Source organism: Palaemon carinicauda, chromosome 34 (assembly GCF_036898095.1).
Source record: "Palaemon carinicauda isolate YSFRI2023 chromosome 34, ASM3689809v2, whole genome shotgun sequence".
Lineage (NCBI taxonomy): Eukaryota > Metazoa > Arthropoda > Malacostraca > Decapoda > Palaemonidae > Palaemon > Palaemon carinicauda.
This window is the reverse complement of record NC_090758.1, coordinates 14,137,670-14,281,848: the sequence shown is the minus strand read 5'-3', so window position 1 is coordinate 14,281,848 and position 144,179 is coordinate 14,137,670. Positions and strand designations below refer to the sequence as shown.

Sequence of the window (144,179 nt, the reverse complement as noted above, 5' to 3'; positions counted from 1 at the left end):
TCATCAAGCTGAAGGCAGCCATTAAAGCAAATAACCATCGAAGGGGATCACCATTATTACAAGACATCTTAGCAATACCCTGGAAGAGATAGAACGCCTTTTGTTGATAGGGATAAAGGACAAAGAGATTGTTGGCAACGATCATTTGTGAGAAGGGCCAGCGTGATGAACAGAAAGAAAGAAAAAAGTGAAGCAAAGAAAACCATGATAGCATTAACAAGCTCTTTTAAATAAGACTTCTCTCTTTTTCTGTTTCTCTCTAAACATAGCATTAACATGTTCTTTAAATAAAATCTCTCTCTCTCTCTCTCTCTCTCTCTCTCTCTCTCTCTCTCTCTCTCTCTCTCTCTCTCTCTCTCTCTCTCTCTCTCTCTTCTTCGCTGTTATAGTGTTAGATACGTCTATTATTTTTTTCCGAGAGAGAGAGAGAGAGAGAGAGAGAGAGATTAAACAAAAATGTGTTTAGAGTACATATGATTTTTAACAGCGTCAACGAGTTGAAAAACAATTAAATGTAACTAAGAAAGTAATAACAGCTAATCTGAATTCCTTTATTAACTAAAACAGGAATTGCTACGCAGTAAGAGAGACGGTCGGGGAGGAGGTAAAGATGGTGACTGCGATAACACACCGTAACTCGTCACTGAAAGTGATGAAAATAAAAAATCAAAAGAAAAAAAATGTAAAAAATATGAAATATAAAAATAAAATCAAAATAAATAAGCTAAGTTAGATTAAAATTTCCGTAGTGTAAGTTACGGTATGTTATCGGTCACCATCTCTACCTCCTCGCCGATCGTGTCTCCTCGTGCGTGTGTGTGTTTGCGCATACGCACACGAGTGTGTTTGTATCAATATTTGTTTTAGTTAATAAAGGAATTCAGATTCGCTGATATTGTTTTTTTAGTTACATCTAACTGTCTTTCAACTCGTTAACGCTGTTAAAAATCATATGTACACAACATATTTTTGTTTAATCTCTCATTTTTGTTTAATCTCTCTCTCTCTCTCTCTCTCTCTCTCTCTCTCTCTCTCTCAGAAAAAATTAATAGACGTCTCTAACACTAACAGTGAAGAAGAACAAGAGAGAGAGAGAGAGAGAGAGAGAGAGTATTTATTTAAAGAACATGTTAACACCATGTCTACCTTCTCGCCGATCGTCCGTCTCCGGCGTAGCAAATCCTACACCTGCGTTGGTCTGTCTCTAAGGTAAAGTGGCAATAAAACACATTTTTTATTTATTTCTTTATAATTATCTTTTTTACATGCTTCTTACATATTATGCAGTAATGTTATTGTTATGTGTAATTATGTGTAGCCATTTATTAAGGATTTATTATGGGTTTTTAGGCTGAGGAACGAATTAAATGAATTACCATGTATTCTTATGGGAAAATTCGTTTCTACATCCGAACATTTTCTACATCCGAAGTTGGTTCTGGAACGGATTAAATTCGTATGTAGAGGTACCACTGTATTATTAATTTGTTCCTATTTAGAATAAACCTGAGTAATTTATAAGTGGTTAATGTGAGCCAGAGATGGCCGATGAAAAATTATTATTATTATTGTTACTTGGTGAGCTACAACCCTAGCTGGAAAAGCACAATACTATAAGCCCAAGGGCTCCAACAGGGAAAATAGTCCAATGAGGAAAGGAAATAAGGAAATAAACTACAAGAGAAGTTTAAATACAATAGTAACATTGAAATAAATCTTTCATATATAAACTCTGTCATAGCAAGCAAAGTGTACCAGTTCAAACGTCATTGCATTGTGCTCTAAACAGCTCTGCAATTATCGAGGATCTGGCAACCTATATGGTAGCTACTCTCCGGCAGAGCATTGGCCACACCATTGTAACTCGTTCCGCTCTGCTGTTCAAACGTGTGTTGCCCGTTGAAGTTTTCTTTCCTTGTGTTATCTGGTTTTTCTATCATTCTGTTATGAGTGCTAAGCAAGTTTGTGTGATGAAGACTTGTCTTGGTGTGGATGGTCATCATTGTGGAACGTACATTGCCGTTTAGACTTCAATCCTCGTTCTTTGTGTCCGATGTGTAAGAAACATCGCCACACATTTGATTCTCCTTGTGTGTCTTGGGAGTGGTTGCCCTTCTGAATGAAGAATTTCCAGGTAGAAAGAAAGTGAAATCTAGATGGGATTGTTTTCCTTCGACGGCTTCCTCTTTGAAGGGGAGTGAAGCGTCTAAATCTCATTTGTTCCGTAACTGGAATACAAACCACGCTATTTATTGGGTATTACTTTCGGCGTAGCTGAAATGACGAGCGATTAAAGTTTAGCGAGGGTTAACTACCCACACCGCTAGTTAGCGGGGGTTAGGGGAGGGTATTAACCTACCGCTCCCACTCACACACCTGTGATTTAGCTCACTTTGCTTTTGGCTCGGATGGTGAACGAACGTTGTCGCTCTTCATCCCTCGCCTTTATTTGGACTGCCATTAATCTGTTTTTGCTTTTTCTTTTGCGTGTGTGTGTTTGTGAGTTGACTTCTGCAACCATGCGCACCTGCCCTGGACTCACCGGCCGGCCCTGTGGAACATTTATGTTGGCATTGGAGACAGATCCCCACACCTTTCATCCCACCTGCAGAGGTCAACGGTGTGATAGTGATAATAAGTGTAATGATTGTAGGGAGTGGTCTTACTCTGAGTGGGAGAGTTTTGGGTGACGGCGGAAGAAGAAGTCTAAGCGGGATATTTCTCCTTCGAAGGGAGGAAACCCCTAGGCCTCTTCTTCCGTCACCCGACCCTCCTCTGAAGCACCTACTTTTTCAGACCGTCGAGTAGTGGTGTAGACCAATTTAATGTCGGCCAACCACGGCCCTCGAGAGATGGTGTTGCTTCCCCTAGTGAAGTGGCCCCACCTCTCCCTCCAGGTGAGGCGTTGTCACTAACTCCTTTGTTGCAGGTTTGGTCGTCCTGGGGGCTCTCGGGTCCGCCCTCCAAGGACGCATTGGTGCAGATAATCCGCAAGGGTGCTATTGTGCAGCAGTTATCGTTGCCGTCAGAGTTAGATCCTATGGCCCTTGTCTACATTGTGGTGTCAGAGGTGTCACCTATGATCTCATCCGACTCCTCTGCCCCTCCAGACTCTCCATAGGTTGCTGCCGACGTAGTTTCCCCCATTCCTGAACATCCTTTGAAGGGGAAACTAAGTTCGTCTGTCTCTCCTGCGAGTGTTTCTTCCCCTCGGGGGAGTTCACTCAGAGAGACTCCTCTTTGGAGGAATGCTGCGGTGTACGGTCAGCTTGCTGATCCAACGGCCCCTAGAGGACGTCTTCGTCGGAAAGCTCGCCCTCCACTTCGCCTTAGAGGCCTCCCTTCACCATCGGTGAAAAGGCGCCTCTTCGGCTCTTCTGCTTTGTTGTTGCAACCTTCCCCTGCAGAGGAGCCTCCGATGCAGTTATCTTCTGGACCTCGACCATCACTGGACCTGCTACTAGTCTTCCGACTTTGGTCCTGGACCTCTCTGCAGATCGTTTGCGATCTCCATCGGTGGATGCTCGCCCTTCCAAAGGGCATATCCCAGTCCCTGTCCTGCCATCCATCAGATCTTCCGACCTTCCATCTCCGTTCCTGTTCCCGGAAAAGCCGCTTGAGGCCCTACCGAAGTGCTCAGCTGCATACCATCGCCCCGCAGCTCGCCAACCTCCTACAGGACATCAGTGCTCACCAGCAGCTAGTCAACACCAGCCTGCTCGCCCTCATAGTCGGCAGCTGCAACATGCGCTCTTCTGCGCGGCCTGCGCCCAAGGTCTCCTACGCGCCACCGATCTTCTACTCGTCAGCGCTCACATACGCGCCAACGGTCTCCTGTGCGCCAGCACTCACCTGCGCCAATGCGCCCTCGATCTCCTACGCGCGAGTGCTCTCCTGCGCCAGCGCTCTCCAGTTTGCCAGCACTCGCCTGCACACCAAGGTTCTCCTACGCGCCATCACTCCTGCACGCATGCGCCAGCGCTCACCTGCGTGCCAGGTCTCTCCTGCGGGCACGCACCATTATGCGAGTGCCAACACGTGTCTGCATGTGTGCGCCAACACTCGCGCGTGCAAACCAACTCACGCCCATGTGCCAGATCTCACCTGTGCGCCAGCTATAACCTGCGCGCTCTCCCACTCGCCCGCACGCACCAACAGGCATGCACAGGAACCACGCGCGGGGATGTCATCTTCGCCTCGCTCCCCTCCCCACAAGCGCATTTCAGCGCGCCCATCGGGGAAAGGGGTACAGGCTTCAGCAGAGGGGTACAGGATCCCGAAATTGCCTTCTTCTAAGGCGGACCCACCTATCATGATAACTCCTCGTAGGGAACCTTTGGTCCCTTTCCCTTCAAGGGATCTGTCTGACAGTGCTTCGGTCAGTCAGCAGCCATGGTTCAGTGCCCTAGTCAGTGCTGTGGCACAGGCATTTAATCCTGCCTTGTCTGGCCGCTCGTCAGAGCAGCCTATACAGTAGCTCCAGACTCCCGACACAGAACCATGGCTTCCTCCATCCCACTGAAGAGGAAAAGAGGAGTTTCCGACGCGGTCACTTCCTCGAGGATGAAACTGACTCCACTCAGACCATCAAGGCCAGTCCTTCCAGTATCTCCCCAGGGATACTCTCCCATCTCATCTTTGCCAAGGGAGTCACGTGAGGAAAGGCCTTCCTCCATTCCACCGTCGGAGGAAACCTCCCTTCACGCTGAGAGTTCCCCCCCATCAGAGATCAGAAAGGACGCAACACCTAGGCTTTCGATGTTGGAGTCTTACCTCTTTCCTCGGGAGAAGTCCAAAGACTCCAAGACCCTGCCAAAGTCCTCATCCAGGACTACAAAGACGGAGACAACCAGCCACTCGGGGGATGTCCGCGATCCACCCAGGGAAGAGCTCTCAGCGATGGAAGATGGAGACTTCGCTGCAAGTCCGATGTCAGAGGGGGAGCAGAAAGAGTCAGAACATGCATTCTGGCAGGTTTTGACATTATTAGGGTTCTCAACAGGTTTTCCGACCCAGAGATACCCCCTCGGGAGGCCAAGGACACAGTCTTAGACCGTGCCTTCGGCACCCAGAAACCCTCAAAGACCAGTGCAACCCTGCCCTGGTCTCAAGGGTTGAAGGGTGCCAGGGCTAAGATCACCCAACAGCTCTCCGAGTTTGCCTCCTCCAACCGTTCTGGCTCTACCAACAAGCTCCTCCCACCTCCTCGTGTACAACAGAGGAGGTACTTTGAGATCTTGGAGGAGCCCAGTCCAGCTCTTCCTCTTCACCACTCTCTGGAAGATTTAACTAAGGGGGTCTCTCTAGAGAGACTCTCCAGCCGGCAGGTCTCTTTCTCAGCGGCCGAAATCCTTAATCAGGAAAAGGTCACAAAGTATGCTATGCAGGGTACTTCGTGGCTGGATATCTGGTTAGGGACCTTGGGAATCCTGATTCGAACCAAGGATTTCTCTAAGGAGCGTACCAGGAAGGCAATGGAGACTTTCCTTCTCTCAGGCACTCGCACAATCGAGTTTCTTGCCCACCAAGTTTCGAACTTGTGGGAAAACACCATCTTGAAAAGTCGAGATGCGGTGTATGAGAGATTCCACCATCAGGTCCCCAACGTCGAGATAAATAGGCTCAGACATTCCTCTCTATAGGGAGTCCACCTGTTTGAGCCTAAGGAAGTGGAACATGCTGCTGAGAGGTGGAGGAAGTCTCATCAGGGCTTTGACATCCAATCCCTATAAACCTCCAGCACCTCAGCAGTCCCGTCCAACCAAGACCACAACGACGAAAACAGCAGCGAAGACAGTGGTGTCTAACAAGCCCTTTCCTGTCAAGGACAGGAAAGGCAAGAAGTCCTCCAGGGGAGGGAAAAATCCTAGAAGGAGCAGCCGAGGCCGCAAATGCTATGATAGGCACTCCCCCTGCTTCCCACCAGTGGGGGGATGCCTACAAAGTTGCTCATACAGGTGGAAGCAACTCGGGGCCAATCTCTGGACAATCTCTGTGATTCATCTAGGATATTGCGTCCCGTTCATAACATCAATCCCTCCCGTGACCAGGAATCCAATGTTAATAGACTCCTTTGCCATGGGATCGGCAAAGGGGCAGGCCCTTCTGCCAGAAGTCCAGACCCTGTTGAAGAAGGGCACTCTCCAAGAGGCCCTTGACGGGTCCCCAGGCTTCTTCAGTCGACTCTTTCTTGTAAGTAATGCGTCTGGAGGCTGGAGACCAGTCGTCGACCTCTCAGCTCTGAGTAAGTTTTTTAAACAAACTCCGTTCAGCATGGAGACGCAGACACAGTCAGACTAGTGGTAAGACCTCAGAACTTCATGTGTACACTGGACGTAAGGGACTTGTAGTTCCAGATCCTAGTCCATCCGTCTTCAAGGAAGTACTTAAGATTCAGCCTAGACAACAGGAAGTACCAGTTCAAGGTGCAGTGCTTCAGTCTTTCCACAGCACCCCAAGTTTTCACCAGAGTGTTTGCCCTAGTGTCATCTTGGGCACATAGGATTGGCATCCGTCTCCTCCGCTATCTGGACGACTGGCTAATCCTAGCAGACTCGGTGTCAACCCTTCTTCAACACCGAGACAAACTTCTGAGACTTTGCCAAGATCTGGGGATCATGGTAAATCCCAAGAAGTCCTCCCTGCTTTCTATACAAAGATTGGTATACCTAGGCATGATTATAGACACCAATCTCCACAAAGCCTTCCCATCAGACGACAGGATAACAAGTCTGAGAAAGGTCGCAAGACCTTTTCTCAGACGAGAACTTCCAGCCCAAACGTGGTTACGCCTCCTTGGTCACCTTTCATCACTGGCCCGTCTAGTTCTCAATGGTCGCCTCAGGATGAGATCCCTCCAGTGGCGACTCAAGTCCCGGTGGAATCAGACTCGCAATTCCCCGGACATCCGGATCCCCATGGGATCAGCGGAACTGACAAACCTCGAGTTGTGGGTGGCAGACGAGAATCTATGAAAGAGAGTGGATCTTCTCGTCCCCCCCTCCCCGGATTTGATGCTGTTCTCAGACGCTTCAAAAAAAAGGGTGGGGGGGGGGGCCCATGTGCTGCACCCCACGACCTCAGACCCCTGGTCAGAGTCAGAAGAGTACCTCCACATAAATTTCCTAGAGGTGAAGGCCATCTTTCTGGCCCTTCAACAGTTCCAACAATTCTTGGCGGGCCACTCAGTGGTGGTGATGAGCGACAACACCACAGTAGTGGCTTACATCAACAAGCAAGGAGGTACTTTTTCGCAGCAACTATCCCGTCTAGCAGTAGAGATACTGGGATGGACCGAAATCCACTTGATACCACTATTGGCACGCTTCATTCCGGGCAAAAGGAATGTGCTCGCCGACAATCTGAGCAGAGGATCTCAGATAGTGAGTACCGAGTGGTCTTTGGATCATCTAGTAGCCAACAAAGTCTTGACTTTGTGGGGTTCTCTGACAGTGGACCTCTTTGCAACGCCCCTGAACTTCAGGCTTCCGTTGTATTGTTCCCCAGTCTCAGACCCCAAGGCTCTCTGGCAAGATGCATTCCAACAACGGTGGGACAACATCGACGTTTACGCCCTTCCCCCGTTCTGTCTGATGAGGAGAGTACTCAACAAGGCCAGAACATCGGTCAATCTTTCAATGACCCTCATAGCTCCGCTATGGCATCACGTAGAATAGTTTCCGGACCTTCTGCAGCTCCTAACGGAGCTCCCAAGAGAACTTCCTCCGTGACACAATTTACTCAAACAACCACATGCCAACATATTCCACAAAGCCGTAGCTTCGCTACGACTTCACGCCTGGAGACTATCCAGCATCTCTTCTCTGATAGAGGATTTTTGCAATAAGTTGTGATTAGGATGTCTGGACACCTGTGAAAGTCATCAGCAGCAGTCTACCAGGGAAAGTGGAAAGTCTTCTGTGGTTGGTGTCGTGGAAGGGATATCTTTCCTCTCGATGCCACTATTCCAGCAAAAGCAGAGTTCCTTGTGTATTTGTGTGAAGAAATGTGCCTGTCAGTCTCGGCAGTAAAAGGCTATCGCTCAGCCTCAAGCCTCGCCTTTAGACTGAAAGGAATGGACATTTCTTTATCGCTAGAATTTTCCTTACTCATACGGAGTTATGAGCTTACCTGCCCTCAGTCTTGAGTGAGACCTCCCCCATGGAATGTGGTTCGAGTTCTTAGGTCTCTTAAGAGACCCCTCTATGAATCATTACGCCAGGCAACATATCGCCACTTGACTTGGAAGACGGTGTTCTTGCTAGCTTTGGCTTTGGCCAAATGAGTCTGTGAACTTCATGGTCTCTCACACGACGTCGCCCATTCAAGGGAATGGGGAGAGGTAACGTTCAGCTTCGTCCATGAGTTTTTTGCTAAGACTTAGAACCCGGGAGTAGCGGATCCACGATTCGACTCTCTCCGGATCTCGAGTCTTCGTTCTGTAACAGACGACCCAGACCATCTCTTAATCTGCCCTGTGAGGAGTTTGAGGCTGTATCTTAATATAATAGCCGCAGCCCGTCCTCGTGTGCCTGCACTATTCGTCAGCACAGGAAGGACTAAGAGGAGGGTCACCAAGAACACCATCTCAGCATGGATTTGCAAGTGTCATAGACCATGCATTGAATTCAGACCCTCCTTCTTCACGTCGCCCCAGAGCTCATGACGTCAGGGGCCTAGCTATGTCCCTGGCGTTCAAGAGAAACTTCTCAGTGACGTAGGTTCTTCAAGCTGGGGTGTGGGATCGTCAGACCACATTCACATCCCACTACCTGCAAGACATGACCCACAGGAGACTCGAAACGTTTTCTATCAGTCCTGTGGTGGCTGCACAACAGCTAGTGTAAAACCTCAAGCTCCTTATTGGACAAATAGCAGAAGGTTGAGGGCATTGTTACCCAGTTTCAATCTGCATGAATGAAAAGGTTTGACTGGCCCTTATTCTTTTCTTCATCCTCTTCTCTCTTAGTGAAAGCAGCATCCTGGGGTCTCTGCACAGCTGACCTCAAACCACTGCAGGTAAACCCCGCTCCCTTGTGTACCTAGTGTTCGCCTTGCGCCCTATGGTCCTTTGATTCTTTACATGAGTGACCGACCTAATACTACAAAGGCTAAGGGTAGAGATAACTGCAATTGACGAGGTCAGCATCGTCATAGGCCTACCAAAAGTATCCGACAGCGGCATGAGGGTGCAAGATGGGTGGCTTGTCTGCCATCCCACAAGGCAGTGATTTGCATGCTGGTAAAACGCTGCGTGTCGCCTAGACATGCTTCACCTCGGCACAGTGCTACTGTATCGAATATAAAGACGAACCTAGTAGCACCAGACCTGCTGAGGCTCCTCGTCGAGGTACTGGAAGAACTATCCCCATGGCTTAACCTTTAGTGTCAGCCCCATCTGCAAAGGTAATTCAGCTCAATGCCATCCCTTGCACTTTACGGGTGGTGACTATCCAGCATCACCTCTGAGATAAGGGCTTTTTGTGAGGTACTGCTCAGATGTCTGGTTATTTGCGAAGATCCTCTGCAGCTTTCTACCTGGATAAGTAGGCCATCTTCTGCGATTGGTATTGTAAACAGAATACTTCTTTAGTCAGAGCCTCTATGTAATTGATTGCTGATTACCGTGTCTACCTTCGTTTGGTCTTGAGACTGAAGGCCTTAGACCTACCTTTCATTGTGAGAATTGTTTATGGTCATGAGGGGCTCCAGCAGCCTTGTCCTCTCAGATTGCTCATACCCCAAGAATGCGACATCACAGGAGATCGAAGTTATCATGAGCAGTCTCGTACTCACACTCAAAAGTGTGTTAAATAAGGATTTGGCCCTCAAGACTGATTTCCGGTTAGTAGTGACCTCAGCGAAGAGAACATGCGAGCTCCACGGTATCTCGTGTCGCTAGTCATTTGGAGCGGCGGAAGAATGTCTCTTATACTTTTATCTCGGTGTTTGTGGCCAAGACAAGTAACCAAGCCTGTCACGACTCCAGATTCAAGTCCTTCGTGTCATCAAAAGGCGACTAGCAATCGGGATGTCGTGCTTCTTTGCCCTCTGGGAAAGCTATGGCATTACCTAAAAAGAATACAACACTGCAGTCCAGAGGCTGCAGATTCTTTTCCTGAGCGCTAGTGTAGAGAAGAACGAATTATCTAGGAACACGATTTCTGTCTGGCTTCATGAGACTATCAGAACCGCCTCTCCTACGTCCAGTGAGTCTCCCAGGGTGCAAACTCACAAAGTCAGGGCTATCAATTCTAGCCTAGCCTTCAGGAAGAACCTGTCCAAAGTGCAAGTCTTGAAGGCATTATACCCACAATTCCTTGGACCTGTGGTAGCGATTCAACAGGTTATGAAGCACTTGTCTTAGATGGTGATCACAGTGTAGGTCAGGAATGAAAGGTAAGAATGTTTGGCCATTTTTCTTTTCTTTCTTTACAGCTAAGATCATCATCATCATCTCTTCCAATGCCTATTGACGCAAAGGGCCTCGGTTAGATTTCGCCAGTCGTCTCTATCTTGAGCTTTTAGTTCAATACTTCTCCATGCATCATCTCCTACTTCACCCCTCAAAGTCCTCAGCCATGTAGGCTTGGGTCTTCCAACTCTTCTTGTGCCTTGTGGAACACAGCTAAACATTTGGTGAACCAATCTCTGTTGGGGAGTGCAAAGAGCATACCTAAACCATCTCCATCTACCCCTCACCATGATCTCATCCACATATGGCACTTGAGTAATCTCTCTTAATAGTTTCATTTCTAATCCTGTCCTGCCATTTAACTCCCAATATCCTTCCGAGGGCTTTGTTCTCAAATCTACCGAATCTATTGGAGATTGTTTCATTGTCATACCATGACCCATGTTCATATAGTAACACTGATTTCACTAAGCTGATATATAATCTGATAGTGTTGAAAAATTGCCCCCACCCATGGAAGGGGGAGGACAGAAAAAATGTATGAAACCTATTTCTCATAAATGACCATGATACATTTTGGACAACATATCCTTAGGGGTATATTGTAAGTGCTTCCACGTCTGGATATCAATCTCCTGATAGGGACCTATCATCTTGGACATCTTCATGCTCAGTTTATGAGGAGATTGACAGGAGACATCACTTTTACGCTCCTTCAAGTTTTATTTGTTCTAATTATACAAACGAGACCTTTACGTTTCCCTGCTAATATCAACCACTCCTGAGACCTTTACGTTTCGTTGCCCGTCTCAACCACTCCTGAGACCTTGACGTTTCACTGCCCGTCTCAACCACTCCTGTGCCCGTCTCAACCACTCCTGAGACCTTTAAGTTTCGTTGCCCGTCTCAACCACTCCTGAGACCTTGACGTTTCGTTGCCCGTCTCAACCACTCCTGAGACCTTGACGTTTCGTTGCCCGTCTCAACCACTCCTGAGACCTTGACGTTTCATTGCCCGTCTCAACCACTCCTGAGACCTTTACGTTTCACTGCCAATCTCAACCACTCTGCAAGTCCTTGGGTGAAGTCAAACTCCTCTTAATGGACAATGGTTTGTATAGTTTGAAAATATGAAAATTACTTTCAAAATTTGTGATACTTTTACCTTACAGTTCTTCTCCATACAAATACTTACTTTTGCATCTGTAAAGCTCAACTATATCTCTCTCACTATTCAAACTACTGTTTATTTCCTGGTCAAGAAACTGATGAATTTCTTTACATTCCCTTTCAATCTCTGACTTGCATTTTTGATCAGTGTCCTTTGGTGAAGATTACAGAAAGTTCTTGCTTTTACTCGGTACGTGCCTTATGACATTGCACTCCGTGGCACTCCTCTTATTCGTTCTCTCATTCTTCTTCCTTGGCGATGCTATGGGAATCTGCCTTTTTCTTTCATTATCTGGTCCTTCAATTCCTCGCATTTTCTCCTCGGCTATTTCTAAGTTATCTTTCAGTCTTCCATCCCTTTCATTAACATCCTCAGTTCATCATTTTCAATATTAAACTTAGCCGGTGATCATATAAGCTGTCAGCTCTGCTGCCCGACAGAAAAACCTAAGGACAAAATACGCCAGCGATCGCTATACAGGTGGGGGTGTACATCAACAGCGCCATCTGTCGAGCAGGTACTCAAGTACTCCATGTAAACACAGAATCAATTTTCTCTCTGTCGTGCCACCGGCAAGACCTACTAAATACGCTGTTGCTTACTGGATTGGTTTTCACAGATTTTGGTGAAGTACACATTTCTAGTTATTAGCTTTCGCTTTGCAGAGGTTATCTTCAATACTTCCTTGCATTCTTTGATTGAATTTTGGATTATTTGTTGACGACTTGGATAGATTTTGAATTCCCCTTTGACTAATTCAAGATGGCTGACCCTTCTCAAGTCCCTAAATACAGAAAGTGTAGTGCTAGGGACTGTTCTAGGCGTCTTCCGAAGGCCTCTATCGATCCGCACACCATTTGTTCCAATTGTCGGGGTAAAACCTGTCAATTGGAAGATCGATGTGAGGAATGCGTTGGGCTTTCGGAATTCGATTTTCTCGAATTCCTGAAATATTCACGTAGGCTAGAGAGAGATAGAGTCAGGAGAAGTTCATCTCGCTCCGTTGATTTTTCCTCTCCCCATGCCCCACAACCTATTCCTTCCCCTGTAGTGGTTGCTCCTGATCCCCCTTCTAGCACTCAACAACCTTCGATGGCAGATATGATGCGTGCCATCCAGGCTCTGGGTGAGAGAGTCGAGTCATTGGCGAGTGACCGTAACCAACTCATGGCAGACGTCAAGGAGTTGAAGGGTAAGAGTGCAGTGGGTAGTGACAAAGTGAGTGGTAGTGTTGTGGAAAGTATTAGTGTTGCGCTTGAGGGTGCGTCTGTTCGTGCCTGTCGTCCTCCCAGTCCGGGACCTCTTGCAAGCTCCCAAGCCCAGGGGAGAAGCAATGTCGTACGACCAAAGGGTTCGACAGGCTTTAATCAGCGGACAGACGTTCCCTCCGTGGTTTCGGACGTATCTTGCCAAGATCGCCCCACCCACAAGAAGACGAGAGAGCCCATTTATTCCTCGTCTGCGGAAGATGTTTCTCGGAAGAAACAATGGACCAAGGTCTCACGACCTCTCAAACGCAAGGTCCCTTCCGCGCAAGTCCAACGGCCCAGTTGTAGCCACTGGGTCAGTTTGGACTCGCTGCAGTCTTCCGATGACTGCACACCTCCTAAGAGAGGCAAAGCGGTACCGCAACAGGCAGTAACACCGTCTGTTGCCGCACCTGCTACTGTAGACCCTAAGTGGGCTTTGCTGCAGACCATGCAGACACAGTTAACATCTTTAATGCAGGACTTTCGTGCGGAGAAGGTTGACACTGCACCCGTTAGCCTACAACCAACCACGGTTGTGCGTCCAGTTGACGCTGAGGCTACCTTCTCCCGCACTCCAGCTGTGAGAGTCCCGCCACCCATGCGCAGTGTACCCTGCCAGCCGCATGTTGACGTTCAGCGACGCACGGAACCCTCCGTTGACGTTCGCGAGTTACAACAACAACCTAAGTTGTTTTGTTTTGACGCGGTGCGTCAACCTCCGCAACCCAGTGTGGTTACCACTACTCGCCCACAGCAGACTAGACAGTCAGGAGTAGACGCTTTGCGCCCCCGCGCAGCTATGGTTGTTGCCAGCTCACAGACTGGCCAACAGTTCCATGACGTTGCGTCCAGTGCAGTCACGCATGCACCCGTGCTGCCGGACTCAGCTGACCAGCCAATTCCTACTCCTTTGCCGCTTCCTCCTCAGCATTCAGACGATGGACTCTCTGATGATGACGACGCTGCACACCTTGACGACCCGCACACGGACATCGACGAACCCAAGACCACGCCTCCCTCCTTGGACTTTAGGAAAGTTCTTGCACTGTTCAAGGATATGTATCCTGATCAGTTTGTTTCTGCAGCCCCACGCTCTCCTCCATCTGAGTTCGCTTTAGGCACGCAGTCATCCGCGCCTGCCTTTACGAAGCTCGTCCTCGCCCGCTCGTCCAAGAGAGCTTTAAGAGTGTTGGGAGATTGGATGCAGTCCAAAAGCACCTTGGGAAGACAGCATTCTTGTTTCCCCCTGCGAAACTCGCTTCCAGATCGAGCGTCTGGTATGCCACGGGAGAAGTTCTCGGCTTGGGAGTTCCTGCCTCTGCCCAGGGCGACTTCTCAAGTCTAGTAGACTCTCCCCGCAGGCTGGCCATGAGACGCTCCAAGATTTGTTGGACTCCTTCAGATTTAGACCATCTGATGAAAGGAGTCTTCAGAGCCTTCGAAGTGTTTAACTTTTTGGATTGGTGTTTGGGAGCGTTGAGCAGGAAGACCTCCCCTTCTGACAAGGAAACTTCCATGCTCATTATGTCCTGCATGGACAAGGCCATACGGGACGGTTCCAGTGAGCTTGCGGCTTCGTTCGTTTCCGGGGTCCTCAAGAAACGGGAAAACCTTTGCTCCTTCTTGTCAGCTGGAGTAACACAATGTTAGAAATCGGAGCTTATGTTTGCTCCTCTCTCGAAGTGCCTTTTCCCAGAGGAGTTGATCAAGGAGATTGCTGCCTCCTTGATTCAAAAAGACACGCATGACCTGGTTGCGTCATCTGCCCGCAAAGCCACCCCTTTGCCTACCGTGTCTAGACCCAGGATGGATACTCCAGCGTCAAGATTTATTCCGCCCTTTCGTGGCAGAGTCTCCAGCAGAGGAGGTACTCGTGCCGAAGGGAAACGTGGGAGTAAGAAGAAAGGTACCAAGTCCTTTAGAGGCAGAGTCTGACTGCCACCTTCTTCAGACAGCAGTGGGAGCCAGACTCAAAAACTACTGGCAGTCCTGGGAGAACAGGGGCGCAGATGCACAATCTGTGAAGTTGCTCAGAGAAGGGTACAAGATCCCATTCTTGCGCAAGCCCCCTCTAGCAACGACTCCCATCGACCTCTCTCCCAGGTACAGAGAGGAGGACAAGAGACTAGCTTTGAAGCAAGAGGTGTCTCTCTTACTAGAAAAGGGAGCGGTAGTCAAAGTCCGGGACCATCAATCCCCGGGCTTCTACAACCGTCTCTTCTTAGTGGTAAAGAAGACAGGAGGGTGGAGACCGGTGCTAGACGTCAGTGCTCTGAATGTCTTTGTCACAAAGCAGACGTTCGCCATGGAGACGACAAAGTCTGTTCTAGCAGCGGTCAGGAAGAAAGACTGGATGGTCTCTTTAGACCTCAAGGACGCTTACTTTCACGTCCCCATCCACCCAGATTCCCAACCTTTTCTAAGGTTCGTTTACGGGAAGGTTGTCTACCAATTTCAAGCCCTGTGCTTTGGCCTAAGCACGGCGCCTCTTGTCTTTACGAAACTGATGAGGAATATTGCCAAATTCCTGCATTTAGCAGACATCAGAGCCTCCCTCTATTTGGACGACTGGCTTCTAAGAGCTTCGTCCAGTCGTCGCTGTCTGGAGAATCTAAAGTGGACTCTAGATCTGACCAAGGAATTGGGTCTCCTGGTCAATATGGAAAAGTCCCAACTGGTCCCATCCCAAACTATAGTGTACCTAGGGATGGAGATTCGCAGTCAAGCTTTTCGGGCTTTTCCGTCGGCCCCCAGAATAAGTCAAGCCCAAGGATGCATCCAGAACATGCTAAAGAAAGACCGATGTTCAGTCAGACAGTGGATGAGTCTGATAGGGACGCTTTCATCACTGGACCAGTTCATTGCGTTAGGGAGACTGCACCTCCGTCCCCTTCAATTTCACCTAGCTGTTCACTGGAGAAAGGACAAGACGCTAGAAGCGGTCTCGATCCCCATTTCCGAGGAGATGAAGTCATCACTGACTTGGTGGAAGGACAACATCAACCTCAGAGAGGGTCTGCCCCTGGCTGTTCAGACCCCCAACCACGTTCTCTTCTCGGACGCATCGGACACGGGCTGGGGTGCGACATTGGACGGTCGGGAATGCTCGGGCACTTGGAACTCGGAGCAAAGAACGTTACATATCAACTGCAAGGAGCTACTGGCAGTTCAACTGGCCTTGAAAAGCTTCAAGTCCCTCCTTCTAGGCAAGGTGGTGGAGGTGAACTCCGACAACACCACGGCCTTGGCGTACATCTCCAAGCAAGGAGGGACCCATTCTATGACGTTGTACGAGATCGCAAGGGACCTCCTCACCTGGTCAAGAGATCTAAACCTGTCTCTAGTAACGAGGTTCATTCAAGGCAACATGAATGTCATGGCGGACCGCCTCAGTCGGAAGGGTCAAATCATCCCAACAGAATGGACCCTTCACAAGAATGTGTGCAAGAGACTATGGGCCACATGGGGCCAACCTACCATAGATCTCTTTGCAACCTCGATGACCAAGAGGCTCCCAAATTATTGCTCGCCAATCCCGGACCCAGCAGCAGTTCATATAGATGCTTTTCTACTGGATTGGTCCCATCTAGACCTTTATGCATTCCCCCCGTTCAAGATTGTCAACAAGGTACTGCAGAAGTTCGCCTCTCACGAAGGGACAAGGTTGACGTTGGTTGCTCCCCTCTGGCCCGCGAGAGAATGGTTCACCGAGGTACTGCAATGGCTGGTGGACGTTCCCAGAACTCTTCCTCTAAGAGTGGACCTTCTACGTCAGCCACACGTAAAGAAGGTACACCCAAGCCTCCACGCTCTTCGTCTGACTGCCTTCAGACTATCGAAAGACTCTCGAGAGCTAGAGGCTTTTCGAAGGAGGCAGCCAGGGCGATTGCTAGAGCAAGGAGGACATCCACTCTTAGAGTCTACCAGTCGAAGTGGGAAGTCTTCAGAAGCTGGTGCAAGTCGGTATCAGTATCCTCAACCAGTACCTCTGTAACTCAAATAGCTGACTTCCTTTTATACCTGAGGAAGGTAAGATCTCTTTCAGCTCCCACGATCAAGGGTTACAGAAGCATGTTGGCAGCAGTCTTCCGTCACAGAGGCTTAGATCTTTCCAACCTCAAAGATCTACAGGACCTCCTTAAGTCTTTTGAGACCTCGAAGGAGCGTCGTTTGGCCACACCTGGTTGGAATTTAGACGTGGTACTAAGATTCCTTATGTCAGAAAGGTTCGAGCCACTACAATCAGCCTCCTTTAAAGATCTCACTTTAAAGACTCTTTAACTCGTCTGCTTAGCAACAGCTAAAAGAGTCAGTGAGATACACGCCTTCAGCAGGAACATCGGATTTTCATCTGAAACGGCTACATGTTCTTTACAGCTTGGTTTTTTAGCCAAAAACGAACTACCTTCTCGTCCTTGGCCGAAATCGTTCGATATTCCAAGCCTTTCTAATTTGGTTGGAAATGAACTAGAAAGAGTCTTATGCCCTGTTAGAGCTCTTAAGTTCTATTTAAGACGAACTAAACCTTTACGAGGACAGTCAGAAGCTTTATGGTGTGCTATTAAGAAACCTTCTTTACCTATGTCAAAGAATGCAGTTTCCTATTATATCAGACTGTTGATACGAGAAGCTCATTCCCATCTGAATGAGGAAGACCATGCTTTGCTGAAGGTAAGGACTCATGAAGTTAGAGCTGTCGCAACTTCAGTGGCCTTCAAACAAAACAGATCTCTGCAGAGTATAATGGACGCAACCTATTGGAGAAGCAAGTCAGTGTTCGCGTCTTTTTATCTTAAAGATGTCCAGTCTCTTTACGAGAACTGCTACACCCTGGGACCATTCGTAGCAGCGAGTGCAGTAGTGGGTGAGGGCTCAACCACTACATTCCCCTAATTCCATAACCTTTTTTAATCTTTCTCTTGAAATGTTTTTTATTGTTGTTTTTGGGTTGTCCGGAAGGCTAAGAAGCCTTTCGCATCCTGGTTGATTTGGCGGGTGGTCAAATTCTTTTCTTGAGAAGCGCCTAGATTAGAGGTTTTGATGAGGTCCTTTAGTATGGGTTGCAACCCTTGATACTTCAGCTCCTAGGAGTCGCTCAGCATCCTATGAGGATCGCGAGGCTCAGTAAGGAAGACGTACTTAAAAAGGCAGAGTAATTGTTCAAGTCGACTTCCTTACCAGGTACTTATTTATTTTATGTTTGTTATTTTGAATAACTGCTAAAATGAAATACAAAATACTTAGCTCATAATAATGTAAACATGTAATGCTGGTCTCTACCCACCCCCCTGGGTGTGAATCAGCTTATATGATCACCGGCTAAGTTTAATATTGAAAAATGTTATTTTTATTAATAAAATAAATTTTTGAATATACTTACCCAGTGATCATATATTAAAGGACCCTCCCTTCCTCCCCAATAGAGACCCAGTGGACCGAGGAGAAAATTGGTTCTGTGTTTACATGGAGTACTTGAGTACCTGCTCGACAGATGGCGCTGTTGATGTACACCCCCACCTGTATAGCGATCGCTGGCGTATTTTGTCCTTAGGTTTTTCTGTCGGGCAGCAGAGCTGACAGCTTATATGATCACCGGGTAAGTATATTCAAAAATTTATTTTATTAATAAAAATAACATTTTTCCTTCCTCAACCTTTCATTCTCGCTTTCTTTCCGCTTCAGTTCTTCTCTCAGGGCTCGTGCACATATGTCGTAATAGCCCCATAGAAGGTTATCTTACAGGGATCCTAACTTCAAGGCTGTCCATCTTCTAGCTTTGCCATCGAGCAAGCTTCGCAGACTGTTTCCTCGGGTCGGCCACTCGAAGGCGAGGGGCTCGGTCTCGTTCGCCTTTGAGCCTGACTTCGTGGCAAAGATTCAGTACCCATTAATCTATGAACTCAGATTTGAGTCCTCTTCAATCCTTTCTTGCCTAGATCATGTTGAGAACCTTTTATATCTAATGAGGGCTCTGTGGTGTTAATATAAAAGGAAATGATTATGAAATGTAGAAGTACAGTTGATGTATACCAGAATGTATTACTGTATGTATATGATGTTCTGTAATATTGTATGTTTATAATTTTCTCCCCATTTCAGGCTGCAGCTCATTACTGCGAATGGAATCTGTGCGGAGGCGAACAGTATTGCTGCGGAGATAATCTGTGCTGTGATTATGTATATGGGTTGTGGTATTTTTGGTGAGTCCTACGTCTCTCAGATTTATTACTCTTAGATTTCCCTAACAATTTTTGAAAATGGCAATTCACTTGCGTTGTCTTTGGCCCATCACCTCCACTGTCAGGTGCTAAAGACTTGCTGAAGAGTTTTCTAAATGTTCAGTTATTATTTGGCCTGTGGTTGTAATCCTTAGGGTATTTTTCATGGTATATAGTCACAAAAAACAATATTCAGTTTCCTTTGAGTACATAGTGTCAAAGTCAGTCCATCTTTACCCTGAAAAATAGTAGCAATGGTTTTTCCAGTAATTTTCTGCACTTTAAAATCCTCTAGGTTAAATGTTATAATGTTCTATTTAATGAGTATTTATTAGAATGATTTCTTCCAACGGTAATTTTGTAAAGAATGTTATCTCCTACAGTATTTTATTGAATGACACAGCTGATTAAAAACCAAGGAGTTCTCAATTTGGAAATTAATGAAAATCATAGAGCTCTTTTTAAAATACAGTGAAGGTAGGAAGTAATTTTAATAGTGTGTATATTTACACTAACTGCTATGTTGGCAATGACTTTTCAAATTCTCTTATCTTTGGCAAGAAGAGAAAAATAAAGGGATATTTTTAAACAAATGATTTCCCACATACAGATACAAATAGCAGTCAGTGGTCACGATTTTCATACAGATGTAGCAGTTGCGAATTAGATGATGACAGATAACCGTTGTTATGCAGACGGAAAACTGGTTTAATTAATCGAGCCTCTAGTCCTGGTTGCATTGTTGAGCCAGCAACGTACATTTACTATCAACTGTGGTTTGTGAGGCACACTGTAGAAAAAAGCTCCATTGATATGTCTTTACATTTTATCTCTTCCTTTTAGTCTCTTCCCAAACAGATAACCAGCATCTATTCTTTCTTAAAACTAATTTGAAATAAGGGTAAAGTAAGCTGAACTGGAAGGAAAATGCAAAAATAGAAGACAAGATATTATGAGGATGGGATAAAAGATTGAGTGTAGTCTATCTCATTCCAAGAGGATAATGAATATAAGTTTTTATGCCAATCTCTTACCATTTAAGGTTTAAGATCTGTCTCAGAATAGGTGGAAAAGTAATGTATGTGGTCTGTAAATGTTTTTATGTTGAACAGGCATACATAAGTCCTTTTATAGTTTATATCTTTCAATGTTGTTAAAATATTTTATTTTAATTTTCATTACTCCTTATATTGTTTATTTATTTCCTTATTTTCTTTCCTCACTAGGCTATTTTTCCCTGTTGGAGCCCTTGGGCTTATAGCATCTTGCTTTTCCAACTAGGGTTGTAGCTTAGCTAGTAATAATAATAATAATAATAATTATAATAATAATTTTTCAATATTAATCTTACCCGATAATCATGTAGCTGTCAACTCTGTTGCCGACAGAAATCTACGGTCGGGATACGCCAGCGATCGCTATACAGGTGGGGGTGAACACCACAGCGCCATCTGTGGTCAGGTACTCCAGTACTTCTTGTCAACACCACCTCAATTTTTCCTCTGTCGTGCCTCCGGCTAGACCTACATGGATACGCTGTTGATTTTGGAGTTATTTCTCACGATTTGGTGATGTATTTGCTCTAGAGTTTAGCCTTCGCTATTCAGGAAGCTTTATCATTAGCTTAGCAAGTTTTTGGAATTAATTTGATTTAATTTTTGATTTAATTTTGGTGACGAAGAGAGTATGAACTCTCTTTCACTTTTAATGGCCGACCCTTCCCTTAGACGGAAGTGTTGGTGTCGAAGAGAGTATAGACTCTCTTTCTTAATTTTGCTTAACAAAAGTTATAGATTTATTTTATATCTCTCCGCCTTTTATAGGCCTCTTCGATTAACTTCCTTTTATTATAAACTTATTAAAATTAATTTTTATATTTGTTTATATTCGACCTTTCCTAATAGTAGGTGGTCTTTTCTTGGAACCGAAGTTAATTAACATTGAGCCCGTCATTTCGTTTTTACCTGTTAACATATTATGCTATTTTAAGGTTTTTGAAAGAATTTCTTTGATAGTCTCGTACTGTTTTCAAAGTTGAACTAACGTTTTGTTTTGTCTCTGCAGTTGTTGACGTTCAGAACGTTCAACTTGCGCTCTATCGTTACGATAGAGAGAGAGTATTCACGGTGTCACGTTGCAGTAAGAGTAGAACGATTCTAGCGTTTTGTTCATTCTTTCTTAGCTTAAATGGTTTTAATTCTAATAAAGGAACTTTTTATTTGGGAAATCTTTCAGTTTTTTTCCTTTAACAATAATATGTTTTAACGATATATATAATTGGGCTCATCTCTCAGGTGCTAAGTCAAGAGAGAGAGAGAGAGAGATAGAGACGGAGGGAGAGAGAGGAGGATAAACGTTTCGTTCAAGCGGGTAACGTTGTTATCGTTTTGCTCTTCTCCCTAGTCTCTTTAGGGGAAGAAGGTAAACGTTTCTAGAGTTTTATTCTTGTTCTCAGGCTTTATGCGGTGAGAGATTTTAAACGTAGTTTATTTGATCTAGTGTTTAGTCTCTTTTCCAGCCACTGAATTATTTATCTTTCATTATGTTTTTCTGTTACATTGTAATACTGTTTTCGCAATTACTAACTTTTAATGAAGGATAGAATTGCGTGTTTCAGGTACAAACCACTTAAAGTTTCGAGTTCAGTGAAATAAGTGCAAACAGAAAATCAAAAGTGATAAAGTGATAAGCGCAAAGTGTTACAGTGTTGCGTTCGAGGGTTCGTCTGTTCGTGCCAGTTGTTCGCCTAGTCTGGGACCTCTTACAAGCTCCCAAGCCCAGGGGAGAAGTAACGTCGAAGGACTTATGGGTTCATCAGGCCTTGATCGACGAACAGACGTTTCCCTCCGTGGTTTTGGGTGTTACCAACTCACGTAGCCGATGTGATCACCCCACCCACACAAAGACGAGAGAGCCCTTTTATTCCTCGTCTGCGGAAGAGGTTTCTCGCAGAAACCATGGACCAAATCTTGCAGCTTTTAAGTGCAAGTCGGTCCCTTCCGCGCAAGTCCAACTCCTAGGTGGTGCCATTAGCACTAGGTCAGTTCGGACTTGCTGCAGTACGACAACTGCACACCTCCCAGAGAGGCAAGGTGGTATCGCAACAGGCAGTAACTCCGTCTGTTGCCGCACCAGCTGTTTTAGACCCTCAGTCTCAACGGACAGTAGCTCCGTTTGTTGTTGTCTTTCTTAAACTCTAGTGGTCTATGCTGCAGACAATGCAGTCTCAGCTTGCGGTGTTGATGCAGGAGTTTCAGGCAGAGAAGGTTAGCACACCTCCTCCTGCGAGCGCTCCTCCACCTCTGCGCAGTCCACCCTGCCAGACGTATGATGTTGAGGCTCCTCCTGCCTCCATGCGTGAGCTGCCGCATTGGGAGTTGCCAGGTACCAGCGCTATGCAGCAACCTCCACTTTCCTTGAGGCAGGAGCCTCATGCTATGCGGCAACCGCCTCAACTCCTGAGGCAAGAGCCTCAACTCTTGAGGCAAGAACCTCTACTCTTGAGGCAAGAGCCTCAACTCTTGAGGCAAGAACCTCAACTCTTGAGGCAAGAGCCTCAACTCTTGAGGCAAGAACCTCAACTCTTGAGGCAAGAACCTCAACTCTTGAGGCAAGAGCCTCAACTCTTGAGGCAAGAACCTCAACTCTTGAGGCAAGAGCCTCAACTCTTGAGGCAAGAACCTCAACTCTTGAGGCAAGAGCCTCAACTCTTGAGGCAAGAACCTCAACTCTTGAGGCAAGAACCTCAACTCTTGAGGCAAGAGCCTCAACTCTTGAGGCAAAAGCCTCTCTCTGCGCAGCCACCTCCTCAACCCTTGAGGCAGACGCAACTCTTGAGGCAGTAATCTCATGCTGTGAGGCAGCCGCCACAACGCATGCAGCAACCGAATTCTTCACAGCATGAGACTCTCTCTGCGCAGCTACCTCCTCAACCCTTGAGGCAGACGCAACTCTTGAGGCAGGAACCTCACAGGAGCCTCATGCTATGCAGCATCCTCCTCAAACCATGAGGCAGGAGCCTCATGCTATGCGGCATCCTCCTCAACCCATGAGGCAGGAGCCTCATGCTATGCGACAACCTCCTCTACCCATGAGGCAGCCTCATGCTATGCGGCATCCTCCTCAACCCATGAGGCAGGAGCCTCATGCTATGCGGCATCCTCCTCAACCCATGAGGCAGGAGTCTCATGCTATGAGGAGCCTCATGCTATGCGGCATCCTCCTCAAACCATGAGGCAGGAGCCTCATGCTATGCGGCAACCGCCTCAACCCATGAGGCAGGAGCCTCATACTATGCGGCATCCTCCTCAACGCATGCGGCATGAGCCTCATCCCTTGCAGCATGAGCCTCATCCCATGCAGCATGAGCCTCATACCATGCAGCATGAGCCTCATCCCATGCAGCATGAGCCTCATCCCATGCAGCATAAGCCGCACGCCATGCAACATGCTCTGCTTACCTTACAGCATGCTCTACATACAGCATGCTCTGCATACTTTACCGCATGCTCCTCAGTCACACATCTTTGGTTGTTGCCATCTCACTAGACTGTCAAGCAGTTTCATAACGTTCCCTTCTAGTCTGCTGCTTTTGCACCAGTGAAACCCTCACTGAGAGAACTTAGCTTTTCTCGGATATGGTTCCTGTAGATGAGAAAGTGCTATTCTCCCTCCTTCTGATATTCCCTTGAGGACTCTGTCATTTGGAGAGGAGCCTTTATCTGCTTAGCCTCCTATGGACTTTTATTTAAGCATAACATGCTTCCAGGGAGGGTAATGGTTCCACTTCAGTCGCTAACCCCGTCTGTTACCACACCTGCTCCCATAGACCTTGAGCTTTGTTGCAAGACATGCAGTCCAAGCTTAGTCCTTGTTAGAGGATTTTTTGTTTACGGAGTCAGTGTGTCACTGGGAAGACGTTCAACAACCAGCAGAAGTGACTTGTTGTGACGCAGTGCGGCAACCTCAGCAACCCGATAAGGAGTTGTCTGTACGACCCAGACAGTCTAGACAGCTTCGGGTTGTCGCTGTACTTCCTCGCTTCCCCATGGTTGACAGTTCACAGACTGTGCAGCAGTACCATGATCTTGTGTCCGGCTCCGTCAGACGACTAGCTTTTAAGAGCTCCCACAAGTCGTCGCTGTCTGGAGATTCTCAGATGGATTATGGATCTGACCAAGGAACTGGGCCTCCTGGTCAATTTTGAGGAGTCCCAGCTCGTCCCATCCCAGACCATTGTCTACCTGGGTATGGATCTTCAGAGTCGAGCTTTTCGGGCTTTTCCGTCGGCCCCAAGGATCTACTAAGCCCTAGATTGCATCCAGAGCATGCTGAGAAGGAACCGATGCTCAGTCAGGTAGTGGATGAGTCTAACAGGGACACTTTCATCGCTGGCCCTGTTCATCGAGTTAGGGAGACGCCACCTCCGCCCCCTTCAGTATCATCTAGCGGCTCACTGGATAAAGGACATGACGCTAGAGACGATCTCAGTTCCTGTTTCCGAAGAGAGGAGGTCTACTCTCACGTGGTGAAAGAACAGCTTTCTTCTCAAGGAAGTCTACCTTTGGCTGTTCAGAAACCCGACCGCCGTCTCTTCTCTGACGCATCAGACACGGGCTGGGGTGCGACTTTGGACGGACAGGAATGCTCGGGAACATGGAATCAGGAGCTAAGGATACTTCACATCTATTGCAAGGAGCTGTTGGCGGTTCATCTGGCCTTGATAAACTTCAAGTCCCTCCAGCTTAACAAGGTGGTGGAGGTGGACTCTGACAACACCACAGCCTTGGCTTACATCTCCAAGCAGGAAGGGACTCATTCGTGGAAGTTGTTCTAGATCGCAAGAGACCTCCTCATCTGGTTAAAAGATCGAAAGCTCACGCTGGTAACGAGGTTCATTCAGGGCGATATGAATGTCATGGCAGATCGCCTTAGCCGGAAGGGTCAGGTCATCCCCACAGAGTGGACCCTTCACAAGAATGTTTGCAGCAGACTTTGGGCCCTTTGGGGTCAGCCAACCTTAGATCTGTTCGCTACCTCGATAACCTAGAGGCTCCCGTTGTATTGTTCTCCGATTCCAGACCCAGCAGCAGTTCACGTGGATGCTTTTCTGCTGGATTGGTCCCATCTCGACCTGTATGCATTCCCGCCGTTCAAGATTGTCAACAGGGTACTTCAGAAGTTCGCCTCTCGCAAAGGGACACGGCTGACGTTGGTTGGCTCCGCTCTGGCCCGCGAGAGAATGGTTCATAGAGGTACTGCAATGGCTGGTCGACATTCCCAGGACTCTTCCTCTAGGAGTGGACCTTCTACGTCTACCTCACGTAAAGAAGGTACATCCAAACCTCCACGCTCTTCGTCTGACTGCCTTCAGACTTTCGAAAGACTCTCAAGAGCTAGGGGCTTTTCGAAGGAAGCAGCCAGAGCGATTGCCAGAGCAAGGAGGACATCCACTCTCAGAGTCTATCAGTCTAAAGGGGAAGTCTTCCGAAGCTGGTACAAGGCTAATGCAGTTTCCTCATCCAGTACCACTGTAACCCAGATTGCTGACTTCCTGTTACATCTAAGGAACGTAAGATCCCTTTCAGCTCCTACGATTAAGGGTTACAGAAGTATGTTGGCAGCGGTTTTCCGCCACAGAGGCTTGGATCTTTCCACCAACAAAGATCTACAGGACCTCCTTAGGTCTTTTGAGACCTCAAAGGAACGTCGGTTGTCCACTCCAGGCTGGAATCTAGACGTGGTCCTAAGGTTCCTTATGTCATCAAGATTTGAACCTCTCCAATCAGCCTCTTTTAAGGACCTCACATTAAAAACTCTTTTCCTCGTGTGCTTGACAACAGCTAAAAGAGTAAGTGAGATCCACGCCTTCAGCAGGAACATAGTTTTCACATCTGAAACGGCTACATGTTCCTTGCAGCTCGGTTTTTTGCTAAAACGAGCTTCCTTCACGTCCTTGGCCTAAGTCGTTCGAGATCCCAAGCCTGTCCAACTTGGTGGGGGACGAACTGGAGAGAGTACTTTGCCCAGTTAGAGCTCTTAGGTACTATCTAAAAAGGTCATAACCTTTACGAGGACAATCAGAAGCCTTATGGTGTGCTATCAAGAAGCCTTCTCTTCCAAGGTCTAAGAACTCAGTTTCTTACCTATTCAGGCTCCTGATTAGGGAAGCACATTCTCATCTGAAGGAAGAAGACCTTGCTTTGCTGAAGGTAAGGACACATGAAGTGAGAGCTGTGGCTACTTCAGTGGCCCTCAAACAGAACCGTTCTCTGCAGAGTGTTATGGATGCAACCTATTGGAGAAGCAAGTCAGTGTTCGCATCATTCTATCTCAAAGATGTCCAGTCTCTTTACGAGAACTGCTACACCCTGGGACCATTTGTAGCAACGAATGCAGTAGTAGGCGGGGGCTCAGCCACTACATTCCCATGATCCCATAACCTTTTTAACCTTTCTCTTGAATACTTTTTATGGGTTGTACGGTCGGCTAAGAAGCCTTCCACATCCTTGTTGATTTGGCGGGTGGTCAATTCTTTCTTGAGAAGCGCCGAGGTTAAAGGTTGTGATGAGGTCCTTTAGTATGGGTTGCAGCCCTTTATACTTCAGCACCTAAGAGTCGTTCAGCATCCTAAGAGGACCGCTACGCTCAGTAAGGAAGACGTACTTAATAAAGGCAGAGTAATGGTTGAAGTCGTCTTCCTTACCAGGTACTTATTTATTTTATGTTATTTTTGAATAACTAATAAAATAAAATACGGGATACTTAGCTTCTTTGTTAACATGTATGCTGGTCTCCACCCACCACCCTGGGTGTGAATCAGCTACATGATTATCGGGTAAGATTAATATTGAAAAATGTTATTTTCATTAGTAAAATAAATTTTTGAATATACTTACCCGATAATCATGATTTAATTGACCCACCCTTCCTCCCCATAGAGAACCAGTGGACCGAGGAAAAAATTGAGGTGGTGTTGACAAGAAGTACTGGAGTACCTGACCACAGATGGCGCTGTGGTGTTCACCCCCACCTGTATAGCGATCGCTGGCGTATCCTGACCGTAGATTTCTGTCGGCAACAGAGTTGACAGCTACATGATTATCGGGTAAGTATATTCAAAAATTTATTTTACTAATGAAAATAACATAATAATAATAAATAGTGAACTAAATTTGAACGCTCAACAAATAATTAACCCTTTTACCCCCAAAGGACGTACTGGTACGTTTCACAAAACCCATCCCTTTACCCCCATGGACGTACCGGTACGTCCTTGCAAAAAAATGCTATAAAATTTTTTTTTTCATATTTTTGATAATTTTTTTGAAAAAATTCAGGCATTTTCTAAGAGAATGAGACCAACCTGACCTCTCTATGACAAAAATTAAGCCTGTTATAGCAATTTAAAAAAAATATACTGCAAAATGTGCTGGGAAAAAAATAATCCCTTGGGGGTTAACGGTTGGAAATTTCCAAAGAGCCTGGGGGTAAAAGGGTTAATCTCGCATCTTCAACTTCTTATAATCTTTTCATCAATTTCAGGGTCGGTGTACTGTTTTTAGTCCTGCTGCTCTCCGCATGCGGCGGATTGTTCCGTTACTATTACAGACGTTGGACAGCCGAAGGGGGCGGCCCCCCTTACGTACCCTTCCCGGCTTACTCCTCTCTTCCGACGCATATCTCCAGCCAGGATCCCCTTTTTCAGGTAACGGAAGAAATTAACTGACATCCATTGTTCATTTTTGCTTTTGGCAGAATTGAAGATTTTGCGAAGGGTATGTATTCATTTCTGTCTCCTCTTTTTTAGTTTATTTATCAACTTTACACAAAAACTACTGTACCGATATTGACCAAACTTGGTAGTCATGTTGAGTATAACCCAAGGATGAATGTGTAACATTTTTGATAAACTACATATAAGTACAAGTACGCAAAAGTACATAGAAAATAAAGGCAATGTTAAGTAAATGGCAAATATTTTGTTATTTTATTTTTTGTTTGTGAATAACATTACGCAAAAAACTACTGAACCAATTTCAACGAAACTTGGTGGACATGTGTTGAGTGACCCAAGGACAAAGCCATTAGATTTTGAAGTAAATACATCAAAGACTGCTTGGTGTGACGGAGGCACGCTCTCTACTCGTTGCCCCTCTTGTTTTATTCTATAACTCTGAAATTCAGGATTTTCCTCCATCTAGAAAGAGTATGAATAGGTAGAAGTGATAAATTTTAGAGAAAAGTATTCATTATTTATGAATTTTAAACTTTGTTGATATTTCCCAATATTTATTACTAGTATAAAGCTGTTCTTCATAGTTTTTTGTTTCATGTAATACTAGGCAGTTAATTCTAATAGTCAGGCCTTCTCCATCATAGGCTCAATACTACACAGTATTCTAGAAGTTTTATTCCAGCTGTGACCAAGATGTGGAATAATCTTCCTTATCGGGTAGTTGAATCGGTAGAACGTCAAAAGTTAAAACTTGTATCAAATTTGTTTATGTTGAACAGAGTGACATAAGTCTTTTTATAATTTATATATGAAATATCTGTTTTAATATTGTTAAAGTTTTTAAAATATTTTATTTTAATTGTTAATTACTTCTTATATCGTTTTTTTAAACATATAACTTAGCCGGTGAATATATAATAGCTGCAACTCTGTTGCTCGACAGACACATACATAAAAAACTCGCGAGCGATCGCTATGCAGGTTGCGGGTGTGCCCACCAGCGCCAACTGTCGGCCAGATACCACTCTCGGATGTAAACAAAACCTTCAATTTCTTCTCTGTCGACGTGTCGACAAGACGTACTTTTACTCGCTGTTGAACCTGGAGTTTTTCCCATCATATTTGGTGAAGTACTTTAATTTGGTTTGAGCTTTCGCAGTACAGTACAGGTGTTTTTCAATATTAATCTTATCCGATGATCATGTAGCTGTCAACTCCGTTGCCCGATAGAAATCTACGGTCGGGATACGCCAGTGATCGCTATACAGGAGGGGGTGTACACAACAGCGCCATCTGTGAGTAGGTACTCAAGTACTTCTTGTCAACAAGAACTCAATTTTTCCTCTGTCGTGCCACCGGCAAGACCTACTTGGATACGCTGTTGATTCTGGAGTTATTGTTCACGCTTTGGTGATGTATTTATTCTAGAATTTAGCCTTAGCTATTCAGGAAGCTTTATCATTAGCTTAGCAAGCTTTTGGAATTAATTTGGACTTATATGTTAACGAACTTTGCTAGATTTGGAATTCCCCTTTGACTACCTCTTCAATTCAAGATGTCTGACCAGTCTCAAGTCCCTAAGTACAGGCAGTGTAGCGTTAGGGCTTGTGCTAGGCGTCTTCCGAAGGCCTCTATAGATCCTCACACCGTTTGTTCCAATTGTAGGGGTAGATCCTGTCAATTGGAAGATCGATGTGGGGAATGCGCTGGGCTTTCGGAATTCGATTTTAACGAATTCCTAAAATATGCACGTAGGTTAGAGAAGGAGAGAATCAGGAGGAGTTCTTCTCGCTCTGTGGATTTTTCCTCTCCCCATGCCCCTCAACCTTTTCCTTCCCCTGTAGTGGTGACTCCCGAACCTGTTACTAGTGCTCAGCCATCCATGGCGGATATGTTGCGTGCCATTCAGGCTCTCGGTGACAAAGTGGAGTCTTTGGCTCAAGACCGCAATCAGCTTTTGGCAGATGTCAAAGAGCTGAAAGCGAAAAGTGCAGTGGGAAGTGTTATCAGTGCTAGTGATGTTAAGTGTCAGTGTCAGTGTTGCGCATGAGGGTACATCTGTGCGTGCCAGTCGTTCTCCCAGTCCGGGACCTCTTGCAAGCTCCCAAGCCCAGGGGAGAAGCAATGTCGAAGGACCAAAGGGTTCGGCAGGCCTTGATCGGCGCACTGATGTATCCTCAGTGGTTGCGGACGTATCTGTCAAAGATCGTCCCATCCACAAACAGACGAATGAGCCCTTACATTCCTCGTCTGTGGAAGAGGTTTCCAGGAGGAAACGATGGACCAAGGTCTCACGACCACTCAAACGTAAGGTCCCTTCCGAGCGAGTCCAACGGCCCAGGTGTAGCCACTGGGTCAGTTCGGACTCGCCGCAGTCTTCCGATGACTGCACACCTCCCAAGAGAGGTAGAGTGGTTCCACAACAGGCTACTGCTCCGTCTGTTGCTGTTCCAACCACGGTAGACCCTAAGTGGTCCATGCTGCAGACTATGCAGTCTCAGCTTGCTGCATTCATGCAGGAGTATCATGCTGAGAGGGTTGACTCTGAGCCTGTTAACCTACAACCCTCCGAGGTTGTGCGCTCAGCAGATACTGCGGCTGCCTGCTCCCACACTCCACCTGTGAGAGCTCCACCACCTATGCGCAGTCCACTCTGCCAGACGCATGTTCGTGCCGCATCATCCGTTGACATGCGTGAGCTACCGCATCAGCAGTGGGAAGGTGCTGTAGAGCTGCCGGGTTCTGCCTCTTTGCGGCATGCTCCGCAACCCATGCGGCATGCTCCGCAACCCATGCGGCATGCTCCGCAACCCATGCGGCATGCTCCGCAACCCATGCGGCATGCTCCGCAACCCATGCGGCATGCTCCGCAACCCATGCGGCATGCTCCGCAACCCATGCGGCATGCTCCGCAACCCATGCGGCATGCTCCGCAACCCATGCGGCATGCTCCGCAACCCATGCGGCATGCTCCGCAACCCATGCGGCATGTTCCGCATGCCATGCAGCATGCTCCGCATACCATGCAGCATGCTCCGCATACCATACAGCATGCTCCGCAACCCACCGCAACCTCTCCCACGCACCAACTCTCTGTGTTTGTTGTTGCCAGCTCGCAGACTGACCAGCAGCAGCATGATGTTGGATCCGCAGCAGTTACGCATGCACCCGTACTGCCGGATTCAGCCGTTCAGCTTTTTGCTCTGCCTTTGCCACTTCCTACTCAGCTTTCGGACGATGGAGCATCAGATGACGAAGCTGTACATTTGGATGAACCGCACTCTGACTTTGAAGGGCCCAAGTCTACGCCTCCCTCCTTAGACTTTCGTAAAGTCCTTGCCTTGTTCAGGGACTTGTATCCTGAGCAATTTGTGTCTGCAACCCCTCGCTCTCCTCCCTCCGAGTTTGCTCTGGGCATGCAGTCTGCTGCTCCTGCCTTCACCAAGCTTGTTCTCGCACGATCTTCTAAGAGAGCTTTGAGGGTTATGGGGGAGTGGTTGCATTCCAAGAAGCAACTGGGAAAGACTGCCTTCATCTTTCCGCCTTCCAAGCTTGCTTCTAAGTCGAGCGTCTGGTATGCCACGGGAGAGGAACCCGGCTTGGGAGTTCCTGCCTCTGCCCAGGGCGACTTCTCAAGTCTGGTTGACTCTCCCCGCAGGTTGGCTATGAGACGTTCGAAGATCTGCTGGTCCTTTTCCGACATGGATCATCTGTTGAAGGGAGTCTTTCGTGCCTTCGAGATCTTCAACTTCCTTGATTGGTGTTTGGGAGCCTTAAGCAGGAAGACTTCCCCTTCGGATAAGGACTCTGCCATGCTGATCATGTCCTGTATGGACAAAGCCATTCGCGATGGGTCTGGTGAACTTGCGGCTTCTTATGTTTCAGGTGTTCTTAAGAAGAGAGAACATCTTTGCTCCTTCTTATCGGCTGGTATCACTCCTTGCCAGAAGTCAGAGTTGTTGTTTGCTCCTCTCTCCAAGTTTTTGTTTCCGGAGGAGCTAGTCAAAGGGATGGCTGCCTCCCTTATCCAGAAGGATACCCATGATCTTATGGCATCCTCTGCACGTAAGGCTAAAACCTTACCTTCCGTGCCTAGACCCTTCCGCCCTGCAGCAGTAGACACACCTGCTACTAGGTTCATCCCGCCCTTTCGTGGCAGAACCTCCAGCAGAGGAGGTACTCGTGCTGACAGTCACCGTGGCAAATCCAAGAAGGGTTCCAAGTCCGCAAAAGGCAAGTTCTGACTTCCTTCCTCTCCAGACAGCTGTGGGAGCCAGGCTCAAGACCTTCTGGCAAGCTTGGGAGAGCAGAGGTGCAGACGCTCAGTCTGTGAAGTGGCTGAGGGAGGGATACAGAATTCCGTTCTGCCGCAGTCCCCCTCTTGCTACATCTCCCATCAACCTCTCTCCCAACTACAAGGAGAAGGACAAGAGGCTAGCGTTGCATCAAGAGGTGTCGCTCTTGCTACAAAAGGAAGCGGTGGTCATAGTCCGGGATCATCAATCCCCGGGCTTCTACAACCGTCTCTTCCTGGTAGCGAAGAAGACAGGAGGTTGGAGACCGGTGCTGGACGTCAGTGCGCTCAACGCTTTTGTCACCAAGCAGACGTTCACGATGGAGACGACGAAGTCGGTCCTAGCAGCGGTCAGGAAGGAGGACTGGATGGTCTTGTTAGACCTGAAAGACGCGTACTTTCACGTCCCCATCCATCCAGACTCCCAACCTTTCCTAAGATTCGTCTTTGGAAAGGTTGTGTACCAGTTCCAAGCCCTGTGCTTTGGCCTAAGCACGGCACCTCTTGTGTTTACCAGACTGATGAGGAATATTGCCAAATTCCTTCACTTGGCAGACATCAGAGCCTCCCTCTATTTAGACGACTGGCTTTTAAGGGCTCCTACAAGTCGTCGCTGTCTGGAGAATCTCAGATGGACTATGGATCTGACCAAGGAATTGGGCCTCCTGGTCAATACAGAGAAGTCCCAGCTCGTCCCATCCCAGACCATTGTCTATCTAGGTATGGAGATTCAGAGTCGAGCTTTTCGGGCTTTTCCGTCGGCCCCAAGGATCAAACAAGCCCTAGAATTCATCCAGAGCATGCTGAGAAGGAACCGATGTTCGGTCAGGCAGTGGATGAGTCTAACAGGGACATTGTCATCGCTGGCCCAGTTCATCGAGTTAGGGAGACTCCACCTCCGCCCCCTTCAGTATCATCTAGCTGCTCACTGGAGAAAGGACATGACGCTAGAGGCGGTCTCAGTGCCTGTTTCCGAAGAGATGAGGTCTATGCAAACGTGGTGGAAGAGCAACATCCTTCTCAAGGAAGGTCTGCCATTAGCTGTTCAGACCCCCGACCACCGTCTCTTCTCGGACGCATCGGACACGGGCTGGGGTGCGACACTGGACGGACAGGAATGCTCGGGCACATGGAATCAGGAGCAAAGGACACTTCACATCAATTGCAAGGAGTTGTTGGCAGTTCATCTGGCCTTGATAAACTTCAAGTCCCTCCTGCTGAACAAGGTGGTGGAGGTGAACTCCGACAACACCACAGCCTTGGCCTACATCTCCAAGCAAGGAGGGACTCATTCGAGGAAGTTGTTCGAGATCGCAAGGGACCTCCTCATTTGGTCAAAAGATCGAAGGCTCTCTCTGGTAACGAGGTTCATTCAGGGCGATATGAATGTCATGGCAGATCGCCTCAGCCGGAAGGGTCAGGTCATCCCCACAGAGTGGACCCTTCACAAGAATGTTTGCAGCAGACTATGGTCCCTGTGGGGTCAGCCCACCATAGATCTATTCGCTACATCAATGACCAAGAGGCTCCCGATGTATTGTTCTCCGATTCCAGACCCAGCAGCAGTTCACGTGGATGCCTTTCTGCTGGATTGGTCCCATCTCGACCTGTATGCGTTTCCGCCGTTCAAGATTATCAACAGGGTACTTCAGAAGTTCGTCTCGCACGAAGGGACACGGTTGACGTTGGTTGCTCCCCTCTGGCCCGCGAGAGAATGGTTCACCGAGGTACTGCAATGGCTAGTGGACGTTCCCAGGACTCTTCCTCTAAGAGTGGACCTTCTGCGTCAACCTCACGTCAAGAAGGTACATCCAAACCTCCACGCTCTTCGTCTGACTGCCTTCAGACTATCGAAAGACTCTCAAGAGCTAGAGGCTTTTCGAAGGAGGCAGCCAGAGCGATTGCCAGAGCAAGGAGGACATCCACTCTCAGAGTCTATCAGTCTAAATGGGAAGTCTTCCGAAGCTGGTGCAAGGCGAATGCAGTTTCCTCAACCAGTACCACTGTAACCCAGATTGCTGACTTCCTGTTACATCTAAGGAACGTAAGATCCCTTTCAGCTCCTACGATCAAGGGTTACAGGAGTATGTTGGCAGCGGTGTTCCGCCACAGAGGCTTGGATCTTTCCACCAACAAAGATCTACAGGACCTCCTTAGGTCTTTTGAGACCTCAAAGGAACGTCGGTTGTCCACACCAGGCTGGAACCTAGACGTGGTTTTAAGGTTCCTAATGTCATCCAGATTTGAACCGCTCCAATCAGCCTCTTTTAAGGACCTCACTTTAAAGACTCTTTTCCTCGTGTGCCTAGCAACAGCTAAAAGAGTCAGTGAGATCCACGCCTTCAGCAGGAACATAGGTTTCACATCTGAAACGGCTACATGTTCCTTACAGCTCGGTTTTTTGGCTAAAAACGAGCTTCCTTCCCGTCCTTGGCCTAAGTCGTTCGAGATCCCAAGCCTGTCCAACTTGGTGGGGAACGAACTAGAGAGAGTACTTTGTCCAGTAAGAGCCCTCAAGTACTATTTAAGACGGTCAAAGCCATTACGAGGACAGTCAGAAGCCTTGTGGTGTTCTATCAAGAAGCCTTCTCTACCGATGTCTAAGAACGCAGTTTCTTACTACATCAGGCTTCTGATTAGAGAAGCTCATTCTCATCTGAAGGAAGAAGATCTTGCTTTGCTGAAGGTAAGGACACATGAAGTCAGAGCTGTTGCTACTTCAGTGGCCTTCAAACAGAACCGTTCTCTGCAGAGTGTTATGGATGCAACCTATTGGAGAAGCAAGTCAGTGTTCGCATCATTCTATCTCAAAGATGTCCAGTCTCTTTACGAGAACTGCTACACCCTGGGACCATTCGTAGCAGCGAGTGCAGTAGTAGGGGAGGGCTCAGCCACTACTTTCCCATAATCTCATAACCTTTTTAATCTTTCTCTTGAAGACTTTTTATTGTTGTTTTATTGGGTTGTACGGAAGGCTAAGAAGCCTTCCGCATCCTGGTTGATTTGGCGGGTGGTCAAATTCTTTCTTGAGAAGCGCCTGGGTTAGAGGTTGTGATGAGGTCCTTTAGTATGGGTTGCAGCCCTTTATACTTCAGCACCTAGGAGTCGTTCAGCATCCTAAGAAGACCGCTAGGCTCAGTAAGGAAGACTACTTAAAAAAGGCAGAGTAATAATTCAAGTCGACTTCCTTACCAGGTACTTATTTATTTTATGTTTGTTATTTTGGATAACTGCTAAAATGAAATACGGGATACTTAGCTTCTTTGTTAACATGTATGCTGGTCTCCACCCACCACCCTGGGTGTGAATCAGCTACATGATCATCGGGTAAGATTAATATTGAAAAATGTTATTTTCATTAGTAAAATAAATTTTTGAATATACTTACCCGATGATCATGAATTTAAGGACCCTCCCTTCCTCCCCATAGAGAACCAGTGGACCGAGGAGAAAAATGAGTTCTTGTTGACAAGAAGTACTTGAGTACCTACTCACAGATGGCGCTGTTGTGTACACCCCCACCTGTATAGCGATCACTGGCGTATCCCGACCGTAGATTTCTGTCGGGCAACGGAGTTGACAGCTACATGATCATCGGGTAAGTATATTCAAAAATTTATTTTACTAATGAAAATAACATTTTTCTTCAAATAAATCCTTGAACTCGTTTTTGGATAGATTTAATTTTTGATGACAAAGAGAGTATGGACTTTCTTTGACTTTTAAATGGCCGACCCTTCCCTTAGACGGAAGTGTGTTTAGGCTTTTAGCAATTATCTTATCACGTTATAAATTAATTATAGATTTTCCTCTATATATTTTATATCTCACCGCCTTTATTAGGCCTCTTCGATTAACTTTCCATTTATAATAAACATAAAAATAAATTTTAATGATTTGTTTATATGCGACCTTTCCTGAGAGTAGGCGGTCCTAACTTGGGAACCGAAGTTAAACAACGTTGAGCCCTTTCAATCGTAAATAGCTTTTAAAGAGCTAATGATTTAAAACTTTTTAAATGAATATTTTTTAATAGATATTTTATGAAAGATTTTCTTTGAATAGTCTTCGTACTGTTTCAAAGATGAACTAACGTTTAGTTTATTTATGCTACGCAGTTTGCGCTCTATCGTTACGATAGAGAGAGAGAGTATCACGGTTTCACTTTGCAGAAAGAGTAAATCGATTCTGACGTTTTGTTCATTCTTCTTTCAAAGCTTAAATGTTTTAAATTCTATTTTAAAGGAACTTTTCAATTGAAAAACCTTTCAGTTTTTTCCTTTGGTCAAATAACATGTTTTTTTGACGAAACGTAAGTGGGCTCTTCTCTTAGGTGCGAAATCAAGAGAGAGAGAGAGAGAGAGAAAGATAGAGACGGAGGGAGAGAGAGGAGAGAAAACGTTCCGTTCAAGCGGGTAACGTTGTTCTCGAGTTACTCTCGTCCCTAGTCTCTGTACGGGGAGAAAGGATAAAACGTTTTTAGTTTTTTATTCTCGTCCCCAGGCAATGTACGGTGAGAGATTAAAAACGTAGTTTTGAATGAACTAGTGTTTAGTCTCTTCCCCAGCCACTGAATTTTTTATCTTAAAATATGTTTACTGTTTTTTGCTGCTATTAATGTGCTTGCATTATACGACTGATTTCGCAATTACTACCTTTTGATGAGGGTAGAATTGCGTGCTTCAGGTAGAAATCAGTAAAAGTTTCGATTTCAGTGAAATAAGTGCAAAACAGAAAATCGTAGTGATAAAGTGACTTTTCGCAAAGTGTTATCAGTGTTGCGACCGAGGGTTCGTCTGTTCGTGCCTGTCGTTCGCCTAGTCCGGGACCTCTTGCAAGCTCCCAAGCCCAGGGGAGAAGTAATGTCGTACGACTTATGGGTTCGAGAGGCCTTGATCAGCGAACAGACGTTCCCTCTATGGTATCGGGTGTATCTTACAGGAACAGACGTTCCCTCTATGGTATCGGGTGTATCTTACCAAGATCACCCCTACCATAAGGCGAGAGAGACGATTTTCTCCTCGTCATCCGAAGGCTTTTCGCATAAGAAACCTGAAACAAGGTTTCGAGGCCCTTAAGCGAAAGTCAGTCCTTTCAGGACAGGTCCAGCATCCTGGTTGTAGCCATTAGGACAGCTCTGACCCTATGCAGTCATCGGAAGACTGCTCGCTGCCTAACAAAAGCGTAACACAGACTCCGAGAGTCTTTTTGTTGGCAAGGTTTTGCGGTCACAGACGTTACCCTCGTCTCTTACCGCAACCATTTCCGTTGATCCTAAATGGGTTGTACGGCAAGACATGCAGAATAAGCTTGCCTCCCTTATGGAAGACTATTCTGCCGATAAGTCCGTTGAGCCTAGCCATTTATCTCATCGAGATCCTGGCTTTCAGCCACCCTAACGTTCCTTTGTGCGTCCTGTTGACGTTGGCGTAGCTAAGTCACGTCAGTCAGGTTGTTTAGAACCACACTCGATGCGGTCTTGTGTGGATTTTCAGCCACATTTGGACGTTAGGCCACTTGCTGATGCTCCTGTTGACGTTCGCTAACAATCGGAGTTGACTTGTTTTGACGCAGAGCGTCAACCTCCGCATTCTAGAGTTGTTTTGACTGCTCAGTCTAGGCGGTCAAAGCAGTCTCGAGTGGACGCTGTGCGTCCTCACGCACCTGTTGTTGTTGACAGTTCACAGACTGTCAAGCAGTTACATGACGTTGCGTCCTGGTCTCTCGCACCTGTTGTTGTTGACAGTTCACAGACTGTCAAGCAGTTACATGACGTTGCGTCCTGGTCCGCTACTAATGCACCAGTGCGTGTGGACTCTGCTTGTAAAGCATTGCCAACACGGTAGGTCTCTCCCTTGCTTGAGACTCAGCTATTATCGGACAAGGCTCCTTCAGATGAGGAAGTTGCTGTTCCCCCTCCTACTGATATTCCCTTGAGGACTCTGTCAGACGGAGAGGAGCCTAAAGCTGCTTAGCCCTCTATGGAGTTTAAATAAATCATGCTGATTTTTAAGGATCTTTGTCCGGATCTTTTTGTAACTGCTGCTCCTCGTTCGCCTAAACGTCAGAGCTTACACTAGGCCTAGCTACTTCGAAGCCGTTGTTTTATAAGCTAGTGCTCTCTCGCTCTCCTAGAGCTTTACGTTTGCTAGGCGACTGGTTTATCACCAGGAGGAGTTTGGGGGATACAGCCTTTGCTTTCCCTTCTTTTAAACTGGCTTATAGAGCGAGAGTCTGATATGACACGAGAGAAGTTCTCGGCTTGGGAGTTCCTGCCTCTGCCCAGATAGACTTCTCAAACCTCATAGACTCTCCCTGGCGCCTGGCCATGAGACGCTCCAAGATTTTACAGGTTAACTTCACAGCTGTTTTCGAGCCTTTGAAGTTTTGCTGTACAATTATGTCATGCATAAACAAGGCTTTCAGGGATGGCTCCAATGATCTGACAGCCACATTCTCTGCAGGAACAAGTCCCTCAGGGATGGCTCCATGATCTGGCAGCCACGTTCACTGCAGGAGTACGTAAGAGGCAAGTGCGCTCAATGTGTTCATTGTCAAGACAAACCTCACGATGAAGTCTTCCAGGCTGTCTTGACAGCATTTATGGAAGGCGACTGGATGGTCTCTCTCGACCTTCAGGAGGCATACTTCCACATTCCTATACACCCGGATTCCCAACCGTTTCTGAGGTTTGTTTACAGGAATGTGGGGTACCAGTTTCGAGCTATCGGGGATCCGAGCCTCCCTGTACTTGGACGACTGGCTTCTCAGAGCATCGTCCAGCCTTCACTGTCTGCAGGATCTACATTGGACGTTGAGTCTGGCCAGGGAGTTGGGACTTGTGGTCAACCTAAAAGTCCCAACTGATCCCATCCCAGATTATTCTATTTTTGGGGATGGAGATTCGCAGTCAAGCCCTGCTCGAAGTCCAACTAATGCTGAAAAGAAAACGTTTATTCAGTCAGGAGTTGGAACAGTCTCGTAGGGACTCTCTCATCCCTGGAGCAGTTTATCTCACTAGGGAGACTACCCCTTCTGCCTCTCCGGTTCCATCTAGCCTCTCACTGGAACTAGGACAAGACATTAGAGACGGTATCATTCCCAGTCTCCGAACCAATAAAGGCATGCCTGAAATGGTGGGACAGCAATATCAGTCTGAGAGAGGGACTATCCCTAGCAGTCAAGAACCCAAACCACGTGTTGTCCTCAGACGCGTCGGGTTTTGGTTGGGTGCGACCCTGGACGGTCGGGAATGCGCTGGTCTGTGGACCTCAAGTCAGAAGAGCATGCACATCAACGGCAAGGAGCTATTAGCAGTCCACTTGGCCTTGATGATATTAGGAAGCGTCTTCGAAACTAAGTGGTAGAGGTCAACTCAGACAACACCACAACTTTGGCGTACATCTCCAAGCAAGGAGGCACACACTCCTTCACGCTGCTCGAGATCGCAAGGGACCTTCTCTTATGGTCTAGAATTCGAGGCATCTCCCTGTTGACGAGATTCATCCAGGGGGACTTGAACGTCTTGGCAGACTGTCTCAGTCGGAGGGGTCAGGTGATACCCACGGAATGGACCCTCCACAAGGACGTGGGCAAGAGTCTTTGGGCTTCTTGGGGTCAACCAACCATAGACCTCTTTGCCTCCTCGTTGACCAAAAGGTTACCAATCTTTTGCTCTCCAGTCCTAGATACAGAAGCAATCTACATAGACGCGTTTCTACTGGATTGGTCTTTTCTGGACTTATATGCATTCCCACCATTCAAGATAGTCAACAAGGTACTGCAGAAGTTCGCCTCTCACGGAGGGACAAGGTTGACTTTGGTTGCTACCCTCTGGCCCGCGAGAGAGTGGTTCACCGAGGTACTTCAATGGCTGGTAGACTTTCCAAGAAGTCTTCCTCTAAGGGTAGATCTGTTACGTCAGCCCCACGTAAAGAATGTCCATCAAAGCCTCCCCGCTCTTCGTCTGACTTCCTTCACACTATCGAAAGACTCTCAAGAGCTAGAGGTTTTTCGAAGGAGGCAGTCAGTGCGATTGCAAGAGCTAGGAGAGCTTCTTCCATTAGAGTATACCAGTCGAAGTGGGAAGTCTTTCGAGACTGGTGCAAGTCAGCATCTGTGTCCTCGTCCAGTACCTCTGTAGCCCAAATCGCAGATTTTCTTTTACATCTGAGAAAGGTTCGCTCCCTTTCAGCTCCCACGATTAAGGGCTACAGGAGCATGTTGGCTTCGGTCTTTCGACATAGAGGCTTAGATCTTTCCAACAATAAAGATCTCCAAGATCTCCTTAAGTCTTTCGAGACCTCTAAGGAACGTCGTTTGGCAACTCCTGGATGGAACTTAGACGTGGTCCTAAGGTTCCTCATGTCAGACAGGTTTGAGCCATTACATTCAGCCTCCCTGAAGGATCTCACCCTCAAGACACTTTTCCTAGTGTGCTTGGCTTCGGCTAAAAGGGTCAGTGAACTTCATGCCTTCAGTAAGAACATCGGCTTTTCTACAGAGAAAAGCCACTTGTTCACTTCAACTTGGTTTCCTGGCCAAAAATGAACTGCCTTCTCGTCCTTGGCCTAAATCTTTTGATATTCCTTGCTTATCAGAGATCGTAGGCAACGAACTGGAAAGAGTATTATGTCCTGTTAGAGCTCTTAAGTTCGATTTAGCTCGTACTAAGTCATTATGAGGGAAATCTGAGGCATTATGGTGCTCAGTTAAGAACCTTCATTGCCTATGTCAAAGAATTCTTTGTCATATTTTATCAGATTTTTTTAATACGAGAAGCTCATTCTCACTTGAATGAGAAAGACCGATGTTTGCTTAAGGTTAAGACGCACGAAGTTAGAGATATAGCAACCTCCGTGGCCTTCAAGCAAAATAAATCTCTGCAAAGTATTATGGACGCGACTTCTTGGAGAAACAAGTCAGTGTTCGCGTCATTTTACTTAAAAAGATGTCTAGACTCTTTACGAGGACTGCTACACACAGGGTCCATTCGTTGCAGCGAGTGCAGTAGTGGGTGAGGGTTCTAACACTACACTTCCCTAATTCCAATATCCTTTTAATCTGTCTCTTGAAATGTTTTTAATATTGTTTTATGGGTTGTTCGGAAGGCTAAGAAGCCTTTCGCATCCTGATTGATTTGGCGGGTGGTCAAAGTCATTTCTTGAGAGTGCCCAGATTAGGGGTTTGATGAGGTCCTGTTGTATGGGTTGCAGCCCTTGATACTTCAGCTCCTGGGAGTCTGTCAGCATCCTAAGAGGATGGCTGGGCTCTGTGAGGAAGACAGACTTACAAGGCAGAGTAATCGTCTAAGTCAACTTCCTCACCAGGTACCTATTTATTTTGGTTTTGTTATATTGATAACTGCCAAAATGAAAAAAACTCTTAGCTTATATGCTGTAAACATAATTAACTCTGGTCTCTACCCACCTCCTTGGGTGTGAATCAGCTATTATATATTCACCGGCTAAGTTAAATATTTAAAAATGATATTTTAATTATAAAATAAATTTTTGAATATACTTACCCGGTGAATATATAAATTAAATGACCCTCCCTTCCTCCCCAATAGAGACGCAGTGGGATGAGAAGAAATTGAAGGTTTTGTTTACATCCGAGAGTGGTATCTGGCCGACAGTTGGCGCTGGTGGGCACACCCGCCACCTGCATAGCGATCGCTCGCGAGTTTTTTGAGTATGTGTCTGTCGAGCAACAGAGTTGCAGCTATTATATATTCACCGGGTAAGTATATTCAAAAATTTATTTTATAATTAAAATATCATATTTCCTTATTTCCTTTCCTCACTGGGCTATTTTACCATGTTGGAGCCCTTGGGCTTACAGCATCTTGCTTTTCCAACTAGGGTTTTAGCTTAGCTAGTAATAATAATAATAATATTAATTCCTTATCAGAAATTATCATACCTTCTCATGTTTCATGTAACCATCCCTAAATTCATCTTTATATTATTTGACTTTTACTATTTCTGAGACTAAGTTATATAATCACAATTGAAAATCAGGAAAACGAAATTGTAAAGAATTTAAGGAACAAGAGAACAGCTTAACACTAGTTTTTCTACTGACTTTTGCATCTAGATAATCTTGGTAATATCATTTATTTATTGATTAAATGTGCAGTTGTTCCGTAACCGAAATACAAACCACGCTATTTACATTGGGTTTACCTTTTAGCGCAGCTGAAATGGCGAGCCATTAGAATTTAACGAGGGTGTAATACCCCCGCGCTAGTTAGTGGGGGGGGGGGGTAGGGGAGTGGTAGCTAGCTACCCCCCCTCACACAGATGAATGCTCACTTTCACTTTTGGCTTGGACTGTGACAGACGTCTCTGTCTTGGTCCTCTCTTGGCAGCCATTGTTTGTTTTGTCTTTACTTAATCACTTACTTTTCTTTTACTCAATATATATGTAAACATGTTTTCATGTTTGCATATATATTTGAGTATAGAAATCAGTAAGTTTCCTTTTCAGATTTGTGTGTGTAGTGTACGATATCTACGTGGTGTCCTCGGCAGTTAGGCCTCCACGGCGTAATTTTATGGGTGGCGATCGAGTTTGACTCCGGTCTTTCTCTCTCTCTCTCTCGAGGTCGTTCACCGTTTTACTACGTGTTACTACGCCCTTGTAGCTTCCTTTCCGTGTGGGGGAGTTGCTACGCCGTACGTTTGTCTCAATTAGTTTATGAATTTAATTGTAGTTGTTTTTTTCAGCTTGTAGAACGATTCCTTTCGGGGTTTTCGTTCTTTCTTTAGTGTTCATTCATTTTTAAATTACATAGTTTCATAATTATAATTGTTGTAATTCTGTTTTGGTTACAGCTCTCCTTCCGTGAGTGTAAGTGGTTGTGAGGGCACGTGCCTGTTGTGTAATTCTTGTTTCCTTTCCCTCGGGATTCCTCTTCGGAGCCTTCCCGGGGGAATGAATGTGTACTAATGATTTTTGTTTTATCTTTTTACAGTTACCGATCTAGTTCGTTTCTGTAATATGGCAACGGTGTGAGCTGTCTTGTGGAGGCCTGGGGATTCGGCTGTTGCCGCCTCCCCTCTTGTATTTTCGTCAGGGGCGTGTCTCCTTCTACTGGAAGTACTCCCGTGACGACGGACAGCTCTCCAGTTCATTTTAGAACTCTCAGGAGGCATGCCTCCTTGGGCGGGTAACTTTCCTTCCGAGGGAAGTTTTTCCTGTCCAGCCTTGAGTTTTTCCCCTTTTGGGGGTTCTTCTCTTGCCTTTGTTTTTCGTGCGACTATGCTCTTGGTGCTGAGCGGTCACACCTGCAGTTTCGCTCAAGGGGCTGGGCAACTGCAGGAGCTCCTCTTCGGAGGATTACTCCTTTTAGGTCACTGGCTGACCAGTCTCTTCTACGAAGTGTTTCTCTTTCGTTCGCAAGAGAGTACACTCATAGAGACTCCTCTTCGGAGGATTCTTCTGCTGCTGTTGCTGTTGGCCTCCCTCGCCGTAAGGCCCACCGTCCGCCTCGTCGTAAGGGCCTCTCATCTCCCTATAAAGGTGCTAAGAGGCGCCTTTTTGAATCGCCGTTTGCAGCCTACAACTCCTTTTTCTTGATCTTCCGCCTTGGTGCAGATGGACAGCAGTCTGATCTCGTCTTCCGACAGGCAACGGTCTTCCCGACGGACAACGGTCTTCCAACGGACATCAGTCTCCCGGCGGACAGGCCACGGTCTTCCGATGGACTTCTGTCTCCCGACGGACATCGTTCCCTTCGGGGCAAAGGGTTGCCTCCCACGGGGGTTCTTCCCTTGCGTGTCAGGGTTCCCCTGCGTGCACTTCTGCTGTGTTCTCTCCTGCTCCTGCTCTCCTGCTCATCAGCGCTTCCTGATCGCTAGCACTCTCCTTTCGCCAGCGCTCTCCTGTTCGTCAGCGCTCTCATGATGATCATCCCTGCTGTTCCTGTTGGTTCCTGTTACGCGCCCTGTGCGCCCACGTTCGCCCTCGCGATCTAGAACTTCGGTTCAGGCCTGGGTCAAGGACTCTTCTTTTATGCACAGGCTTCCACGCGTTGCCTTCTGCTCGTCAGCGATCATCAGCTCGCCAGCGTTCACCTGCTCGCCAGCGCGCACAGGCGATTTTAGTATCGCCTATTCAACAGCGTTCTACATGTCTGCGATCTCCGGATCGCCCGCGTCTGTTACAGCCGGCACGCCAACGTTCTCCAACAGTTCTGAAAGAACATGGTTCGCCAGCTACTAGCTCGCCATCGCACACCTGCGCATGCTGCTCGCCATCGCGCGATTGCCCACCTGCGGATGCTGCTCGCCATCGTGCGATCGCCTACCTGCGGATGCTGCTCGCCATCACGCGATCGCCCACCTGCGCATCCTGCTCGCCATCGCGCGATCGTCCACTTGCGGATGCTGCTCGCCATCGCGCGATCGCCCACCTGCGGATGCTGCTCGCCATCCCGCGATCGCCCACCTGCGGATGCTGCTCGCCATCGCGCGATCGCCCACCTATGCATGCTGCTCGCCATCGCTCGATGCTCACCTGCGCATGCTGCTCGCTATCGCGCAATGCTCACCTGCGCATGCTGCTCCCCATCGCGCGGTCGCTCACCTGCGCATGCTGCTCGCCATCGCTCGCCAACGCGTCAACATGCCACAATGAGCCATCGCCAACCTGCGCGTTAGCGCTCACCAGCTCACCAACGATCGCCTGGTGATCCATATCGCCAGCGGTCTTCCTCGCCCACGCGGCAGCGCGTTTCCTCGCCATCGCGCTAACGCTTGCGTTCGCCGCCTCGGATTCGTGCTCATTCACCTGCCCACCCTCGCGACCGCTTGCTTGCGCGCCCGCGCGACAGTTCGCCCGCGCGACCGTTCGCCCGCGCGACCGTTCGCCCGCGCGACCGTTCGCCCGCGCGACCGTTCGCCCGCGCGACCGTTCGCCCGCGCGACCGTTCGCCCGCGCGACCGTTCGCCTGCGCGCCCGCGCGACCGTTCGCCTGCGCGCCCGCGCGACCGTTCGCCTGCGCGCCCGCGCGACCGTTCGCCTGCGCGCCCGCGCGACCGTTCGCCTGTGCGCCCGCGCGACCGTTTGCCTGCGCGCCCGCGCGCCCGCACGCCCACGTGCCTGCACGTCTACGCTCATGCGCGTCCGCGCACATACTCTCCAATGGCGAACCGACGGTGTTCCGTCGCGCGAACCGACGGTGTTCCGTCGCGCGAACCGACGGTGTTCCTTCGCGCGAACCGACGGTGTTTCTTCGCAGAACGTCGGCTTAATTCTTGCAGTATCCATAGCTCGTCTATGGGTTATCGCTCGCCGACCTCCAGCTCTCGCCCTTCCTACCACGCTCGCCCTCCTTCTGCGCTCCTTCGCTCACCTTCGTTTGCGTTCCTGCGTGACCGCGCATGGGCGCTTCCACGTTCGCCCACGCGCAAATCTTTGAATTACCACCGCGCGAGCTCCAGGGCGATTGCGACCACGATTCCCATTGGGGTTTTCGCAGCATAGCCAGCCTGGCGAGTTTCTTCTGGGGGGGGGGGGGGGGGGGCTTTCCGTTCGAGATTTCTCCATCGGCCAAGGGGTGACTGCTTACCCCATCCTCTGGGGGCTTTCCAGGTCCTTTCCCTCCTCGGTTACGGTCCGAGGTTTGGTTCAAGGAAGCTACAGGAAAATCATGGGTACTTTCCTCCTCTCGAGCTCAGGCACCTTGGCCTTTCGTCGTTAAGTATCTAACTTGCGGACAAGCTCGATGTTGTACCATCTGGACGCGCTGACTGAGGGCTTCCTTCGGGTGTCTCATCTGGGGAGGTCGACGACCTCAGACACCCTTCCATTCTTGAGAAGAGTTTGTTTGTGCCCAAGGACAGAGCCCTAGGCAGCGGCTGTGCGGAAGAAATCGACTTCCGTTTTCACTCCTCCAAGGCGCTTTCTTCCAGACTCTGCAGGGCTCCAGCGCCCTTTTCTTTCAACCACGTCGGCCTAAGTTATCGGCTACGACAAATGGGACAAGGTGTCCAATTGCGGTTTCCTCCTGTCAGGAACAGATGCCACGGGAGGCTCCCCCGGGGAGGCATAGTCCCAAAAGGAGCGGCAGAGTTCACGAACTCTAGGATTGCAGGTTTCTCGCTGGGAGGATGCTTAAGGTTACTCATCTGGATGACAGCTTCCCGATGCCCATTCCCGCACAATCTCTGTGATCAGCCAAGGATATCGCGCCTGCCGTCTCTGTCAGCGAATTCAGTGTCTCTGAACCTCTATGCCATAGCGTCAGCAAGAGTTGCCCGGTTGGGCAGAATGATCCTTACCTTAGGCGAAGGTCCTCCATAGGATCATCGACGGCTTCACCCCTGGCCTCTTCAGTCGATCCTTTCTTGTAAGGAAGGATCTGAGAGGGGAGTTCCGTAGTCGACCTCTCAGCCCTGATCAAGTTTGTCGAACAAACTTCGGCCAGCGTAGAACAGCAGAATCGATCAGACTGGTAACGAGGCGACAGGACTCCTTAAACCCTGGATCGGAAGGACGGGTACTTTCAGTTTCCATTCCATCCATCTTCCAGGGAGCTCGTCGAATTCAGCCTAGACTGCAAGTATTCCTGCTTATGATGCAGTGTGGCTATCCCGCCGTGGCATAGCAGGTTTTTTCCCCAGAGAACTCTCCCTGCTTTCCTCATGGCCACTCAGGTGCAGGCTTCCGCCTCCTCTGCCTTTTGGAGGGCTGGTCAACTCCGGTAGGCTCGGGTTCGACCTTCTTCAGCGCCGGGACAAGCTTCCGGATGCTTACCATGAGTGTGGGTTCATGGTATTTTGCTTGGAGCCTTCTCTTCCTCTGCCTCAACATCTGGAGTATCTGGCCATGATATTGAGTCAACGGCCTTACCACGTAGGAAACCCCGCTTCTCGTCCGTCCAGAGAGGTTAAGCAACGTCGGTTCTGGTCGGTACTTGGATGGGTGACCACCTGGGGACGCCAGATTCTGTTGCCACATCCTTCGAGCCTTCCTTTCAGTTGACTATGGCAAGACTGAGGAGAGTCGCAGTACCTGTTCTCAGTCAAGCAGAGCTTTCAGCCCTACCTTGGAACGTTTCCTAGTTCTCCTTTCCTCATTGACCCGTCTATAGTCCAAACGGTCGCCTCAGGATAAGTTCCATGTGGGGCGGTCCAAGTTCCGGTGGTTTCAGGCAACGTTTAACCGGACTTCCTGGCCCCTATGGGACCAGCGGAACTATTAGACCTGCAATGGGTGTTGACCTATGGAACCTCTTGATGGGAGTGGATATTCTCGTCCTTTCCCCACATTCTTGATGCTGTTCTCGGACTCGTCAAAGGAAAGGGGGGGGGGGGGGCATGTTCCGGTCCAGGCTTATGGTCAAGACCTGAAGGATACCTCTCCATCATTCAGGCAGGCTTAGGGGCCGTAGTCTGGCCCCTCTACAGATCCTACAGCTCCTGCCGAGTCGCCCCGTGCGCGTCGACTTCATGATTCTGGCGTGTTCTAACCAGCAGGGGACGCATTTTCACACCTTCACATCTTGCAGTAGAGATACCGGGATGATGGAGATTCTCTCAATACCACCATCGGCTCTCTCATTCCAGGCAGAGGAATGTTCTCTCAGACTATCCGAGCAGAGCCTCGTAGAGAGAGTGTACCTGGGGGTCTTTGACCTTGAGTAACAAGCAAGTCCTGGTCTGGGGGACCTGATCGCGACAGCTTGGAACCTCAAGCTTCCGCTGTTCTTCCCCCCAGTCTCAGACCCCGAGACTCTGGCAAGATGCATTCCGGTGATGGTGGGACAACTTCGACGCCTGCGTCTTCCCTCCTTTTTGTCTGTGGACAATGGGTCTCAACAAGACCAGGTTGTCTATCAACCTTTCAATGGGAGAGCTCCACTGGGACTATGCGCAGAACGGTTTCTGGACCTCTGCTTCCCCTGACGGAACTCCCGGGAGAGCTTCTCCCACGGCGCAGACTACTCAAACAACCACACGGCGACATCTCTCCCGAACCGGGGCGTCGCTTCGGCTTCATGCCTGGAGACACTACGCCTCCTCCTCAAGAAGAGAAAACCCGCTACAGTCGCGGTACGGAGGTCGCGTCATCTGCGATAGTCATCCGCAGGGGTCTTCCAGGCAAAGTGAAGTGTCTTCGGTGGTTGGTGCCGTGGGAGATATACCTCTTCCCTTGAGGCCTCTGCTCCAGCAATAACTGTCTTATTGCCTTTCGGCGGGAGGAAACTCCTTTCCGCTCTCGGCAATGAAGCCTGTCGCTCAGCCTTTCCCTGACCTTCAGGCTTAAAGGAATAACTTTTTCCTGCCCGCTGGATCTTTCCTCGCTCATGCGAAGCTACGATCGTCCCTGCCCTAGTCGGAGGAAGACCTCCAACTTGGAGCATGGCTCGGACTTTTAGTCCTTTAAGAGATCTTCTCAAGACCCTTTACGACAGGACTCGGATTGTATTCCGCCTTGGGTCTCCTGCTCACTCTGGCCACGGCCAGTGTGTAAGCAATCTTCTTGGTCTCGTACAACTCCGCCCTTGCTAAGGAAGAGGGGAAGGCAACATTCAGGTTCGCTCCTGAGGTGTTGGCTAGACTCAGAACCTGGGGGTCCCGGCCCTTCGGTCCAATTCCTTCAAGATTTCGAGTCTTCATTCTGTATCTGATGTCCCAAGACCTTCTCTTTCTTGCCAGTAAAGGAATCGAGAGGTTAGCTTTGGGAACAGCTGCAGTTTGTCCTCAGTTGCAGCCAATTTGGGAGCACAAGGAGGACACGGGGGAGATTCACCAGTATACCTCTTCAGCCCGGACTCAAGGACATTCATCTCGACCTGTCTCCAGACCCTCCCCCGTCACGTCGCCCTACAGTACGATGTTGGATACATCGCAACGTCCCTCGCCTTCGAGTAATACTACTCTGTGACGCAGGTGCTACAAGCTGGAGTCTGGAAGCGTCTAATGACCTTCGCAGCCCGCTTCCTGCAGGGCGTGACCCACAGGAGTCTCGATACGTTTTCTATCGCTCTGTGGTGGCTACACAACAGCTGGTCTAACCTCAGGCTCCTTTTTGGACAGGTAGCAGAAGGTTGAGGGCATTGTTATCAGGTTTTAGTCTGCATGATCGAAAGTAGTATGTCTGGCCCTTATTTCTTTCTTCATCATCCCCTCTATGGGGAAGCAGCATCCGGGTCTCTGCGTAGCTGACCTCGAACCTCTGCAGGTAAACCATGCTTCCTTGTGTTCTGAGTATTGAGTCAATACTGTCGCGTCCCCCATACCCTGACGAGGTGGTATTGGGAACGTCCTAACCCAGAGTTCCTTCTGGAACTCCAGGTCAACTGCCTAGGACGGGTCACACTTCTTCCTTCACACACAAGCTTATGTAGGCCACACGGTTCCTTGCAGAGGAAGGAACTTGTGAGGTGCAGGGACTCCTTTTCTCGAGTGCGACTCACTCGGATTCTGAGTCCCCGGGTAAAGCCAAAGCCAGTATGGCTGGGGACTTTCCACCCTACCTAATGGGTAAGTCACCCAATGTAAATAGCGTGGTTTGTATTTCGGTTACGGAACAAATGACAAATTCGAAGATAATTTGTATTTTTCCTAACCATACAAACCTTAGCTATTTACACACATTTGCCCGCCAGCCCTGTCCCCCAAGACAAGTCCTACCTCTAAGTGAAAGTGAGCATTCATCTGTGTGTGAGGGGGGGAGGGGTAGCTAGCTACCACTCCCCTACCCCCCCGCTAACTAGCGCGGGGGTAATACACCCTCGTTAAATTCTAATGGCTCGCCATTTCAGCTGCGCTAAAAGGTAAACCCAATGTAAATAGCTAAGGTTTGTATGGTTAGGAAAAATACAAATTATCTTCAAATTTGTCATATTTCATCTCTTATTCATGGGCCAGTTTTTCCAAACAAAAGTCTTTAGATTTCCTTGAGGATATAAAATGCACATAGCACTTAGAGGGAAGTTTATGAAGGAATTATTATAATAAGAAACCATTTTAATAGGATTGACTCATGATCGTCAGCTTAAACTATTATGGTGTGGGCGTTTCCCTTTTTGGGATTGACGTGAATCGAGTCCTCGACAATCCATTTGTCCCGCAGACTTCACACTGGTTCTAGTTATTTGTCTATCCTTTTCTTCTAGGATTTCCTCGACCTTCCTGCAGGTCATTGTCCATCTTGCTGCTTCTACATCTCACCTTCCTAACCTACTGTTTCCTATCCCTGTTCTTCACATGTGCAATCCCATTCTTTCATTCTTTTCCCAGATCCTGAACATCACATCTCTACCAGTTCCTCTGTAAGACAGTAGAGTAGAATCTTCCAACCGTACTCTTGAGTCATGAATCTTGTTATTTGGAGATCATACATGTTCAAAATTTTGTTGTTAATCAAGGGTGCTCATTTCTTTTATATTTTATCAGGTAGAAATTTTTCTTGACTATCTCAAAGGATGTACTGTATAGTATGTATGTGGCTCTCATGTACCTGCATTTTAACAATGTATATTGTTATTGGATATTACCCATATGCAAACCTTTCCTCCTTTAGAATAGGGAATGTCTAGTGCAAGTTGGAACTGTCGATGAATCGGTTAACGAGATGTGCACGTATATTTCGCCACAACGAATACGGACGTACCGTTGCAACCTTACCAAAGGTTTATATTCTTTTTCTTCTACCTTTCAAAAAGTGGATGATTGTTTTAATTCATGTTCCTGTCTATGGATGTTTAATTTTGTAAATGCGGGAGAAAGGGTGGGATGGACTTTGCACTTATTGTAGTGGGAAATATATTGTTTGAAGTCATCCACATGTGCAGGTTGTGACTTCTTGTTCAATGGCAGCCCTATGCCAATAATGTTTAACAGTATAGCTGCTTCTATCATTGCTGAGGCTTAGACGTATGCTACTAGCTCGATCCCCGGGTAGTTTGTGGCAGGAGTTGTGTCGGCTAGTTTTTCGGGCTTTGGTGTTATATGACCAATTTGAAATTTGTATTTTTCTCAACTACAAACATGAAGCTCTTTTATACAGGAGTATTATTTCGTATGTAAAGAGCGAAAGTTTTGTATATAATGCCGGAACAAATACTAGTTCCCCCAGTGATCGCCACATCCCAGCAGGGGCTGGAAGCTCTTCTGTTGCTGTGCAGATTACCGACGACAACGTTTGACTTGCGGTAGAAGGTTGGCGAGGGCACCAACCACCCGTTGAGGTACTACAGCTAGTGCTATTGTGTCTTTTGATTGGCCAGATAGTAGTACATTGGATCCTTCTCTCTGCTTACGGCTCATTCTTTCTTTGCCTAAACATACACCAAAAAGTCTGGCGTATTCTTTACACATTCTCCTCTGTCCTTATACACCTGACAACACTTGAGATTACTTAACAATTCTTCTTCACTCAAGATAACTACCACACTATAATTGTTCAGTGGCTACTTTCCTCTTGATAAAGGTAGAAGAGACACTCTAGCTGTGGTAAGCAGCTTTTCTAGGAGGAGGGCACTCCAAAATCCAACCATTGTTCCGTAGTCTTGGGTAGTGCCATAGCGTCTGTACCATGACTGGAGCGGGGCTTAGGTGCTGATCATATGTATATATGGCCAATCTCTACAGCATTCTGCTAGCTAGTGCATTCTCAGTCCCATGCCTCTGCCATTCATGAGTGGTCTTTGAAAACTGTAAATGCTGAGTTTCCTATTTAAAAGGACTAGGGTTTTTATAGTTAGGAAAAAAAAAAAAATGAATAAAATGTGTCGTTTTTGTGCCAACTGCATTTTGTAACCTTTCATATTTTTCTCTCGTGACAACAGGTGACTGAAGACTGCGTGAAGCCTGATTTGTGAACGTTCTAGCAACCAGCCTGGTCTTCCCTTGTGATCTCATAAGGCGGCGAATGTGCGGCATTAAACGGAAAAGCCGCTGTATGTCGGCATCCAATTGGAAAGCTTTTCCTCTGTGAAGTTTTTGTTTCATGAAACTTGTTTCTTCAAATTTGAGGAATTTTTAGAAGTTTGGTTCAAAGTTTTATTCAAGTTCATCTATAATGTATTCATGAAGGCCAAGTAGACACAGCTGAGGCATTTATTAACGAAAGTCTGCATTTCATCTCGAGCGGAAATGAATACCGTAGTTAGCGTTTATATTGGAAACTGCTCTTGTGATTTGCTTTTTAAGTTGTGTCTGCATTTTCACGTTCTTAACTAATGATTATTCACCCAAAGTAAGGTAGATGATCTTTGTTTTTAGCGTAAGTGGCACTAATTTGTCTTATATAAAGGAGAACTATATTTATCAAGATTGTCTCCCTTATTCAGTTGACCAGTTTTAGGCACCAAAATTTTTTTTAAGTACAGAAGGACTTTTATTAATGTAGTTATTTTGCTATTTTCTTTTCTTAATAAAATGTTGCTTTATTCTCGCACTACTGAAAATGATTGTTTAGACCATTATTTCGCATTGTTTTTTATTTTAGTATGGCGATGGAGTATTCCAGGAATATCATCCTGTATAGCCATTAGTTACCGTTGCAGTCCTTTACTCGAGAACAGTAGTTAATTATAGGTTAGTGGTCATTCACAGCGTGTGGATGCGTCGGGAGCCTCGATCGGTTGTTGCTTTCAAACTCCGAAAATTGTCGCGTACATTTTACCAAGCGGAGTAAATCCACCTTTCCATCAAGATCACTTTGTTCCCCGAATAAGAAATGGTAAATGTTCACTATAGTTTCTGTCTTGTTGGATTAGCAAATGCTTTTGGATTACAACGTCTGATAGGTGAAGAGCAGCGTGATGAACTACCAGCTATGACTAGCTTCAATGATCCGCTCTTACATGAAAAGTCTAAAGGTGACTTCACTTGTTATCCTTGATTAGAAGTCTATGACACACTAATTCTCATGCTACTTGCCAAGACAAGAGTCTTAACATTTTGTCTTTTGAAGAAGTGCCAAAACGTATATTAGAACGCAGGCGCCACTTTTTGGTTAGTTTGAAAAGTATGGATAGCCTGGTTGCAATCAATCTTAAGCCTCTATGAAAACCAAAGCCGCATCGATTCCAAGAGTTTTTGAATGGTTGCGCTCGAAGAATGTGAAGAGAAGATAATCTTTGAAGAACCCTTCTGCGGTTATAACATTTTTTCTGTTTCGTCTTGTCGAAAGATACTCGAGATACCGTGTAAGGGTTAACGCATAATCTTGGAACTGTCAACGTAAGATGCAATCTCATTTTGTACGTTTTTCTCTCCACGTAGCGAGTCATTAGCGTACAGTATATTCTTTCAGGTTGTAGTTTATAGAGGTTTTCATTGCATTGACAGGTTGATTTCGTGAGCGGATTATGTTTCTTTTACTCAAGTGAAAGGCTTTTGAGGAGTAGTTTTGTGTCCAGATGTGGGCATTTTGTCTCTTCAATATATCAAATAGTTAACCAACTGATATTCAATCTTTGATTAGTTCTATTAAACTTAGCATCTTCATTGTAGGATTTAAGTCCCCTTATACCAATTTGAGTTCACTACATTTCTTTAGTTTCAGCAGTTCAGTTAATATAAGTTAATTTTATATTTATTGCAATATTCGCCACATTTTAAATTTTTAATCATATTTTTAATGTGGCATCTGTTGTCATATTTTTATTTTGGTTGTTTTTGGTTCCTCTTGTGGCTTTTAACAAATCCATCAGTATGACTTAAGCTGCTATTGTGATGGCATGAATGTCGTGTTCTGTGAAGTTTGGATAATCATGCCGTCTAAGTTTAGCCCCTCGTAAATATGACAACTGTATATTTGAGATAGCGTAAATAATATAGACAGTGTCTGGTAAACCTTATGAATCTTAGTACAGTAACACAACTTGTAAAAAGAAATCTAGGAGGCAGTGATGTTAATTATTAGTTACGAATAAGTGTACAATAGTGAGAATTTACAGTACTAGTGAAATACGGGATGGTATTAGAAATGAATTTGCTTCCTTTTTTTGTCTCTAAATTAGCGATGTAAAAAATAATGGAGAAAACAAACTACAGTGTTTCGTCATGAATAGACTACTGTAATTTATAGACACGTCTTCCTTATAAAACAGCTTTTGACTATTATTGATTTTAAAACCTGCACAAATTGCATTACAATTGGGTACAGTATTTCATTGTCATGATTTTTGGGGTAAATGTTGTATTAAGACACGGGTTATTATCATTACATCGTAACTTTATCGCTCTCCTTAACTTTAGCGACTTTCGGAGTCGAGCAAGAAAAGGAGTCGACACATGGTTTATATTTTGAAGTTAATTACTGAAAAATATTAACAATGTCCATGAAATTACTTTAGTTGCAAGAAGGCCTGATAAAATTGTGTGAATTAATAATTTATCAGTTCTCAGATATTTCCTACTTTCTTTGGGTCCAAGTTTTCAACAGATTACAGATTGAAACGACATGATGTAAGGCCCGAAGACTTAGCGATTGCATAATCTTCATTATGACATTTGTTTGATGAATAGTAACAGTTATACTTAGAACTTTAAAGATTGTGTTCAAAACCATTTGGTGCAAAAGGGAATGTGAAAAATTATGGAACTATAAATTTATTAACGAAGACATGATGTTTTCAATTTCTATTCTGATTTTCCTTTTGTCTCTTACAGGTCTTGAATTATTATATACTACTTATATTTTCCTATTACTATAACCATTAGTGTTTATTTTAAGATATATCGCTCGCTTGCGACAACGACGTCATAACTCAAAAATATTTATTTTTGAGTTATCCATATAGACATATTCATCTTCAAATGCTAATTTTTTTGACAAAAGTGTCATAATTGTAGCAAAAAAATTGATCGCTAGAGACGCTAAATGTCCTAACGACATACATTAATATGAGAGTGTTTTAATTGATTAAAATGGCTCTCCTGAAAAATAGCTGTTTTTGAGTTATGACGACGACGTCGCAAACGAGCAATATCTTGGTTAGTGAAGAATCTATGATTCAAATTATTATATTTTCTTGATAATCTGTTGACTAATACTATTGCATATCTAGGGGTTTGTATGTTTATGGTTAATATTTTGTTCGTTTGTTTTGAAATAAATACCAAAGACAGCTGGTTGACATTGCCTGAATACATTTGTACAATTATGAAAAACCATGTTGAAGATTCCAAAATTTTTGGGTAATTGAAAACATTTTTATGGTTGTGTGTTAGTTAAAAAAAAAAAGTGTCTGTGATAATGGTTTAAGAAAAATCGAGTGAGTTTACGTTAAGAATTGAAAAGGACAATATAACTGCTCTTTGTATATTTCAGTATTCTAACACCGCCATTGTCAGTTTTATTCAATTTGTATTTGAGTTCAAACTTACTTTCTTTGGTAACTTGCAATTTCAAGCAATGTTGCATTAAAAAAAAAACGGGGTTTCAGTTTTTCATAATATATATGATGTCAGAAATAACAGGCCTTTAGAAACCATATTTGAAAGTGGCAAAAACAATGTTGTCCTTTATTTGATCAGAGAATTTGTGACTCGTCATTTAAGTTGTATCTCATTATCTCGTGACTACATATTCCATATTTTTTATAAAAGACCACAATTTCCAAAATGCAAAATATAAATGTTTAACAAGTGCTTGTATATAATTTTATAAATATAAATATATATATTGCAATCTGTTGGCTCAAAATTATAAATGGAAGTTTTAATAAACATTTATAATATATATTGCATCTCAAGGTACCTAATGTTGTTTTAAGATTTACTCAAAATTTTACAATCGTTGGACGGCTTTTATACATACATACATATATCAAGGCACTTCCCCCAATTTTGGGGGGTAGCCGACATCAAACAAATGAAACAAAAAAGGGGACCTTTCCTCTCTACGTTCCTCCCAGCCTGACAAGGGACTCAACCGAGTTCGGCTGGTACTGCTAGGGTGCCACAGCCCACCGTTATCCACCACAGATGAAGCTTCATAATGCTGAATCCCCTACTGCTGCTACCTCCGTGGGCATCTAAGGCACTGGAGGAAGCAGCAGGGCCTACCGGAACTGCGTCACAATCGCTCGCCATTCATTTCTATTTCTAGCACGCTCTCTTGCCTCTCTCACATCTATCCTCTTATCACCCAGAGCTTCCTTCACTCCATCCATCCACCCAAACCTTGGCCTTCCTCTTGTACGGCTTTTATCCATCCATATACCAAGGCACTTCCCCCAATTTTGGGGGGTAGCCGACATCAACAAGAAACAAAACAAAAAAGGGGACCTCTACTCTCTACGTTCCTTCAGCCTAACCAGGGACTCAGCCGAGTTCAGCTGGTACTGCTAGGGTGCCACAGCCCAACCTCCCACATTTTCCACCACAGATGAAGCTTCATACTGCTGAGTCCCCTACTGCTGCTACCTCCGCGGTCATCTAAGGCACCGGAGGAAGCTACGCTATAACCCTAGTTGGAAAAGCAAGATGCTATAAGACTAAGGATCGGATATATGAATTAGGGCCATATATCCAAGCACTGATGCCTGTGAAGCCCTTCACGGCCAAAATTGAACCTTGCAGTAACCCTATAAATTAAAGTTGAGAGAATTTGAACATCAAGAAAGGAACAGGTAAAATTAGGACATAAAAGATTTTGGTGTGCCGTCAGTCGTGTAGATATGTAGAAAATTTATCAATCTTTCTGATGCAGTTTTCAGTTTCTACCAATCATTACTCCTTAGTTTTTCTATGAAATGTCAACATTAGATGATATTATTAATCATGGAATTGAGAAGACGTGTGCTAGATGTGGAAGACCCAAGATTTTGGTCAGTGACAATTATTCACAGATTCCAAATTCTGGAACTTCATCAAAGAATAGAACATTGACCACAAAATGTCATCGCCTTATCACCAGCAAAGCAATGAAATGGCCAAAGATGCATTCAAAAGAAGGTTCGAACATGTATCTTGCACTACTCGAACTGAGGAAAATTGGCAGGAAAATTGTGACTCGACTACCTGTGAAAGAGGAGATCAGGGACCCTAAGATGCAGTGAAAGTTGATGGAGAAGTCATACATATGGGAGCTAGAGAACTACCCCAGAACATTGCATTAATCACTGTGTGTCCTGAAAGAATAGAAATACTGAGAGATCTTGGAAAGCAGGCAGAATCGTAAAGCGACCAGAGGAAAAAATAATATCTCATGCAAGACCAGGAGGGATGAACGTATGTCAGAAACCAAGTTAATTCGAGAGTAACATCTGGGACGTTTGAACCAGAACCTGATCCATATCCCTATCTTGGACAAGGTCAACCAAGCCAATACAGTACTGATAAAAACCAGAAATGGAACTGATATACTAAGCAAGACATCCTAAAGTGTACCTGATCATCACCATAGTGAAAATAATGCTTACTGTAGTCGTCCTACGTAACTGAAGCCTCAGAGGGCTCCTCACACAAATAAGAGGGGAGACAATGTCACCGTCGAAACTAACTTATGTTTCTTCTTGACCCTTTTACCCCCAAAGGACGTACTGGTACGTTTCACAAAAACCATCCCTTTACCCCCATGGACATACTGGTACGTCCTTGCAAAAAAATGCTATAAAAATTTTTTTTTTCATATTTTTGATAATTTTTTGAAAATATTCAGGCATTTTCCAAGAGAATGAGACCAACCTGACCTCTCTATGACAAAAATTAAGGCTGTTAGAGCAATTTAAAATAAATATACTGCAAAATGTGCTGGGAAAAAAATAACCCCTTGGGGGTTAAGGGTTGGAAATTTCCAAAGAGCCTGGGGGTAAAAGGGTTAACAGCAGGCAAAGGAGGGAAACAATCTCATTTAGATCGTTTCTTATGGGGAGAACAATATCTTGCCTACTGGGAGGATGACCATTCGCTACATTACTCACATGGAGATTCCACTGACCATCTTTTACCTCTACACAACAACCAAACCGGGTTAAGATCCACTTCTACTTGGCTCATATATATACCACAGGGGCAACCATCTTGGCAAGGGCAAGAACGCATGGAATTCGACAAAATGTCGAAAGGCATACACTCGTAACTAACAAATAATGAAAGCATGCAAGGGACAATGAATGTCAAAGATACAAGCACGAAGCACTATAAGGGTATCAAGTAAGCGATGCAGTTGTCTGATCGCAGAAGAAAAGGAAGGCATGTCTGAACACCTTCCCGGCCAGAAGCGTTTCAATTGCTTGATACAAGCGTAACGCGTCATACGCGGCAGTTGCCCAGCAATGCATCATAACAATCTATCGATTTCTTTTTTTATTGTCTAGCCGTAAAAAACAAAACTAGAATTAACCACATATAAATGACTCAGAAGTTTGTATCAGCATAGGAATAACTCGTTCAGATTGTGTTAAAATAAATCACCACCTACTGTACACTTGTTCTTATATTTTATCTTTTCCTCTACATTTTGCAATGTCTAAAGGTGCGTTTAGATTGGAGAGTTTTTTCCGCGAGTTGCTCTCAGACAGCTGCTCTATGGAAAGTAAACGGGCTGTAGAGTACTCTCCGAGATTTTCTCTCTACTCTCACGAGTGTTTCTCTTCTCTCGCGCACGCTAGAGTCTAAACACTCTAGACAGCACTCTCGTAGAGCTAGGTTGTAGCTCTCCACTCAATTCAGTGAATATTTAGATCTGTGAAAGTTTTCGTTACTCTTGCGAGAGAACACGAGTGCCAAAAATTGGAATAAAGACCAAACAATTGCATTAATTCAGCAATACGAGAAATTTCCTGAGCTGTGGAATGTGACTTTGCCAGAGTACAGAAACAAAGAGCTGAAAATTAGTAAAATTAAAGAAATAGCTGAGAACTTGGGAATTAGCGAAAAGGAAATTACAAGGAAATGGCACAATCTTCGGAGTTAAATGTGCGCTGAAGCTAGAAAATTGAAGAAAAAAAGTGGGAGTGGAGCTGAAGAAGTGTGCTTTAAAAGCAACTGGGAGTTTTACGATGCTCTGCAGTTCATGGTCGGTTACAGCGCACCTCAAGACGAGACCAGCGCAAATTTGGTAAGTAAAAGTAGCATTTCTAATCATTGTTTTAAATTCTGCACAATCAAACCAAGCAAACAGACAAACATTGTAACTTACCACAGTATTATTGTATGTTCATAATGTATGGATATTTGTCCTTCTGGTTTTTAATGATAAATTTAAATATATTTATATTGCCAGGGAACTTCGCCATTTGTTGACATAAAATACTTCTTGGAAGATTCTCGAATTTCTGTAGCCTCTGCAGACGCATTTCTCGCCCCTTGATGTTCCAAAGAATGAAAAGTTCCTAGTGGCAAATCTTCTCTTAACATTTAACCATTTTCATCCTCTAGATTTCCAGGAGCATAAATACAAGCCGATTTCTTTCTGGATAACAGAAAATTATGTAAGGCGCATATACATAATACAATTGTCTTGGCTCGCTTCGGGGCCACTTCCATCGGCCGTCTTAAGATGCGAAATCGGGCCGATATCAAGCCGAAAGCATTTTCCATAACACGGCTCGCCATCGACAACCTGTAGTTGAAAATACGATTCGGTGCAGGCTGATTGGAGAAAGGAAAAGGTTTCATCAAATACCTTTTTAATGGAAATGCGTCAAACGGTATTTGTCATGTTGCTTTGGGTGTCATCCAGAGGACGTACGTTTGGTACGTTTAAGATATTGTTTTCTAAAGCTTGTGACAATGAACAATTGGCAAATACTCCTCCATCTGATATGCGTCCATTGCACCCGACATCAACGTACAAAAATTTATAATTGGCATCTACTAATACCATCAGGACAATGCTATTTGTTCCCTTGTAGTCGAAGTAGAGACTTCCGCTGTTTTGAGGCTGTTTCAATACAATATGCTTCCCGTCTATTGCTCCCATGCAATTTGGGAATTGCCATTTTTCTTGAAATTCATCTGCAACTTTGTTCCATTCTTCGTTTGAATTGGGAACCTGTAAAAGACATATAATTAGTTCAATAAATTGTCATAAATTTTGGAGCTGCATGTTTTGAGGAACACTCCTCTCTATATAGCAATAGCTAATCTATATTATAATAATCACGGTGTCTGTCCGCCTGTCTGTCTGTCACCCATAAATAATTAGTGTGGAAAAAAAAAGATACTACGTACATACACACACCTCAATACCTGTTATTTTTAATGAGCACTACATTATTTGTGTAATTATTATTTGAAAAAAAATTATTAAATATATTTGATTTAAATAAATGATTAAAATTTAAATATTTAATTCAAATATTTTAATTTAACAGGCACATGCAATCGTTACTATGTATTTATATGTTATGCTTTCTTATCCTAACCTACCCTCCCTCACTTACTGCTCACTCCAGCATTTTCTTTGTGTTTACACAATGTTATATAAAAACACTTTTTCTGGGCTCAACCTGTGTTGCTCCGTGAAATGCTCCTTATAGAACCATTCCTAAGGTATAAATACTGCTAAATATACCAGAGAAAAAAGTTGCATGGAATGCCAGGAATATACCCAGCTTGTTTACCCTTATAGGGTGTCGGTATAAAAACTGTGGCGAGTGAAACCACTACCAGAGGTCCCTTTCCAATTAGACTTCTCCCTCCTCAACATTCCCCGTTACTACGAGGTGTTGTTCTCTACAGCTACTGCCCCCCCCCCCCCCCCACCACCACCACCACCTATCCTTCTCCCATCATTCCTTGTTAGCACCTCGTGAACGTTCGGACGTGTTTTTCGTAGCTCTGTGTTATTCTGTGTTTTTGAATTCAGGAAATGCCTAGCTCCAAATTAGAGGGAGTACACCAAAGGAAACTGGAATCAACCAGAGTAATCTGGAAGTATTAATTTGGAAACAGGAACCCCCAAACAGAAACCTGCTACTAAGAAAATGGAAAAACGAAACTTCGGCATATGGGGAAACAATAGCTAAGGCAGTGGCTATAATCGTTACGCCAAGTGATGATTTATCAACATTCGGAGATTATGTTGCCTCAGAATTGAGGCAACTACGCTCCGAGGCTAATAGAAAACGCTTTGAAAAGAACCATCGTGAAAGCTATCGTTGAAATAGGAGAATTTGAAGATGTGCAATATTCATCCTCTATTTCTTCCTATTCTGCTACTCCTACCCCTCCTCCATTTGTGGAGAGCAATACTACCCTTCCTCCATTGTTGGAGAGCAATCCTACCCCTCCTCCATTGTTGGAGAGCAATCCTACCCCTCCTCCATTTGTGGAGAGCAATCCTACCCCTCCTCCATTTGTGGAGAGCAATACTACCCCTCCTCCATTGCTGGAGAGCAATCCTACCCCCCCTCCATTTGTGGAGAGCAATCCTACCCCCCCTCCATTTGTGGAGAGCAATACTACCCCTCCTCCATTGCTGGAGAGCAATCCAACCCCTCCTCCATTGTTGAAGATAAAATCCTACCCTTCCTCCATTGTTGGAGAGCAATCCAACCCCTCCTCCATTTGTGGAGAGCAATACTACCCTTCCTCCATTGCTGGAGAGCAATCCAACCCCTCCTCCATTTGTGGAGAGCAATACTACCCTTCCTCCATTGCTGGAGAGCAATCCAACCCCTCCTCCATTGCTGGAGAGCAATCCAACCCTTCCTCCATTGCTGGAGAGCAATCCAACCCCTCCTCCATTTGTGGAGAGCAATACTACCCTTCCTCCATTGCTGGAGAGCAATCCCACCCCTTCTGCATTTAGGCAGTGCAAAGAGGCTCTGCGTGTTTTATATCATTTCGATGTTTGATTCAAGTTTTGCAGTATAATTTCTTATACAATTTTATTTGTAGCCCAGCTGAAATGCATTATATTCATTATAACAATTTAAGCACATTAAATTCTAACTCAAAACGTTTTTTTCTTACCTTGAGAAAGTCTTGCAGGGATGTATACAGTGCCTCACACACTTTGGGGACAATAACTGAAATGGTAGGCACAGGTATGCGAAAGAGATGCATCAATGAGTGATAACTGTCTCCTGAAATAAAAGGTTTGATTTAGAAAAAAAAACCATTTATAAAGTTGGTGAATGTTTCATTTACGGCGGTGTTGGTTTTCCAACGCAACTCCTGTCTAAGCTCTATATATAGCGATAACACTTCGGTCATCCACACAAAAGTCACGTGTATATACAGGTTATGTATATAATAGTATGTAAAAGTATATAAAGGATAAATTCTTACCCGAGACCAAAAATCTAAGAGTGACTGCTAATCTTTCTGACGGGGTTATTGCTTTTCTTAACTGAGTATCTCTCTTGCGAATTTTCGGGGACACATTTCCAACAAGTAGTGAAAATCTTCAGGGCTCATACATACGAAGTTTTTATAGCTTTATGTATCTTCCTCAAACAATTCTCTTAATAATTTTGCATGTGCTCCATCTTCTCCCCTTCTGCTTATCCATTTTCGGACCCACATACTTCTTTTCCTTTTCTTTTTCACTTCGTTCATAATTATTAATGCAGCAGCGACACGGCACTTTCGAGACATGTTCTCTCAACCCTCGCTAGTTATCTACTGGCACTGGCTCCAGTGTAAATAGATGCGCGAGAAATCTTACCCGACTTTCGGACACTTTCTCTCGCGACACTCACTCACAGCTCTCAGAGAGAAAAACTTGCTGGTAGTGTGAACAGCTGTAGAGAAAATCGCGCGAGAGTAGCCGTCTCTCGGGAGAGTTTAATCTCCAATCTAAACGCACCTTAATGGGTTGGTCAAGTCGACTCAGGGGCTCTGCAGGTCCAGAGGTTTCCTCCTCTGACCAATCAGTGGAGTACAACTCCACCGTTGCCTTCCCTCCGAGTGAATTCAGGTAGCGTTCCGTGCCTGGGAGACTTCTCGTCTTTTAGCGAAAGATCCTCATTGAACCAAATGCCGAAAGATGTTTATCTGCAATAAAAGAGAAGCGTTATTAAAAACGTCAACATCTTTCTTTCCTACAGTATCTAAGTTTATTAATGAAAACATTCAAGTCCTACATGACTTTGTTATATTATTGAAAAACAGGAAAGTATAAAGTATTTTCGAGTGGTTGAGAAAAACCTAATAGAAAATTTGTATGTCCAGCTAATTTCATGTAGTATATATCAGCAATTACTGAGTAGCATGAAAACTCAAAATGTTTTTGTGCAACTTAATGAAGGTTAATGTTTTTAGCAAGAGTTACATAATGTAATATATACAAATAGCCACTTTGATTGAACTAAAACATCACAGATTTTTAAAGTAATTCTTATTTTTCCTAACTATACAAACCTGAATCAGGTAATAAGATTATATTTTCAGCAAAGCTGGAAAATCAGCTGTTGAAAATTAATGAGGCCTGCCTCAAAAGGGTTCTTCAATGAACTGAGGACTTTGATGATATCCCTACTGAAATTACTTGGAGGGCAGAACTATTCAAAACTCATTACCACTGAGAGTTCCCCCTGAAGAAGAGATCAAGGTGCTTCCCTCTAAAGGCTGAAGGTAGAAAATAAAGTCTGCGATTCTTTGCAAAGAGGATCTGACAGGAGATATGATCTTGGTACGGTAACATCTGTAGATGTGCTACTTAGCCTGGTAGAGTGATGCCGAGAATTTGTGGAGACATCCACACCTCTTTTTCCCAGTTCCTGAAAGTCTCTCATTCAGAGGAGACGCTGGATGACCAACACCCGTGAAGTGACAGGGATGTCACTGAGCTGTGGTGTCTCCACAAGTGTGGTTGGCAAAGCAAATTGGGCCAGTTGTGGGGGGAGAGATCCTGGGGCAGCTTGCACAGCAACGGCATGAGGTTCAGGTACCTTTCTGCTTGTGGCCATTTAGAGATCAATAAACGGATTTTGAGCAAGGCGAAAAATCTATTTTTGGGTGATATGGCCATGTCGTCCTGATGGAAGGTTCCTTTAGGCAGCTTTCTAAGGGATATTTGGCTACAGTGATACTCCCAGAGAATTAACCACAGGTTTCCAGAATTCTAACTCCTGGTGCGAGTATCCTTAATATAACTTTTAAGGATATCCCATAATATCAGGGGACGTATTTCTTGATACGACACATGGCAATCTTCACCCCGAATAGATTTTACGCTTTGAAGGGGAAGAGTGGCGAAATGAAGGGGAGCCGTTATCAAGGTTACTCGGTGGATCCCCTCCCAGTACTACTATGGCGTAACTATTCCTTGTTGCATTTAAGCATGGATAGCCGCAGATAGAGTAGTTTCGGGTGGGGTCTTTCGTTACATAGTTGTATACTCCTTTTTGAAAGAAGGAAGGGTCCATCAGGACGGCATGGGGATATCACCCAAAAATAGATCCGTTTTTTGGGCTCAGCCATGTCGTCCTGATGGAAGCTTACTAGAGAAGTACTTGAAAGTACTATATCTGTGGATTTGTATAAGTTCCTTTACTTTGAATGAGTTCCTTACGTGGTCTCCTAGACCTTTATATATGACATTACCGTTATTTGTCATATCCACTAAGCTTAGAACTAGCTTAGGGCTTCCTTCCCCCTGCAGGGAAAGTGTCAACTTCGACTATAAAGATTCAAAGTTTGTATCTCCATAGGGACGGACGGTAAATCTTAGAGATTACCTTTTTAATCCCCTTGGAAATCTGTACTCTGATTTCAAGTTGGGTCCTTCTAGGGTTTAATCAAAACTCTAGTATACTTTATTCATCTGTAACTGAGATAGCCGCAATAAGATGCAAATACATTTAGTATTTTACTTAGTAACTAGATTATCAATTGTAGTTACAATCAGGTATGAATCTGATCCTGCATTAAAAACACATCAGGGTCCATATTTTCTCCTGTCGGAAAAATATGTAATTTCATCGAAATGATGCCACTCAATGGAGATGTGAAACCAAATCTGACTGATTTGTATAGATTTTGGAAATGCATGAACACCGTGAGGCAAAGTTCAGTCGGCACTGGTGTTATCGGTCAGATATGCACCTATATGGAACAGTGTGTTATTCATCGTTGTGATTTGCACTCGAGGGTAAATGTACCCATGCACCCGATGCACTGGAAAGTCCCAAAGCAGTTCACTGTTAGTCGCAGGCTTAGACGACGGGTTTTTTAATACTACCCGCCGCCACCACAACATGTCTTATTTTATGTACTTGCTTCGTATAGTGTTGGAAGAAGTTCCGTGAAGAAGCAATTTTCTTAGGATCATGAACTGCGGGTGAGCTGTCAGGATCCGCTCTGCGAATAAGTAGGTGAGCATTGCTCTCAGTTATTTAGGGATAGATTTTGATCCTGAGGTTTCGCCTCGGAAGAGCTGTCCTTCCTTGAAGTCTGAAGTTCTACGAAGATAGACCTTAAGACATCCTAATGGGCATAGGGAGACATCTTCCTTCAGTGGGCCGATTCTCCAAGGACCCCACCTTTTGGTGGGGAGCTCGTTTTTGGCGAGAAAGGATTCAGTTCTCCCTCTTCTGTGAACTGAATATGGCCTACATCCCTGATAGGGCCAATATTTCACTAACTCTAGCCCCTGAGGCTATTGCAAACAGAAAATTGACTTTCTGTGTTAGCTCTTTTTAGAGTACAATCCTCATTGTTTAGGTTCAAAGCATAGTGCAAGACTTTGACCAATGCCCATGTAATGGGCTTTGGAGGGGTTGCCGGCTTGGGTCTAGTGCATGCTTTGGTACCTTGAAAAAGGTTTCGCTTATGAGGTCCGTCTCAAAAGGCGTATAGAAGAGGTCTAGTTAGGGCTGACTTACACGTGGTTATCGTAGTAGAAGTCAGGCCTCGTTGTAGGCAAAAGAAGAAAGAGAGACAGAAACCTGTTGAAATTTGTGTTGGTCCCCTTGTTTTCACGAGGGTTACCCCTTTCTTCCAAGACAATCCACATTGTCTCCTGGTTGGACTTAACTTGTACTTTACAATGAAGTTGGCCACATTCTTCGAGATCCCAAACTTTTGTTCACTGCTAGGGCAAAAAAATCATGATATGCAGGTTGTTGGTTTTCGAGTATGAAATGTAACAGCCGACTTCTGCACCAGTTTGGATAAAACTGGGTACGGCAGAGGAAACAGCTACAGTTTCAGTTCTAGAACTAGAGGAAATCAATTATTTTTGGGCCACTTGGGGGGCCACTACAGGAGCTGTTCCTCTGCAGGATCCTAGCTTGTCGAGGACTTTTAGCAGGAAATTGGTTGGTGGAAACAGATAAATTCGATTTCATCCATTCCAGTCGAGAGACATGACGTCTATTGCTTCTGCTTAAGGTTCTCGGAAGGGGCTATATAACGAAGTAGTTTCTTGTTGTCGCTTGTTGTGAAGAGGTCGATCTGCAGTTATGGGACTTTTATAAAAGATAAAGAAGAATGAGTCTGCGTCTAGGGACCATTCTGTCTCTATCAGCTTTCTCCTGGATAGAGCATCCGCCGTCACATCGCGGAACCCTTGAAGGTGAACTGTTGATAAATGCCACCTTCTCTTCCTTGCCAGGCGGAAGATGGCTAACATCACGTGGTTGATGTGAGGTGAACTTGAGCCTTGTCAATTAGACATATTACTATCACCTCGTTGTTGAGAGCCAATCTGATGTGGACTGTTCTGCGAGGGGATAGTCTCCTCAACGTCAGGAGGACTGTCATAGCCTCCAAGATGTTGATGTGAAAGTTTTTCGAACTGGAATGATCAATTTCTTGCCCATTCCTTTCATGCGGATGGCCTCCCCATTCTTTCAGGGAGGCTTCCGTGTGTATCGCCACTGATGTTTGTGGTGGTTAGGCTCTTATTCGTTGACCACAGCCTTATTAGCGTGCGCAATCGGGTTGGTGTCAACCTTGTTGATCTCTTCGAGCGTTTGATGCGTATCTTCTCCAGACTCCTGGCGCATCCTTTGGCTGTGCTTCTAGCACCGGATCTGTCACTACTGCGAACCGGAGTGAGCCCAGTACTCTTTCCTGTTGGCATTTTGAAATCCTCTTGTGTTGGATTAGTTTCTTGACAGATGCCGCATTTTCTCTCCTCTTCTTTAAGAGAATGGAGAGGTGGTCTGACTGCAAGTTCCCATGAATTCTTAACCATTGAAACTTGTGAGCTGGAGAAAGGCAAGACTTCTAGCGATTGATCTTGAGGCCCAGGTGTTCCAGGAACTGGATCACCTTTCTGGCCGCTTGCAGACAAGTAGCCTTGGATGCTGCCCGCGCCCGCCAATCAACCAGTTATGCTACTACCTGTACTCCTTCGGAGCGTAGGTGCTGGACGCTTGTGTCCATTAGCTTTGTGAATACCTTTGGTGCTATGTTTAGTCCAAAGGGCATGGCTCTGAAGACAAATTTTGTCTTCTGTAGCCTGAATCCTAGATAAGAGGAGAAGGGGCGACTGACTGATAGGCGCTAGAAGGCATCTGCCAGGTCTATTGAGACTGTATACGCCCCTTTTTGGTGGAAGGGTCCTTATGTGTTGCACTGTAAGCATCCGGAACTTCTTGTTCTCGATGAACTTGTTGAGTGGAGACAAGTCTAGAATGACTGGGTTTGTCCGAGTCTTTCTTGGGAACACAAAACAGCCTTCCCTGAAATTTTGATGGACTTCGCTTTCCTCATTACCTTCTTTTTCAAGAGTTCTGAGATATATTCTTCCAATGAGGGGGAAGTGTTGGAAGAATTTTGGAAAGGTGGATTTTTGTTCCATTTCCAAGCAAGTCCATTCGTAATTTGGCTGTGGACCCAGGGACCGAAGGTCCAATGATCCCGAAAGTGGAAAAGTCTACCTCCTACCTGGAACCTCTCATTGTTTAGAGGTTCCTGAGGACGTGTTTCCATGACCACGTCCTCCTCCACCCTTGGGGGATTTCCGGAGGATCCTCTTTTTGGGCCCTTACCTTTGTAGGGCCGAAAGGTGGTCGAGTGCCTTTCAAAGCCTGGATTAAATACAGGTGACTGGCTACCAGCTAATGAGAGACCATCTGGAAGGTGGTTTATGGCTGGACTACCATTTGAGGCACCGTGGTGATGGTCACGGTCGGAAATTGTGCAGTTCTAATGATGATTTCCTCTTTGAAGACATGCCCCACTTTTGGAGCAGGTTCCTATTCTCCGTGGTGGCTTTGGTAATGACTTCTTGGACCACTTCCTCTGGAAAAGGGTCTACGCCCCAGATATATGATGAAATCAGTTTTCTGTTTCGTGTTTCATCTTTGTTGCGGCAAACACATGCTCTCTGCTGGTCCTTTTTTGACCTGAGAAGAGCCTACAAATCCATCGCAAGGTTGGGGCGTTATTAAAGTCCTGCACACATTTCTAAGCAGTTCTGATGAGACAGGGAGGCGGCACGACTATCTTTCGTGTCCTGTTCCCTTCTCAAAGGATGGTTTGGCAACTTTGGAAGGTTCTCATTAACTACTGGCCTGCTATCTCCGGATCCAACCTCGAGACGGAGAAGGTTAGATGTACCTCTTTTCACTTCTCCTCGCAGGTGGGCATAGCTAGAGATAACGGTTTGCATTTCTCTAGAATTGGTCAGTGTTTTCCCTCTTCAACTGCTCTCATGACACAGTCTAGGGCTTTCCCCAAAAGGGGGAAGGCTCAGGAGGAAGGAGCAATGAAGGTTGGATGCTTCTTGCTCAATGCTGAGACTTTGGAGTTAGTATATCCGGCTCCTTTCTGGGTCTTGGTAAGGATGGCTTGTGCCTTGTCATGTTCGAGGACAATGGCTTCCTTCGGTAGTCTCCTCACGGGATGTAGGTTCATCTTGCAGTCTCACGGTAGCAATCTGGGTACGCTGAAAGCTGGGCCAGAATTGAAGCTCTTCAAGGAGATTGGACCCCAACTTCTAGGAGATATAAAGCTTCCCATTCAACATGGGTATGTGTTCCGTCTACCTCCAGGGGTTGGTTCGGAGCAGTGAGGGAGGTCAGATATTTCAAGAGGCTTAACGGAGCCCCTGGAAGCGCCAGGGCATTTCCTTCCCTGTACCTCTCTCTTCATCTCTTTGAGATCTTGCTTTTTCTCCTCTCGTTCCTTCCGGAACAGTGTCAGTGTCTGCTGGATCGACTCTAGGAGCGTTTCGCTCCTGCCGACCTGTCTAGCCAGTTGGGGCTGAAGAGGTTGATGACATAAGTTGATATGCTGGCACAGTGAGCTGAGGGACCTCAATCACCATCAAAACGGATCCTTCTTCCTCCATGGGTGGTTGAACCACTCTTTATTTAGGGCTTTCTTGCAGTAGGTCCTGTCCGGTGTCAGTGGACACCTCTGACATCCGATCTTGGTGGATGTCCAAGTTTTGCAGTGCCTGTTGATATCCGTGCCCACTATCAGTTGGATAGAGGGATGCTGGACCTGTGCCTGAGGCACAAACATATTCAATTGAGCCTTAGGGAACAGTAGGCACTTCAAAGATTTGTTAGGTAGGTAAGGTCCCAGAGAGTTCTTCTAGAAGCCTCATATTCACCTTTGGTGGGTTTCCCTTGCAGTATCCCTTGACTCCGTAGTGTCAGGATATCTTTTACAAAGCCGTCGGTCAGCAAGGTTAGGCGATTGGAGCAACCCTTCGGGTCCCAGAACCTCAGGGATCCAGATACGATGCAGCAGGGGCATAAAACCTGTACATCGTATGCCCACAAAAGTCCTTACTCTTGTGGTTGTAGAATACAATTGTACACTTCGCCATTGGCTCCTCCTGTAAGGGAGAAAAAGGGTGAATGAGTACTAGGTTGTTTATATTATGATATAATATATGCTTAAAATACGGGTCCCAGTACCTCAGGAATCCGGATACGATGAAGCAGGGGGCATGAGACCTACACATCTTGTGGCCACTAAAGTCCCTGCTTTTGTGGTTGCAGAACATGACTGCACACTTCACCTTAGCTTCCTCCTATAAGGAGAGAAAGAGTGAAATAACTATAGGGTAATTTATCTCACTGATAAATTTACGCATGCATAAAATAGTATACTTTATTATTATTTATCATAGCTTAGGATAGTAAGCTAGAAAAGAAGTAGGAAAGACACATACAGTATCTGTGTTTCCCCTCCAGGCAATTGCTGTGACCTACAATATTAATATTTTTAGTTTCCTTATTAGGGAAAATACAGAGTGAAATAACTCTCGTACGTAGATCCTGAGTCAGTGGATACTAGCACTAACTCCACCACTTGTAAAATATTAATACTGACAGTTAATCATTGGTCTTCTGATGATCTAGGATTCATCAGGATGTTGAAGGAATACTTCACCTCAACATTTTTTAAACGGTCTCAACAATGGACTGTGAAAGGATACACAGAGTATGTTGGAAATTTCATACTACTGTATCATTATATACTGTAGTTTTCTAACTGCTGTATTGTCTTATACTGCAGGAATACTGGCTACTGTATTGTCTTATACTGTAGTTTTGCCGGTATGCTACCGGGTTAGGCTAGTACCTGGTGGCACTAGCTGACAGAGAGAGAAAGAATGTAGAGAAGGACTACCGTATTATTATAGTTTAGTATAATAATTAGGGGTGTAGGGACTACTGTCTCTACTGCCTTCTTTCCAGAATGAGGATTCAAATGGAAGGGGAGGAATACATTGATTCTAGCTTCCATCCAGCCACAATTTCTGATGCCGGCTGTACTGCCGGTTACATGGTTTGTGGATGATAGTTCAAGAGAGGACTGAAGAATACTCAAAAGTATAATGGGTTTCCCACCGGCAGCCGTCAGGGCCGGCTCAACCTTTCCCGGAGCTTAGCTTCCGTTAGGGAGATGATCGAAGCGGCAACCTAACTGCCTTTGTAGGAGCCCGGCCTGTAACCCAGTCAGCCAGGCAAGCGGGGTGATTGTAGAATACCGGCCACAGGAATCGTGACGGCCTAGACAGAAGGAGAAGGGAAAGGGTCTTATATTTTACAGAGAAAGGTGGCGGCAGGTATGCCTCCTACTTTTGGCTGTAAATCAAGGAAACATAGTTTCCTATACCGGCGCTGTCTTGGGTGGCAGAGGAATAACGATTCCCTAGCCTGAGACATTGCCAGATATAAGACATGTCTTCTAGTCCACAAGGGAGAAAGGTGGCAGCAATTATACTACCCACTTTTGGTTGTGGACTAGGGAAGCCGAACTTCCTATGCCGACAACGATGAAACTGGCAGAGGAATGACTATTCCCCTATCGGTAGCGTTGTTGGCAACAAGACAGAATACTGTACCCTGAGTTACTGTCGTATTTTAAAGCCGGGATACTCGACAGCAAAGAAGATCACATCCAAGTCAAGCCGGAGTACACTACTCGATAGCGATGACGGAAGATCGGGTTGTCACCTAGGCTGGCGGCACTCAGGGGGAAGGAAGTGTTTATCCTCATTTCTCTAAAAGAGAAGCGTATCGAATTGTACTAGTAATTCTAAGAGATATCTATATCTCCGACCGAATTAATAAAAACGATACAAGAGGTTAAACGGGGATAACGTTACTAAAGTATACTAAAACGAGTTAGGCTAGCCTAACCCGAGTCGGGATCTCGGCTACGCCAGTACCACCGAGGCCCTATCGTATACGATAGAAACGTTTATTAGGAAGCGGAAATATTACATATGTAAAGCTTATCTTCACTAGTATAATTTTGCTTAACTAGCTAGATCTTCTTTATAGCTAATTACCGGGAATGTTGTACTACTAACTAAATAAAGTATTTATGGTGTACGACCGGTCTTAAAATGGCCGCCTCCGGGGATGGCAGTGCTCCACTTAACACACCTAAATTATGTTAATTAAACTGTGAGAAGGGAGCCAAAAATTATACACACGAAAGATTAAATACTCAACTTTCCAGAGGATGAAGATGCTGGAGATTGCATGGTAATATTCCTTGAAAACAGTAACAATACCGAGAGCAACACCGTGCTTAAATGGCTACTTTTAAAGGAATAATTACACCATAGTAGTACTGGGAGGGGATCCACCGGGTAACCTTGATAACGGCTCCCCTTCAATTTCGCCACTCTGCCCCCTCAAAGCGTAAAATCTATTCGGGGTGAAGATTGCCATGTGTCGTATCAAGAAATACGTTCCCTGATATTAGGCGATATCCTTAAAAGTTATATTAAGGAAACTCGCGCCAGGAGTTAGAATTCTGAAAACCTGTGGTTAATTTTCTGGGAGTATCACTGTAGCCAAATATCCCTTAGAAAGCAGCCTAAAGGAACCTTCCATCAAGACGACATGGCTGAGCCCAAAAACAGTAATTTTGAGATTTGGAGCAGTCAAACTCTGCTAAACGGTGGAGAAGTATAAGCAGCATCGGGCATCCTCGAGAGCTGCTGTCTGATCTGGGACCAGTGAGCAGTAGATTGGAAGTTGAGGCTCTTAGTGGGAAATCCCATAGTCTGGAGACTTTACAAAACCGAAGGATGAATAAACCACTCTTAGCCAACCATTTGTCCTTGCCAATAGATCTACAACCCATACGTTAGCATGTTTCGCCATAGGTTCTGAGAAGCAGTACCTCCTTGCTAGCTTGATGTATGCCACTACACTACGGTAATGTTGCCGATCAATGGTACCGAGAAGCCTGACAGATGTTACTGAAATTAATGTAGTGCCAGGAGTGCTGCCTTTAGTTCTAGTAGATTGTACTCTTAAGAAGAGAACCCTAACCTAAGACAGTGGAAGACCATGGTATAGAGGCTAGGGCACTACCCAAGACAAGAGAGCAATGGTTTGAGTTTAGTGTCTCCTCCTACAAGAGCTGCTTACCATAGCTATAAAGTCTTTTCTACCCTTACCAAGAGAAAAGTAGCCACTGAACAATTACAGCACAGTAATTAACCCCTTGAGAGAAGAAGAATTGTTTGGTAATCTCAGTGTTGTCAGGTGTATGAGGAGAGAGGTGAATCTGTATAGAATACGCCAGACTATTAGGTGAATGTGTAGGCAAAGTGAACCTTAACCAAAGTGAAGGATCAAATGTAGTACTGTCTGGCCAGTCAAAGGACCCCATAACTCTTTAGCAGTAATATGTCAACTGGTGGCTGCAAACCAATGCCTCTTCAGGCACCACTGATGAGTTTGCTGGTGTTAACGACCTTATGGCAAAAGCTTCTCCGGGGATATCAGGTGACCTAGTTAGCTGTTGCCAATGACGAGCCAGAGGGTGTAGCTTGTGCGTGAAGGGTTGCATTGCTCTCCTGAGTTTTGTCACACGGTCCTCGGAGGGGAACATTTCCCAAAGGCTGTATTTATCCGGACTATATCCCCAGGTATTCCATTCTTTGATTTTTGCTTAGGCTCTAGGGTGGCCTTCTCTGAATTTGTATCGATCGCCAGATCGTGACAGAAAGAGAAAAGTTGAGTTCTGTTGAAGGGGTTGCTTCCGTGAGGAAGACAGGATCAATCAGTTTTCAAGGTATCGAGGTAGACCAACTCCTTTGGTGTGTGCTCAAAACAGAGACGAGAGTGAGCACTTGAGGGGCATTCGACAGTCCGAAGCAGAGGATTTTGAACCGATAGACCTCCCCTCCAGGGATGAATCAGAGAAACTTCCTTGAAGACCAATGTATTGGTATATAGAAGTGCTGAACAGTATGCATCCATTAGATCTAACAACAACATATACTCGTTCCGATGGCTGCTCAAACGGTGCTTGCCATACAAATAAACGTATGAAGTTTCATCACTACTTCTTACATCCACCAATCAATCTCAACATAATATGGGATGGCAAATGTAGTACTAATAATGAATATATTTGCAGGTATCAAAGCAGAGCCGAGTTCCTTAGTCCCTAAAATACAACAGCTTAACAGTAGTCAAGCCACTACGATGACGGTTACTCTCTACGTTTCTTGCAGGGGGACGACCCTTTGCAGGAAGGGCACAACGAATGAGGCACCAGTGACCTCCTGCTAATAGGATCGCATGGCCTCATTGTGTTTCTTCATTCATCCAATTAATCAGAAAATTTAAAGATAACTGAAATGTATAGGAAAGACAAGTTTGGTCGCACCTAGAAAATGTCTAAAATGCAGCTGAAATCAAAGTGGCTACCCATTGAGCCCGCGGGATTTGGGACTTTCCCACTACATGCCAGAAAGTAATGTCACTGTTATCAATGTCTAACAGCAGTGATACAGGCTTCTCTGAAACCCTACACATATTACAGGATGAAGGTTTGTATGTGTGTGGGAGCAATCTACACCTGCACCTGCACTGGGATATCTAAGAGGCAATATTTGTCAAAAAGACACCAATGCTCTGACATGAATGGAAGGTCCGAGACAAGCTGGTTAGAAGGGTTGAGATGATGTGTAAAAGAGCAAGGACTAAAGTAATAACTGCTGTTTGGGAAACAGCTCGAGAGGAACGTGTTATTATTATTATTATTATTACTAGCCAAGCTACAACCCCAGTTGGAAAAGCAAGATGCTATAAGCCCAAGGGCTCCAATAGGGAAAAATAGCCCAGTGAGGAAAGGAAATAGGGAAATAAATAAATGATGAGAACAAGTTAACAATAAATCATTCTAAAACAGTAACAACGTCAAAACAGATATGTCCTACATAAACTATTAACAAAGTCAAAACCAGATATGTCATATATAAACTATAAAAAGACTCATGTCAGCTTGGTCAACATAAAAACATTTGCTCCAACTTTGAACTTTTGAAGTTCTACTGATTCAACTACCCGATTGGGAAGATCATTCCACAACTTGGTCCCAGCTGGAATAAAACTTCTAGAATACTGTGTAGTATTGAGCCTCATGATGGAGAAGGCCTGGCTATTAGAATTAACTGCCTGCCTAGTATTTCGAACAGGATAGAGATGTCCAGGGAGATCTGAATGTAAAAGATGTTCAGAGTTATGAAAAATCTTATGCAACATGCATAATGAACTAATTGAACGACGGTGCCAAAGATTAATATCTAGATCAGGAATAAGAAATTTAATAGACCGTAAGTTTCTGTCCAACAAATTAAGATGAGAATCAGCAGCTGAGCATCAGACTGGAGAACAATACTCAAAACAAGGGGGAGAGGATCTAGAGTTAGGCAGAAAATTAATTGAGAAGACAAGGTGAAGGATGATATGGAGAGAAGAGATTTGGTGGAAGAGGATGCCTTTTGATAACAGGCATTGGAGAGGTCACACCAGGTGGGAAAGATGAAGACAGGCTTGTATTAAAGATACCAGAATCTAAAATTTAAAATTCTACGAGTGATTCTTGACTGTAAATTTACTTTTGAGAGGCACATTCTGTCTGTTTCTTCTTCCACTGCACAAAAAAAGGGCTTACTGAGAAAGTATTTCAAGATTTTTAGTGATCAATCTATCTTGAAAACGTCTTAAACGTCTTTTAATTCTTTCCTGTCTGGTCTTCAGCTGCTCAATCTCGTCTAACTTTTTTGGATAGAACCTTGAGGTCTCTTAAGTCTCTTATTCCTGATCTAGATATTAATCTCTGGCACTATCATTCAGTTAGTTAAAGAACTAACTGAACGATAGTGCCAGATATTAATGCATGTTGCATAAGATTTTTCATAACTCTGACTATCCTTTACCTTCACATCTTCCTAGACTGTACCATCCTGTATGTAATATGATATTTTAATTATAAAATAAATTTTTGAATATACTTACCCGGTGAATATATAATAGCTGCTACTCAGCGGCTCGACAGAAAACACACTCAAAAAACTCGCGAGCGATCGCTATGAAGGTTGCGGGTGTGCCCACCAGCGCCAACTGTCGGCCAGATACCACTCTTGTATGTAAACAAAACCTTCAATTCTTCTCGTCCCGCTGTGTCTCTATTGGGGAGGAAGGGAGGGTCATTTAATTTATATATTCACCGGGTAAGTATATTCAAAAATTTATTTTATAATTAAAATATCATTTTTAAATATTTAACTTAGCCGGTGAATATATAATAGCTGATTCACACCCAAGGCGGTGGGTAGAGACCAGAGTTAATTAAGTTTACAGCGTATAAGCTAAGAGTTTTTGACAGTTATCAATATAACAAAACCAAAATATATAGGTACCTGGTAAGGAAGTTGACTTAGACGATTACTCTGCCTTGTAAGTCTGTCTTCCTCACGAAGCCCAGCGATCCTCTTAGGATGCTGAAAGACTTCCAGGAGCTGAAGTATCAAGGGCTGCAACCCATACAACAGGACCTCATCAAACCCCTAATCTGGGCGCTCTCAAGAAATGACTTTGACCACCCGCCAAATCAACCAGGATGCGAAAGGCTTCTTAGCCTTCCGTACAACCCATAAAACAATATTAAAAACATTTCAAGAGACAGATTAAAAGGATATTGGAATTAGGGAAGTGTAGTGGTAGAACCCTCACCCACTACTGCACTCGCTGCTACGAATGGACCCAGTGTGTAGCAGTCCTCGTAAAGAGTCTGGACATCTTTCAAGTAAAATGACGCGAACACTGACTTGCTTCTCCAAAAGGTCGCGTCCATGATACTTTGCAGAGATCTATTTTGCTTAAAGGCCACGGAGGTTGCTATGGCTCTAATCTCGTGCGTCTTGACCTTAAGCAAAGATCGGTCTTCCTCATTCAAGTGAGAATGGGCTTCTCGTATTAAAAATCTGATAAAATATGACAAAGCATTCTTTGACATAGGTAAGGATGGTTTCTTAACCGAACACCAGAACGCTTCAGATTTACCTCGTAATGGCTTAGTACGAGCTAAATAGAACTTAAGAGCTCTATCGGGACATAACACCCTCTCCAGTTCGTTGCCTACGATCTCTGATAAGCAAGGAATATCAAAAGATTTAGGCCAAGGACGAGAAGGCAGTTCATTCTTGGCCAGGAAACCAAGTTGAAGAGAACAAGAGGCTTTTTCTGTAGAAAAACCGATGTTCTTGCTGAAGGCATGAAGTTCACTGACTCTTTTAGCCGAGGCCAAGCACACCAGGAAAAGAGTCTTAAGAGTGAGATCCTTCAGGGAGGCTGAATGTAATGGCTCAAACCTGTCTGACATGAGGAACCTTAGGACCACGTCTAAGTTCCATCCAGGAGTAGCCAAACGACGTTCCTTAGAGGTTTCAAAAGACTTAAGGAGATCTTGTAAATCTTTATCGTTGGAAAGATCTAAGCCTCTATGCCGGAAGACCGAAGCCAACATGCTCCTGTAGCTCTTGATCGTGGAAGCTGAAAGGGAGCGAACCTTTCTCAGGTGTAAGAGAAAATCAGCGATTTGGGCTACAGAGGTACTGGACGAGGATACAGATACTGACTTGCACCAGTTTCGGAAGATTTCCCACTTCGATTGGTATACTCTAATGGTAGAAGCTCTCCTCGCTCTTGCAATCGCACTGGCTGCCTCCTTCGAAAAGCCTCTAGCTCTAGAGAGTCTTTCGATAGTCTGAAGTCAGTCAGACGAAGAGCGGGGAGGCCTTGGTGTACCTGTTTTACGTGGGGCTGACGTAACAGGTCTACTCTTAGAGGAAGACTTCTTGGAAAGTCTACCAGCCATCGAAGTACCTCGGTGAACCATTCTCTCGCGGGCCAGAGGGGAGCAACTAACGTCAACCTTGTCCCTTCGTGAGAGGCGAACTTCTGCAGTACCTTGTTGACAATCTTGATTGGTGGGAATGCATATAGATCTAGATGAGACCAATCTAGAAGAAAAGCGTCTATATGTATTGCTGCTGGGTCTGGGACTGGAGAGCAATAGATTGGAAGTCTCTTGGTCATCGAGGTTGCAAAGAGGTCTATGGTGGGTTGACCCCAAGTCGCCCAAAGCCTCTTGCACACGTCCTTGTGGAGGGTCCATTCCGTAGGAATTACCTGACCCTTCCGACTGAGGCAATCTGCTAAGACGTTCAAGTCGCCCTGTATAAACCTCGTTAACAGGGAGATGCCTCGATCTCTTGACCAAATGAGCAGGTCCCTTGCGATCTCGTACAGTGTCAGGGAGTGGGTGCCTCCTTGCTTGGAAATGTGTGCCAAGGCTGTGGTATTGTCCGAGTTGATCTCCACCACTTTGTTTCGAAGGAGACTCTCGAAGTTCATCAAGGCCAGGTGGACTGCCAAAAGCTCCTTGCCGTTGATGTGCATGCTCCTCTGACTTGAGGTCCACAGACCTGAGCATTCCCGACCGTCCAGGGTCGCACCCCAACCCAAATCCGATGCGTCTGAGAATAGAACGTGGTTTGGTTTCTGAACTGCTAGGGGAAGTCCCTCTCTTAGATTGATATTGTCGTTCCACCAATTCAGGCATGCCTTTACTGCTTCGGAGATCGGGATTGAGACCGCCTCTAGTGTCTTGTCCTTTTTCCAGTGAAAGGCTAGATGGAACTGGAGAGGTCGAAGGCATAGCCTTCCTAGCGAGACAAACTGCTCCAGGGATGATAGAGTCCCTACCAGACTCATCCAATTCCTGACTGAGCAACGTTCTCTCTTCAACATCCGTTGGATTATGATCAGGGCTTGCTCTATTCGGGAGGCAGACGGAAAAGCCCGAAAAACTGGACTGCGAATCTCCATCCCTAAATACAGTATAGTTTGGGATGGAATCAGCTGGGACTTTTCCATGTTGACCAAAAGTCCCAATTCCTTGGTCAGATCCAATGTCCAATGAAGATCCTGCAGACAGCGATGACTGGACGAGGCTCTGAGAAGCCAGTCGTCCAAGTAAAGGGAGGCTCGGATTCCCGATAAATGGAGGAATTTTGCCACATTCCTCATAAGCCTCGTAAACACGAGAGGAGCAGGACTTAGGCCAAAGCACAGGGCTCGAAACTGGTACACCACATTGTCGAAAACAAACCTCAGAAAAGGTTGGGAATCTGAGTGAATGGGGATGTGGAAGTATGCGTCTCTTAGGTCGAGAGAGACCATCCAGTCTCCCTTTCTGACCGCTGCTAATACTGATTTCGTGGTCTCCATGGTAAACTTTTTCTTCGTGACAAAGACGTTCAGGGCACTGACGTCTAGCACCGGTCTCCAACCTCCAGTCTTCTTCGGTACTAGGAAGAGGCGGTTGTAAAATCCCGGTGATTGAAGGTCCGAGACTTTCACCACCGCTCCCTTCTCTAGCAAAAGAAACACTTCTAGTTTCAGGGCTTGTCTCTTTGATTCCTCTCGGTACATGGGAGAGAGGTCGATGGGGGAAGTAGCTAGAGGAGGTTTGTGTACAAATGGAATTTTGTACCCTTCTCTGAGCAACTTCACAGACTGTTTGTCTGCGCCCCTCTTCTCCCAGGCTTGCCAGAAGTTCTTGAGTCTGGCACCTACTGCTGTCTGAGGCTGCGGGCAGTCAGACTCTGCCACGTGAGGACTTGCCTCCTCTCTTCTTTCCTTTCTTTCCCTCGGCACGAGTACTTCCCCTGCTGGGAGCTCTGCCACGAAAGGGCGGTATAAACCTGGACGCCGGAGTGTCTATCCTTGGTCTTGCAGAAAAGGATGTCGAAGGAGTCCCTTTGCGAGCAGAGGACGCTACCAAGTCATGGGTGTCCTTCTGCACGAGTGACAAACCAAATGTTCAGGGAACAAGAACTTCGATAAGAGAGCAAAGAGTAGCTCAGATCTTTGACAGGGAGTAACTCCTGCCGACAGATAAGAGCAAAGAGACTCTCGCTTCTTAAGGATTCCTGAAGTAAAAGAGGAGGATAGCTCATTGGATCCATCGCGGATGGCTTTATCCATGCAAGACATAATGAGTAGTGAGACATCTCTATCAGCCGAAGAGATTTTCCTACTTAAGGCTCCCAAACACCAGTCAAGGAAGTTGAAAACTTCAAAGGCTCTAAAAATGCCTTTCAGCAGATGGTCAAGGTCCGAAGATGACCAACTAACCTTCGAGCGTCTCATGGCTAGACGGCGGGGAGAGTCTACAAGGCTTGAGAAGTCGCCCTGGGCAGAGGCAGGGACTCCCAAGCCGAGAACTTCTCCCGTGGCATACCAGACGCTCGATCTAGACGAGAGTTTAGATGGAGGGAAGGCAAAGGCCGTCTTCCCCAAACTCCTCTTGGTTTCCAACCAATCGCCTAAAAGCCGTAAAGCTCTCTTGGATGAGCGAGATAGCACAAGTTTTGTAAAGGCTGGCATGTCAGCAGGTACGCCTAAAACAAACTCAGACGGCGGTGAACGAGGAGCAACAGAGACGAAGTTATCGGGAAACAACTCCTTAAAAATTAACATGACTTTCTTAAAGTCCATTGATGGCGGAACTGTTCTGGGTTCATCAATATCTGAAGGATGATCCTCAGGCTGAGGGTCAGCAACGTCCTCATCTGAAGGTTCCTCATCTGACAACTGCTGCGAAACAAGCAAAGGGGTTGGCAGTGCTTGACACGCTGCGTCCACACGCACTGGTGCATTAGTAGCGGACCAGGACGCAACGTCATGTAACTGTTTGACAGTCTGTGAACTGTCAACAACAACAGGTGTGTGAGGACGCACAGCGTCCACTCGAGACTGCTTTGACCGCCTAGTCTGAGCAGTCAAAACAACTCTAGACTGCGGATGTTGACGCTCAGCGTCAAAACAAGTCAACTCCGATGGTTGGCGAACGTCCTGAACGTCAACAGGAGCATCAGCAAGTTGCCTAACGTCCAAATGCGGCTGAAAATCCACACGAGACCGCATCGAGTGTGGTTCTAAACAAACTGATTGACGTGACTTGGCTACACCAACGTCAACAGGACGCACAAAGGAACGTTTGGGTGGCTGAAGGCCAGGATCTTGATGAGATAAACGGCTAGGCTCAACGGAAACCTTATCGGCAGAATAGTCTTCCATAAGGGAGGCAAGGTTAGACTGCATGTCCTGCAGTATAACCCATTTAGGGTCCACGGGAATGGGTGCGGTAACCGACGGGGTTAACGTCTGAGACGGCACAACCTTGCCTTGCTTAGGCGGCGAGCAGTCATCCGATGACTGCAACGGGTCCGAACTGTCCCAATGACTACATCCAGGACGTTGGACCTGTCCTGAAGGGACCGACTTCCGTTTAAGAGGCCTAGAAACCTTGCTCCACGGTTTCTTGCGTGAAAAGCCTTCGGAAGACGAGGAGAAAATGGGCTCTCTCGTCTTATGGTAGGGGCGATCTTGGTGAGATACGCCTGATACCATAGAGGGAACGTCTGTTCGCTGATCAAGGCCTCTCGAACCCATAAGTCGTACGACATTACTTCTCCCCTGGGCTTGGGAGCTTGCAAGAGGTCCCGGACTAGGTGAACGACAGGCACGAACAGACGAACCCTCGGTCGCAACACTGTTCACAACACTTTGCGCACTAATCACTTTCCCACTTTCCGCCGTGGCACTCTGACACTTAAGTTCCTTCACGTCAGCCATGAGTTGATTACGATCCGTTGCTAACGCTTCAACTTTTTCCCCCAAGGCATGAATAGCACGTAACATGTCTTGCATAGATGGTTCCTGAGTGCTAGAAGGGGGGTTAGGAACAACCACTACAGGGGAAGGATTAGGTTCAGGGGCATGTGGAGAGGAAAAATCTACAGACCTAGATGAACTCCTCCTTACCCTATCTCTCTCTAGCCTACGTGCATATTTATCGTATTCGAGCCAATCGAATTCCGAAAGGCCCACGCATTCCTCACACCGATCTCCCAATTGACAGGTTTTACCCCGACAATTGGAACACACAGTATGTGGGTCGAGAGATGCCTTTGGAAGACGCCTATTACAGTCCCTAGCATTACACTTCCGAAATCTAGGTACTTGTGAAGGGTCAGCCATTTTGAATTAGTCAAAGAAAATTCCAAAAACAATCCAAGTCATCAACAAATAATCTGATTCAATAAAGAGTTCAAGAGTTTATGTTGAGGAAAAACACCTGCACTGCGAAAGCTCAAACCAAAATGAAGTACTTCACCAAATATGTTGAGAAAACTCCAGGTTTTACAGCGAGAATTGGTACGTTTTGTCGTCAACGTCGACAGAGAAGAATTGAAGGGTTTGTTTACATTCAAGAGTGGTATCTGACCGATAGTTGGCGCTGGTGGGCACACCCGCAACCTTCATAGCGATCGCTCGCGAGTTTTTTGAGTGTGTTTTCTGTCGAGCCGCTGAGTAGCAGCTATTATATATTCACCGGCTAAGTTAAATATTTAAAAACTAAGCATGCAGTTAATTCTGATGGTCAGGCCTTCTCCATCATGAGGCTCAACACTGCACAGTATTCATGAAGTTTTATTCCAACTGTGATCAGATTGTGGAATGATCTTCCTAATCTGACGGTTGAAACGGTAAAACTCCAGAAGTTCAAACTTTTAGTAAATTCTCCAGTTGAACAAGTTAACATAAGTCTCGTTCCATAGTTTATACATGACTGATCTATTGTAAAGTTTGTAACTAATCTTGAAATATTTAACCTTTTTCATTCATTTACATTTTTTACTGTAGTTTATTCACTGATTTTTACTTGCTTTTTCACTGGGCTACTTTCCTTGTTGGGACCGTCGGGCTTGTGGCACCCTGCTTTTCCAATTAGGGTTGTAGCTTGGCTTGTGATAATAACATTCCAGTTGAAGGATCTAATAGTATTGTTCATTGGTACTATTCATGCCCAACCAGATTAAGGCAGCTTCGATATTTTCTTCATTTACCGTCATTTTATTCACGTCTGTAATACTTTAAATTATTTCAAACTAAACGATCTATTTGGGTCTATATTTTCCACAGGAGAATTATTCCATTCTATTGTATCTCCATACACAATGATAATACAGTAGTTAGGAAACTCTTCTTCTATAAAAGGGTTAACTACTGCGCTGTAATTTTTCAGTGGTCACTTTCCTCTTGGTAAGGGTAGAAGAGACACCTTAGCTATGGTAAGCAGCTCTTCTAGGAGAAGGACACTGCAAAATCAAACCATTGTTCTCTAATCTTAGATAGTGCCATAACCTCTGTACCATGGTCTTCCACTTTCTTGGGTTAGAGTTCTCTTGCTTGAGGGTACACTCGGGCACACTATCTTATTTCTCTTCCTCCTGTTAAAGTTTTTATAGTTTACATAGGAAATATTTATTTTAATGTTGTTACTGTTCTTAAAATATTTTATTTTTTCTCTCATTTCCTCTCCTCACTGGGCTATTTCCCCTGATGGAACCCCTGGGCTTATAGCATCCTGCTTTCCCAACTTGGGTTGTAGCTTAGCAAGTAATAATAATAATAATAATAATAATAATAATAATAATAATAATAATAAATGTCAAGCAAAAGGAGAAGAGGAATTCTTCTCCTCTTATTACTTTATTCTGCCACTTACCTTTACATTAAGGAAGAAATGACTTTCCCTCGTAACTTATCGCTCTCTCAAAGGGCAAACTCTGCCTCAATGTCATCTAAAGCGTACGGGATGTCGCGTCACAATGACGAGCCTCCATCAGTTGTACCTGTAAATAAATATTTGTATATAAAATACGTCTTGATGACATTAGTACAGGCTACACAAAGTCCTTGAAAAATTTCTGTCAAATTGTGTAGCAATGCAGAGCAAAACATGAGCTATTTCACTTCATGTAGAATTGTATAGTTGCATCAAAGGTAAAACTGGGTGTAAAATCACTAACGATTAGAAAATCTTAAACATTATTAGTTTGTTGGGTAATTGGGGATAACTACGAGTTTCTAATACAAAAATCCACAGATTTGTTATCTGTAGAAGAACAGGACTTTATGATCCCCTCTGGTAAACCAGACATTGGTTCCCTTACGACACCCTCTGTTAAACCAGACATTGGTTCCCTCACGGCACCCTCTGTTAAACCAGACACTGGTTACCTCACGCCACCCTCTGTTAAACCAGATATTGGTTCCCTCACGACACCCTCTGTTAAACCAGACATTGGTTCCCTTACGCCACCCTCTGTTGAACCAGACATTGGTTCCCTTACGACACCCTCTGTTAAACCAGACATTGGTTTCCTTACAACACCCTCTGTTAAACCAGACATTGGTTCCCTTACGACACCTTCTGTTAAACCAGACATTGGTTCCTTTACGCCACCCTCTGTTAAACCAGACATTGGTTCCCTTACGACACCCTCTGTTAAACCAGACATTGGTTTCCTTACGACACCCTCTGTTAAACCAATGTCAATGCTTTACTGGTTTAAATGGAACCCTTTACTACAGCGTCAATTACCACACAAAGAATCTCCCGTTTTAAGTCAATTGTATTTTCCTAATTATATAAATCCGTGTCCTTTTGGCCACGCTGGAATGGACGGTAAACTTTTAAAAATGTGGCAGTAGCTCGTTGGCATGAGAGGGTACCATTGTACACGCTTCGACCTTTAGGCCTGGAAAGTGTGACTCCAGGACTGATTTTTACATGGTTAGGAAAAATAAAAATTACTTGAAATACAAGATGTTTTCCTACACGAATACAAACCGTTGTCCTTTGATATGAGACATTATTAGGAAGGAAGACATTCCAGTGAACCAAACTGGCGCATTCAAATTTCCTGGAATGTGTCCGAGCACCTGATCCTGTATAAGACAGTGGGCAACGTCTCACGCCAACCACTTAACACTGTGAGCATAGAGATGATACAGTGTCTTGGCCCATGGCACAGATGCAACAGGTGGGGAAGGAGGCCAGGCATTGCTTACAATGGTGTCCATAGTAGTTGCAACGGTAGCAGCGTAGGGGGGCCGGGGTATAATGCTCTACATAAAAGGAGCCCCAGATGTCAAGGTCGATTCTAGCAGGAGGTGGTCCCTTGTACAGAAATTTGATCTTGAGAGAGTTGCCCAGCTCTAGTCATGTAGAGTTCTGCATGGCCTAACTGTGGGTGCAGGTTGAGAGGCGTAAGGGGGAGCCTGAGATGATATCCACTATTATCAATCTTGCCCTGAGGGGCTGGATCGAGCATCTGGAAGTAGGCCCTCCCTCTTGACAAGCAGAGTACAGCATTGTTGGCCAGGGGAGTGATGATAAACTCCATAAGGAGATTGATCCTGAACCTAACCTTGAAGTAGGGTTTGTGCTTCTCGAATTCAGAGATGATGGTGTAAGGATCTCTTTTTTAGGATGTGGCAGAACACAGAATTTAGGAAAAGGAGAGAATAGTTTAGGAACAGGGTTTGAGGAACGGGTGTGAGGTCGGGTAGGGGATGAGCTAGAAGAGGGAGTAGTGTCATCGAGAATGTCGCTAGCCATAGCAAAGGGGGTGCAAAGAGGGATCTTCAGTGAAAGTGAAGGGGTCAATGAAAGTAAATAGTCTGTCCAGAGTCACTCATTGCAACGGCAGCAGGCAAGGATAGGAACGCTTCTGCGCGTTGCCTTCTTCAATCTAAGCTGAGAGAAGACTGCGATCATCCTGTAATGAGAATGTCACGTGATTACATTACGGTGACACAGTGAGGCCAATAAATTCATGACCATTAATTGGTTGAGATTTGACTGGCTATTGTGGTAACTATGATTCTTAAATTTGTATTTGTGCAAATTTATTCTATTACATCATCTATACATGATTGGCTAATGAAGGGAGGAAGTAAGTAGATAATTATAGAATGTTATTGTGCGTTACTGACGTTGATTTGGTGGACGCAAAAGTCATGGAAGTTCATTGACATCTCGTCAATTTAGATTTCGACATACTTGACATTTGTACTATTTACTATGAGATTCAAGGCCTCTGTAACACGGTTTTTTGGACTTTGCTCCTTATCAATGCATCGGATGTAGCTGAAAGTTGACATATGTATATTTTACAACCACACACAAATTTTGTCAGCATTATCAATAACCTAAACCCGATAGTTTTAATTTTTATAGAGTAAAAATGATCAAGCCGACGCCATGGCCAGTGATAACGAGCCAAGAGTCGGAAACATTCATTACGCAAGCAATGTAAACACCTTTTGACAAAATTTTGCCCCGCCCACCCACCACACACCCATTCACCTTGTTCCATCGGCTCTGAAACCCATAACAGTCAAAAATGGCTAGCCGGATTTGGAATTGCCCCCGTGGTTGCAAAACTGCATTTATCTTACGACTTGCAACTTTATACAGTCAAGAGAAAGCCCGTGGCCATATTTACTATAGCCTGAATAGGTAATTATTCAGTTTCTAGTTTAAATCCAATGTTGATGGTCTGATTTGTATTTAGCGTAACATGATTATAATACTTGTAATGTCATTCAGGCTTTTAAACATTTCCATTAACTATTCACTATGCCACCAAGAGAGAGAAAGAAAGAGAGATTGTATGTAAACAGTCTTTATATAACTATTTTTGTTAAAATAAGAATTTTGTGCTAAACTCTCCATCAGACCAACGGATTATCCGATATGATTTTTTTTCTTCTTCTTAGGCCGTACGACCGTGTTGGCTATGTTTTGGGCATGACTGCATTTTGTAAATAAATCATGAATAGTTTTAGGAGTTTTATTTGTACATCTAATGAGAATTTATAGAAGTAAAGTGAACATAATTCATTTATCCTTTAAAATAATTACTACATGTAGCAAACAAATGCAGGGGGTCCTCGGGTTACGACGCTGATCCGTTCTTAAGACGCGGTGTAACCCGAATTTCCGTGTAAGTCGGAACACCATAAATATACGTACTGTACTGTACTGTAAAGTATTACTGTATACTGTACTATAATAAAATGTATCAAATGACATAAAAACAATATTAGAAAAAGAGAAAACAATTCCTTACCACATGAATTAAAGTAAATATCAATAAAAAAAGAAAACAATTCCTTACCACATGAATTAAAGTTAGCCTCTCCTTGCCTGCTTTATGACCGGGTGCTGACTTCTCCTCCTTTGCTATGTACGTGCGGTTAGGCATGCGCTTCCAGAATAAACCTGTCTCATCCGCATTGAACACCTGATAAGCAGAATAACCCCCCTCCCTAATTATCTCAGCCAACGCTTTAGGAAATTCACTTGCTGCTTTCTCATCCCCACTAGCAGCTTCACCTTGCACTTCAAGATTATGGTAATTGGCCCGAGCCTTAAATCGCATAAACCAACCCCTACTAGCCGAAAACTCTTCACTTTCACTTTCTCCCCCCCTTTCTTTTTTCAATGCTTCAAACAACCTTTTAGCCTTCTCTTGAATAACCATTAAGCTCACTGGAATACGCCGTTGATTTTGATCTTCCAACCAAAGCACTAATAACCTTTCCATTTCGATAATTAAACCACTACGCTGTTTCGTTATCACTGTTGCTTTCATTGGAGCAGATCCTTTTACGTGTTCAACAATGTGCTCCTTATCTTTAAGGATAGTAGCCACGGTCGAACGGCTAAGGCCAAGCGATCGGCCAATGTTCGTTGGCGTTTCACCGTTTTTAGACCGCTTAATAATGTCTAATTTCACTTCCATGGTGATGGCCTTCCTTTTCTTCGATGCACTACCATCAGAAGAATCTGCCTTGCGCTTTGGAGCCATAATGAAGGGCAAAAAGTTCAAAAAAACGATCAAACACGTGAGAGAAAGAACAGGCAATCACAACCAAAAATGGCGTATGAGTGGAACTGAGCGACGCCGTCTTCCTCGCCCACAACCACCGCAAAGCGTATTCATCCACCGCGCGCCAGAAACTAGTTCGCAATTGTTTACGTCGCTTACGACGCTAACGGTGTAAGACGGAACGACGCTTAATATTATTTTTATATTTTTATGGGGCGCGTTCGTAACGGCGAAACCGCGTAAGTCGGGACCGTCGTAACCCGAGGACCTACTGTACTGTAGTAGTTAAGATGATAATGCAATGAAGGAATGATACCATACTTTATCTTTAGCTTCAACAACGGCAATAACATACCCAGTTGCCATAATTCGTCAGCTTAATGAAATAACCTATCATCTAATGTTAAACTTAATTTCTGAGGAGGCCATGGCTTATTGCACAGTGAAAAAAACATAACAGACTTTATGAATGGCGGAATGATACATAAATGTGGGTGGGATATCTGTGCTAGCGTAGTAATACTACTGTAGCAGTAGTGCCGCAACAATAGTATACATGAATTAAACGTTTAGGCCAACTGCTGGGATCCTTGAGGATCATTTAGCGCTTCTTACAACTACTCGAGAAATGAGTTTTTATAGCCAGAATTTAAATTTTCTGATCCAACAATGCCCATGATAGCCTTCAGTGTTATCCTGAATTATAACGAGGCCAAAGTGGGTGGAGCCTCATGAAGTCATCATTCTGACGATAATTATTGGTGAAGGTTTAAAGCCAAAATACGGTACCGGCTTCTATTTTTTTTTCTCAATAAATAGGTAGGTAGATAGACAATAAATAAAACTTGCTTGACATTGGATATAGCAGTTATCAATGAGCTTGTCTACTACGTTTTTGAAAATTAACAACTATTCCCTACACCTTGTCAATCTGATTGTGACCTATAAAGTAGACTGTAATTTCTTAGAAAACTTATTTTGGGAGTTAGACTAATAATCGAAGTGTTTTTGTATTTATTAACATATTTTGTTGGTTTTTTCATTATGACAATTATCAGTGGAGAGGTTTCGGAGTTCATAAAGGTGTACTACTTTGCTTTTATTTAAACTTTTGTGTCATTGTTGGCAGAGGTATAGCTTTCGTTACGTATAGCCAATCATCGATCGAGAAAGAGGGAAGAAATGCCGTCATAAGTTACGTAACGAGTGCATTCGAAACCTTTTCTCTGAATAAGTTGGCCCGTCTACAAAAAACGTCACTCTTACATTATAAGTACCAAATTTATTCAACCTACGTAATGCAGAATATAGTCAAAATTTATGTGTAGATATAATGTGCATTCTGAATAAGCGTTATATTTATGAAATTCATAGATAAAAAATTATTGCGAAAAATGTTATTTTGATTATAAAATAAATTTTTTAATATACTTACCCGGTGATTATATAGCTGCAACTCTGTTGCTCGACAGACAACTCTACGGAAAAACTCGCCAGCGATCGCTACACAGGTTGCGGGTGTGCCCAACAGCGCCATCTGTCGACCAGATACCCAGCTCTCAATGTAAACAAAGACTCAATTTTCTCCTCGTCCCACTGCGTCTCTATTGGGGAGGAGGGGAGGGTCATTTAATTTATAATCACCGGGTAAGTATATTCAAAAATTTATTTTATAATCAAAATAAAATTTTTCAATATTTAACTTAGCCGGTGATTATATAGCTGATTCACACCCAGGATGGTGGGTAGAGACCAGTAATATATGTTTACACTTTTATGAGCTAAGAGTTTTTTATTTCATTTTAGAAGTTATCAAAATAACAAAAACAAAATAAATAGGTACCTGGTAAGGAAGTCGACTTGAACAATTACTCTGCCTTTTAAGTACGTCTTCCTTACGGAGCCTCGCGATCCTCTTAGGATGCTGATCGACCCCTAGGATCTGAAGTATCAAGGGTTGCAACCCATACAACAGGACCTCATCAAACCCCTAATCTAGGCGCTCTCAAGAAATGACTTTGACCACCTGCCAAATCAACCAGGATGCGAAAGGCTTCTTAGCCTTCTTGACAACCCATAAAAAAACAACATTTCAAGAGACAGATTAAAAGGATAAGGAATTAGGGAATTGTAGTGGTTGAGCCCTCATCCACTACTGCACTCGCTGCTACGAATGGTCCCAGTGTGTAGCAGTTCTTGTAAAGAGACTGGACATCTTTCAAGTAAAATGACGCGAACACTGACTTGCTTCTCCAATAGGTTGCGTCCATTATACTTTGCAGAGATATATTTTTCTTAAAGGCCACGGAAGTTGTTACAGCTCTAACTTCGTGCGTTTTCACCTTAAGCAAAGTTCGGTCTTCCTCACTCAGATGTGAATGAGCTTCTCGTATTAACAATCTGATAAAGTCTGACCAAGCATTCTTTGACATAGGCAAGAATGGTTTCTTAACTGAACACCATAAAGCTTCAGATTGGCCTTGTAAAGGTTTAGTACGCTTTAAATAGAACTTAAGAGCTCTAACAGGGCATAAGACTCTTTCTAGTTCATTGCCTACGATCTCCGATAAGCTGGGGATATCAAAAGATTTAGGCCAAGGCCGAGAAGGCAGCTCATTTTTGGCTAGAAAACCAAGTTGTAGCGAACAAGTGGCTTTTTCTGACGAAAATCCGATGTTCTTGCTGAAGGCATGAATCTCACTGACTCTTTTAGCCGAGGCTAAGCATACCCGGAAAAGAGTCTTAAGAGTGAGATCTTTCAGGGAGGCTGATTGTAACGGCTCCAACCTGTCTGACATGAAGAATCTTAGTACCACGTCTAAATTCCATCCAGGGGTAGCCAAACGACGCTCCTTGGTGGTCTCAAAAGACTTAAGGAGGTCTTGCAGATCTTTATGTTTGGAAAGATCTAAGCCTCTATGCCGGAAGACCGATGCCAACATGCTTCTGTAGCCCTTGATAGTGGGAGCTGAAAGGGATCGTCCTTTTCTCAGGTATAAGAGAAAAACAGCTATTTGAGCTACAGAGGTACTGGTCGAGGATACAGAAACTGACTTGCACCAGTCTCGGAAGACTTCCCACTTCGATTGGTAGACTCTAATGGAAGACGCTCTCCTTGCTCTAGCAATCGCACTGGCTGCTTCCTTCGTAAAGTCTCTAGCTCTCGAGAGTCTTTCGATAGTCTGAAGGCAGTCAGACGAAGAGCGTGGAGGCTTTGGAGTACCTTCTTTACGTGTGGCTGACGTAGAAGGCCTACCCTTAGAGGAAGACTACTGGGAACGTCTACTAACCATCGAAGTATCTCGGTGAACCATTCTCTCGCGGGCCAGAGGGAAGCAACTAAAGTCAACCTTGTCCCTTCGTGAGAGGCGAACTTCTGCAGTACCTTGTTGACAATCTTGAACGGTGGGAATGCGTAGAGATCCAGATGTGACCAATCTAGGAGGAAAGCATCTATATGTATTGCTGCTGGGTCCGGGACTGGAGAGCAATAGATTGGAAGCCTCTTGGTCAGCGAGGTTGCAAAGAGATCTATGGATGGTTTTACCCCAAGTGGCCCAAAGTCTCTTGCACACATCCTTGTGGAGGGTCCATTCGGTTGGAATTACTTGCCCTTTCCGACTGAGACAATCTGCTATGATGTTCAAGTCGCCTTGGATGAACCTCGTTACTAGGGAGATGTCCTGATCTTTTGACCAGATGAGCAGGTCCCTTGCGATCTCGTACAACGTCAGAGAGTGGGTACCTCCTTGTTTGGAGATGTACGCCAAGGCCGTGGTGATGTCCGAGTTAACTTCCACCACTTTGCCTTGAAGGAGAGACTTGAAGCTTTTCAAGGCCAGATGTACTGCCAACAGCTCCTTGCAGTTGATATGCATGCTCCTCTGACTCGAGTTCCACAGTCCTGAGCGTTCCCGACCGTCTAGTGTCGCGCCCCAGCCCACGTCCGATGCGTCCGAGAAGAGAACGTGGTTGGGAGTCTGAACAGCCAGGGGAAGACCCTCTCTTAGGTTGATATTGTCCTTCCACCAAGTCAGACAAGACTTTATCTTTTCGGAAACCGGGATCGAGACCGCTTCTAGCGTCTTGTCCTTTTTCCAGTGAAAAGCTAGATGGTATTGAAGAGGACGGAGGTGTAGTCTTCCTAGTGACACAAATTGTTCCACGGATGACAGCGTCCCTACCAGACTCATCCACAGCCTGACTGAGCAGCGTTCCTTCTTCAGCATCTTCTGGATGAATAGCAGGGCTTGATCTATTCTGGGGGCTGATCGTCTTGTTGTTCAGCAACGTCCTCATCAGAGGGTTCCTCATCCAAAAACTGATGAGGAAACGGCAACGGAGTGGGCAACGTCTGGCTCGCTGAGTCCGGTCGCACTGGTGCATGTGTGACGGAGCCGGACGCAACATCATGGAACTGCTGCACAGTCTGTGAACTGTCAACAACCATGGGTGCGCGAGGAAGCACAGCGTCAACCCGAGACTGTCTAGACCGTCTGGGTTGTGCAGTCAACACCCTACCGGGTTGCTGAGGTTGACGCACTGCGTCAAAACAAGTCACCTCTGCTGGTTGTTGAACGTCCTGAACGTCAACAACCACCTCCGAGCGTCGCTTAACGTCAACGTGCGGCTGGCAACCCACACTGGGTCGCATCGGTGGAGGAATCACCTCAACTGGCAGACGCGAGTAGGTTACCTCAGCGTCAACAGGGCGCACAACCGACCGGTTGGAAGGTTGTTGCCCAGAAGGTTCGGTAGCAACCTTCTCCGCATTAAAGTCCTCTATCAAGGACGCAAGCTTGGACTGCATGTCTTGCAGCAAAGCCCATTTAGGGTCTACGGGAGCAGGTGTGGCAACAGACGGGGTTAGCGACTGAGGCGGTACCGCTTACCATCCCTGAAAGCCTTGTTATGCATGACATAATTGTACAGCAAAACTTCAAAGGCTCGAAAACAGCTGTGAAGTTGACCTGTAAAAAACTTGGAGCGTCTCCTGGCCAGGCGCCAGGGAGAGTCTACGAGAATTGAGAAGTCTATCTGGGCAGAAGCATGAACTCCCAAGCTGAGAACTTCTCTCGTGTCATATCAGACTCTCGCTCTATAAACCAGTTTAAAAGAAGGGAAAGCAAAGGCTGTATCCCCCAAACTCCTCCTGGTGAAAAACCAGTCGCCTAGCCAACGTAAAGCTCTCTAGGAGAGCGAGAGAGCACTAGCTTAAAAACAACGGCTTCGAAGTAGCTAGGCCTAGTGTAAGCTCTGACGTTTAGGCGAACGAGGAGCAGCAGTTACAAAAAGATCCGGACAAAGATCCTTAAAAAAATCATCATGATTTAATTAAAGTCCATAGGGGGCTAAGCAGCTTTAGGCTCCTCTCCATCTGACAGAGTCCTCAAGGGAATATCAGTATGAGGGGGAACAGCAACTTCCTCATCTACAGGAACCTTGTCCGATAAAAGCTGAGTCTCAAGCAAGGGAGAGACCTACCGTGGTGGCAATGCTTTACAAGCAGAGTCCACACTCACTGGTGCATTAGTAGCGGACCAGAACGCAACGTCATGTAACTGCTTGACAGTCTGTGAACTGTCAACAACTGGACTGTCAACCACAACAGGTGCGTAAGGACGCACAGCGTCCACTCGAGACTGCTTTGACTGCCTAGACTGAGCAGTCAAAACAACTCTAGAATGCGGAGGTTGACGCACAGCGTCAAAACAAGTCAACTCCGATTGTTAGCGAACGTCTTGAACGTCAACAGGAGCATCAGCAAGTGGCCTAACGTCCAAATGCGGCTGAAAAACCACACGAGACCGCATCGAGTGTGGTTCTAAACAACCTGACTGACGTGACTAAGCTACGCCAACGTCAACAGTAAGCACAAAGGAACGTTAGGTTGGCTGAAAGCCAGGATATCGATGAGATAAACGGCTAGACTCAACGGACTAATCGGCAGAATAGTCTTCCATAAGGGAGGCAAGCATATACTGCATGTCTTGCCATACAACCCAAAGGATCAACGGAAATGGTTGTGGTAAGAGACGAGGGTAACGTCTGTGACCGCAACACTTTGCCAACAAAAAAAGACTCTCGGAGTCTGTGTTACGCTTTTGTTAGGCGGCGAGCAGTTATCCGATGACTGCATAGGGTCAGAGCTGTCCTAATGGTTGTAACCAGGACGCTGGACCTGTCCTGAAAGGACTGACTTTCGCTTAAGGGCTTCGAAACCTTGTGACAGGTTTCTTATGCGAAAAGCCTTCGGATGACGAGGAGAAACAACATCTCTCTCGTCTTATGGTAGGGGAGATCTTGGTAAGATACACCCGATACCATAGAGGGAAAACGTCTGTTCGTTGATCAAGGCCTCTCGAACCCATAAGTCGTTTGACATTACTTCTCCCCTGGGCTTGGGAGCATGCAAGAGGTCCCGGACTAGGTGAACGACAGGCACGAACAGACGAACCCTCGGACGCAACACTGTAACACTTTGCGCATATCACTTTATCACTTCGATTTTCTGTTTTGCACTTATTTCACTGAAATCGAAACTTTTACTGATTTCTACCTGAAACACGCAATTCTACCCTTCATTAAAAGGTAGTAATTGCGAAATCAGTCGTATAATGCAAGCTCATTAATACCAGCAAAAAACAGAAAACATATTTTAAGATAAAAAAATCAGTGGCTGGGAAAGAGACTAAACACTAGTTCATATAAACTACGTTTTCAATCTCTCACCGCACATAGCCTGGGGACGAGAATAAAAAACTAAAAACGTTTTATCCTTCCTCCCCGTACAGCGACTAGGGACGAGAGTAACTCGAGAACAACGTTACCCGCTTGAACGGAACGTTTTCTCTCCTCTCTCTCCCTCCGTCTCTATCTCTCTCTCTCTTTCTCTCTTGATTTCGCACCTAAGAGAAGAGCCCAATTATATTTCGTCAAAAAAACATGTTATTTGACTAAAGGAAAAAACTGAAAGGTTTTTCAAATAAAAAGTTCCTTTAAAATAGAATTTAAAACATTTAAGCTAAGAAAGAATGAACAAAACGTCAGAATCGATTTACTCTTACTGCAAAGTGAAACCGTGATACACTCTCTCTCTATCGTAACGATAGAGCGCATGTTGAACGTCCTGAACGTCAACAACTGCGTAGCATAAATAAACTAAACGTTAGTTCATCTTTGAAAACAGTACGAAGACTATCAAAGAAATTCTTTCATAAAATATTACATTTAAAAAGTTTTAAATCCTTAGCTCTTTAAAAGCTAATTACGATATAAAGGGCTCAACGTTGATTAACTTCGGTTTCCAAGTTAGGACCGCCTACTCTCAGGAAAAGTCGCATATAAACAAAACATTAAAATTTATTTTTATATGTTTATAATAAATGGAAAGTTAATCGAAGAGGCCTAATAAAGGCGGAGAGATATAAAATATATAGAGGAAAATCTATAACGTGATAAGATAATTACTAAAAGCCTAAACACACTTCCGTCTAAGGGAAGGGTCGGCCATTTTTTAGGCGGCCATTTAAAAGTGAAAGAAAGTCCATACTCTCTTTGTCACCATAATTAAATCTATCCAAAACGAGTTCAAGATTTAAGATGAAGATAAAACACCTGCATAGCGAAAGCTCAAAACTAGAATATAGTACTTCACCAAATAGATGTGAAAAACTCCAGTTTAGCAACAGCGAGTAAAGTACGTCTTGTCGACATCTCGACAGAGAGAAAATTGAGTCTTTGTTTTACATTGAGAGCTGGGTATCTGGTCGACAGATGGCGCTGTAGGGCACACCCGCAACCTGTGTAGCGATCGCTGGCGAGTTTTTCCGTAGAGTTGTCTGTCGAGCAACAGAGTTGCAGCTATATAATCATCGGCTAAGTTAAATATTGAAAAAACCGTGTTACAGAGGCCCTAAATCTCATAGTAGCCTCTCTTTATTATATAAAATTTATAAGCATGTTAGACTAAGGCAGTTCATTGATTTTTTTAAGGAAAACTGATAAGGAAACAAGACAAATCGCTGTAGAACCGTCTGTGATAGATGAACCCCTCTCTGTATTAAAAGCTATTACCAAACCAGGTCCAAGCATTGACGTTAGCCATCAAAACCACGACGGTTCTTCAGTAGATGAAGGTGGTCTAGTTGTTCATAAGCATAGTACTGTGTGACACTTAGGCACAAACAACAATTATACATTGTAATACCCATCCCTTGGGATGATGTTGATCCAAAACCCTCTGGTTTTGGTATTGCTCTTAAGATTATGTAATCAAACAAAAGTACCAAGTATGAATATTTTATTTTTAATTCTCCAGAGAGAAAAAAAAAAATTTGATGAATTAATTCTATGGGATGAATTGACACTATTTCTCTCCACTGAACAGTAATATCCAAATGTTTCATATCTTTCTTTAGCTCTACTTTCTCTGCCTTTTTTCAAATGCATCGGTGGAGAGAATATTTTCAACAGATGAATGTGGTACATTCTGAATTAACCCTTTTACCACCAATGCTATTTGGAACTTAACAACCCTTCTTCAAGCATGTTTTGCGATATTTTTTTTTTTTAGATTGCGATGACAGCCTTAATTTTCGTCATAGAGAGGTCAGGTTGGTCTCATTATTTTGGAAAATGCCTGAAGTTTCTCATAAGTTATCAAAAATATGAAAAAAAAATGCAAATGGCAGCTTTTTGCAACAACGTACTGGTATGTCCATGGGGGTTAAGGGATGAGTTTTGTGAAACGTACCAGTACGTCCATTGGGGATAATAGGGTTAAGAAATCGTTCTCAGGTGAGGTCAGATATGTTTTTTCTTTTCACGCCAGAATCTGACATGTATAAATGTTTCACCACTTAACCCTTTTACCCCAAAAGGACGTACTGGTACGTTTCACAAAAGCCATCCCTTTACTCCCATGGACGTACCGGTACGTCCTTGCAAAAAAATGCTATAAAAAATTTATTTTTCATATTTTTGATAATTTTTTGAGAAAATTCAGGCATTTTCCAAGAGAATGAGACCAACCTGACCTCTCTATGACAAAAATTAAGGCTGTTAGAGCAATTAAAAAAAAAATATACTGCAAAATGTGCTGGGAAAAAAATAACCCCCCTGGGGGTTAAGGGTTGGAAATTTCCAAATAGCCTGGGGGTAAAAGGGTTAAAAGCAGGATTTAGAATTTTAATGCTTAGGGGACAAAAAGTACCAGTATTACAGCAGAAGAAGAAGAAGAAGAAATTGTATCTCTTGAGTATTAAGATGGAGTAAAATAGAGAATTATAAGTTTAAAGGTTTAAAGGTTGCTCATGAATGACAGAGTCAAGGGACAGTGACATTGCCCTATCGAGCAGGACAATGCCCTAGAGACAGAAAACACACACACACAATTTGAAGCAACATTATAAAACGATATAAACCAAAATTTTTATTATCTATAACAATTGTCCCTTGCAATAAAATAACTTTATTATTGTCCAAAAACAACAAAAACATGAATAATTTGTGAAAAAATTAACCTTTGCAATTTGTCTAGTTTGAAATACTTACGAATCACTTTACAGTGTCACTTTACAGTGATACCTCTACATACGATCTTAATTCGTTCAAGAAACTGCTTCATGTGTTAAAACAATCGTATGTTGGAGCAAATATTCCCATAAGAATCCACGGTAATTTGTTTAATTCGTTCCTCAGCCTAAAAACCCATGATAACTCCTTAATAAATTGCTACACATAATTACACATAACATTAATACAATTGAATAATACAGAAATATCTAAAAAAGAATAATAATAGAGAAATAATAAATAAAAAAGGGGTTTTTATTGACACTACCTTAGAGACAGGCCTGCGCAGGTGTAGGAATTGCTACGCAGGAGGAGACGGCAGATCAGCGAGGAGGTAGAGACGGCGACTGCGATAACGTACCGTAACTTACTCTAACTTACACTACGTGAATTTTAACCTAACTTAGCTTATTTTTTTTTTTATTTATATATTTTATATTTATTTTACATTTTTTTTTTCTATTTTTAATTTGCATCACTTTCACTCGATTCGGTCTTACTTTTCTTTGCTTCTCTTTCTTTCTTATCATCATGATCACTAGACCGTTTTGTAGATTTTTTAAAGAAACTATCAAGTGAAAGTTGCTTGGTATGGCTTTTGAGAATTTTTCTAAAGTGTGTTAAACAAACATCATCGAACTGCGCAACTACAGGCAAACCTGAAGTTTCTGTGGGTGATGCTTATCGAGGAAATCAACCACGTGTTGATAATATACCAACATCTGTTTTATTTCAGCCGAACCTAAGGTGTGACCTACCTCCTCGATCTCCTCCAACTCACTCAACTGCGCTTGGAACTCATCATGCTGCATGGCTTGCAGCTCCTTGAGTTCCTCGGTGGTGAGCTCTTCATGATGCTCTTCGACGAGTTCGGTGATGTCCTCTTCATCAACCTCCAGACCCAGGGATTTGCCAAGCGATACAATCTCTTCGACGTCTTCCTCGACGACAAGCACAGGTCCAGGCTCGGGGTCAAAACCTTCGAAATCTCAGGGAGCAACAGCATCAGGCCAAGGCTTCTTCCAAGCGGAATTCAGTGTCCGACGAGTTACTCCCTCCCAAGCCTGATTTATGATCTTTAAGCAGTGCACGATATTAAAATGGCTCCTCCAAAATTCACGCAAAGTTAAGTTGGTGCTTTGCGTGACATTAAAGCACTGCTTAAATAAGTGCTTGGTGTACAGCTTCTTAAAATTAGAGATGACTTGCTGGTCCATGGGCTGGAGGATAGGGGTGGTATTCGGTGGAAGATACAACACCTTGATGAATTTGTATTCGTCGATGATATCATCTTCGAGTCCTGGGGGGTGAGCGGGTGCATTATCCAAACAAAGCAAGCACTTCAAAGGCAAATTCCTTTCCTGAAGATACTTCTTTACAGCAGGGCCGAAAACTACGTTTACCCATTCCGCAAAGATATGCCTAGTGACCCAAGCCTTAGAATTAGAACGCCAAAGAACATGTAACAGGTCTTTATTAATTCTATGCGCTTTAAATGCCCTAGGGTTTTCGGAATGGTAAACTAATAACGGCTTTATTTTGCAGTCCCCGCTGACGTTGGTACAAAGCGCAAGAATCAACCGATCCTTCATAGGCTTATGTCCAGGCATTTTCTTCTCTTTAGCGGTAATGTATGTTCGACTAGGCATCTTTTTCCAAAACAGACCGGTTTCATCACAGTTGAAAACCTGCTGCTCTACGTAGCCTTCCTCCTCCACGATCTTTTCGAACTTTTTAACAAAATCATTAGCAGCCTTGGTGTCCAAACTTGAAGCCTCTCCATGCTGAACAACTGAATGAATCCCGGTCCGTTTCCTAAATTTCTCGAACCAACATCGAGACACCTTGAATTCCCCCGTTGTAAGATCGGTTGAACTCTCCCCCGCGTCACCCCCAGAGCCCGCCGCCTTCAAGTCACAATAGATGGCGCTGGCCTTCTCACAAATGATCGTTTCAGTGATCACATCGCCAACAATCTCCTTGTCCTTTATCCAGATCAACAAAAGGCATTCCATCTCTTCCAGAGTAGGGCTACGACGTTTTGAAATAATGGTGATCCACTTCGATGGTTTCACTTCTTTAATGGCTGCCTTCTGTTTTATGATCGGCGAGATCGTAGACTTATTCCGGCCATATTGTTTAGCCAGATCGCTAACACGCACACCTCGCTCATGTTTTTCTATTATTTCTTGTTTTAGTTCTAATGAAAGCATTGACTTCTTCCTTTTCTCACCACTACCTGTACTGAACAGAAACTAAGCTTTTTAGGACCCATGATTATACAAAAAAGTTATTTTGATAAAGCAATCTTAGAAAACAGTTGTTCTGACAAAGCACTCTTTAAAAACAATTATTTTGACAAAGCTCCCCTTTAAAATGGTTGCTTGGACAAAACACTTTTATAATGGTTGCCTTTACAAAGTATTCTTTAGAAAAGTGGCTTTGACACAGCACTCTAAAAAACCAGTTGATATGACACAACCCTCTTAGAAACAGTTGCATTTCCCAATTATTCTTTAGAAACCAGTTGCTTTGACAAAGCATTCTTTGAAAACAGTTGCTTCAACAAAGCATTCTTTGAAAACAGTTGCTTCAACAAAACATTCTTTGAAAACAGTTGCTTCAACAAAGCACCCTTAGAACCCGATTACTGTGACAAAGCACTCTTGGAAACCAGTTGCTTTGACAATGCACTCTTTAGAAAACAGCTGCTTTGATAAGGCACTCAAAAAGCCTTTTTCACATCACGCATTTTGAGTTCAAAGCCGCAAGCAGTGCGGATCGGCCTTTACCAGTCGACTGATAGATTATATGAATCATTTCACACTAGACGGAAGTAGACATGACAGTCGGCTATATTGTTCAATACGAGTCTTCACAACCGACGATAGATGTGAATAGGAAACACAGACACGGAACAGAGTATTGATATTTTTCTGGGTCGATCTGTGACGGCCGGTGAAAAGGGTCCTTCTTTACACTTTTCTAATTTAAATTTTCCAAATATACTAGAGAAAGATAAAAGCATGGAATGCAGAGGTTACAACCCTCGCGCGAGCACCTTGTTGGTGTCGTGTATTTAACAAGGGCGTGTGTAAACCACTATTCACAGGCTGTCTTCCATTTAGATAATCCCTTCATCAAAGGGGAGGGCCGTGACAGGCCCTAGAGAATACAGTTGGGCTACCCCACCGACACCTACTACTCGCGCTCTCCAGGTCATCCTTCTGTTTTGGACTTGCCAGCTAAGTCGGTAGTGTTTTGATCAGTGTTTTTTCGTAAGTGTTTGTCGTTAATTCAACATGACTGACGTTGCTACTTCACCTTTACCAATGTTAAGTACCATAGTTTGTTTTGACAGTTTATTGCAGTACCGGGCATTTGTTCTGTTTCCAGTATTGTGGATTTTAGTTTTGGAAGCGATTGGCCTGCCTCGGTATCGGCAGCCATTTTGGGTTTTGTTCGCTTCGGTAAATTTTCAAGTTAATATTGCCCATCTGGTACTCTGTCATTTAGGTTATATCACTTACGTTTTATGACCAATATTATTATCATTATTTTCTATTGGTTTTTACTATGGTATTTATTTGCTAGCAAGTCCAATTTGGACCTACGAAGAATAGCGATTTAGTCTTTGTTATAGTTTTGTACTCGCCTCAGGAAGGTGCTTGTTTTAGACTATATCTTTATGTTTATTTGTTACATTGTCGTTATTACAATTACTAAGGAAAAAAAAAAAAAAAAAAAAAAAAAAAAAAAAAAAAAAAGCAATCAATTTTATTATTTTTCTTATCATATTATTGTGTGATGTTGGTTTCTTATTATGTAACCTTGAGAGCGTGAGCATAGAGTGCTCGTTTTCTGTTCTACAGATACCAGTTACCCCTTCTCTCGTTTTCTTTATTAACCCTTTTACCCCCAAAGGACGTACTGATACGTTTCACAAAAGCCATCCCTTTACCCCCATGGACGTACCGGTACGTCCTTGCAAAAAAATTCTATAAAAATTATTTTTTTCATATTTTTGATAATTTTTTGAAAAAAAATCAGGCATTTTCCAAGAGAATGAGACCAACCTGACCTCTCTATGACAAAAATTAAGGCTGTTAGAGCAATTTAAAAAAAATATACTGCAAAATGTGCTGGGGAAAAAATAATCCCTTGAGGGTTAAGGGTCGGAAATTTCCAAAGAGCCTGGGGGTAAAAGGGTTAACCTTGAGTAAGAGAGGTGGATTTCCCGTTTTCCGTTTTTTTTTACGATCACGAGTTATTCCTGCCTCCTCTTATTCTCCGAGTTGATGATACACCTATTACGTTTAATGATATAGGTTACGTTAGTGTATGAGTCATTAGTTGGGGTCGCTTTATGCCGACACCCTTAGCTCCGCCTTGAGTTATACTCCGCTATAATGGATACTCATTGGGTGTGAACTAGTCAGATATTTGGAGTGCAACGGTCAAATCCGGCACTCAGACTCCGGCTGAGGCCTTTTGCACACGAACCTTTGTCATGATTAATCACAATTACATTTTTACGGTCACTTTTTTCATCGAATCTCCGGCTTCACTGGAGATAACACAGACATTCAGTATTGAGGAATGTTATCGTACCGCTGAGGGTCACGATTTCACGATGACGGACCTTCGTCACTGGATCTCCGGTACAAACAGAGATCAATCAGACGATCAGAACCGGAGTTAACATTTTGATCAATCAGACAATCAGAACCAGGGTATGAACCCTTTTTCATGAATAATCACAATTTCGTTATTACGGTCCTTTTCATCGAATCTCCGGCTTAACCGTATATCGCACAGGCGTTCAGCATTGATGTTAATACTAGCTTTCCTCTGATGTTCACATTTTCACTATGACGGACCTTTGTCACCGGATCTCCGGTGGCAACAGAGATCACTCAGACCACGGGTGGCCAATCTTTTGTTTTAGCTGTACAGTGAACCCTCGCTACTTCGCGGTTCGACCATCGCGGATTCACCACTTCGCGGATTTTTTTCATAACCCATGTCTATACATATATTGCGGATTTTCCGGAAATATCGAAAATACCGCGATGTGACCGATGGTGCGAGATTGGAGAAAGTAAGGAAAATTGAATCATGATTGATTTTCAATATAAATGAAACTTTGAGGAGCAACAAAGATATCATTTGTTAGAGAGATAGAGAGAGGTAAGGAATGGGAGGTAGTGAAAAGTAGCCCACAGAGAGAGAGAGAGAGAGAGAGAGAGAGAGAGAGAGAGAGAGAGAGAGAGAGAGAGAGAGAGAGAGAGAGAGAGAGAGAGAGAGAGAGAGAGAGGTAGAGAGAGGTAGAGAGAGAGAGAGAGGTAGAGAGAGAGAGAGAGAGAGAGAGAGAGATAGGTAGAGAGAGAGAGAGAGAGAGAGAGAGAGAGAGAGAGAGAGAGAGAGAGAGAGAGAGAGATAGAGGGGGGTTTAAATGTAATAAACAAAAAAATTTGATAGGTTATAACACATTGGTGCTTATGTAATATCAACTGTATACTGTAGACAGTTTGAATAAGTTAAGAAATGGTATAAATGATACTTTGTTAGTGTATTCGTACACACTCAAGAGCGGCAGCTAGATGACACACCCGAAATTTAAAAACAAAAGTACACGCTTTCTTAATGTGCAATTAACTATTTAAAGAGTGGCAATTTTCTAGAATAAAATGATATTTCCCAAAAAATAGTGGTTTGCTGATGAAATCGGATGCCCTATTTTTAGCTATGATTGAAATGGATGTAGACTCGGCCTAATTATTTCGTTTCGTATTTAATTGACACTAAGAAAACTAATTTTAGTTTCTTCATCTAAATGTAAGTATTGTATAACACGAAGAGAGAGAGAGAGAGAGAGAGAGAGAGAGAGAGAGAGAGAATGAATCAGCTGTTGTAATCAAATGGCGTGTTTTTGTTTCGTGAGAATTTCATCGACACGACTTTAACAACAACATACTGTACTGAACTTTACAGTATTATACAGACTACTGTAATATGATAAAGTAAAATATTTGTAATCTATCTTATATGAAATGGGGCTATTTTTGTTTTGTTTAAAATTTACATTTACGTATGTAAAACAACTCTCTCTCTCTCTCTCTCTCTCTCTCTCTCTCTCTCTCTCTCTCTCTCTCTCTCTCTCTCTCTCGTAGATTGTTTTCCTGCTTTGCTACGTATGTATGATTTTATATAGATACGGTAAATAATATTTGTAATAACATATTTTATAAAAGCTTTTACTGTAATATCATTATTTATCACTTTCATCATGCGGGTTAAATTCCTTAGTTTGTTTACTGAGCGTACTTTATGACGCCGTCGTTTCAGGCGGCGTCATAAAGAAAAAAATTTCATTTGGAAGTCCTAAGAAAAATTAAGTAAAACATTAGTAATAACCAAATCAACATACTGTACTGAATAATCAATATAATTGATGCAAAAACTAACCTATAAACAGATGTGTAAATGCGTCTGTTTCTTCATTAGGATCAGAGATAAACGTAAACAAAACATTGGTTGCCATTTTTTATCGTGCTTTTTGGCGTGTTTAGGAAACGCATGATATAAAGTCGCCTTTAATATTTGCGCCTGTTTTAGTTTAGGGTACTGTATTACATGCATTAAGTGTTCTGTACATTAAAGGGTAGTTTGTTAACAGTACTACGTACAAGGGAAGGTTTTAAAAGTCTGAATATACATGTTAAATAAATAGGTAAATATGGTGTTACTACTTCGCGGATTTTCACCTATCGCGGCCGCGTCTGGAACCTATCTACCGCGATAAACGAGGGTTCACTGTAAAGGATAGGATTTAACATGAATACAAAGTAAACTGTACTTACTTTAATGACACTTTGAATTTGCGTTGGTAATATTCATTAGCTATTCTTGAAAGTCCTAATGAAAATATATGAACATAATTAGCAATTTTAAAGAAAAGTCATTCAATTTACTATCTTTGGGGTATAGTGCGACACTTGTAAACATGAAATGCGCCACTGTTGGCGCATGCGCCATAGGCTGGCCACCCCTGACTCAGACGTTCAGAACCGGGGTCAACATTATTTTACCGATGAGGTTTATAGTTACATGTTATGTGGTTACTGGATATTAGTATTCTATTGATTCATCTGTTCACTGACCAGAGTCTCAAGGAACAGTAGATAGCCTCTCATGGCATGGTTGGTTTTGACCTGGCTTTTCATTAGAAGGGGCTAGCGTTCGGTTCCAAGTACTGAGTAGAAATTTATTTCTATTTGAACACGATGTTGTATGGATATTTATCCATATTTATACATAGTTATAATTAAATATATGCATAAATATAGGCATTTTTATTAGTTAGAGTTGTACGACTGATCCCAGCCTGTGAATAGGATCACGAACCAGAGTTTCAAGGAACATCCAGACTTATGTCCCCTTTCTTTTACAGAAGGTCCGCCTACATGGTATGGTTCCCGGAGTCATGCACGCTCTGCTACGAGCTGTCCTCGCTACTCCGGACCCATGATGTAAGTTGGTTCTAATATGTTTCCTTTTGGTATCCTTTGGCGATGATTTAATTTGATCCGGATTAATGTATGCATTGCTTATTGAGGAGAACGGTCTTCTCCTTCATCACTAATCCCCTCACTTCTTTCAGGATGATGATGAATCTCTCCGGCCTGCAAGAGAGGCTCTCCGCCCTTGGGTATCAAGGTTTGGAAGGAATGCTCCATCTAGAGGACCCTATCTCCTCGGAGTTTCCTCTCTAGGGTTGGACATCGACCCCATGGACGGGCAGGTAGGTGGTGATGAGTTTTGAGCCTTCAGCTTTGCAATTACCTGCATCACCGACCTAGGACCCTCAAAGGATCCTGATGTTCATGTTACCTTGCATAAAACCGTGACTGCTAAAAGCAACACATTCTAGGGAAAGCCAAGGGGCTATGACGGAGCTCAAAGATATGGTGGTGAGTCGGATCCGTTCAGGAATTCGGATGACTCCCCCTACTGCCCCAGGCGTATCGAAGTAACCTCCTTCGATAAAAACAACACATGGAAATTTGCCTTACATGTCCCATATATAGATGGTACCATAACGCTGGATGGCATAGACGTCCGCTCTCTGGAGAACCTAGAATTTACTCTCAGGGACTAGAATTCCCATTCAACGGATTCGTTCGATTGGAAGAGCATACCTTGGTTAGGTTAGACAAGGTACCGAAGGTAACGGTATTATTTCCTAAAGGACAGGCCCGATCTGTCTGGACCAGGATGTTGTCGGTCTGGGGGGTACGATAATTCCAAGCTCACCCCACACAATGGGGAATACGCCATATCTACAGCTGCTCTCATTGTTGCCTTGCCTATTATGGATAAATGGACAGGTCTTACTATTCAAGCTGACAAAGAAGGTTCGGCCATACCGGCTCTTAAAGAGCCGGACCCCACCTCGGGGAGACCCTAGCCTCGATTTATCCCACTGTGACTTTGTTTCGGATATTCAGGAAGAACCAATCTCTGCCCTTCCAATTCGACCTACACATTTGGTGGTCTGATCGGGTTAGTTGTGGGAAATATGTTCTGTCTGAGGCCTCTATCAGACAGGAATCGAGCAGGCTGATAGTTTCCTCCTGATGAGGTAAAACCCTCTTCCCTCAGGAGGAGGTGAACAAGGTTCTACAAGATGATACGAGAGCAACCCAAAATTGCAGGAAAGGTGGGGCCTCACTGCCAGAAAGAAGGTCGAAGACCAAAAGCAAGCTTTCTTCAAGAAGAAGCAGAGAGTTGCCCTCTACAAAACGAACCGGGGTCAATGCCATCAATAGTCAGTTACCCACTCGACATCAGTCTTCCTCTGATTCGACGTTTATGCATCCGGATCCCCCCTCATCAGGTGGGATACCTCACTGGTTCCCCAGGTACACAGCCCAACCCCGTTTGGATGCCCTCGCCTGCATTCAGCCCTAGCTCTGAACCCTCGGGTTCCTTTCGTGGACACCAGAGAGGAAGATACAGGAGTAGAAGACAGTTCCGCCATCAAGGCGGACCTAGGAAAAAGGGGGCTCGGGGAAGGAAAGGACCTAGGTTCACTCCCTCACAACGAGGTAGTCCCGGTAGGGGAGAGACTTTACCACTTTCAAGACCATTGGACCTTCAGTCCGTGGGCTCATAGCATAATCTCTAAAGGTTTGAGGTGGAAATGGCCACAAGGTCCTCCTCCTCCACCAGTGACCCTCTCCCAGAAATCCACTCCCAGCCTGAAAGAGTACACCACAGAGTTACTCAAGAAGAAAGCAATCAAACGGGACCGATCACCGAAGTTCCAAGGCCGCCTGTTCACAATTCTGAAGAAAGGCTTGTCGGCATTGAGAGTGGACCGGGACTTGTCAAAGCTAAACTCTTACATTCTCTGCGGCAAGTTCCGGATGATGACTATCTCTCAGGTAGGGACCTTACTTCCTCGTGGGGCCGTCACCACCTCTGTCATCTTACCGACGACTGTTATCATGTGCCTATAGCTCGAAACTTCTCTTCTTATCTGGGTTTCCGCCTAGGCAGGAAAGCCTTTGCGTTCAAGACAGGCTCTTCAGCCTCAACATTGATCCCAGGATATTCACGAAACTGGGAGAGACAGTGTTAGAACAACTCAGGAACCAAGAGATACAGATCATGGCTTATCTGGACGGTTGGCTCATTTGGGCCTGGTCGGCCATAGAAGACAACAGAGCTACGAAGGAAGTACTTCGATTTCTCGACAACCTGTGATTTCGGGTCAATCTCCAAAAGTCTCGCCTGCAACCATCAGGCCACTTAGAATGGTTAGACATTCAGTGGCACCTTTCGAAGCACACGTTGTCTCTCCCTTCCAAAAAGGTAAGAGGAATAGCTTCCAAGATCAAGAATTTTCTCAAACACAAACGCATGTCCAGAAGAACCTTAGAAAGTATCATCGGCCTTCTCCAATTCACTTCAATAACAAAAATTCAAAGACATCAATCGAGTTTGGAGAAAGAGAGCTACAGTACCTTTAAGAGACAAGGTCTCGAAGATCCCCTCTGTCTTGAAAATGAGACTACGGCCATGGTCCGAACCGAAGAACCTCTCCAAATCGGTTCCTCTACAATTCCCACCTCCACAAGAGACATTCCATACAGCAGTGCCTCTTAAGTGGATGGGGGGATTACTCCGAACATCAGATGTTTCAGGGGTCTTGGTCACCCGCCATGAAACAGACCCATATCAATGTTCTCGAAGTCATGGCAGTGTTCTTGACCCTGAAGAGACTCTCTCCTCCGAGGTCGAGCTACATCAGAGTAGTGTCAGACAGCACAGACGTGGTACACTGCGTCAACAGGGGAGGATCCAAGTCACCCAACCTGAATCAGATCCTGGTCAATATCTTCGCCTGGCCAACAGAAAAGAACTGGATCCTGTCAGTAACTCACCAGCCAGGACGAAACCACTGGAGTCAGAATGGTCTCTGGACATAATTTAATTCCGGTGGATACTCAGGAACCATTAGAAGAAGGTTTACCTATTTCCCCCAGTGAATCTTCTAATGAGACTTTTACACAAACTACGCTCCTTACGGGGGGCAGTGGTTTTAGTACCACCTCACTGGCCAAGAACAGTTGGTTTCTTCTCAACCTCAAGTTGAAACTCCGTCCCTTCTGGATTCCGTTCCCCAAACTGACTCAAGTAATCCAAACTCACTGTGTCAGATTGCTCAAGGGTAGCCGAAACTCTGACTTTGTGGACTACAGGAAGGTTGCAGCTCGTAGAGACGCGAACATTGAACCGGAAATCGATCTCTTCATCGAATCAGACAAAAGGGACTCGACAATTCGCCAATATGATTCGGCCGTTAACAACTAGCAGATTCCCTAAGAGTTCAGACCATACTCGTATGTCTCCGAATATAGACATCTCTTTCTTGAGGTTCTTATTTGGCAAAGGCCTAACAGTTAGAACTTTAACCACCATCAAGTCAGATTTGGAGAAGATCTTCCTTGTTGGGTTTAACATTAACCTAGCTGATTCCTATTTCTCATCTATTCCAAAAACATGTGCTAAGCTTTGACCTTCGGTTTGGCCACAAAAGGACTCTGGTCTATGAACGGTGTCCTCAAAACTTGCGCCGGACACGGACAATGAACCCTGCTCTTATCACTCTTCTTAGGAAGACTTTATTTCTAATGGCTTTAGCCTCAGGTGATGGAATATCAGAACTAGCAGCTCTCTCACGAACCCGAAAAACATAGATTTCCTCCCTTCAGCCGAAGTACTCCTTTCTCCAGACAATGCTTTCCTAGCTAAAATATGAGGATCCGCAAAATAGGTGCTCCCCTCGAAAGATTATTCTTCTTCCCCAGGATCTTTTCTCTGTGTTCAGTCACTACTCTCAAGGCCTTTTTTAGCTAGAACTGCCACCCGCTCGTCTGGCCCCTTGGTTATCGGGGAACAAGGAGGTACTATTTCCATTCACGGCATCAGGCAACAAATCCTCTACTTCTTTAAACATACTAATCCGGAATCATTTCCCCAGGCTCATGATATACGGACAGTAGATACCTACATCAATTACTTCCAGAACAGGGACTTTGATGATTTTTAAACAAAAAATATATGGGTTGGAAATCCCTTATGGTTGTCTTACGCCACTATCTAAAGATTTTACAGGCCCTTAAATACCCGACGATGGCAGCGGGGAGCCTATTCCCTCTCTATTAATCTCTGCTTCTTCCTTTCTTCCATCTCTTCTCTTCTCCCTCCTACCCGCCACTCACACCACGTTGTCACTCTTCTGGGTAGTTCGTTAGCCCTATGATATTTGCCATGTTTAATTCCTATGGTTTAACTGTTATTGTAGTTACCGTTCCTTTAAGGTTTAGATATGCTTAGACATGTAAGGTTTGATGCCTTTTGCGATTTGACACTCAGTTGATTCCTTGTCGTCTTAGTTATTTAGCCTTACGCTCCCTATGTCATTTGGCTAGTTGGTAATTGGACGTTTCTTACATTATTATATTATATTATTGTCGTACATGGTGATTGTATTCTCCGCATTATGTTATTACTTTGTTAGGCTTGGAAGGCATTCTCTGGTACATTTTCACCGGCCGTCACAGATCGACCCAGAAAAGGGATTTTGACGAAGGAAAAATCTATTTCTGGGGAGAGACCTGTGACGCCCGGTGAAACCCTTCCCGGTTATTTTTGTACGGACCCACCCTTTCCTTGCCAAGCCATATGTTCTTGCAGAGGGATGACCTGGAGAGCGCGAGTAGTAGGTGTCGGTGGGGTAGCCCAACTGTATTCTCTAGGGCCTGTCACGGCCCTCCCCTTTGATGAAGGGATTATCTAAATGGAAGACAGCCTGTGAATAGTGGTTTACACACGCCCTTGTTAAATACACGACACCAACAAGGTGCTCGCGCGAGGGTTGTAACCCTGCATTCCATGCTTTTATCTTTCTCTAGTATATTTGGAAGATTTAAATTAGAAAAGTGTAAAGAAGGACCCTTTCCACCGGGCGTCACAGGTCTCTCCACAGAAATAGATTTTTCCTTCGTCAAAATCCCTTATTTACTAATATCTTCAATAGCAATGAAACCAGTATTATGGGACAAAAGTCTAGAAGAATACAAATGTCGGAGTTCTGTTACATCATCCTGGAAAGAGTGTGAAAGAAGCCTTAAGAAACAGTTGCTGAAACATAACAGCCCTGGTGGTTAAGAAACGTTCCATCATCGTTTGTCCCGAGAAAATAAATACCAGGGTCATTGGGTTGTTTTTTTTTTTTACAGTAATTGCCCAAATACTGTTGCCTTTATTGTTTCGTTCAGCAGAAGCAGCCATCTTTAATACTGTAATCCACTGCTTGGCCCATAAAAGGGATTTTGACGTAGGAAAAATCTATTTTAGGGCTCGAGCCATGTCGTCCTGATGGAAGTTCTTTCTGGCAACTTCTACAGTATAATATTTCTGCGATTGATATTACAAGAGAATTACCATTGGGTATCACAGGTTTCCAACCCCCGGAAACGACCATCCGAAGATATCGTGTATAATCAGGGACGTATCCTAAGATAACCTAAGATATCTGCACCCCAAATGGACCTTACCCAGTCTAATCCACTAAGGGGAGGGAAAGATAGGGAGCCGTTACACATCCCATCACCTTCGAGTGCCCCTATACATTCCTGCCTCTCATTCCTTCGTTCGCAGCTTTTGGCTACAGTCGGTTGATTTTGTGGGCGCTTTTTTCGCATTTTTTTTTTTTTTTTTGAAGAATTTAGAAATTACTTTAGTTTCTCCCTTTCATAGCTATGGTAATGTACAGTGAGATACTTGAGTGCAGGGGCTCCAGTATCAGGTCCTGGCAACCTACTGATCAACAATGTGTCCAAGTACAAAGAAGATTAGTTAAAATTCCATTCTCTCACCACTCTCTTAGAAATCGTATGAAGTGTTTTAAATCTTGGCCTATGATTGAACGTACATTTAGGCAAAGTATAAATTTATTTTGTGTGGTATTTAATTAAGGGATTTTGACGAAGGAAAAATCTATTTCTGGGCCAGGGACCTGTGTCGCCCAGTGAAATGCTCCTTAAAGCACCATTTCTAAGGTATAAATACTGCTAAATATACCCGAAAAAAATGTTGCATGGAATGCCAAGAATATACCCAGCTCGCTCACCCTTATAGGGTGTCGGTAAAATAACTGGGGCGTGTGAAACCACTACTTTTTTTAAGGAAACAAAGATTTTGTGGTTGCAAACTGATGAGTATCTGCAGGTTCACACAAACAAGACTTATTGTCTTACATTATTTTCTTCTTGATTTCAGGTACTTAGTGGAAGGAGCCACAGGGATTTTTACAGGCTCGCTCTACGACGACACATCCCTGAAAGTAAAAGGTAAGGGAGTTTCCTTTGCGTTTCCGATCTCTCGGTGGTTCAAACCGGCAACTTACATAGCCATGAGTTCAAACCCCAATCAGATCTGACAAAATCCATTGAAGCAACAACCTTGCCATCACTGTGAGCTAGAGGCATGGCAGTACATGCCAAGGCTAAACAATGCAGTACTCGTTTGACAATAAATTGGTTCCATTATCTGCTATGGTCTTTTAAATTGCTGTGTGGCTATCGACTAAACCCAAAGAGTAGCATAGAAACCAGAAGGATGGACTCTTTTGGTGCCACCCAATTCGAATAAGGGAAAAAATGTATAATGAAAAGAATCCGCAGCTATGTGGTATTCACTTTGTACAGGTCCTGAAAGGAATACAGTCATACAGGTTCCCTGTAGTTTGAATAGACCCTTGTGCGAGTCTTAGATTGTAACTTTGGCTTATGGGTTTGTCACAGAATTTGCCTGTGGAATGTCAAAGTTGAATTCGACCACCTCCTTGCCATCTGGGACTGTATCCCACACCTTGCTAGCTCTACCTTCGTACAATAAACACAGATTTTTTTTTTCTGTTATGGCTACAGCGGTGTAAATTAAATTTAACCGACAGATCAAATCTAGAGAATATTTATGCAATTATGATATTTTGATTATAAAATAAATTTTTGAATATACTTACCCGGTGAATATATAATAGCTGACGTCTCGGACGGCTCGACAGATACCAAAAACTCGCGAGCGATCGCCGTGAAGGTTGCGGGTGTGACCACCAGCGCCGACTATCGGCCAGATACCGCATATACTTGTCAAGTTCTCCAGTTCTTCTCAGTCCGCTGGGTCTCTATCGGGGAGGAAGGGAGGGCCTTTAATTTATATATTCACCGGGTAAGTATATTCAAAAATTTATTTTATAATCAAAATATCATTTTTAAATATTAAACTTAGCCGGTGAATATATAATAGCTGATTCACACCCATGGTGGTGGGTAGAGACCAGTATTAATGCAATAAAGGCGTATATGCTCATGAGTTTTTGACAATTATATCATAAAAAAACCCACTTAAATATACTGTAGGTACCTGGTAAGGAAGCTGACTCTGACGATTACTCTGCCTTATTAGTCCGCTTTCCTCACGAAGCCCAGCCATCCTCTCAGGATGCTGAAAGACTCCCAGGAGCTGTTATATCCAGGACGACCACCCATACAACAGGACCTCATCAATACCCTTAATCTGGGCGCTCTCAAGAAACGACATTTGACCACCCGCCAAATCAAAAAGGATGCGAAAGACTTCCTAGTCTTCCGTACAACCCAAGACCAGATTAAAAACATTTCATGAGAAGATTAAAAGGATATTGGGATTAAGGGAATGTAGTGGTAGAACCCTCACCCACTACTGCACTCGCTGCAACGAATGGACCCAGGGTGTAGCAGTCCTCATAAAGAGTCTGGACGTCTTTTAAGTAAAATGAAGCGAACACCGACTTGCTCCTCCAAAAGGTCGCGTCCATAATACTTCGCAGAGACCTGTTTTGCTTAAAAGCCACCGAAGTTGCTATCGCTCTCACTTCGCGCGTCTTGACCTTAAGTAAACAACGATCTTTCTCACTTAAATGAGAATGTGCCTCCCGGATTAAAAATCTAATAAAGTACGATAAGGCATTTTTAGACATGGGCAATGAGGGCTTCTTAACGGAGCACCATAAGGCCTCAGAACCACCTCGTAATGGTTTAGTACGAGCCAAATAAAACTTAAGAGCTCTAACTGGGCACAGTACTCTTTCAACCTCGTTGCCTTCGATTTCTGACAGGCAAGGTATATCAAAAGATTTAGGCCAAGGACGAGAAGGCAGTTCATTCTTGGCCAAAAAACCAAGTTGAAGCGAACATGTGGCTTTATCTGTAGAGAAGCCGATGTTCTTACTAAAGGCATGGATCTCACTGACCCTTTTAGCCGAAGCCAAACACACCAAAAAAAGCGTCTTGAGGGTGAGATCCTTCAGGGAGGCTGAATGCAATGGCTCAAACCTGTCGGACATTAGAAACCTTAGGACCACGTCTAAGTTCCAAGTAGGAGTTGACATACGACGCTCCTTAGAGGTCTCGAAGGACTTAAGGAGATCTTGGAGATCTTTATTATTTGACAGATCCAAGCCTCTATGTCTGAACACAGAAGCCAACATGCTCCTGTAGCCCTTAATAGTGGGAGCAGAGAGGGAGCGAACATTTCTCAGATGTAGGAGAAAGTCTGCAATTTGGGCTACAGAGGTACTGGAAGAGGAAATAGAGGATGACTTGCACCACTCTCTAAAGACCTCCCACTTCGACTGGTAGACCTTGATAGTAGATGATCTCTTAGCCCTCGCGATCGCTCTGGCTGCCTCCTTCGAAAATCCTCGAGCTCTCGAGAGTCTTTCGATAGTCTGAAGGCAGTCAGATGAAGCGCGGGGAGGCTTTGATGAAGACTCCTTACGTGGGGCTGCCGTAAGAGATCCATCCTTAAAGGTAGACTCCTTGGAACGTCTACCAGCCATTGAAGTACCTCTGTGAACCACTCTCTCGCAGGCCAGAGGGGAGCAACCAACGTCAACCTTGTCCCTTCGTGAGAGGCGAACTTCTGCAAAACCCTGTTGATGATCTTGAACGGCGGGAATGCGTAAGCGTCCATGTGAGACCAGTCCAGCAGAAAGGCATCTATGTGGGCCGCCTCTGGATCTGGGACTGGAGAGCAATAGGTCGGGAGCCTTTTGGTCAATGAGGTCGCAAAGAGGTCTATAATGGGCTGACCCCAAGTCATCCAAAGACTCTTGCACACATCCTTGTGGAGGGTCCATTCTGTGGGGATCACCTGACCTCTCCGACTGAGACAGTCCGCCAAGACGTTCAATTTTCCCTGGACGAACCTTGTCAACAGTGAGATGCCTCGATCTTTTGACCAGATGAGGAGGTCCCTTGCGATGACGAACAGTGTGTGGGAGTGAGTGCCTCCTTGCTTGGAGATGTACGCCAAGGCTGTGGTGTTGTCCGCATTCACTTCTACCACTTTGTTTCGGAGAAGACTCTCGAAACTCGTCAAGGCCAAGTGAACAGCCAACAGCTCCTTGCAGTTGATGTGAAGGCTCCTCTGATCCGACGTCCAAAGACCCGAACATTCCAGACCGTCCAGAGTCGCTCCCCAACCCAAATCCGACGCGTCTGAAAATAACACGTGGTTTGGGTTCTTGACCGCCAGGGACAGACCCTCTCGAAGACCTATGTTGCTGTCCCACCAGTTCAGGCACGTCTTTACTGGTTCGGAGATCGGGATTGAGACAGCTTCCAAAGTCTTGTTCTTGTCCCAATGGGAGTCTAGATGGAACTGGAGAGGGCGAAGGTGAAGTCTCCCTAGGGAGATAAATTGTTCCAGGGATGACAGCGTCCCTAGGAGGCTCATCCAACTTCTCACTGAGCAACGGTCTTTTCTCAGCATGAGGCGGACTTTGAGCAAGGTTTGATCTATCCTGGTGGCAGACAGAAGAGCCCGAAAAGCTAGACTGCGAATCTCCATCCCCAAATAGAGAATCGATTGGGAGGGAGTCAGCTGAGACTTCTCTAAGTTCACCAACAGTCCCAACTCCTTTGCAAGATCCAACGTCCATTGAAGGTCCTGCAGACAGCGATGACGGGACGACGCTTTGAGCAGCCACTCGTCCAAGTACAAGGAGGCTCGAATCCCCGATAAATGAAGAAATTTTGCCACATTTCTCATGAGCCTCGTAAAAACAAGAGGAGCAGGGCTGAGGCCGAAGCACAGTGCTCGGAATTGGTACACCACATTCCTGTATACAAACCTCAGATACGGTTGAGAATCCGGGTGTATAGGAATGTGGAAGTACGCATCCTGCAGGTCGAGAGAGAGACCATCCAGTCTCCCTCTCTGACCGCTGCTAGGACGGACTTCGTGGTCTCCATCGTAAATTTTGTTTTGACAACAAAAACGTTGAGCGCACTGACATCCAGCACCGGCCTCCAACCTCCTGTATGCTTTGGGACTAGGAAGAGACGGTTGTAAAATCCCGGTGATTGAAGGTCCGAGACTTTCACCACCGCTCCCTTCTCTAGCAACTGAGACACCTGCAGTTGTAGTGCCTGTCTCCTTGACTCCTCTCGATACCTGGGAGAGAGGTCTATAGGAACTTTTACCAAAGGAGGTCTCCGTACAAAAGGTATTTTGTACCCCTCCTTTAGCAACAACACAGACTCTTGGTCTGCACCCCTCTTCTCCCAGGCTTGCCAGAAGTTGTTCAGTCTGGCCCCTACCGCTGTCTGAGGACGTGGGCAGTCAGACTCTGCCACGGGAGGACTTGGATCCTCTCCTCTTGCCTCTTTTACTGTCGGCACGAGCGCCTCCCTTACTGGGGGCTCTGCCACGAAAGGGCGGGATAAACCTAGTTGCTGGAGTATCGAGCTTGGGTCTTACGACATAAGATGATGAAGGAGCAGCCTTGCGTGCCGACGTAGCCATCAGGTCGTGGGTATCCTTCTGCACCAGAGAAGCCGCAATATCCTTTATCAACTGCTGAGGAAACAAGGCAGATGACAACGGGGCAAAGAGAAGCTCTGACCTTTGGCAGGGAGTTACTCCTGCCGAAAGGAACGAGCAAAGAGTCTCCCTCTTCTTAAGGACTCCTGCCGTAAAGGTAGCGGCGAGCTCATTAGAGCCATCACGGATAGCTTTGTCCATGCAGGACATAATAAGCACGGATACATCACAGTCGGCCGAAGAGATCTTCCTACTCAAGGCTCCCAGCGACCAATCCAAGAAGTTAAAAACTTCGAAGGCCCTGTAAACCCCTTTGAGGAGATGATCAAGGTCCGAAGAGGACCAGTAAACTTTAGAGCGTCTCATGGCCAGGCGACGGGGAGAGTCTACGAGGCTTGAGAAGTCTCCCTGGGCAGAGGCAGGAACTCCCAAGCCGAGAACTTCTCCCGTGTCATACCAGACGCTCGCTCTAGAAGCCAGTTTAAAAGGGGGGAAAGCAAAGGCTGTCTTCCCCAAACTCCTCCTGGTGATCAACCAATCGCCAGTAAACGCAAAGCTCTCTTAGAAGAGCGAGAGAGCACTAGCTTAGTAAACGACGGTGTCGAAGTAGCTAGGCCTAGCGTAAACTCTGACGGAGGCGAACGAGGAGCAGCAGTTACAAAATGGTCAGGAAACAGTTCCTTAAAAATCAGCATGATCTTTTTAAAATCCAGAGAGGGCTGAGCAGCTTTAGGCTCCTCTCCGTCCGACAAAGTCCCCAAAGGAATATCAGTTGGAAGGGGATCAGCGACTTCCTCATCCGACGGAACTTCGTCCGACAACTGCCGAGTCTCATGAAAAGGAGAGACCTGCCGAGGAGGCAACGCTTGACAGGCAATGTCAACAAGCAAAGGAGCAGCAGTAGCAGAAGAGGAAGCGACGTCACGCCGCTGCTGAAAGGACTGAAATCCCTGTGACTGACCAACAACAACAGCTGAAGTTGATTGACGCTCGACGTCACGTCGGAACTGCATTGACTGCATAGTCTGAGCAGGCAAAACAACCTCCGACTGCGGTGACTGACGCTCAACGTCACGTCGAGGCAACAGAGCCGGTCGGCGAACGTCAGTGCGGGGCTGCGGCGGCAGCAGCTGAACGTCAGTACGAGACTGCAGCAAGGGGGGATCCATGTCACGTGACTGACGTGAAAGACTACTGACATCGCGTTTCAAAGTACTAGAAACGTCAGCACTAACGTCAAACGGACGAGTGAAAACTCGTTTGGGCGGCTGACGGCCAGAGTCACGTTCAGCGCACTGGCGACTCGAAAGCAAAGGATCATCGCGAACCTGCTCAAAGTCATACTCTTCCATAAGGGAGGCAAGCTTAGACTGCATGTCCCGCAGGACCACCCACTTCGGATCAACGGGAGTCGGAACGGGCCGTGACGTCGGTAACGTCTGCGTTGGCAAAACATTGCCTCTACCGTGACCCTCGGACCCCGTGTTACGCTTGCGCTTAATAGGCGAACAGTCATCCGACGACTGTAAAATGTCAGAGCTGTCCCAATGGCTACAGCCAGGACGCTGGACCTGTCCTGAAGGGACTGACTTTCGCTTCAAGGGTCTAGAAACCTTGCGCCAAGGTTTCTTGTGCGATAAGTCTTTGGAGGACGAGGAGAACACAGTCTCACCCGTCTCATGGTAAGGGCGATCTTGACGAGAAACGTCCGATACCAAAGAGGGAACGTCTGTACGTTGGTTAACGCCTCTCGTCCCCTTAAGTCCTACGACATTACTTCTCCCTGGTGCAGGGGAGCCTGAAAGAGGTCTCGGACTAGGGGAGCGACAAGCACGAACAGACGAACCCTCGGTCGCAACACTAAACACACTTTGCGCACTTATCACTTTATCACTACAATTTTCTGTTTTACCACTCTGACACTTCAACAACTTAACATCTGACATGAGTTGGTTACGGTCCGATGCTAAGGACTCAACTTTTTCGCCTAAAGCTTGAATCGCTAGAAACATATCCCGCATGGACGGTTCATGAGTGCTAGTAGGGGGTTCAGGAACAACTACTACAGGGGAAGGATTAGGTTCAGGGGCATGGGAGGAGGAAAATTCCAAAGATCTAGAGGAGCTTCTCCTCACCCTATCTCTCTCCAGCTTACAAGTATATTTGTCATACTCAAGCCAGTCGAATTCCGACAAGACCACGCACTCATCACACCGATCTCCTAATTGGCAGGATTTACCCCCGGCAATTAGAACAAACGGTATGTGGGTCGATAGAGGCCTTGGGAAGACGTTTGTTGCAATCCCTCGCACACTTGCGATATTTAGGTTCAGGGATAGGAGAAGGGTCAGCCATATTGAACAATCAGAGAAAATCCAAGTCAAAACCAAAGTTATCAACAATAAACACCAGCCAAAAAAAGGGTTTCAAGAGTTTAATTGAAGAAAAAACACCCGTCACAGCGAAAGCCAATAAACAACCAAAATAAAGTACTTCACCAAATAGGTAGAAAACTCAAGGTCATAAGCGAGCGGAACCAACTTGTCGACAAGACCGACAGAGAAGAACTGAAGAACTTGACAAGTATATGCGGTATCTGGCCGATAGTCGGCGCTGGTGGTCACACCCGCAACCTTCATGGCGATCTCTCGCGAGTTTTTGGTATCTGTCGAGCCGTCCGAGACGTCAGCTATTATATATTCACCGGCTAAGTTTAATATTTAAAATTGGATTTTGTAATGCAGCCAATGTCTTCCAGGTACTAAAATTCCTGACCTCACGACAAAGAACAGAAGGCCATGATACCTTCACGTAAGAAATCAATAACTCGCCACAGTTTCAGATTAACCCTCCTCCGTTTTCTTTGCAGGAATGTATGGCGAGGGGATTGTGTATGATTCTGGCATGACTATACTGCAGAAGAGCCATGGATACACGACTGTAAAGGCTATGAGGCTTCCCCACAAAGACAGGGTTAGTACCGGACTTCGTAATGTTTCTAGCTGTCGAGATTCTGCTGATGGCTTCAATAAAAATTCTAATCTAATTTCAAGTGTCTATTAAACATATAATTTCTTAACATGGCTATAGAGAATACAAGGATTTAGCTTCAAAATGACCAAGAATTATCTTCTTACCATAAAAAATAAATTCTCAGTGAGGGATAAGAGATAGACAAGGATTAAGGCTCAACAGTACATGGTACTCAAGAAGTTTTATTCCCGCTGAGACCAGATTTTGGAATGATCTTCCTAACCTGGCAGTTACATCGGTGAGACTTCAGAAGTTCAAACTTGCAGCTAATGTTTTTGTGTTGAACAGGCTGACATAGGTTTGTCTTCATAGTTTATATAAATTAGAGCTACTTTTAAATAGTTACTGACCCTAAGATATTTCATATATTTTATTCATTACATCTCATATAGTTCATTTTTCCCTGCTGGAGCCCTTGGCCTTATTGCATCCTCCTTTTATAACTAGGGTTTCAGCTAGCTAGTAATGATAATAATTTAACTGACAACCTTATTCAAACAACTTTCTCTTCAACAAACACTGAATCTCACCTATCAAAGCTTTCTCGCAGTTGCTATAAACGTTTTCCAATCTTCTTAAAGCTTTCTCGTAGTTGCTATAAACGTTTTCCAATCTTAATAAAGCTTTCTTGTAGTTGCAATAAACGTTTTCCAATCTTCTTAAAGCTTTCTCATAGTTGCCATAAACGTTTTCCAATCTTTATAAAGCTTTCTTGTAGTTACCATAAATGTTTTCCAAGCTTCTTAAAGCTTTCTCATAGTTACCATAAACATTTTCCAATCTTTGTAAAGCTTTCTCGTAGTTGCCATAAACGTTTCCCAATCTTTGTAAAGCTTTCTCGTAGTTGCCATAAACGTTTCCCAATCTTTGTAAAGCTTTCTTGTAGTTGCCATAAATGTTTTCCAATCTTTGTAAAGCGTCAAATCTTCCTATTCTGTTCCAGTTACCTCTCACCCACATGAAAGAGCTGCATCACTAGGGAGTCATCGTCATAAGTAACCCGTTCAAGGCGATGATTTTTCACCGCCATTTGGACACTGGCGGACACACGGGGCATGCCCCGGAGGATCAATTCCTCGGAGAAGGTTGGTCCTCTCCTTTTTCAAGTAAATCGGCAATTTTTTTATAAGATTTGAGTAAGAACGTGTTTCTTGAACTCTCATGAAGAACGTATTTCTTAAAATCTTTATATTTTGAGCAAGAACGTGTTTAGTAAATGAAAGTTGCTGACCAATTTCAAGTGGTGCTAAATAAATTGACCTGTTTCAGCTGATAAATTCATCAAATTCTGATGATAATTACATAATCATTCATCTGCTTGATGCCCTAGGCTATTATGTATTCACTTTGGTTGTTTATGGTCCAAGGCTCTTATATTCTAATTTGGCTAGTTAGAGTCCTAGGTTATTATGCATTCATTTGGCTGGTTACGATCCTAGGCTATTACAGTGGAATTTTAACGGTAGTAGGACATGATGCCGAACGGACAGAAAGACAAGAGGGCGAACGGACAGGAGGTCGAACATACATGAAGCCGAATGAAAAGGATAAAGAATGTCTAATTTAGTTTCATGATGCATTTAGTTTTACGAGCTATTTGCAAAAGAAAAAAGACAATGAAAATAAAGAGAACTCAAAATGATTGGGACAGATAATTAAATAATAAGTGATGCTAAGGTCAGACCTTTCGGCCATTTCTGAAAGTAGTCAGGAAGGAGATCCACCAGCTGCTACTCTGCTCCAAGTCGCTGTCACGTTGCTCAATGGCATGACAGGCATTTACCTGCTTGTTGCAGCTGGTGGTGGAAGGAACTGGTGACTTCAGCGTCACCTATTTCCATTTTTGATCCTGCCACATGTCTTGAATTGGCCAGGATGGGATTGAGGAGAGTAGAGCGTTTGCCAAACCGTGCTTCGAGAAAGTAGTAGTGTGATGTGCAGCTCTGGTTGAAAAATAGAGGCAACAAAAGTGCGGCTGTATTCCTTTCAGCCTAAGTCAAAAGCAAGTGTCTTCCTGACTATTGGTAGTCAACTACTGTACTTCGCTAGGCTTTGGTGGCTAATTGAGCTTCACCAAAGTCATACTTTTATTCAAAGGAAAATTTGTCTTCGTGTTAGAACAAATTAATATTAAATACATCTACTACAAACATCGGAAACAATATTCCTGTAACTGATCACAAAGTAAATTTGTCCAACACCTTTATAAAAGGAAACAAATTATTAATCATTCTAAAACACATCAATATTTCAAGACCGGTACTCACGACATACGTCCGGTGAAAGGTCCACTAGCCAAACGAAGGGAGACTGTTTGTAGCCTAAGTTTCTCAATGGCTGTCTATGTGTCGTGCAAATCCTGTAAGACAAAAAACGATTGTACTACAACTCGACGTTACAAAAGTCACCATGGTTCAATAAAATGAAAATGAAGATATTTTTGCATAAAATAAAATCCTCTATCTTTATATCTAAAATTTCTGAGGACAAATGATAACCGAGACATAGAAAGATGAGAGGAGGATGAGTAACAAAAACTGATGTAGATAAGAGAAGATTCTCACATCTGTGGTTTAGAAACTGTACACATAAACAGGTTTAGATCTTAGACTTTCAGTGTTGTACAAACTAGTTACCAAGTAGTAATAGTAATAATCAAATCACAAGGTAGAAATGAAATTTAACATGATACACACTGTATTTATAACAAATAGGTATCCTTGATAAAAGAAAAGTAGCTGATGTAAAATATATGACAAATTCAGAAGTAATTTGTATTTTTCAATATTAAACTTAGCCGGTGATCATATAAGCTGCAGCTCTGCTGCCCGACAGAAAAACCTACGGTCAAAATACGCCAGCGATCGCTATGCAGGTAGGGGGTGTACATCAACAGCGCCATCTGTCGAACAGGTACTCAAGTACTCCATGTAAACACAGAATCAATTTTCTCTCTGTCGTGCCACCGGCAAGACCTACTAAATTCGCTGTTGCTTACTGGATTGGTTTTCACAGATTTTGGTGAAGTACACATTTCTAGTTATTAGCTTTCGCTTTGCAGAGGTTATCTTCAATACATCCTTGCATTCTTTTATTGATTTTTGGATTATTTGTTGACGACTTGGATAGATTTTGAATTCCCCTATGACTAATTCAAGATGGCTGACCCTTCTCAAGTCCCTAAATACAGAAAGTGTAGTGCTAGGGACTGTTCAAGGCGTCTTCCGAAGGCCTCTATCGATCCGCACACCGTTTGTTCCAATTGTCGGGGTAAAACCTGTCAATTGGAAGATCGATGTGAGGAATGCGTTGGGCTTTCGGAATTCGATTTTCTCGAATTCCTGAAATATTCACGTAGGCTAGAGAGAGATAGAGTCAGGAGAAGTTCATCTCGCTCCGTTGATATTTCCTCTCCCCATGCCCCACAACCTATTCCTGCCCCTGTAGTGGTTGCTCCTGATCCCCCTTCTAGCACTCAACAACCTTCGATGGCAGAGATGATGCGTGCCATCCAGGCTCTGGGTGAGAGAGTCGAGTCATTGGCGAGTGACCGTAACCAACTCATGGCAGACGTCAAGGAGTTGAAGGGTAAGAGTGCAGTGGGTAGTGACAAAGTGAGTGGTAGTGTTGTGGAAAGTGTTAGTGTTGCGCTTGAGGGTGCGTCTGTTCGTGCCTGTCGTCCTCCCAGTCCGGGACCTCTTGCAAGCTCCCAAGCCCAGGGGAGAAGCAATGTCGTACGACCAAAGGGTTCGACAGGCTTTAATCAGCGGACAGACGTTCCCTCCGTGGTTTCGGACGTATCTTACCAAGATCGCCCCACCCACAAGAAGACGAGAGAGCCCATTTATTCCTCGTCTGCGGAAGATGTTTCTCGGAAGAAACAATGGACCAAGGTCTCACGGCCTCTTAAACGCAAGTCGGTCCCTTCCGCGCAAGTCCAACGGCCCAGTTGTAGCCACTGGGTCAGTTCGGACTCGCTGCAGTCTTCCGATGACTGCACACCTCCTAAGAGAGGCAAAGCAGTACCGCAACAGGCAGTAACACCGTCTGTTGCCGCACCTGCTACTGTAGACCCTAAGTGGTCTTTGCTGCAGACCATGCAGACGCAGTTAACATCTTTAATGCAGGACTTTCGAGCGGAGAAGGTTGACGCTGCACCCGTTAGCCTACAACCATCCACGGTTGTGCGTCCAGTGGACGCTGAGGCTACCTTCTCCCGCACTCCAGCTGTGAGAGTCCCGCCACCCATGCGCAGTGTACCCTGCCAGCCGCATGTTGACGTTCAGCGACGCACGGAACCCTCCGTTGACGTTCGCGAGTTACAACAACAACCTAAGTTGTTTTGTTTTGACGCGGTGCGTCAACTTCCGCAACCCAGTGTGGTTACCACCACTCGCCCACAGCAGACTACACAGTCAGGAGTAGACGCTTTGCGCCCCCGCGCTGCTATGGTTGTTGCCAGCTCACAGACTGGCCAACAGTTCCATGACGTTGCGTCCAGTGCAGTCACGCATGCACCCGTGCTGCCGGACTCAGCTGACCAGCCAATTCCTACTCCTTTGCCGCTTCCTCCTCAGTATTCAGACGATGGACTCTCTGATGATGACGACGCTGCACACCTTGACGACCCGCACACGGACATCGACGAACCCAAGACCACGCCTCCCTCCTTGGACTTTAGAAAAGTTCTTGCACTGTTCAAGGAGATGTATCCTGATCAGTTTGTTTCTGCAGCCCCACGCTCTCCTCCATCTGAGTTCGCTTTAGGCACGCAGTCATCCGCGCCTGCCTTTACGAAGCTCGTCCTCGCCCGCTCGTCCAAGAGAGCTTTAAGTGTGTTGGGAGATTGGATGCAGTCCAAAAAGCACCTTGGGAAGACAGCATTCTTGTTTCCCCCTGCGAAACTCGCTTCCAGATCGAGCGTCTGGTATGCCACGGGAGAAGTTCTCGGCTTGGGAGTTCCTGCCTCTGCCCAGGGCGACTTCTCAGGTCTAGTAGACTCTCCCCGCAGGCTAGCCATGAGACGCTCCAAGATTTGTTGGAGTCCTTCAGACTTAGACCATCTGATGAAAGGAGTGTTCAGAGCCTTCGAGGTTTTTAACTTTTTGGATTGGTGTTTGGGAGCGTTGAGCAGGAAGACCTCCCCTTCTGACAAGGAAACTTCCATGCTCATTATGTCCTGCATGGACAAGGCCATACGGGATGGTTCCAGTGAGCTTGCGGCTTCGTTCGTTTCCGGGGTCCTCAAGAAACGGGAAAACCTTTGCTCCTTCTTGTCAGCTGGAGTAACACAATGTCAGAGATCGGAACTTATGTTTGCTCCTCTCTCAAAGTGCCTTTTCCCAGAGGAGTTGATCAAGGAGATTGCTGCCTCCTTGATTCAAAAAGACACGCATGACCTGGTTGCGTCATCTGCCCGCAAAGCCACCCCTTTGCCTACCGTGTCTAGACCCAGGATGGATACTCCAGCGTCAAGATTTATTCCGCCCTTTCGTGGCAGAGCCTCCAGCAGAGGAGGTGCTCGTGCCGAAGGTAAACGTGGGAGTAAGAAGAAAGGTACCAAGTCCTTTAGAGGCAGAGTCTGACTGCCACCTTCTTCAGACAGCAGTGGGAGCCAGACTCAAGAACTACTGGTAGTCCTGGGAGAACAGAGGCGCAGATGCACAATCTGTGAAGTTGCTCAGAGAAGGGTACAAGATCCCGTTCTTGCGCAAGCCCCCTCTAGCAACGACTCCCATCGACCTCTCTCCCAGGTACAGAGAGGAGGACAAGAGACTAGCTTTGAAGCAAGAGGTGTCTCTCTTACTAGAAAAGGGAGCGGTAGTCAAAGTCCGGGACCATCAATCCCCGGGCTTCTACAACCGTCTCTTCTTAGTGGTAAAGAAGACAGGAGGGTGGAGACCGGTGCTAGACGTCAGTGCTCTGAATGTCTTTGTCATAAAGCAGACGTTCGCCATGGAGACGACAAAGTCTGTTCTAGCAGCGGTCAGGAAGGAAGACTGGATGGTCTCTTTAGACCTCAAGGACGCTTACTTTCACGTCCCCATCCACCCAGATTCCCAACCTTTTCTAAGGTTCGTTTACGGGAAGGTTGTCTACCAATTTCAAGCCCTGTGCTTTGGCCTAAGCACGGCGCCTCTTGTCTTTACGAAACTGATGAGGAATATTGCCAAATTCCTGCATTTAGCAGACATCAGAGCCTCCCTCTATTTGGACGACTGGCTTCTAAGAGCTTCGTCCAGTCGTCGCTGTCTGGAGAATCTAAAGTGGACTCTAGATCTGACCAAGGAATTGGGTCTCCTGGTCAATATGGAAAAGTCCCAACTGGTCCCATCCCAAACTATAGTGTACCTAGGGATGGAGATTCACAGTCAAGCTTTTCGGGCTTTTCCGTCGGCCCCCAGAATAAGTCAAGCCCAAGGATGCATCCAGAACATGCTAAAGAAGGACCGATGTTCAGTCAGACAGTGGATGAGTCTGATAGGGACGCTTTCATCACTGGACCAGTTCATTGCGTTAGGGAGACTGCACCTCCGTCCCCTTCAATTTCACCTAGCTGTTCACTGGAGAAAGGACAAGACGCTAGAAGCGGTCTCGATCCCCATTTCCGAGAAGATGAAGTCATCACTGTCTTGGTGGAAGGACAACATCTACCTCAGAGAGGGTCTGCCCCTGGCTGTTCAGACCCCCAACCACGTTATCTTCTCGGACGCATCGGACACGGGCTGGGGTGCGACATTAGACGGTCGGGAATGCTCGGGCACTTGGAACTCGGATCAAAGAACGTTACATATCAACTGCAAGGAGCTACTGGCAGTTCATCTGGCCTTGAAAAGCTTCAAGTCCCTCCTTCTAGGCAAGGTGGTGGAGGTGAACTCAGACAACACCACGGCCTTGGCGTACATCTCCAAGCAAAGAGGGACCCATTCTATGATGTTGTACGAGATCGCAAGGGACCTCCTCACCTGGTCAAGAGATCTAAACCTTTCTCTAGTAACGAGGTTCATTCAAGGCAACATGAATGTCATGGCGGACCGCCTCAGTCGGAAGGGTCAAATCATCCCAACAGAATGGACCCTACACAAGAATGTGTGCAAGAGACTATGGGCCACATGGGGCCAACCTACCATAGATCTCTTTGCAACCTCGATGACCAAGAGGCTCCCAAATTATTGCTCGCCAATCCCGGACCCAGCAGCAGTTCATATAGATGCTTTTCTACTGGATTGGTCCCATCTAGACCTTTATGCATTCCCCCCGTTCAAGATTGTCAACAAGGTACTGCAGAAGTTTGCCTCTCACGAAGGGACAAGGTTGACGTTGGTTGCTCCCCTCTGGCCCGCGAGAGAATGGTTCACCGAGGTACTTCAATGGCTGGTGGACGTTCCCAGAACTCTTCCTCTAAGAGTGGACCTTCTACGTCAGCCACACGTAAAGAAGGTACACCCAAGCCTCCACGCTCTTCGTCTGACTGCCTTCAGACTATCGAAAGACTCTCGAGAGCTAGAGGCTTTTCGAAGGAGGCAGCCAGGGCGATTGCTAGAGCAAGGAGGACATCCACTCTTAGAGTCTACCAGTCGAAGTGGGAAGTCTTCCGAAGCTGGTGCAAGTCGGTTTCAGTATCCTCAACCAGTACCTCTGTAACCCAAATAGCTGACTTCCTTTTATACCTGAGGAAGGAAAGATCTCTTTCAGCTCCCACGATCAAAGGTTACAGAAGCATGTTGGCAGCAGTCTTCCGTCACAGAGGCTTAGATCTTTCCAACAACAAAGATCTACAGGACCTCCTTAAGTCTTTTGAGACCTCGAAGGAGTGTCGTTTGGCCACACCAGGTTGGAATTTAGACGTGGTACTAAGATTCCTTATGTCAGAAAGGTTCGAGCCACTACAATCAGCCTCCTTTAAAGATCTCACTTTAAAGACTCTTTTCCTCGTCTGCTTAGCAACAGCTAAAAGAGTCAGTGAGATACACGCCTTCAGCAGGAACATCGGATTTTCATCTGAAACGGCTACATGTTCTTTACAGCTTGGTTTTCTAGCCAAAAACGAACTACCTTCTCGTCCTTGGCCGAAATCGTTCGATATTCCAAGCCTTTCTAATTTGGTTGGAAATGAACTAGAAAGAGTCTTATGCCCTGTTAGAGCTCTTAAGTTCTATTTAAGACGAACTAAACCTTTACGAGGACAGTCAGAAGCTTTATGGTGTGCTATTAAGAAACCTTCTTTACCTATGTCAAAGAATGCAGTTTCCTATTATATCAGACTGTTGATACGAGAAGCTCATTCCCATCTGAATGAGGAAGACCATGCTTTGCTGAAGGTAAGGACACATGAAGTTAGAGCTGTCGCAACTTCAGTGGCCTTTAAACAAAACAGATCTCTGCAGAGTATAATGGACGCAACCTATTGGAGAAGCAAGTCAGTGTTCGCGTCTTTTTATCTTAAAGATGTCCAGTCTCTTTACGAGAACTGCTACACCCTGGGACCATTCGTAGCAGCGAGTGCAGTAGTGGGTGAGGGCTCAACCACTACATTCCCCTAATTCCATAACCTTTTTTAATCTTTCTCTTGAAATGTTTTTATTGTTGTTTTTTGGGTTGTCCGGAAGGCTAAGAAGCCTTTCGCATCCTGGTTGATTTGGCGGGTGGTCAAATTCTTTTCTTGAGAAGCGCCTAGATTAGAGGTTTTGATGAGGTCCTTTAGTATGGGTTGCAACCCTTGATACTTCAGCTCCTAGGAGTCGCTCAGCATCCTAAGAGGATCGCGAGGCTCAGTAAGGAAGACGTACTTAAAAAGGCAGTGTAATTGTTCAAGTCGACTTCCTTACCAGGTACTTATTTATTTTATGTTTGTTATTTTGAATAACTGCTAAAATGAAATACAAAATACTTAGCTCATAATAATGTAAACATGTAATGCTGGTCTCTACCCACCCCCCTGGGTGTGAATCAGCTTATATGATCACCGGCTAAGTTTAATATTGAAAAATGTTATTTTTATTAATAAAATAAATTTTTGAATATACTTACCCGGTGATCATATATTAAAGGACCCTCCCTTCCTCCCCAATAGAGACCCAGTGGACCGAGGAGAAAATTGGTTCTGTGTTTACATGGAGTACTTGAGTACCTGCTCGACAGATGGCGCTGTTGATGTACACCCCCTACCTGCATAGCGATCACTGGCGTATTTTGACCGTAGGTTTTTCTGTCGGGCAGCAGAGCTGCAGCTTATATGATCACCGGGTAAGTATATTCAAAAATTTATTTTATTAATAAAAATAACATTTTTCCTAACGATACAAACCTTGAGGTCTTTATTACGGATATACTTTCAGCAAAGCTGGAAGACTAGCCATAAGACTTTCAGCGAGGTGTAACTATCCATAGCTAGTTAGCGGAGGGTAGGGGGTAAGCCTGGTACTCCGCTTACGCACACACCGGCATTGTCTCGTCAGTTTTGATTGCAGACAGGACTTAAAGGGGGATAGGTGATGGTGGGCCCAACTTTTATAAAAGAGCTCAAGGTTCGTATCAATAGGAAAAATTACTTTCAAATTTATCATTTGTTTTGACACTAAATACAAACCCTTTTGCTCTTTATTATGGATGACTCAACCTTTAGGAGAGGGGAAGTCTGAACCAACTGACTGACCTTTTTACCTGGGGTTTACCCGACACCTATTTAAACTCCGTACAATGCATGGTTAGCGGCCTGAGCTATCTGTGTGATTGTAAGATGCTAGCAGTGTGACTAGTCTAAATAAGATTTCTCAGAAACGAAGGAATCTTTCAAATCAACCACAGACTTTACCCAATCCAACCTTCCTAAGGGGTATGGAGATGCAACAAGTAATATTTCTATGCTAGGTTACACAAGGGGAATGGTTTTACCTGCAGACAGATGGGGCCAGTTTGCAGAGGACTGTAGGTGCTGTTCCCCAAAAGAGGGGAAGATGAGAGAAAGAGCCGGGCATTCTTAACATTCATCTCAGGCTAAGCCTGGATAACCTCTGCCCTCAACCATCAAGAAGCCTGATGTATTTAAACCCCTTTTGTGCAGCCCCCACAGGGCCAATGGATAACATCTCCATGTTCCTGTGGGTCACATCTTGCAGGTATTGAGCGGTGAAGGTTGTCTGAAGCTTCCACTCGCTCGCTTGCAGTACCTGCATAGCAGAATAGATCTTTTGAACGCCAGGGACGTTGTAATGCCCCCGACGTTGTGAGCTCTGAGCCGATGACCTTGCAAATCCAAGCAGAGATGGTGTTCTTGATAATCTTCCTCTTGAATTTCCCTGTGCAGACAAAGAGTGCTGACACTCAAGAGGCAATTTGCTGCTGGACAAAGTAACAGTTGATCTGGATCATCGGTCACGTTGCAAAGACTCCCAATCCAGAAGGGCCCAAATCTAGGATCTGCTACTCCTGGATTTTAAGTCTTGGCTATAAAATCAGGGACGAAGCCAAGTACTACCTTCCCCCATCCCCTTGAATGGGAGACGTATGAAAGACTGTGAAGTTCGCTAACTCTCTAAGCTAAAGCTAACATGAATAGGAAAACAGTCTTCCGAGTCAGGTGGCGATCTGATGCCTGGCATAATGGTTCATAGGGAGCACCCTTCGAGACTGAAAGACGCTAACCACGTTACACGGGGGTGGTCAAACTTCTGACTGGAAGCAGGTAAGCCCAAAACTTTCTATGAGGAGAGACAACTCCAACAACAAGGATATGTTAACTCCATTCAGCCTAAAGGTGAGGCTTTTGTCTCACCATTATTATTATTATTACTTGCTAAGCTACAACCCTAGTTGGAAAAGCAGGATGCTTTAAGCCCAAGGGCTCCAACAGGGAAAAAAGCCCAGTGAGGAAAGGAAATAAGGAAAAACTACAAGAAGTTTAAGAACAATAACATTAAAATAAACCTTTCAAAAACTATAAAAACTTGAAAATAACAGGAGGAATAAAACTTCAAAATAACAAGAGGAAGAGAAACAAGATGGAATAGTGTGTCCGAGTGTACCATCAAGTAAGAGAACTCTAACCCAAGACAGTAGAAGACCATGGTACAGAGGCTATGGCACTACCCAGGACTAGAGAACAATGGTTTGATTTTGCACTGTCATTCTCCTAAAAGAGCTGCTCACCATAGCTAAAGAGTCTGTTCAACCCTTACCAAGAGGAAAGTGGCCACTGAATAATTACAGTGCAGTAATTAAACTCTTCAGAGAAGAAAAATCGTTTGGTAATCTCAGTGTTGTCAGGTGTATGAGGACAGAGGAGGATGCAGAAAGAATACTCAAGACTATTCTGTGAATGTGTAGGAAAAGATGAAATAAGCCGTAACCAGAGAGAGGGATCCAATGAAGTATTGTCTGGCCAGTCAAAGGACCCAATGAGTCTCTAGTGGTAGTATCTCAACGGGTGGCTGGTGCCTTCGCCAACCTACTACCTATAATAGAGAGCCTGGGGATCCAAGACTGGGGACCAGTACGACGTGAGCCTGTTGTTCAGGGACATAGCGAACAGATCCACAGCCGGGGAACCGCACAGTCAGGACTTTGTTGGCTACTAAATGATTAAAAAACCACTGGGAGCCCACTACCCGTGTCGCTATGCTCAGATTATCTGCGAGAACATACTGAGTTGTCTTCTGCCCCTCTTAGATGGCAAAGGTGCTGTGAAAAGGTACTGCCTTGCTTGTTTACGCAAGAACCAACCGTGGTGCTGTCGCTCATCAACACCAATGAGTAACCCAACAGGAATTGTTGTAGGGCTAGAAAGGCTGCCCTCATCTCCAAGATACTTATATGCTGGTACCTTTTGGACTTGGACCAGAGCTCTGAGGCCGTGTGATGCAGCATTTGGGCCTCCCATGCTTCTTTTGATGCATCTGAAAAGCACATCAATTCCCAGGAAAGGAACGAGAAGGCCAACCCCTCGGCGGAGATTCTCGTCTTCCACCTACCCCCTCAGGTTCGTCTGCTGTTCGGATCCCAAGGGGACCAGTGTATCTGGGGAGTCCTCGTGCTGAACTCACCCGGATTTTAGCTGCCACTTAAGAGATCAAATTTGGAGACGGCCATTGAGAACTAGACAGGTGACCTAGATGTAACCATCACTGGGCTGGGAGCGCGTCTCGGAGGAAGGGGCTTGCCACCTTCCTCAGCCTCTGGATTCTGTCATCTAATGGGAAGACTTTCTGCTGGCTGGCATTGATGATCATTCCCAGGTATACCAATCTTTGAGAAGGAAGCAGGGATGTCTTCTCGAGATTTACCGCGATCCCCAGATCTTGGCAAAATGCAAGAAGTTTGTCTCAGTGTTAAAGAAGGGTTGCCATCGAGTCTGCTAGGATCAGTCAATTATCCAGGTATCTTAGATGGATGCCGAGTCCTCTTGGCCCAGGTTGACACTAGAGTGAAAACCCTCGTGAAGACCTGAGGTGCTGTTGAAAGGCCAAAACACAGCACCTTGAACTGGTATTGCCTTTTATCGCGTATGATCCTTAGATACTTCCTTGATGACGGATTGACTGGGATCTGGAAGTATGTGTCCCTGAGATCCAGTGAACACATGATATCCTGTGCTCTTACCGCTTGTCTGACCGTGTCTACTGTTTGTAGAACAAACTTGTTCAGAGCTGAGAGATCGATGACAGGTCTCCAGCCTCCAGGCACCTTTTTCACAAGAAAGAGTCGACTGAAGAAACCTGGGGACCCATCGAGGACCTCTTGGAGAGCGCCCTTCTCCAACATAGTCTTGACTTCGGCCCAGAGGGACAGCTCTTCTACGGATCCCTTCGTATAGGGGCTCAATGGAAATGGAGGGAGAAATTGAGTGAACGGGACGTGATACCCTGAATGAATCACGAAGATTGCCCAGGGTTCGGCCCTGTGCTGCAGCCACCACTGCTACCCACATTGCAGGCATACCCCCACTGGTGGGCAATTGGGAGGATTCCCCATTCAAGAGGGAGCAGCCACCCTGACTTCCTATTCTTCCACGCGTGGACTTGCTGCCCTTCTGGTCTCTGGCAGGAAAGGGCTTTTTTTACAAATTCTTGGAGGAATCTATTGTCCTGTTCACCTGTGGTGTGGTAATTGGTGGCTTCTTAGGAGGAGGAGCTGCTCCATAAAACCTCGATGACACAACCCTCTGGAGGAGAGAGTCCTGGTTGAACTTTCTCCAGTGCTCAGCTGCCCGCTCGACGTCTCCCCACCTGAAAAGAGAGAATCCCTCCAACATAGCATTCCTGAGCCTGGTCACTTCCGCTTTTTGGACGTTTCATTGGATCTTTTCAATTACCAAGTCACCTCCTTTGAGAATCAAGTTCGCCAACAGGTTGGTGGGAGAGAAACTCAATGGCTTGGGTATCCGATAAAAGATAGGTCACCATCAAATTCTTCATGGTGTCCTTAGACCAAGTCTTTGCTCCCGATGGTTTCCCATTGACCCTAATCATAGGTCCAGCCATGAAGTTGCCTGCATGGCAAACTTCGCAAAAGTCAGAAAGTTGGGAGGCAGATAGAGACAATACTGTATCTACTCTCACCAAGCCAAAAGTGATGAGACAATGCGTGTGTGAGTGAGGTAGCCAGCTACCCCCCTATCCCCGTTAACTACCGGTAGGGTAGTTACACCTCGCTAAAAGTTTCATGGCTATTCTTCCAGCTTCCCCGATAGTATATGGCTAATAAAGAACGAAAGGGTTTGCATTTAGTGTCCGAACAAACAAACTTTATGTTCTTTGAATAGGAGACTCACTCTATGGTGGGAGGAAGTCCCATCAACTGGCTGGAACTTTTTGACCTGGGATCGTTGCATTCGAGCATGATGATGCAAGGGATGAGCATCCTGAGACCTTGTAAACCAGTGATCTGTCAATACCATCGGGTTGACGGCCTATGCAAAATTGTATATGAGCATAAGAACATACTGGTAACTGTGGTTGTCATCATCTCCTACGCCTATTGACGCAAAGGGACTTGTTTAAATTGTCATAGGCTATGTATAATCGACAGGTTTTGTGAATATACACACAGAGATGATGCAACAGTAATAAACACATAATGTTGTGAGTGACAAATGATGGATAGATTTAATGCACAGAGGTGGTCTTTATAGAACCTTCAGATTCTTTCTTATCAGAATTAAGTAAGATGAGAGAAATCTTTTCAGTCATCCATGGCGTAAAATTAAGAGCGGGAAATGATTGCATAAGAGCTCTTGCTGAAGAGATTTAACTTGCTAGAGTGGCTATTCAATATAATTATCCATTTCAACTGAAAAATTTATTTTAATAAAAATGAGACTGCAGAAGAATACATAAGAAACATATGAAAATTGTAAAATATTGTAAATAAATTGATAGCTTATTCATGAACTTGCATATTATATTTAATTTATTTATAAAAATTGTATAATGAAAACATGGTAAATCAAATTGACAACTTATTTATAAAACTGCAAAATATATTTCTTTTACACATGAAAATTGTAATATAGAAACATCATAAATAAACTGAGATATTATTTATGAAAGTAAATCATAACTTATTTATACTTCTATATAAGAAATGAACTGAAATTATTTTTGTTTCACGTTTTCTCTAACGATGCTATATTGCCGAAGGGTGATCTAGTAAAAGAAAACTATCCTAAATTTCCCCGAGAGAGAGAGAGAGAGAGAGAGAGAGAGAGAGAGAGAGAGAGAGAGAGAGAGAGAGAGAGAGAGAGAGAGAGAGAGAGAGAGAGAGAGAGAGATATGCAATAAGAAAAATGTTATTTTTATTAGTAAAATAAATTTTTGAATATACTTACCCGATAATCATGTAGCTGTCAACTCCGTTGCCCGACAGAATTCTATGGAGGGATACGCCAGCTATCACAATACTAGAAGGGGGTGTACTTACCAGCGCCACCTGTGGCCAGGTACTCAAGTACTTCTTGTTGACACCTCCTCAATTATTCCTCGGTCCACTGGTTCTCTATGGGGAGGAAGGGAGGGTCGATTAAATCATGATTATCGGGTAAGTATATTCAAAAATTTATTTTACTAATAAAAATAACATTTTTCAATATTAAACTTACCCGATAATCATGTAGCTGATTCACACCCAGGGGGGTGGGTGAAAAACCAGTGTACAAGACTAAAGGACAGCTAAGTATCCCGTATTTCATATAATCAGTTATCCACAATAACAATGAAATAATAAGTACCTGGTAAGGAAGTCGACTTGAACCGTTACTCTGCCTTTAATAAGATCGTCTTCCTTACTGAGCGCAGCGTTCCTCTTGGGAGGCTGAATCAACTCAAAGGTGCTAAAGTATACAGGGCTGCAACCCATACTAAAGGACCTCATCACAACCTTTAACCTCGGCGCTTCTCAAGAAAGAATTGACCACCCGCCAAATCAACAAGGATGTGGAAGGCTTCTTAGCCGACCGTACAACCCATAAAAAGTATTCAAGAGAAAGGTTAAAAGGTTATGGGATTATGGGAATGTAGTGGCTGAGCCCTCGCCTACTACTGCATTCGTTGCCACGAATGGTCCCAGGGTGTAGCAGTACTCGTAAAGAGACTGGACATCTTTGAGATAGAATGATGCGAACACTGACTTGCTTCTCCAATAGGTTGCATCCATAACACTCTGCAGAGAATGGTTCTGTTTGAAGGCCACTGAAGTAGCCACAGCTCCCACTTCATGTGTCCTTACCTTCAGCAAAGCAAGGTCTTCTTCCTTCAGATGAGAATGTGTTTCTCTAATCAGAAGCCTGAATAGTAAGAAACTGAGTTCTTAGAACTTGGAAAAGAAGGTTTCTTGATAGCACACTATAAGGCTTCTGATAGTCCTTGTAAAGGTTAAGACCTTTTTAGATAGTACCTAAGAGCTCTAACTGGGCAAAGTACTCTCTTCAGATCATTCCCCACCAAGTTGGACAGGCTTGGGATCTCGAACGACTTAGGCCAAGGACGTGAAGGAAGCTCGTTTAGCAAAAACCGAGCTGCAAGGAACATGTAGCCGTTTCAGATGTGAAAACAATGATCCTGCTGAAGGCGTGGATCTCACTTACTCTTTTAGCTGTTGTCAAGCACACGAGGAAAAGAGTTTTTAATGTGAGGTCCTAAAAAGAGGCTGATTGGAGAGGTTCAAATCTTGAAGACATAAGGAACCTTAGGACCACGTCTAGATTCCAACCTGGAGTGGACAACCGACGTTCCTTAGAGGTCTCAAAAGACCTAGGGAGGTCCTGTAGATCTTTGTTGGTGGAAAGATCCAAGCCTCTGTGGCGGAAAACCGCTGCCAACATACTTCTGTAACCCTTGATCGTAGGAGCTGAAAGGGATCTTACTTTCCTTAGATATAACAGGAAGTCAGCAATCTGGGTTACAGTGGTACTGGTTGAGGAAACTGCATTGGTCTTGTACCAGCTACGGAAGACTTCCCCTTGAGACTGATAGATTCTGAGAGTGGATGTTCTCCTTGCTTTGGCAATCGCTCTGGCTGCCTCCTTCGAAAAGCCCCTAGCTCTTGAGAGTCTTTCGAAAGTCTGAAGGCAGTCAGACGAAGAGCGTGGAGGATTGGGTGTACCTTCTTACGTGAGGTAGACTTAGAAGGTTCACTCCTAGAGGAAGAGTCCTGGGAATGTCGACCAGCCATTGCAGTACCTCTAAGAACCATTCTCTCGCGGACCAGAGCGGAGCCAACCAACGTCAGCCGTGTCCCTTTGTGAGAGGAGAACTTCTGAAGTACCCTGTTGACAATCTTGAACGGCGGGAATGCATACAGGTCGAGATGGAACCAAACCAGCAGAAAAGCATCCACGTGAACTGCTGCTGGGTCTGGAATCGGAGAACAATACAACAGGAGTCTCTAGGTTATCGAGGTAGTGAACAGATCTATGGTTGGCTGACCCCACAGGGCCCAAAGCCTGTTGCAAACATTCTTGAGAAGGGTCCACTCTGTGGGGATGACCTGATCCTTCCGTCTGAGGTGATCTGCCATGACATTCATACCGCCCTGAATGAACCTCGTTACCAGTTAGCTTTCGATCTTTAGACCAGATGAGTAGGTCCCTTGCGATCTAGAACAACTTCCACGAAAGAGTCCCTCCCTGCTTGAAGATGTAAGCCAGGGCTGTGGTGTTGTCAGAGTCCACCTCCACCACTTTGTTAAGCTGGAGGGACTTGAAGTTTATCAAGGCCAGAATAACCGCCAACAACTCCTTGCAATTGATGTGAAGTGTCCTTTGCTCCTGATTCCATGTTCCCGAGCATTCTTGTCCGTCCAAAGTCGCACCCCAGCCCGTGTCTGATGCGTCCGAGAGGAGACGGCGGTCGTGTTTCTGAACAGCCAAAGGTAGACTTCCTTGAGAAGAAAGCTGTTCTTACACCACGCGAGAGAAGACCTCCTCTCTTCGGAAACAGGAACTGAGACCGTCTCTAGCGTCATGTCCTTTATCCAGTGAGCAGCTAGATGATACTGAAGGGGGGGGAGGTGGAGTCTCCCTAACACGATGAACAGGGCCAGCGATGAAAGTGTCCCTGTTAGACTCATCCACTACCTGACTGAGCATCGGTTCCTTCTCAGTATGCTCTGGATGCATTCTAGGGCTTGGAAGATCCTTGGGGCCGACGGAAAAGTCCGAAAAGCTCGACTCTGAAGATCCATACCCAAGGAGACAATGGTCTGGGATGGAACGAGCTGAGACTCCTCAAAATTGACCAGGAGGCCCAGTTCCTTGGTCAGATCCATAGTCCATAAGAAAATCTCCAGACAGCGACGACTTGTGGGAGCTCTTAAAAGCCAGTCGTCTGACGGAGCCGGACACAAGATCATGGTACTGCTGCACAGTCTGTGAACTGTCAATCATGGGCAAGCGAGGAAGTACAGTGACAACCCGAATCTGTCTAGACTGTCTGGGTCGTACAGACAACTCCTTATCGGGTTGCTGAGGTTGCCGCACTGCGTCACAACAAGTCACTTCTGTTGGTTGTTGAACGTCTTCCCCGTGACACATCGACTCCGTAAACAAAAAAACCTGTAACAAGGACTAAGCTTGGACTGCATGTCTTGCAACAAAGCTCAAGGTCTATGGGAGCAGGTGTGGTAACAGACGGGATTAGCGACTGAAGTGGAACCATTACCTTCCCTGGAAGCATGTTACGCTTAAATAAAAGTCCATAGGAGGCTATGCAGCTAAAGGCTCCCTCCAAATGACAGAGTCCTCAAAGGAATATCAGAAGGAGGGAGAAAAGAACTTTCTCATCTACAGGGACCATATCCTAGAAAAGCTAAGTTCTCTCAGTGAGGGTTCACTGGTGCAAAAGCAGCAGACTAGAAGGCAACGTTATGAAACTGCTTGACAGTCTAGTGAGTTGGCAACAACCAAAGATGTGTGACTGAGAAGCATGCGGTAAGGTATGCAGAGCATGTTGTATGCAGAGTATGCTGTATGCAGAGCATGCTGAATGTAGAGCATGTCGTATGCAGAGCATGCTCAATGCAGAGCATGCTGTATGCAGAGCATGCTGTAAGCAGAGCATGCTGTATGTAGAGCATGCTGTAAGGTAAGCAGAGCGTGTGCATGGCGTTTAACATTTCTCAGAAATTCCATGACCAGTGCTAGAGTGCTTTATGCATGCTTGCATGGGGTTTAAATATCAACATAATATTTACCTTACATTCATAACTCATGATTCATATTTTTTGCCATATTCTGCGATATTGTTGAAAATATATTGCAAGGAATCCAAATATATTTTTATAAGTAATACAAATAACCTCCATTATCATAAGGTTTGAAAATGGAGGTAAGGTATGCTGAACAGCAGAGTCAGAACGAGCTGGAACAACAATAGTTGTGGTTTCCTCTTCAAGACTCTGTTGAGGGAACACCTGAGGCTCAGTCTGCAAAGGCTGATCAAAGGAAGTAGCAGAAGGTAGGCGCATGGGTGGAGGAGGCTGACTCCTGGCATGAGTGGCTGAACCCAAGGGTTGCGCTTGCTGAGCGGTTGGCGGAAGCGGAGTAGCAAGTTCCTGTTCCTGTGGTGTGAGCGGAGCGCGATGAGGTAGAGGCTGCGCAGAACAAGGTAAATGTCTCGCAAGCTGAGGCTCCTGAGGCGCAAGGCTAAGGTGTAGTGGTGCTTGCCTTGTGGAGGGTTGAGCTCGCTGCAGCGAGAGCTGAGGAGACTGACTCAAGGACGGGAGAGGTTGTTGTACCTCAACCGAGTGTTGCATCACTGGTGGAGCAGCAAGTGGAGGCGGAGGAAGAGAGGTATAATCCTCCTGATCCCATTGTAAAGGTTGCCTTAAAGAAGGCGGAGGCTGAGCACCACTGGGAACAGCCAACTCAGAATGTGGCTCAACATCGTACGCCTGGCAGGTGGTACTGCGATCAGGCGGAGCGAGCGCAGGCGGAGGGAGTGTAGGCGGAGGCGGAGGCGCAACACTCTCAGCCCGACACTCACGCATCAAGACCGAAAGTTGTGACTGCATGGACTGCAGTAGAGTCAACTTGGGGTCGGCAGACACTAAGGTCTGCTGAGGTAAAGCCTTAACAGCAGAGATCTGTTGCGGCAGAACCTTACTCCTCTTAGGCGGAGTGCATTCACTGATGACTGAGGAGAGTCAGAGCTAACCCAATGACTGCATCCGGGTTGTTGAACTCTAACTTCGTACGTCTGGCATAGGTCTGGACTTTATGTTTAAGAGGTCTTGAGACCTGAGACCAGCGTTTTCTCCCCTAAATTTCTTCTGCAGACGAGCAAAATAAGGGCTCAATCGTCTGCGGGTGGGAGTGACGGTCTCGGTAAGACACGCCCACAACCACCGAGGATACTTCTGTGCGCCGATCAAGGCCTGCTGAACCCTTTTGTCCTTCGACATTGCTTCTCCCCTGGGCTTGGGAGCTTGCAAGAGGTCCCGGACTGGGAGAACAACTGGCGCGCACAGAAGTACCCTCACGCACAACACTGACACACTTTGTGCTAATCACTTATCACTTTGATTTTCTGTTTGCACTTATTTCACTGAACTCGAAACTTTAAGTGGTTTGTACCTGAAACACGCAATTCTATCCTTTCTCAAAAGTTAGTAATTACGAAAACAGAATTACAATGTAACAGAAAAATCTAATGAAAGATAAATAATTCAGTGGCTGGAAAGAGACTAAACACTAGATCACTCTAGAAACGTTTACTTTCTTCCCCTAAAGAGACTAGGGAGAAGAGCAAAAAACGATAACAACGTTACTCGTACGCCTGGCAGGCTTGAATGAAACGTTTATCCTCCTCTTTCTCCCTCCGTCTCTATCTCTCTCTCTCTCTCTCTCTCTCTTGACTTAGAACCTGAGAGAAGAGCCCAATCATATATATCGTTAAAACATATTATTGTTAAAGGAAAAAAACTGAAATATTTCCCAAAATGAAAAGTTCCTTTATTAGGATTAAAACCATTAAGTTAAGAAAGAATGAACAAAACGCTAGACACGGTTACTCTTACTGCAACGTGAAACCGTGAAAAGTCTTTCTCTATCGTAACGATAGAGTGCAAGTTGAACGTTCTGAACGTCAACAACTGCAGAGACAAAACAAAACGGTAGTTCAACTTTGAAAACAGTACTAGCTATCAAAGAAATTCTTTCAAAGACATTAAAATAGCATAATATGTTAACAGGAAAAACCGAAATGACGGGCTCAATGTTAATTAACTTCGGTACCAAGAAAAGACCGCCTACTATTAGGAAGGTCGAATATAAACAAATATAAAAATTAATTTTAATAAGTTTATAAAAAAAGGAAGTTAATCGAAGAGGCCTAAAAGAGGCGGAGAGATATAAAATAAATTTATAACTTTTGTTAAGCAAAATTAAGAAAGAGAGTCTATACTCTCTTAGACACCAACACTTCCGTCTAAGGGAAGGGTCGGCCATTTAAAGGTGAAAGAGAGTTCATACTCTCTTCGTCACCATAATTAATCAAATTAATTCCAAAAGCTAACTAAGCTAATATAGAAGTTTCCAGTAAAGCGACAGCCGAAATCAAAGAGAAATACTTCACCAAAGTCGTGAAAATACTCCAAGAACATAAGCGTATCCCAGAACGTCTTGCCGGAAGCACGACAGAGGAATAATTGAGGAGGTGTCAACAAGAAGTACTTGAGTACCTGGCCACAGGTGGCGCTGGTAAGTACACCCCCTTCTAGTATTGTGATAGCTGGCGTATCCCTCCATAGAATTCTGTCGGGCAACGGAGTTGACAGCTACATGATTATCGGGTAAGTTTAATATTGAAAATAATTTGATTTGAGTAGGGTTCTCCTGCTCTACACGACCAGATAAGCAGCCCTTAAGGTAAAGTAAGTAGAAATGGATAACGAGAGAATAAACAAAGATTCCTTTAAGGCGAAGGCGTCAATGACGTCATGTGCAGATACGTCTTAAGTCTTAACTGCTGATCGGCTGACCAATTATATGTAGATCTTGGGCCGGAACCTTTGTAGTTCGGTGAGACATACCGGGTGTAAAATTTCAAAAGTTATGACTGAAAATCAACATTTTAAATGGGAAACAAACACAAAAACATTAATCTAAGGTTCCCCCACTAATCTAACCTAGGAGCCATATTTTTACCTACCGGTACTTATCTACCAGTGGCTATGCCCCTCTGAGACCCCTGTTAGACTCCAGTAATCTTAGTTAACCCTAAGGTCTCGTCTCAACCGGCTTCCCTCCTAGCAAGGTAACACTAATTCGTAATATTTCGTAAATCGTTAAACTAAATTAGATTCTTATAATTTTTTTCAGATTAAAATATACAACGTCCACATGAAAAAAATGGAGCTATTGTATATCAGCGGCCAGTTCCTCAAGCGTTGATTAAAAATGGACATTAACTAATCTAAATTTTTTCCCCTAACCTAACCTATAAGTTGTGTCCTTACCTAACAGGGGGAGGGACCCCCTTACACTGTTTATTCTAAATTAGCCATAATAATACATACAGGCGGCTGCTATCATACATAGACCCCAAATCAATTTCACAAATAACAAAGTTTACATCTGTTCCAACGAACTACATTAACCCCATTGGGGTAGACTATCCTAATATACAATAGGCTATACTATCGTCGCCTATAATCTATAATTGGCTATACTATCCTGGCCTTCCGTCTACCATGGGCTATACTACCCAGACCTACAGTAGCTTAGCCTACCTCAAGCTTCGTTTCATTCATGGGGTACATCAGCAGACACAATATCACGGCAAAATAACACTTAAGTTCTCGAGGCAAATTTTTAGCACAATGATTCAGATAGATAATCACGACTAAATAACCGTGAAAATAAGCAATTTCACTGCAATATACCTACTTAATGCGGAGGACTGTGGGCAAGAAGTTACGATTGAAATCAGCCAATTTTGAAATGTCAACAAAAATGTCAACAAAGCGTTCTTCTTCTTGAGTTCTTCTGCCAGGAATCCTGTTCACTCTTCCAAATCTTGACTAATTTTTACATATCTATATATATTTAAGCTTCTTTAATATAGATTAACAACTTTAATACATATTTAGAAATTTTAGAAAAAAGGATTTAGTCTATTTTATTGACATTATTGGACTACTTTCCTCTTCCAAATATGGGTCTATATTTTCAGCATTTTTTTTCTAAATATCCTATCATTTTACTTACACATTTCTATAAATTTTCGCATTATACACACACAAATATATATATATATATATATATATATATATATTGAATAGCAGAGATATCATTAATATTTCAACCTCTACTTTGACACATATGATATACCAATGTAAATATTGGAAAGACTTCAACTCATTTCAATTTTGGATTAATTTTACAGCCTTAGACATTTTTCGCCACACGTTAACTAAGTTATTTTTTTGTCTATCTTTAGGTAAAAACTTCGTTTTACATATTGTTTTTCGAAATACACCATCAGAGTTAAGAACTTCATTTCTATATATTAATACATTACTGAAACTATCTGTGATTGGTGTTTATATATATATATATATATATGTACACACACACACACACATATATATATACATATATATATATATATATATGTACATATATATATATATATATATGTACATATATATATATATATATATGTACATATATATATATGTATATATATATATATATATATGTACACACACACACACACATATATATATATATATATACATATATATATATATATGTAGATATATATATATAATATATATATATATATATATACATATATATATATATATATACATATATATATATGTACATATATATATATATATATATGTCAAAGGATATAAACTCCTTATGCACCCTGATAAAATACAACAATATCATAAGTTAATAAGAATTATAACAAGGATCCAACATGTCAATTCTATCCGTTATTAACAAATATAACAGGTTACAGAAAAGGTAGAGTAAATGACAAGGAATTGGGATTACTGGACGCAAGGAGATGGGAGGGACGGGAGAGTGGTTTAGCTTTACCTACTTACCCGATTCACTTGGCTTAAGCTTTATTAGGCCAGGAGTAAACACCTTAATTAAAGGGATTTGAAAAGGCATTATAGTATCACGAATTAGGGGGAGGGCTATGGAGTGCTGTGTCCAAGTACCATTCTGATCAAGTAATTAGTATGGGAGATATTAAAGAGAAACACTTTTTCGCCTGAAATGCATAGTAAGTATCAACAGACTGGAGTTGGTTGGTGTACCTGAGGCAGACCTGGACATTTATCTCCAGTCACAGCTGATCAAAAATGGCTACGCAAGAAATTGACAAACTACTATAAATAATTCGTTAATTCGTAGTGTATTAAAGCCAACACTTCTTGTTGGCACGGGCCTTTCCCTTGGTTGGCCCGTAGTGTAGCCTAAATATTGAATGGAAAGAAATCATACCCCTTGACAGCTAGAAACATTGAACAAAATACTTTTATGGAAATAATTCTCAAAAGGATCAAAGTGGGAATAACTTACGTGCTAGTTTCTTTATGAATATTAAAATATTGAAAAAAAAATAGTATGGTTTTCATAAACACAACCTCTACTTCATAAAATCCTTTAAGCATTTTCCTCAGGGGTGGATTTAGGGCAGGCCTTTTGGGGGAAATGTCCCGGGCCTTCAACAAACACACAAAAAAAAAGGCTAAAACCAAAGACTATCATGAATGAATCCAAAACAAGTAAATTAATTTTGGACATATTCTTGATTCCTTAATGTCCCTTTGTATCAAATACTTGTCAAAGTGTTATGCTTCTCTGAAAGTGCGGTGTCCTTACATTCGGTGTACAGTACTTATCTTTTTTTCCATCATATCATTAACAACAGTTAGTGTATAACACAAGAATTCCATAAACTGGTTACTGGGAGGGATTAAATGAACCGGTCATGTCCAAAGTCCATCTTTTATAAACCACAAGCTTCAAAACAAGGAAACTCTCAAGAGAATATGGCTATGATACTCAGAGGCCACTCTAGCTTGCAAACTTTCAGTTAATGAAACTTTTTTAGCTCTGCATATATTCACAAACGTACTAACAAAGGTAGTGGCCATATTATTTGTCATACAATATTTATAAACGTTTAGCTGGGTTCCACAAGAAGAGTTGAAAGACCCAGGCCTACATGGCTGCGGATTATGAAGCGTGAAGTAGGAGATGATGAATGGAGAAGCATTGAATTAAAAGCTCAAGACAGAGACGACTGGCGAAATCTGTCTCAGCTCAGCACCCAAACTGAAAGGACCTCACAGCTTACTCAAGACTTTGCTTATCCGGCACAGGGGACACTAAGTTTCCAGCCTGGCTTACCCGTCACAGGAGACACCAAGTTCCCAGCCTGGCTTACCCGGTGGGGGTAGCATAAAACCGGTTTCAAATTACCCCCGGGGGTAGCTTGAAACCGGTATCAAGTTACCCCCCGGTAGTTTGAATCCAGTTTCAAATTACCGGGGGGTAAGATTTGGAGGGGGTAATTTCAAACCGGTACCGGTGTACCGGTTTGAAATTACCCCCTCCAAATCTTACCCCCCGGTAATTTGAAACTGGATTCAAACTACCGGGGGGTAACTTGATACCGGTTTCAAGCTACCCCCGGGGGTAATTTGAAACCGGTTTTATGCTACCCCCCTGGTTTCAAATTACCCCTCTCGTTTTTGCGCAGGATCTCATCATTTATGAATATTAATAAATTGCTTTTGATCAGGGTCAACACAATCATTAGGTAATATGTATATACATGTACTGTTTCACCTATTGGTATCGTTTATTAATATCCAGCCTTTATCCGTCTTATGTTTATATCTTAGCTAATAAATGTCGGATATTCCATTATCAGTCATGGGCGCATATTTGACCGAGACAGGAAGACGAGGTGAAATTTGATTTTGACGGTTATTTTTTCCATTATTTGAAATATTTCATAATTATATTGCAAGCAAATATTATATAAGGTATAATCAACATATTGATCATAAGTATATATGTATACATACATATACATATATATATATATGTATTGTTTTAGAATTTATTTAATTAATCGACAAAATTAATTTCTTTACAACAAA

At 44.6% G+C, this 144,179-nt stretch overlaps 1 protein-coding gene and 1 pseudogene across 1 annotated transcript in view; one reads left to right on the top strand and one right to left on the bottom strand.

Annotated features, from left to right (window-relative positions):
• Positions 1-55,793, top strand: part of LOC137627086 (uncharacterized) — a 57,485-nt gene extending 1,692 nt beyond the window's left edge. Inside the window, exons 2-4 of the mRNA XM_068358090.1 lie at positions 18,935-19,035; positions 27,598-27,760; positions 51,889-55,793. Coding sequence (XP_068214191.1) covers positions 18,935-19,035; positions 27,598-27,760; positions 51,889-51,921 — 297 coding nt within the window. The 3' untranslated portion in view covers positions 51,922-55,793. The remainder of the gene's footprint in view (positions 1-18,934; positions 19,036-27,597; positions 27,761-51,888) is intronic.
• A 3,623-nt stretch (positions 55,794-59,416) lies between these two features.
• Positions 59,417-141,023, bottom strand: LOC137626721 (putative nuclease HARBI1; annotated as a pseudogene).
• Between the last annotated feature and the right edge of the window lie 3,156 nt (positions 141,024-144,179).